This window comes from Lagenorhynchus albirostris, chromosome 20 (genome assembly GCF_949774975.1).
Source record: "Lagenorhynchus albirostris chromosome 20, mLagAlb1.1, whole genome shotgun sequence".
NCBI lineage: Eukaryota > Metazoa > Chordata > Mammalia > Artiodactyla > Delphinidae > Lagenorhynchus > Lagenorhynchus albirostris.
Genome location: NC_083114.1, coordinates 41,802,635 through 41,913,488, shown reverse-complemented (window position 1 = coordinate 41,913,488; position 110,854 = coordinate 41,802,635). Strand labels below are relative to the sequence as shown.

At 48.7% G+C, this 110,854-nt stretch overlaps 4 protein-coding genes across 4 annotated transcripts; 3 read left to right on the top strand and 1 right to left on the bottom strand.

Moving 5' to 3' along the window:
* Positions 1-10,775: 10,775 nt before the first annotated feature.
* Positions 10,776-37,748, top strand: MPP3 (MAGUK p55 scaffold protein 3). The gene is made up of 19 exons (XM_060136136.1): positions 10,776-10,849; positions 12,045-12,101; positions 12,345-12,463; positions 12,601-12,678; positions 13,945-14,025; positions 14,262-14,399; positions 17,438-17,519; positions 19,248-19,333; positions 20,703-20,777; positions 24,006-24,202; positions 26,036-26,100; positions 27,513-27,533; positions 28,094-28,135; positions 29,267-29,431; positions 29,526-29,606; positions 32,938-33,031; positions 33,248-33,356; positions 34,724-34,846; positions 37,076-37,748. The coding sequence occupies exons 2-19, from the start codon at positions 12,077-12,079 to the stop codon at positions 37,250-37,252; spliced, it is 1,758 nt and encodes a 585-aa protein (XP_059992119.1). The 5' UTR covers positions 10,776-10,849; positions 12,045-12,076; the 3' UTR covers positions 37,253-37,748.
* Positions 37,749-46,426: 8,678 nt separating this feature from the next.
* On the bottom strand, positions 46,427-49,760 carry CFAP97D1 (CFAP97 domain containing 1). The gene is made up of 6 exons (XM_060136130.1): positions 49,637-49,760; positions 49,068-49,138; positions 48,678-48,796; positions 47,579-47,702; positions 47,034-47,090; positions 46,427-46,527 (listed from the first exon to the last, which is right to left on the bottom strand). Exons 1-5 carry the CDS (start codon positions 49,758-49,760, stop codon positions 47,043-47,045), a joined length of 486 nt encoding a protein of 161 aa, XP_059992113.1. The 3' UTR covers positions 46,427-46,527; positions 47,034-47,042.
* Positions 49,761-51,270: 1,510 nt separating this feature from the next.
* DUSP3 (dual specificity phosphatase 3) lies at positions 51,271-64,380 on the top strand. Its single transcript, XM_060136127.1, has 3 exons — positions 51,271-51,460; positions 54,389-54,615; positions 60,440-64,380. The coding sequence occupies exons 1-3, from the start codon at positions 51,336-51,338 to the stop codon at positions 60,643-60,645; spliced, it is 558 nt and encodes a 185-aa protein (XP_059992110.1). The 5' UTR covers positions 51,271-51,335; the 3' UTR covers positions 60,646-64,380.
* A 7,830-nt stretch (positions 64,381-72,210) lies between these two features.
* On the top strand, positions 72,211-75,769 carry SOST (sclerostin). The gene is made up of 2 exons (XM_060136123.1): positions 72,211-72,427; positions 75,101-75,769. The coding sequence occupies exons 1-2, from the start codon at positions 72,211-72,213 to the stop codon at positions 75,520-75,522; spliced, it is 639 nt and encodes a 212-aa protein (XP_059992106.1). The 3' UTR covers positions 75,523-75,769.
* Positions 75,770-110,854: the final 35,085 nt, after the last annotated feature.

Below are 110,854 nucleotides of genomic sequence, written 5' to 3'. Positions count from 1 at the left end.
TGTTACACCCAGCAAAGATGGGTGAGCCAAAAGCTGGAAAGAACCTGGATCCTTGAGTCACCACTTGGAAGAGAGCTGACTCTCTTCCATGTCAGCGGCAGACTTGCTTTTATGAGCAAGAGAGGCTTTTATGTGTTTAGCCACTGAGATTTTTTTAAAAGACTTATTTATTTATTTATAATTTTGGCTGCTTTGGGTCTTAGTTGTGGCACACGGGCCCTTCATTGCGGAGCGCGAGCTTCTCTCTAGTTGTGGTGTGCAGGTTTTCTCTTCTCTAGTTGTGGCACGCAGGCTCCAGGGCATGCGAGCTCGATAGTTGTGACGTGTGGGCTTAGTTGCTCCGCAGCATGTGGGATCTTAGTTCCCTGACCAGGGATCAAACCTGTGTCCCCTGCATTGTAAAGCGGATTCTTTACCACTGGACCAACTGGGAAGTCCCTAGCCACTGAGATTTTGCAGTTTGTTTGTTTCTGGGGCATAGCCTGAGCCAACACAAAGTTTTTTGTTTTCTCACATACATTTCATCCTCTATTCCACTTACAGCTCCCCCATCCCCAGCCAGTGGCAACCTCAATTGTTCAACTTCCTCCACTATACAAGTCTAAAAACTGCTTTCGAGATTTTTATGTTGACTGTTTAAAGGATTTTTTTTTTAATTTCTAGGAATGCCATGAAACAATGGGGGAGGGCAGCAATGTAAGACGAAGTAAATAGGGCCATCCTCCCTCAGAAGCTGGATGAAATAGACATATATTTTAAAATATTCTCAAAAACATTTAAGGCTAACTGCAATGTGGTGTCTTGGATTGGATCCCAGAACAGAAAAAGGATATTAGGAAAACTAGTGAAATCCTAAGAAAGTCTGGATTTTAGTTAATAGTAATATACCAATGTTAATTTCTTATACGTGACCAATGTACATGGTTATGTAAGATGTTAACATTAGGGGAAACAGACAGAGTGAAGGGTATTCAGAGACTTTCTGTACTAATTTTGCAACTTTTCTGTAAATCTAAAATTATTCCCTAACGTAAAGTTTATTTTTAAAAAAAGCAGTGAAGAGCTAACAAGAGTGGGAAGGATTACCCGGCTGAGGTCTGCAAGTAAAACCCCAGAAAGATGAACTGAGTAGGCAAGGTCCCTTTGTCCTTGGGAGCATGTACTGATTCAGAGGAAGCAACTAAGGGGATGAGCTAGGAGTGCGGGGCCCTCCAAGTGTGAGAAATCTGGTATATATGTAATTTTTTATCACCTTGGGCTAGGACCCCAAAGAGCTGCACTTTGGGAGAAGACTGAATTGCAAATAAACCAAGCCACATGGACTTCACTCAGCTTCCTGTCTTTTGGGTGTCCCAGGAAACCTCAAACTTTGAACTTGAATTTTAAATGGTCTTGGTCCGACAAGAGCTTAATCTCCAAAATATACAAACAGCTCATACAACTCAACAACAAAAAAATAAAGAACCTGATCAAAAAATGGGCAGAAGCCCTTAATAGACATTTCTCCAAAGAAGACCTACAGATGGCCAGTAGGCACGTGAAAAAATGCTCAGCATCACTAATTATTAGAGAAATGCAAATCAAAACTACAATGAGCCATGGCCACTGAGCCTGCGCCTCCGGAGCCTGTGCTCCGCGACGGGAGAGGCCACAACAGTGAGAGGCCCGCGTACCGCAAAAAAAATTAAAAAAAGATGCCTTGAAGAGCGAAGAGACACACCCACAGAGAGGGAGAAAAGGTCAGCAACGCACATGACAGGCAACATGGATAAATCATAAAAAAAGATAACGTTGAGTGAAAGAAGCCAGGCATATAAAAGACTGATTTCATTTAGATGAAATTCAAAAACAGACCCAACGAAATGGCATTGTATTGTGATATATATACTTAGAGGGTAAAACCAGAAAGCAGAAGTGATTCCTATAAAAGTCACGGTGGCGGATGTCTTTGTGGGAAGATGTTGTGCTCTCAGGGGTCACATGGGGGCTTCTGGGGCTGGAAGGGTTTATTTCTTCATTGGGGTGGTGGCTACCCAGGTGTTCGTTTTTTATTAATTTGTGAAGTTGTCTTGTTTATGCCCTTTCCTGCGAGCATATTTTATATCACAAATCTAAACTTTCTTTTTGAGATGGAGTAACAGAAACAACAAATAGGAAAAGTTATCAGAAATCTCAAAAAACAAAACAAAAACAAAAACCCAAGGTTACAGTACTTTCCCTAGTTCTCACTGAGATGTAAACAGGCTGAGCCCGCCCTTTCTTCAGACCCTCTGACTCACTCTCTTTGTCTGGGAGTGAGCCCATTTCTCCTCTTGGAATTATTCTTCTTTCTCTTTGGTGTCTGGGCTGAGTGCCAAACCCAACGATGCAGACCTGTCGCCTGAAGCAGAGATTCTGTCACCTCTAGGAGGATGAAGGACCATTGACATTCTATCTTTACCAGAGCATGCCTCCTCTACTTTCTCTCCCTGCAAGGATGGACCCCCAAGTCATTCATTCCTCTGGCCTCATCTTTCTATTCCATCTGTGGCTGCCCTGGCTGGAGCACCTTGACCAAGGCTTGGGTAGGTGAGGTGACCCTGCCTGGGCTTCCAGCTATCTCGGCCAACGCCGCCCTGAGTTATCTGCTCTGTCCTGGGGTTCAGTCCTCTCCTCAGCTCTCCAGCTCTAAACTCTCATTCATCCAAACATCTAACACTATGTTAGTTTCAGGTGCACAACACAGGGATTTGATATTTCCATACATTGCAAAATGATCACCACAATAAGTCTAGTTACCATCTGTCACCATAGAAAGTTACTACAATATTATTGACTATATTCCCCATGCTGTACATTTCATCTCCCTGACTCATTTATTTTTGTACCTGGAAGTTTATACCTATTAATCTCCTTCACCTATTTCATTCACTTCCCCACCCTCTCCCCTCTGGCAATCACCTGTTTGTTCTCTGTATCTATGAGTCTTTTACTGTTTTAGGTTTGTTCTTATGTTTTGTTTGTTAGATTCCACATTCGAGTGAAATAATACAGTATTTGTTTTTGTCTGACTTATTTAACTTAGCATAATACCCTCTAGGTCCATCCATATTGTGGTAAATAGCAAGATTTCATTCTCTTTTATGGCTGAGTAGTATTCCATTGTATATATATATACCACATCTTCTTATATCCTTTTATCTATTGATGGACACTTAGATTGCTTCTATATCTTGACTGTTGTAAATAATGTTGCATTGAATATAGGGGTGCATATATCTTTTTGAATGAGTGTTTTTTTTCTTCTTCAGAAAAATACCCAGGAGTAGAGCTGCTGGATTGTATGGTAGTTCTATTTTTACTTTTTTGAGGAACCTCCATACTGTTCTCCATAGCAGCTGCACCAATTCTCATTCTCGCTAACAGTGCATGAAGTTTCCCTTTTCTCTCCATCCTTGCCAGCACTTGTTATTTGTTGTCTTTTTGATAGAAGCCATTCTTACAGATGTGAGGTGATATCTCATTGTAGTTTTCTGTTTGTTTGTTTGTTTTGTTTTGTTTTTTGCAGTACGCGGGCCTCTCACTGCTGTGGCCTCTCCCGTTGCGGAGCACAGGCTCCGGACGCGCAGGCTCAGCGGCCATGGCTCACGGGCCCAGCCGCTCCGCGGCATGTGGGATCTTCCCGGACCGGGACACGAACCCGTGTCCTCTGCATCGGCAGGCGGACTCTCAACCACTGAGCCACCAGGGAAGCCCCCCTTATTGTAGTTTTGATTTTCATTTCCCTGATGATTGGTGATGCTGAACCTGTTTTCCTGCACCTGTCGGTTATCTATATGTCTTCTTTGAAAAAATGTATATATCAGTCCTCTGCCCATTTTTCAATTGGGTTGTTTGTGTTTTTGATGTTGAGTTGTATGAGTTTTTTGGTATATTTTGGATAGTAACCCCTTATCAGATGTATCATTTGCAAATATCATCTCCCATTCAGTAGGCGGCCTTTTGTTTTATTGATAGTTTCTTCTGCTGTGCAAAATCTTTTTAGTTTTTTTTTTTTTAAGATTAAAAATTTTATTTATTTGGTTGCGCCGGGTCTTAGTTGCGGCAGGCAGCCTCCTTAGTTGTGGCAGGCAGGCTCCTCAGTTGTGGCATGCGAACTCTTAGTTGCGGCATGCGAACTCTTAGTTGCGGCATGCATGTGGGATCTACTTCCCTGACCAGGGGTCGAACCCGGGACCCCTGCATTGGGAGTGCGGAGTCTTATCCACTGTGCCACCAGGGAAGTCCCAAAATCTTTTTAGTTTGATGTAGTCCCATTTGTTTATTTTTGCTTTTGTTTCCCTTGTCTGAGGAGACATACCTAAAAAATATTGCTAAGACCAATGTCAAAGAGTATGCTGCCTTTGTTTTCTCCTGGGAGTTTTATGGATTCAGGTCTAACATTTAAGTCTTTAATCCATTTTGAGTTAATTTTTGTATATGGTGTGAAAAAGTAGTCCAATTTGATTCTTTTGCATGTAGCCACACTATTTTTTTTAGTAATTTCTCCCCCCCCAACTGATTTATAATGTCATCTTTCTTAAAAGTTAAATTAGCATATACATGAGGAATATTTCTGTACTTTCTATTCTGTTCTATTTGTCTAGTTGTTGATGGTTTCTTCTGTACAAAACTTTAAAAAAATTGTTTTCATATCAGAAATATTTCGTATCTGATTGGTCTAATGCCTCCCCACCCCCCAATCTAGTCCCATAACTTTTCTTTTTCAGAATTTTCCTGCTATTCACCAATGCTTATTTTTCATGAAGAACTTCTGTACCGTTTAATAAGTTCCCTCTGCAAATCCTCTTTATATTTTAATTGAGATTGCATTGGGTTTGGAGATTATTTTAGAATGAATTGACATATTTACAGTATTCAATTGTCCTTTTCCCTGAGTTATAGTTTGTTGTATATGTCCTTTACTAGTGTTTTAAAGGTCCCCCCTCCCATATCAATAGGTCCTTTACTTTTCCTATTCAGTTTGTAACTTGGTATTTAATCTTTTGATTGATATTTTAGTTTGGAATTTTTTTCTTACATTATGCTTTTTTTTACTCTTTTTTTTTTGTTTTTTTTTTTGCGGTACGTGGGCCTCTCACTGTTGTGGCCTCTCCCGTTGCGGAGCACAGGCTCTGGACGCGCAGGCTCAGCGGCCATGGCTCACGGGCCCAGCCGCTCCGCGGCATGTGGGATCTTCCCAGACCAGGGCACGAACCCACATCCCCTGCATCGGCAGGCGGACTCCCAGCCACTGCGCCACCAGGGAAGCCCGATATGTTTTCTTCATTAACTGATTCCCTCATCATTATGAAATATTCACCTTTATGCCTGGCAATAGTCCTCGTCTTGAGGTCTACTTTGCCTTGTATTAATGTAGTCGCTTCAGCTTTCTCAATTAGTATTTCCATGGTAAGTCTTTTTTCACTCATTTTCTTTTAACATGTGTGTCTTTGTGTTTAAAGTGAGTTTCTTCTAGCTAGCACACAGTTAAGTCTTTCTTTTTAAATCTATCCTGACAATCTCTGTCTTTTATTTGGAGGATTTAGACCATTTACTTTTTACAAAAACAACTTTGAGATATAATTTATGTACCATAAATTTCATCCATTTAAAGTGTACAAGACAATAGTTTTGAGGATATTCACAGAGTTGTAAAACCATCATTATAATCTAATTTTAGAACATTTTCATCATCTCAGTAAGAAACCTCACGCCCACTTGCAATCGCTCCCAACCTCCATCTCTCCCAGCCTAGGCAACCACTAATGTACTTTCTGCCGCTATAGTTTTGCCCATTCTGGATTTTTCACATTAATGAAATCATACAATATGTGGTCTTTTGTGACTGGCTTCTTTCACTTTGCATTATGTTTTGAGGTTTATCCACGTTGTGGCACAGATCAGCATCTCATTTCTTTTTATTGCTAAATAATATTCCATTGTATGGTTATACCCTATTTTATTTATCCCTTTATCAATTGACGGACCTTTGGATTTTTTTACACATTTGGCTGTTATGAGTAATATTGCTTCAGTATTCTTGTGTAAGTTTTTGTGTTTTCATTTTCATTTCTCTTGGGTATATATCTAGGAGAGGATATATATGAAAACTCTATGTTTTACCTTTTGTTCACCTTCACTTTTGAAAGACATTTTTGAAAAACCAGCATCTGTGGACATAATAATATGAAATTTTCACTTTTTATTCTATTAACAGATTATTTTATATGGAGTTATAGTAACAGATTTCCAGAGAGTAAACCATTTAATTTCCAAATATTAAACCATTTCTAGAATACACTCTACTTGATCATTTGTATTATTTTTCTGGATTCTGGTGACACTGTCAGCTAATATAGCTTTTAGAATTTTTTAATAAGTGAGACTGGTTTGTAGGGTTGGAGTGTGTGTGTGTGTGTGTGTGTGCTGCTTTCTTTGACAGGTTTTGGTATCAATGTTATGTTCACTTCATAAAAAGAATTTTGAAGATTTCCTTTTATTTCTGTGTTCTAGAAGAGTTCAAGGTAACTGTTCCTTAAATGTTTGGTAGAATTCTTCTGCAGAACTATCTGGTGCTTCTTGAAGGAGAAATTCTTTGAAATCTCTACTCTATTAAAATCAGCCTGTTAGTATTTCTCTTCTGGGGTAATTTGGTAATTTGTATAATAATAATAAACTGGGTTTCTGGACAAGCCAGGTCAAGGCCTCTGAGTGCAGTGACAGCATCAAGATCACAACCTTCCAAGAATCGTACAGTGTGTATTTTTCGTGTCTTCCTTCTTTCATTCAGTATAACGTTTTGACATCTACCCATGTTGTTGCACGGTGGGGATAATCTTGGAATATTAGTTTTTTTCCACTTATGAGTCCATATACCACTGTATGGACGTACCACAATTTATTTATCCATTCACTTGTCGATGGAATCTGGATTGTTTCCCTTTTTTGGCAATTATGAATAATACTCACATGGCAGTCTGACAGTTTCAGATGCTCCCTGTCCTTCTGTGTTATTCAGTCTAACACTCTAGTGTATGCAGAGTGGTACCTGCTTGTGGATTTACTTTGCAATTCCCTAACAAATAATGTTGGATGAGCACTTTCTCATATGCCGCTTATTGGTTATTTATGTATCATCTTTTGTGAAGCATGTGTTTACATGTTTTGCCTCATTTTTGGTTGAGTTGTTTTTCTTTTTATTATTATTATTTCTTTTATTATTGGGTGGCAGGAGTTCTTTTTGTGGATACAAATCCTTTGTCATATATATATATATATATATATATATATATATATATATATGTTGTGAGTATTTCCTCTCAGTCTGCTGCTTGCCTATTTATTTTCTTGACAGTGTTTTTTGATGAACAGAAATTTTAAATTTTGATGAAGTCAGTTTTGTTTTGTTTTTAGAGTCCATGCTTTTTATGTCCTTTCTCGAAATCGTTGGCTTCCAAAAGACTGAGAAGATAGTCTTCTATGTTTTTCTTCTAGAAACTTTCTCAATTTAATTTATGTTTATGGTCCCTTTTACTTTTTAATTTTTAAAAAGTTTAGTAAAATATTTTAGTCAGCCCACTATGTCCAAAATATTATAATTTCAACATGGAATCGTCATACAAATTGTTAATGAAGTATTTTACATTCTGTTTTCTGTATCAAGTCTTTAAAGCTGGTGTGTGTTTTATAGTTACTCACACCTCAGTACAGAGTAGCTGCGTTTAAATGCTCAACATGCTAGTGGCTGTAGTATTGCACAGTGTGTATTATACTTACATGTCTCCCCACCTCATGGATACTCTTGTGTATGACCTACTTGATCATCAAACCAAATACAGTCTTTTCCCCATACACCTGCTCCTCAAACCTCTCCATCTGGACCCATGGTCCCATTTATTTATTTTTGAGAGATGGAAAAAAATTCTCATATATTTCTTCTTTTTTTAATTTTTTAATTTTATTTAATTTATTTTTTATACAGCAGGTTCTTATTAGTTATCCATTTTATACATATTAGTGTATATATGTCAATCCCAATCTCCCAATTCATCACCCCCCCCCGCATTTCTTTGTTCTTAATGACATGAGTGTACTTCATTCATCCTCCACACGGTCAGTATAGTGTTACAATATCAAATTAAGATGAGGACACAGAAGCTCTTGACCAGAAGTTAAAGGTGAAGGGGCAAGTCTGCATATTACCCAGGGTCCCTACAGGAGACACATAGGACCGTTGTCAGGATTAAGGGAATGAGGTGAGTCACCCAGGGGTCTGTGACAGTGGGAAACTCTTGCCTTTTACCTTGGCCAAAAAGGGCCAATGGGAGGGAACTGTGTGGGCGAGCCTGGACAGCTGGAGGTGTGGCAAAGGAGGGGAATAGTCCCTGACCTCTCTCTCCTCCCTCCTGCCAGTTTCCTGCTGTGGCTCCCACTGGCCAAATCCAACTGGAAGTCCAAAGTAAAGGGAGCCCAGGTAACACAATCCATCAGTGTCAGTCTCCAAGGACACAGAGCAAAACAGAGTAGGATAGAGAAAGAACTGGGGGCAGGGTGTGGAGCGAGGTACATGGAAAATACCCAGCATGGTCTGCTGTCCATAATCCTAAGATGTGGCTGACGTCCTCAGCACAGTCTCTGCATTTCTGTATGATTTTCTAAAACCAGAGAACAGCAGCCCAAGAGCTGTGCTTGGGTGGCCAATCGAACACCTGAAAAGAATCTGTTTTTCAATTTTCCAAAGAAATTAAGAAATTTCCATCATCTTCCCCAAGGCTGTGATGTCAGACTCTTTTAGTCTCAGCTCAGCTACTTCAAACACTGTCACGTATTTCTATAAACTCGAACCATGGGAGTTCCGCTTTCACGGTTTTAATATACAATCTAGAGGCAAAGACTGTGTCGATATGTCACAGATGTCCTGGTTCCAGGATGCACCGCCACCCGGCCCGGACGAGGAGCCAGCTGACCTCATTTGGCAAAGCTGGCTTTGGGGGATTTTATTTTAAAACCTGAATATGTATACAGTTTGCATTCTTAGGGAGTGAGAAATTCTGTGAAACTTCAAGAGCTCTCATTTGCTTTATCTTTTTGCTAAGAGAAGCCAGGCGGTCTGGCTGAGGGGACCTAGCCGACTTGGCTTAGCTGAAACATACCTGCTGTCATTAACCACAGAGCAGAATTATTTGAAGTTCAATTTCTACGTTAAACATAATAATTTTGCTCTGTTTGGATTCCTGAGGGCTCTTTGGATTCTGTAATTTATTTCATTGTTCTGATGCTGCGCCTCCCCCCACCCCCTTGTATTCCAGACTCTTCGGCCCCTATGGTCCCTTTTAAACTGAACTTTGTATGTGGTGTAGGGTAGGGATTGACCCCCCTCCCGCCCCCACCCCAGAATATCTACTTTCTCCAGCACGTTGGTTGGTTCCCTCGTCAAAATTCATCTGACCCTATATCAGATGACTCTTGATATCTCTCAAACTCTAAGCACCCCTGGTCAAAATGTGTCTCATTTAGGCTTTCCCTACTCAAAGCGAGGTCCTAAGACAAGAGGCATCACATCACCTGGGAGCTGAAATGCAGAACCTAGCACCACTCCAGCCCTACACAACCCCCAGATGATTCATAATCACATTACATTTTCAGAAGCACTGGTGTAGATAATTTTTGAGGAAGGAGGGGAAATGCGATCACGACATATTCTGCCACCGACAGCCTCCCCATGCACCGCAGGCTGTGGGGGCCGATGGATCCATTTGTTCTTGAATCACTGGACTTACTCCCATACTTCATCCCTGGGTCCACGCTCCCGCTGCGTGCTGCGTGCTGGGGGCGAGGGGAGGGGACTCACCGGCCCAGTCCTCACCCTCGAATACCCACAACCACCTGCTCACTCATCCGGCAGCTCCTGCCCTCTCCTCCGTACACATCCTTCCCTCTGAGCCTCAGTTTCCTCAATCACAGAGCAGAGATAATAATGGTCTCCATCACAGGAGTTAATGCGATGCGAAGTGATCTGAAGAGTGCCTCGGGCATAGAGACCGCACAATAAAAGTCAGTGATCGTCACGGCTGTTTCCGGGCCGGTCCCCCAGGAGAAGCCCCTGCCCACAAGCCGCCGTTTCCCTGGCAGATCCACCCCCGCCTACTACAGCGGGGCAGAATTGAGCCTTGCAGTCTGGCCGACTCGACTTCTCCTCTCTCCCTTCCCCGCTCCCCCAGGACCCGGTGCACCGATAAATCTTTCCCAGCACCGTTGCATTGTTACGAGTTGCCCTCGCATCTGACTGGTCCCCCGCCCCGGCCTGGGGACTCCTCAAATCCAGGATCTCTGCCTTGGTAGTCTCGGAACCCCCAGCCCCTGGCACAGTGCCTGGCACTTGGAGGGCGCGCAATAAATGTTTGCAAAACCTAATTCGGCGTTAAGCAAGCGTCCACCTTTCAGCAGGTGGGGGTGGGGTGGGGGTGGTAAGTGCGGGCTATGGTGAGGGAGGGAAGGCTGGCTGTGTGCCCGGGTGGGGGACACAAGGCAGGGAGCTCCTTGTGGCTCGGGTGGGAGGACACTGAGGAGGGGGTACGACGCAGGAGAGCGGAGCCAGGGCCGGCAGAGGGCTGGCGGCGCCAGACGCCGCGGGGCCCCTCCGCTCCTCCCCCTCCTCCCGGCGCGCCCCCTTCCCCCTCCTCCTCCCGGTGCCTTGCCTCCTCCGGCTCCTCCGCCCCCGCCAGCGCGGCCGTGGCAGGGAGGGGCCGGGGAGGCGGAGCCAGCGGCGGCCGAGGCTCCCGGCACCCGCGCAGCTGCCGGTCTGGAGCTGAGATCCCGGCGCGCCGAGGTAGGAACCCGCGCGGAGGACGGACCAAGGGCTCGGAGCCCCAGGGGCCGGGCGGGACTGGAGGATGGGCTGAGACCCGCCTCTCATGCCCAGGCAGCCACGCGGCTCACGGGTCCCCCAGCTTGGTGATGGTGGGGCGGGGGGGCTCAGTCCCCGCCCCTCGGCCCCTGGTCTTCTCTCCGCACCCACCCCCTCCTCCGTGCGCCCCTCTCTTTTCCTGCCGCTCCGCATCCTCCGAGACCGCCCCGAGCGCCCCCCAGGTCTCGCCTCGCCTTCACCTTCGCCCAGCCGCGCTCCTTGTTGGTCCCACAGGTTCCTTCCCAAAGCGAGCTGGAGTCTCTGCTTGGCTGCCTGGGGGAGTGGGGGGCACAGCTAGAAGGAGCCAGAGGATGAGTCTGGCGTAGGGGGGCGGGGCGTTGGCTGGAGGGCCGGGGGCCATTCTTATGCATCTCGGTGTCAGCGGGGCTCGGGCGGGCGCTGTGGGGCTGGCTCCATGTTTGCGGAATGAATGAATCATTACTCTCCTTATCTCCTTCTGAAGGAGGACTTTTTGAGGTCCACGTGCTGCAGAACACGTCGGGGGGCCTGCCGAAATAGGGCTCCCCCCGCCGGCATAGTAGACACTGACTCTCATCTCTCCACCTCCTCTCTATACGCTCTGTTTTGGCGGCAGGCTCCCTTTAGGTTGGGGCTTGGGGATGGCGGGGGAGGAGGGGTTGTAGGCCCAGCCAGGTACTTGTTGACAGTCAAGGGACTTGAGTGAGGCCCCTTAGAAGGTAACAGGGGAGGGGTGCACTGTGGAGGAGAGCACCCACTGTCAGGCAGGGGCCACTTCTCATCTCTGAGACCTGCCTGGAAGGGCCAGTCGAGTATGGATTCTGACCTACAATTTACTGAATCCTCCAAGCCTCTGTTTCTTCATCAGTAAAATAGGAATATTAGTGTCAATTCCTCGGGGATTTGAACAGATTAAGAAAAATGTCATATGAAATCACCCAGGACAATGCTTGACACACTGGGAGCACTCAGCAAGGCTTTGTTTTCTTTCCTTAGTCTCTGAAAAAACTGAGCAGAGAATTATTTATTCCAACCCTTCTGTCCCGAAATTGATCCCGGACAGGCACAGTACATGTGTAATCACTGTTTGTTGAATGAATATGCTTGATGGAGTTTCACCCGGCTTTTTTTCTCCCAGAATCCACAGGCAGAGATCTGACCAGCACAGACATGCCGGTGCTGTCCGAGGACTCTGGTGAGTGTCTCCCGGGGCTGGACCTGCCACAGTCTTGAAGACAAGACCCTGCCTAGCAACCTGGGGCAGCAAAGAAAGCAGCTGCTATCCAGTGTCAGCTCCAAGCCCTGGGAATGAGAGCTGGGGGAGAAAATGTGCACATAGCAGGGCTGAAGTGTTGTCGGAAGGTCCGCTTGGGGGTCCCACAGGGCAGGAAGTACCCACTGCATTGGTTAAACAGTGTTTTTCTTACTCTCTCCTCAGGTTTGCATGAAACCCTGGCACTACTGACCTCTCAGCTCAGACCTGACTCCAACCAGAAGGAAGAGATGGGCTTCCTGAGGGATGTTTTCAGTGAAAAAAGCCTCAATTATTTAATGAAGGTAAATATGCTGCCCCGTGGATGACCCGGTCTGCAGCCCCAGGCATTCCCACAGCCGTGGGTGGGGTGTGTGATGTCCAGGGTAAACCTGGGCAGCTGGCTTGGGAGGCCGCAGCCTGAGATCAGCTGTCTTTGCAGATTCACGAGAAGCTTCGCTATTACGAGAGGCAAAGTCCAACCCCTGTTCTGCACAGCGCTGTGGCCCTTGCCGAGGATGTAAGCCCCAGGTTTCTCCTTACGGCCTCAGCCCCCCTCCCACCTGTAGCTCCTTCATCTGGCCTGCATGCCATTGCTTAGTGAGGGGACGTCGGGACTCGGGATCCCCAAGGTGAAGAGCGTCTTCTCCCCTTCCCCTCCTCCCTGGGCTTCCTAATAGGCAGGGAGGAACTCGTGAGTCTTGGACAGGGCCAGGGGACATGGTGACATGGTGACGCCCACTTACTTTGTGTTCCTGAGAAAGTCTGTTTCCCCAGCTGTGAGATGAGGACAGTTCCCAAACGGTTGAGAACTGGCGACAAGAACAGGTCAAACACGCACATTGTGTATCTGCTTTGGGGAGGCCCAATGGGAAGTCCTGCGTCCAGGGACTTGCAGCTTCTTGGACTTTTGTTGTTGTTTGTTTGTTTGCTGTACCCATGTAGCTTGCGGGATCGACTAGGGATTGAACCCTGGCCCAGATAGAACCCAGGCCTCCAGCAGTGAAAATGCTGAGTCCTAACCACTGGACCGCCAGGGAATTTCCAGGCTTTGTTTTTTAAAGGAATCCTTCCTCATTTCTTGTGGACCTGTCTGCTGTGTTGCATGGTTGGAAAAACTGTCCCGGTTGATTACTAAGGCTGGCTTCTGAATAAACTCACATAACCTCAGGAGATGGCCTAGTGAGGGGTCGGGGCAGATCCCCTGCCTTTCTTAGCTGTGGAATGCCATTAGGAGCAGGTTAGGTTGCCAGGCTCCCAGGCTTAGCTCTGCCTCTGCTAGTAGCTCTGTGACCGTAAGCAAGTGACTCAACCTCTCTGAGCCCCAATTTCCTCATCTGGAAAATGTGGTGAAGGGCACAGACAATAGAGCCAAATAAGCCCAGGTTCAAGTCCTGCCTGTGCCACTTACCAGCTTTGCGACCTTGGGCAAGATACGTAACCTGTCTCATTTACTTCTTACTTCTGAAATGGCAATATAATAGTACCTGCTCCATCTAGTTCCTTGTGAGAGTTAATCCACATAAGGCAGACAGCACCCAGGAAGAGCTTAATAAGTTAGCTCCCATTAGGATTAGAGGCTGCTCAGGGTCTCTGATCTCTGGTGTGATTTCCCTGGGAGTGTCAGTCCTGGGGTGGCTGAGGGTCCAATGCTCCCTGGTGCTGTAGTAGTGGCTGGGAGGGCCCTTGGGTCTGAGGCCCAGGGAGCAGGGTTTCCCCTGGGTGACTCCCAGCAGGCTCACAGCGCCCACAGCCATCTGTGGCCTTCTCTCTCCTTTCCCCCCAGGTGATGGAGGAGCTGCAGGCCGCCTCCATGCACAGTGACGAGAGGGAACTGCTCCAGCTGCTGTCCACCCCTCACCTCAGGGTAGTCATGCCGCAGTCCCTGGCCACCCACACATCTGTGTCTCCTGGGATGAGGGCAGGAGGGAGCGCTTGGCCGTGAGACAGGACATTTCTGAGCAAGCGCTCCTCAGCGCCAGCGTCCAGGGTGGTCGTCTCTCTGGCATGAGATTTGAGACCCCCAAACCACTGCCTGGCCAGGTCCCCCAGACCCATGTAAGCTCTAGGGCCAGCCCTTCTTTTCTCTTGCTTTCCTGACAGGCCATGCTCATGGTACATGACACGGTTGCCCAGAAGAATTTTGACCCCGTTCTCCCCCCTCTGCCCGATAATATTGACGAGGATTTTGATGAAGAATCAGTGAAGATTGTCCGCCTGGTGAAAAACAAGGAACCCCTGGTATGTGGCCCTCACCTCTCTGCCCCACCCTCTCCTTGTTTCCCACCTCCACCCACCCAGAAACCCTGGAAAGGACCCTCCTGAAGTCTTCGGAGTGAGTGATGGCAGTTTTGTCAGGGCTGCCACTAGTCCCTGTGACATCTTTGTGTGCAGAGTATCCCTTTCTCTGGGTGATTACAGCTTCCCTCCACTGTGCAGTCGAGAACCTGCACAGCTGTGCAGGGCAGCCCTGATCGTCAGCTCTGAACCAGAGGTTGGCAGACTACGGGCCAAGGGCCAAACCCCGCCCACTGTCAGTGTTTGTAAATAAAGTTTTATTGGTGCCCGGCCATCCCGTTCATGTATATATTGTCTGGGGCCCCGCCTTCACATGGCAACGGCAGACTCAATGGAAACTGTGTTGCCCACAAAGTATAAAATATTTACATTTGGCCCTTTCCAGAAAAAGTTGGCCAACCTTGTTCTGAATTCCAAGGAAGCTCAGGGCAGCAGCCATTCTTCTCCCCAGCTGACAGATTGTTATCATTTTGGTCCTGGTTCAGCAATGATGTACTGAGCAAAGGGACAGAGTTGTTTATGAGATGGAGGGAAGTAATGGCAGTCCAGAGAATTGAGGGCTTGCCCTAGAGAATACCACATCTGGCCCTCTTTATTGTCAACTTTCACCAAGTGACCTCAGATGAGCCGCTTCTGCAAACAGACCACGGTTCTCCTCTGCCTCTGTTTCCTTACCTTCAAAATGGGCCAGTCATCCATCCACTCAGCAGACGTATCGTGACCCCCACCCCCCGTGTGCCAGGCGCTGTGTTGGGTGCGGACAGGGTTAAGACTTAGTCCTTGCCCTCTGGGAGTTCACAGGAGGTAGTGACTGGGGGGTTTCCTGGAAGAGGTGATGCCCACGCTGAATTCTAAAAAAAAAAAAAAGGAACAGGAGTTTTCCAGAAGGAAGAGGAAGAAGAAAGGCATTCCACCATAGAACTGCATGAGCAAAGCCATGGGAAGGTAAACGGGCTGCTATATTCAGGGAACTTGCCGAGTGGAAGGTAAAGTGTGACAGAGGCGAGGCCAGATCAGCGGAGAGCGGAGAGATCCAGGTTACAACACGCAGTTGCTTGGCTGGATCCTGAAGGCAGTGGGGAGCCATTGAAGGGCTGTAAGTGAGGAACCAAATGGCCAGATTTGCAGTTAGAAGTATCACCCTGGCTACGAAGTAGAAAGTGGCCTGGAGGGTGAGACCAGAAGCGGTGGACCAATTTGAGGGTAGCAGCCAATACGTGAGGTTCAGAAACAGGGCTTGACCTCGGTTTGTGGGAAGAGGAAAGAGAAATCCAAGAAATATTTTGGAAATAAAATTAATGTCACTTTGTGCCTGCCCCAGTTTGGGCAGGAGTCTGGGGAGGCATCTTGGGTAAGGCCCAGGGGTCCAGCTAGGATGATGGGTGGGCACTGGGACCATTATAAGGAGGAACTTAGGGTCCGTGGAATTCAAGAGGCCCGTGTGCCCGCAAGTGGAAATATCCAGGAGGTGAAGGCTTACGTGTGCAGAGATACAGACTTGACAGCTGCCATCTTCCAGGAGGGGTTAGCACCCCGCCCGAGAGGTTGAGACCACCGGGGTAAAGCGTATATCCTGGCCCTTTAATCAACATTTAAAAGGCGTATAGAGGAGGACTCGGCAAAGGAGACGAATTGTCACTGAGAAGCACCGGGAGAGAAGTGTCACCAGGGCCCAGCGGGAGGGTGAATCAGACAGGAGAGGAGAGAGAGAAGACTGAGGGTGTCGAGCTGGCAGCTGGAGGGTCGTCGGTGCCTTTGCTGGTGCATTCGAGGCAGGCGGGGAGTGAGTCAGAGGGCAGGCAGCAGAGAGAGCAGATGCGAGCTGCCTCTTTGAGAAGCTTGCTCCAAAGGAATGGAGACCGGTGGCTGCTGGATGGGGTTGCCAGCTTTTTAATGATGGGAGAGACTTGATAATATTTTTAGGACCAGGGGAAGGAGCCAGTGAGGAGGGGGCATTGAGAATGCAGGAGAGGGAGGGAGGGGGTAGAGGGCAGCCTAGCCAGGAGGAGCCCCTCCCCTGAGATGGGGAAAAGAGGAAAGGATGGATAGAGATGCTGGCAAGTTTGAAAGCCTAGGTGGCAAGAAGCCGTAGCGTTTTTAGCTGCTGGTCTCTCTTTCCAGCAATATTTATCTTATGGACTTTGAATGAAGTTAATAATGAATGCGCCAGTGTGTTTGCATGTATAGCCAGTAACAAGTGGTTAGCATTTATTGAGCACTTACCGTGTGCTAAGTGCCTTGCATGCGTTACCTGATGTCAACCTCGCAACAACCCTGTGAGTTAAACGCTTTCCCACACCCCAGATGAAACGGTCGCAGAGAAGATAAGGAGCTTCCTCGCTAAGGGCACATACTCTCAGTAGACGGCAGGGCCATCCGGCTCCTGACCGCTGCCCTGCCCCGCCACCGTCCAGTCTGTGTGGCGCACGGAACTGAGGGCTTGCTAGTGCCTTTTTCATCCTAGATATCATCTCTGCCAGGCTTCGTGGGCCCCATCCTGGTCCTGAAGCTCTGGCTGGGGCATAATTGGTTCCCCTTGGCAACAACAGAAGGCCTGGTAACCCCATGCTTGGTTAGAGGCAGGTTGGGAATTGGCTGACACACATTCTCCTCATTAGTAAATGTCTTTGCAAGAGGCAAGGGCTGCGGTAAGATAGAGAAAGCAGTGGGTGTGGCATCACAGAAAGCCGGGTGACCTTGAAGTTGCTTTCCTTCTCTGTGCCCCAGTCCCTCATCTCTCCAATGAGATTGTGACAGCATTCTCCTGCCTTCTTTAAACTGTAAAGTGCTGTGCTATACTAATTTGAGATGTGGGTTTTATTTCATCCTCAGCCTTGGAAAGGTGTCCACCGATCTGCCCCCTGGGGTGGCAGGGGGAGGAATGGGGCGCTGGCCGGGGGAGGCTTTGCTGGGTCCAGAGAGTCGGGGTCTGAGGTTCGGGGCTGCTTCTCAGGAGCCTGCCTGCTCTATCTCTGATGCAGGGGGCCACCATCCGGCGGGATGAGCACTCAGGGGCTGTCGTGGTGGCCAGGATCATGCGAGGGGGCGCAGCAGACCGGAGCGGTGAGTGCATCAGTGCCGGCCTAGCTGAGGTGCTGGCCGTGGTCCCCCAGCTTGCCCCCTTTGGCAACAGCTCGCCTTTTCCTCTCCTGTCCACTCACCTGTTTGGGATGTGCTTTGCTTTCTGGAAGTGGGGCTGGAATTCTCTTCTCCTTCCTAAGCTCTGTAGAAAATTTAGTTGTTTGGAAATATCTCAGGCGTGGAATACTTTGAGGGTGATCAGGAAGGTTTGAGCATTGGCTTAACCTGAGGACTGTGGTAGTTGAGCTTGGTGTAAATCCTAACTGGGGTGGCAGGGACGCCCTTCTCCGACACCCCAGTTGCCTTAACAAGCCACAGTTACTGAAGGGAGGGTGTTCATGTCCCAGATGTGTTTAGGTGGAGCACAGGTTAAGAATCACTGGTGTGGGGCTTCCCTGGTAGCACAGTGGTTGAGAGTCCGCCTGCCGATGCAGGGGACACGGGTTCGTGCCCCGGTCCGGGAAGATCCCACATGCCATGGAGTGGCTGGGCCCGTGAGCCATGGCCGCTGAGCCTGCGCGTCCAGAGCCTGTGCTCCGCAATGGGAGAGGCCACAGCAGTGAGAGGCCCGCGTACCGCAAAAAAAAAAAAAAAAAAGAATCACTGGTGTGAAAGAGACTCACAGACTTAGAGAATGAACTTATGGTTACCAGAGGGGAAGGGTGAGGGGAGGGATAGTTAGAGAGTTTGGGATTGAAATGTACACACTGCTATATTTAAAGTGGATAACCAACAAGGACCTACTGTATAGCACAGGGAACTCTACTCAATACTCTGTAATAGCCCAAATGGGAAAAGAATTTGAAAAAGAATAGATACATGTATATGTATAACTGAATCACTTTGCTGTACACCTGAAACTAACACAACGTTGTTAATCAACTATGCTCCAATATAAAATTAAAAGTTAAAAAAAAAAAGAATCACTGGTATATGGAGGAAGTAAATTGGGGGGCAAATCTCCTGGCATAGGGGAGTGTTGCCCCAGAAGTCTGGGGCTCATTGTGGTGGGACCCCTAGACCCGTGCTTCCCAAACATTAACAAGCATGGAAATGGCCTGAGTTGTCTTTTTAAAACGCAGATTCGGATTCAGCAAGTCTCAGGTGGGCCCAAGACTCTGTACCTTTTACTGCCTTCTGCTGCTTCTGGGCCAGTGTCCACACTGAATGGCAAATAGGGCCGGATATGCAGAGATGCTAGTCATTAAAGCAGAGGCCAACAGACAGGTGTGTCTAACACTCTTGACACCATCTTCCCTGGTGCCCTTAAGTTTTCGTGTAAAATTTGAGAAAGACATTCTTGGAATCAGGTCTGTACATCCAGGAAGGTGGAGAGTTAATGATATTTTTAAAGAAGCAGAGGCTATAGCAGAAAGAACACAGGGTTTCTACAGCAAAGTAACTGCGTCTGCGCACTGGCTCCGTTTTTTCTTAGCAGTGTGGCCTTGGGCAAGCTGCATCTTTTTTCTGGATCTCAGCTGCCAGTTTGTAAACCGGGGGTTTCACCGCGTGGTTGTGAGACTGGGATGCCAGGTGAAGCACCTGGCACCCTGTGACACCTCAGTTCATCCCAGTCCCGTCCACTGTCTTTAAACATTGCGTCTCCCCTGCAGTGGGCTCCGCAGGCAGGTGCCAGCGGTTCCCAGAACTCCCTGCTTTGGGGACCTCAGCCCCCTTCCCGTGCTGACCGTCAGCCCCTGTGTCTCCTAGGCCTGGTCCACGTTGGAGACGAGCTCCGGGAAGTGAACGGGATCACGGTCCTGCACAAGCGGCCTGACGAGATTAGCCAGATTCTGGTCTGTGCTGCGCGCATGTTGGGGACGCGGTGGTTCTTCAGAAACCCAGAGCAGGGCGCTTCCTGGAGCCAGGGCTGATCTGGCCCAGCGTCCCTGTTTGCATGGGGAGGCCGCAGGCCAAGTGGCCTCACAGAGTGCCCTGTATGGAGGGTGGGGGATAGGAGGAAAGGAGCGCCCAGACCACCCACTTCTCTCAGACCCCCTCTTCAGCACAGCCATCCTCCCTGCCCCCAGCCTTCTTTCCTGAGGACCCGTCTGGAAGACCCTCTCAAAAGGGTCCCCTCTTCCAAAGGGCTGAGGAATATGGAGTAAAAGGCTGTAGCCCAGCAGAGCAAGGGCTTTGGGGTCAATTGGTCCTGGGTTCGAATCTTGCCTGCATCACCTTCCGGTTGTGTAACCTTGAACAAGTCATCAACTCAGTCTGAGTTTCCATTTCCCTTCCTGTCCAGCAGGGCTAGGGATGGTTTCTCAACCAATGCATAGTTATCGTTAGGATGTGAGTATCCGGAAGAGGATATAGCACTTTACAACTGCAAGGGGATTCTAGGGGGTCACGTGCTGGGATGGAAACAACCTTCTCAGTCCATTCTGCGGGTTCAAGTCAAAACTGAAATTACAGAAAGCCCCATCGTAGTTCTGTCCTCTTTATCCTCAGGCATCCTCTCTCAACACAGCAGTCTTTGCTAACTTTTGATGGTTTGGGGGGCAGATACGGGATGAGATCTGAAGCTCCGAGGCCCGCTCTTTAAGGCCCCTGCTGTAGGGGGTCCTGGTTACAGGCAGACACTTCAGTCTTCCTGCCCCCACTCCCCTTTCCCTGGTTCTGGGCACCGACTTCCCCGTGTTCCAGAGGGATGCGGAGCCAGGGATGGCATTGGGTGAGATGTGCTCTCATGGGCTGACAGTGTGCTTCCCGTGGGCCCCCCATGCGGGGTGCAGGGCCTCTCTCCAGTAGAGGGGACAGGAACCCCTGGGAAGGTAGCAGTGGCCTGAGATTGGGGAAGATGCAAGCAAAGAGGGGAATACTGTTTGGGAACCAGCCCCAAATGAGGCAGGAAGGAGGAAAATGAAACTGGACTAGGTTATTAAAATAACCCGAGAGAAAAGAAAGAAGGGCAGCCCTTTGGATGGAGAGCTGTACTTGGTGCATGCATTGTCCTCGGGTTCTCATTTTAAGTCTTCTGTCCCTTTGTCGCATGAAAATGCTTTAGTTAAGTCAGCCGCCTCCCACCATAGAAGGGTGGGTCATAGGGGAGGCAGCACGTCCCCTTTGTTTCTGAACGTGAGTTTCCAGATCTGGGAAGTAAGACGTGACGTCTTGGAGGGTCAGATCTGGTAGATGATACGGCTGTGTGCTCTTTCCTTTCAGGCGCAGTCCCAGGGGTCCATCACCCTGAAAATCATCCCAGCCACCCAGGAGGAGGACCGCTTGAAGGACAGCAAGGTATGGGGGAGCTGGAGGCGGCGGCGCGGCGGGGGGAAGCGGGGGCGGCGGACTCCAGCCCAGCCTTTGAAACAGTCATCCGGGAAGAGATCATCTGTCTGGTCCTCGGAACAAGCTCCCAGTAGAGACCTGTAATTCAGTCACGGAGTGATTTATTTGTTTGTACCCGGCCTCTTCTAAACAGGATTTGATGTAGCTTACTAATAAAAGACAAGGTTCTTCTAATTGAAGTCGAAAAGCAGGGCCGTGAAGAGGAGGAGAAGGTACCCAATGTTCTGGCTTCAGGACCAATTAAGTAACTGCCTTTTGTTTAATTCCTTGTGGAGCCTACCTTTGGTAGGCACCTCCTCTGTGCCCAGGCGCTCAGCCAGATGCTGGAGACCGGGATGATTAGTAGCTTCAAGGATTCCTGGGTCAGAAGGGGAGGCTGGGGAGCCATTCTCTCCTTGCTGTGTGATTAAGCGCTTCGGAAAGATTCTGTACAGAGTGAGAGGCACTTTGGAAGGTGTCATGCAGTAGGGGTGTTGGAAGTGAGGCTTGAGGAAGATGGAGATGAGAGGGACTTCTCTGGTTAAGAGGAGGTGGAGGGAAGGGCGGGCAGAGGGGTCTGCATATGCGGGGGCTCAGAGATATGGCAGAGAGGAGTAGGGGGGGCTCAGTGAGAAAGTGCACGGTGGTGGGGCTCCAGGGGGAGGATGAGGGAGTGCGCTGGGGAGGTGGGTCGAGGCTACCTTCTGAATGGCCTTGAATGCTTTGTTAAGGGTTTTGGCATAATCCCTGCTTAGTTTAGGATCTCAGAAGCCAACTCTGATACAGGGATTCACTACAGTTTATTTGGAGGTGACCCCAGGAAACACCAGTACAGGAGTGGGGAAAGGAAGGCAGCCAGTGCAACAAAGGGTGTGTTCTCAGCAAGTTACCACAGGGGGCAACCAGAGCTTAATCCTGCTCCAGAGCCTGGTGTCCCTTGTAGACCGTGCCTCCGTCATCCCTCCCAAGAGCTGGGAGATCTGGGGGATCTGTACACCAACTCCCACCAGGCTGCATCCCGGGGGTTAATTCCCAGCAGTTCCTGCCGGCCAGGTTAGGGGAGAGCAGATCCCAGTGGCTGGAGAAAGCCGTTAGGCAGTCAGCCTGGGGTGCCCTGAAAAAGTAAGGCCCCGGGGGATATGGGGGGCCCCCACAGCCCAAGTTACAACCTCATAGGCGGTGAGAAGCTCTTAAAGGTTTTTTTTTAAGAGGGAAGTGATACAACCACATTTGTGTTTTAGAAAGCTCCCTGGGGCAGTGAGTAGAGGAGGGTGGAGACGGGGGCTAGGGCACCTGGTAGGAGTCTGTTGTGAAAGCCCAGGTGAGAGATTTGTCAAGCCCCGAGCTGAAGTGGTGGGAGGGACGATGCAAGAGGGCATTACTTTTATTTCCCAGTGAATTTGGACCTGCACTTTCTGGCAGCCAAGGCAAAAAGGAGAACGTAATGAATTACAATAATGAACGGAATTCATCAGAGTATGGAAGGCAGCATGCCAATTTTTCAAGAAAGCTAATTCCCAGCCCGCATGAAAGATGGGACATTACAGCACTTGGCACACAGTAGATGTCAATATTTTTTTTTTTTTTTTTGCGGTACGCGGGCCTCTCACTGTTGTGGCCTCTCCCGTTGCGGAGCACAGGCTCCGGACGCGCAGGCCCATCGGCCACGGCTCACGGGCCCAGCCGCTCCGCGGCATGTGGGATCTTCCCAGACCGGGGCACGAACCCGCGTCCCCTGCATCGGCAGGCGGACTCTCAACCACTGCGCCACCAGGGAAGCCCCGTCAATAAATATTTCGATTAATAGTGGACAATGTATTTGACAGTTTTTTATGGCAAATGAAGAAATAATCTTTATATGACTGTTTCTTATTTGCACCTTCAGTTGAATCCCAGGGCACACGTAATGCCTGATGGAAGTGGTCCTTCCTGGGACCAGCTAATATGGTCTCCATAGGCAGCTTTTGCAGGTTCTAACTTGATACAGGGAGAGGACTTGGTTTTCCTATAGGACAAATGGGTAGCCTGTCTCTTAGTCCATCCTTTCTAAATATTTTTCTTTGAGCTGGATGCTTGATCACGGCTGGCCATTTGAGATTAGGCTTTCTTCAGAGTGCCTGGGACCCTGGTAACATCTGTGGCTAAATGAGGGTATCTGTCCTCATAATATATGGCCAGAAATTTCTTACTACTGTCGAACTGCATCTTTTCTGCTTGGCACATAAAGGAATATGATTTGGATTTGTCTAAGGAAACCCTCTGGCCTTTTTTTTTTTTTTCCTATTTGCTGTTAAAGTTATTGGGCTGTAATGATCTGGAAATAGAAATAAATAAATCCATGCCACTGAATTATAGAAGAGAACGAAGAAGTGTGACACAATGCTATGTCTTCCCATCCTCTTCTCTAGAGGGATGACTTCAGGGTAAAGGGGAGAGTTGGGGGTTGGCTAAGTGCGTGACAGATGAGGCAGGATTGAGCTGTCAAAGATGTAGCTGTCAGTTACCCACTGAAAAGTGATGATGAGGAATCGGTAACAGTAGTTTCATTGATGTTTGTGTTCTTATCAAAACATCTAGATTACTTATTTACAGGTGGCTGCTGACATCCTTAGGGGCAGTTAGCGTATCAGAAATAACATTTGAGTTAGAAATTGTGCTTGACTTTACTTTTTGCTCCCGGGACTAATGGTTGCTTTGTGTAGGCTGAGAGGCTGTTGTAAGGATAGCAGATCAGGCCAATAAGGAGATGTTTAGGTTGGAAAGGGAAATTCATGGGGCCCAGCTATTCATTTTTCTGATTCTTGAGGGATTTCCCAACTGGGACATTGAAAATGGTTGAAGAACACTAAGAAAATCGGTGCGGTGGGTTTCTGATTAACTTTCTATTCTTTTTTTTAAACATAAATAAGTAAATAAATAAATAAATAGTTATTTGCTCCGCGTCTTAATTGCCACGTGCGGGATCTCTGTTGCGGCAGGCGGGATCTAGTTCCCCAGCCAGGGATTGAACCTGGGCCCCCTGCATTGGGAGCACGGAGTCTTAACCACTGGACCGCCAGGGAGGTCCCAGCTTTCTATTCTTGAGGCTGCTTGTTCTTCCTAATTGTGAATGGTGGTTGTCCTTTGGTTTTCCGTGTGGCATAGACACATCTGTGCTTACACGGCAAAGGGCTGTCTCACTGAGCCCCTCCCCTGCAGGTGTTCATGCGGGCCCTCTTCCACTACAACCCTCGGGAGGACCGGGCCATCCCCTGCCAGGAGGCAGGCCTGCCCTTCCAGCGCAGGCAGGTCCTGGAAGTGGTGAGCCAGGACGACCCCACGTGGTGGCAGGCCAAGCGAATGGGGGACACCAACCTTCGAGCTGGCCTCATCCCCTCCAAGCAGTTCCAGGAAAGGTGGGTCTGGGGTGTGTTGTAAGGGGGTGTGATTCTGGAGTGGCCAAGGCATAAGTACATGACAAAGCCCCAGATCTCTGCCAGCGCAGCCAGAGGGGCCCACTGGGTGTCCTCTGGGCTAAGTACCAATTGTGCTTGTGTTGGCTCTTTTTCTCCCATCATCAGTGGTGATGGCTGTTTGAGATTTCAATAAATATTGAAAGATGGAAATCTACGTTATTAAATTAATGTATATTTTATAATGCATACTTAGGGCAAGTTGAGAAATAAAATATAAAAATACAGAAGAGGAGGACGAGGAAAAGAAAATTACCCAAAGTCTCACTACTATCTAAACAACATGATTTATTTCCTTCCTGTGCCTGTTATGTGTGTGGTGCACATAGAATTCGAGGTCTTGCTTTTTTTTTTTTGGTAGCTTAACATTTTGACATGAGCGTTTCCTATATTACTCTAGAATAATATTATTCTGTACTATTAATTAATGGTAATATAATATTTCATCAGGAGATGTACTGTTCATTCACAGGCAGCAGCTATGGTGTCTTCCCTGGAGGAGCTTACAGTTCAGCTGAAAAGTCACACATGGTTCAGACGAACACTTTATATATAAATGTGATGGGTGTGTGGGAGGAGGACACCGGGCCCCGCCAGGCCCTAGCAGGAGGGTTGGCCCTCGTCCTGGCAAGCATGGAAGGCTTCATTGAGGAAGGGTCCTACCTAAGTGACTTTGCTTCCTCCGTGTGGCTGTACTTTGACGCTGTCTCTAATGTTTCACTGCTACAGTCTATGTGCAGATAATTATGTTGCACATAGACTGTTCCTTATGTTTCAAATCATTTCCTTAGGATAGCTTGCCCAAAGTGTAAATCCTGGGTCAGAGGGTGTGGCACTTACGCCTGTAAGCCTCTCCTGGGGTTTGTAGCCCTCTTCCATTTTTGGGGTGTGGAATGATGCTGTAGCAACAGACCTCAGGGTTCATCTGTTTCATGGGCCCTCCTGGTGTGGTCCTCAGACCAGGTGCATCAATCAGCATCCCCTGGGAACTTGTTAGAATGCCAGTCCCTGCCTGGGCCCTGCCCCAGACCTGCTGAATCAGAGACTCCAGGGGCGGACTCTGAGCTCTGTGTTCTAACAGATATTCCAGATGAATTGAGGAGCTGAAGTTTGAGAACTGCTGCTTTATTTCCTCAGGGGAGCCTCAGACCCATCTGCATCTTTGGCTTCACAGGTCTTGGAGGAAGGCTCTTTAGCTGCGTTTAAATGTGGAAATCTAGAGACCTCTAGGAGCCCTGGGTGTTTTCTCAGCTCAAAGAGGCCTTGGAGGTTGCTTCTCCACGCAGGGACACATTGAATAATGTGCCAGGCTGAGCTCTCTGTTGGGCTAGGGTGGGTGGGGAAGGGCATTAAATTAGGGTCACTTTCACCCTCGGCTTCTCCTGGGAGTCGTTCTGCTGTTTTCCAACTTCCTCAGAGATGGGGAGGCCGGGTGAGTTTGGAGAAGGTGCTTCCTTTCCTTGAGAATCAGCCATGGGAAAGTAATGACCAACTGCTGACCATGGACACGGGGCTGTACCCCTGTGTGTGACCATCTTGGGCTGGAAAAGCTTCTCCCAGAGCAAGAAACTCAGTTTCTTCCTCATGAACCAGTGAGAACCTGTGAAAACGTCCCTCTTCACTGGAACTCAGTGTGAAGCAGGAGGCCCTTGGAGTGCCAGGCTATCCCCACCTGTGGGTTCCGGGCCTCGGTTTCCCTGAGTTTTCCAGAAGGTTCCCTATGACTGGTTCTCTGGTCCAGCTCACGGGCCTGCCCATCCCCTTGTGTCCCCACAGGCGACTAAGCTACCGGAGAGCCACGGGCACCCTGCCGAGCCCCCAGAGCCTCAGGAAGCCCCCGTGTGAGTAGACTGGCAGGATGGTACTTCAGGGAGGCAGTTCAGGGAGGGGCTGGGGTTAGGGCTCTGGGGCTTCGTGTGGGGAAGAAGCAAGCACTGGGCTGGAGGGGGCACCGAGGGTCCTGTCTGAGCTCTCAGGCCTCCTGAGGGAGGAGGGGCCGGGGAGAGGGATGAAGAAGGGAAATGGGGGTAGGTTGTGGAGAGCTATTCCCTGGAGAGGAGCTACTATATTTGGGGCCCATAGATGACACTGCGGGGGCCATGATAACACTGCTCCCGAAATTTTGTGCAAACTGTGTGTGTGTTGCGTATCTGTGTGTCTGTGTCTGGGAGAGGCTCCACAGCTTTCATTAGATCCCCAAGGGGCTCTCTGACCCTGACAGTTTAAGAACCACTGATGTTGGAAGGGAATGGAGATGGCTGTGAGCGATCCCGTGCCTCTGAGTCAGCAGTCAAATCTGGCAAATAGAAATAAAGGCTGCCCAGTTAAATTCGAATTTCAGATAAACAATGAATGGGCTTTTAGTATAAGTATATCCCATGCAATATTTGAGACATACTTATACTAATGAATTATTTGTTGTTTATCTGATGTTCACATTTAACAGAGCGTCTTGTATTTTGTCTAGTAACCCTACTCTTTGCATCACTTACCTTTTAGAAAACACATTCACCTACCTTCTTGCCTTTTAATCATCACAACAGCCCTGGGTAGTAGTGGAGTCAGGGCATCCCTTTTGCCAAGATGGTTAAACAGAGGCTTATGAAGTCAAGGGAGTGGGGCTGGGGTCAGGTTTCCAGAGGGCCTGTGGTCAGAGCCCCCAGGTTAGAGCCCCGTATGGAGAGGAAGCTTCCCCAGGGTATGGCCTCCCTAGCTGGGGGTCAGGGGGTAGGGGGGAAGCGGGGGGCTTGGAACCAAGTGGGGCGCCAAAACAATGCCAGATGAACGGAGCACAGCTGGCCTGCAGCCCTGCGCTGTGCCGCTCTGTCGTCTGGCACCTGCATTTGCCCAGGAGAGTCTCAAACCCAAGAGGAGAGAGAGCAGGTCCTGGTCCCGCTGCAGGCATCCCAGGGCGAGCTGCTCCCTTGGCTGGGTGGCCCCTGCCAACAGTCGCCTTTCCAGACTTGCTCTCGGGTCGGAGGGGCTGCTGAGTAAATTGGCCCTGAGGCTGCTTATGCCAGTGAAGCTCTGGCTTTCTTTGGGCCGCTAATGAGACACACACAGGAGGACTAATTAGAGCAAGTATCGGTTTAATAATGCACTGCAGCTCAGATCTCGGGTTTGTTGGAGGAAAGAAAGAGGGGACAGATGGAGGGGTCCTGAGGCACCCGAGGCTGCGGCTGCCTCTGGGCCACAGGGCCTCGCGGTTCCCCTCCGCTAACGCTGTTCCATCTGTCTTTTGTGCAAACCGCAGATGATCAGCCTTGTGACGAAGGTAGGCCCGGTATCTGTCCCCTGTGCGCACGGACAGGCCCCTTTTCTGTAGACTGTCTGGGGCTGCAGGGGCTCGTTCTCCCTTCCGCCACCCCGCTCTGGGGTTGCTGTGCCCCTCTGGCTCCTGGCACCCCTCTCCCTGCTCTGCCAGCTGGACCGACCTGCTCCTTTAGGCCTGCAGAGCTGGTGGGGACGTGGGGCCCGGCCCTCCCTGGACTTTGGCTGGGATGACCACGTGACCCGGCTGGGTAGCGGTCGGACAGGGCGAGTGAATCTCCCCTCCTTATTCTCACTGATCCTAACTCTGAGGGGCTGGAACGAGGTCTGCTGGCCCAGAACCCCAGCCAGGCCTGGAAAGGCTGTTTGTGGCCTAAGCATGGAGAACTGGGTGAAACGGAGGAACTTGTTTACCTGGGGTGGCCGGGACATGGCATTTGTCCTGGGCCCCCCGAGACTCCATCCCAGAGGGCTCTGCCTGGCCCTCCGGGGCCTGGGTACCTCCGGGCTGGGGCATGTGTCCAGCATGGCTCACTGGCCTACCTGTCTCTGTTTGGTCCCCAGAGACCTGTGACTGTGAGGGATATTTCAAAGGACACTATGTGGGTAAGTAATGGGGGCTCTCCCCCCGAGATCCCCCCCCCCGCCCATGCACAGACCACCGTGGACTCCTGGGTCAGGGAGAGGTGATCCAAGCCCAGGAACCCCTCAAGAGCAGCTGAGTCTGTGGGACCCACATTTTCCTTCAGTCTGTGTCTGCCAGAGGCTGGGGTCCCCCACCCCAACTTTCACCCAGCCACTGGGAGCAGTGCCCTGGCAGGACCCCTACATTAATACTGAGTTTATTATTACCATAGTCTCAATCGTAGTTTATTCAGTGTTTCTGCCACCCCCATACAACAATGGAACCTTTTATCACTCTCCAAAGTACCTTCACTTCTTTTATTTTGGTAAATCTTTTCAAAGGCCTTAGAGACAGGCCAAGAGTTTTTAAACTTTTCGTTCAGAAGCAATTTTAAACTTACTGAAAAGTTGTGAGAATTGCACAAAGAACTCCCACATACTCTACACGCAGATTCCCCAGATGTTAACACTTCGCCATGTTAGCTTTATCATTCCCTTTTTCTGCACGTACACATTTAACCCTCTTCCCCCTGAGTCGTGTAAGAGTTGTGGATGTCATGTCCCTTCACCCCTAAATAGCTCAGCATGTGTCCCCTAAGGACAAGGACATTTTCTTATATAACCCAGGGCTATTATCAAATTCTGGGAATTTATTTTTTATTTTATTTATTTTTAAAAAAAATTCCGGTAATTTAACAGGCATACAATTCTATTATTTAATATGGTGTTCATATCAGAATTTTGCCAGTAGTCCCAATAATGTCCTTTAGAGCATTTCCCCCGATCCAGGATCCAATCTAGGAGCACCCGTTGCCTTTGTAGATGTGGATTCCCTTTCATGGATAAGGGAACCGAGGCGCAGAGGGGTGATGACTTGCCTGAGGTCAGTCACATACCAAGTAAAGCAGTAGCCTTGAACCCTAAATTTTGGACGCCAGGTAATCGCACTTTCGTCATATTACTGTACTTCCCGATCAACCCCTTCCTGTAGCAGGAGGTGGTTGGGAGAGGCCCGTGGGTCTCAGTCCCACCTCCAGGTCTGACCAGGTAGAGAAAGTCTATAGGGAGATACTGGGACAAATGCCGCAGTGTCCCCCTGCCCTTCTCCCCAAGCTGGTCTTCGGAGGAGCTTCCGGCTGGGCCGCAGGGAGAGACTGGGAAGCCCGCAGGAAGGAAAGACATCTGCAGTGGCCGAGTCTCCGAAGCTGCCGACCTACGAGGAGGTGACCAGGTACCAGCACCAGCCCGGCGAGCAGCCCCGCCTGGTGGTTCTGATCGGTAGGTGACGTCTCCAGAGAAGGGGCTGGTTTCTCCCTGGAGGGGTGGGGAGGGAGCTCAGCAGGGACCTTGCAGCCTTCCCTTTGTTTCCCAGGGTCTCTGGGAGCCCGACTGCACGAGCTGAAGCAGAAGGTGGTGGCAGAGAACCCGCAGCACTTTGGTGTTGCTGTTCCACGTAAGAGGGCTTGTGTGTGTGTGTGTGTGTGTGTGTGTGTGCAAGCATGTCTGCACATGAATATTTCTTGGGGACTTGACTCCATGTATCCATCTTCATCCTTACTTTGGGTCTGAAGGGCTGCCAGGCACTGCCTGCTATAGGCACATCAGGGGACCTAGGCATGATGGGAAGAGACCCACTCTCAGTGGTCCACTAGGACCCTCTGAGGCAGTAACTGGAGGACCACTTGCCTGGTTCTTGCCTGGAATGGGAGGTGAGTCTAGAGCTCATTGCAGGTAAAGTGGCAACTTCAGCCCAACACCAAGGGGCCCCCAGCAGTGGGTGTATTTCAGCCTCCTCTTCCCAATGACTCTGACTCCTATGGCCCCTGCTCTCTGCTTGGGCAAGAGAGTAGGTTGGGGAAGCCAGAGAGCCCTTGAGCAGTGTTGCTCGGGCACTCCGCCTGCAGCTGGATCCTGTCCAGCAGGGTGGCTATGTACACTCCTGAGTCCAGAGGCAGCTGGAGATGCTGAAATCCAGTAGGCAGAAGTCCTGGTTCTGAATGTGATATGCAGTAGCTAGGAGCTCTACCAAGAGCTTTTATGTGCAGTAGCTTGGCCAGCCTTCCCAGTATCCCCGAGAAGAGGATCATCATCATCCCATACAGAGGAAGACACTGAGGCTCAGAGAGGTTAGGTAACTTGTCCAGTGTCACACAGTTGGTAAGTGGTGGAGCCAAGATTCAAACCCAGGCAACCTGCTCCAGTCTCATTCTTTTTTTTTTTTTTTAATTTAATTTATTTTTTGGCTGCGTTGGGTCTTCGTTGCTATGCGCGCAGGCTTTCTCTAGCTGCGGTGAGTGGGGGCTACTCTTCGTTGGGGTGCGCAGGCTTCTAATTGCGGTGGCTTCTCTTGTTGTGGAGCACGGGCTCTAGGTGCGTGGGCTTCAGTAGTTGTGGCGCACGGGCTTAGTTGCTCCTCAACATGTGGGATCATCTGGAACCAGTGCTCGAACTCATGTCCTCTGCATTGGCAGGCAGATTCTCAACCCCTGCGCCACCAGGGAAGTCCCCACAGTCACATTCTTTTTTTTTTTAAATAAACCATTGTAGTTTATTTATTTATTTATTTTTGACTGTGTTGGGTCTCCATTTCTGTGCGAGGGCTTTCTCTATTTGCTGCAAGCGGGGGCCACTCTTCATCGCGGTGCGCGGGCCTCTCACTATCGTGGCCTCTCTTGTTGCAGAGCACAGGCTCCAGACACGCAGGCTCAGTAGTTGTGGCTCACGGGCCCAGTTGCTCCGCGGCACGTGGGATCTTCCCAGACCAGGGCTCGAACCCACGTCCCCCGCACCGGCAGGCAGATTCCCAAGCACTGCGCCACCAGGGAATCCCCCCCACAGTCACATTCTTACTGAGGCCACACGTCAGCCTCTCACCTGCTGCTTGCCACTTCCTGTCCTTGGCTGTTCCTTTCTGAGACTCTCAGTCCTCTTCCTCAGAGGGATACAATGTGGGCACGTGATGGCCACTGAGAAGGGATGCTGTGGTGGCAGTAATGGGACCTTTCTGGAGGATTCTGAGGAAGCGCACCTACGTATTCTTTCTTTTGCCGTGTCACTCCCCTGGGCCTCAGGGCTCATAGCTCAGTCTATGGGTTATGAGAACTGTCTTCCAGAATCCTACCTGAAGTGGTAGGGATGTGGTGGCGGGGTCATGGGGGGTTGGGGAGGCCATTCTGGAAGCACCTGTGATGGACCTGGGAGAACTTTGGGGGGCCCACAGCCTTCCAGGCTGAAAGGATGGACTGAAACAGGGCGTGTGGAAGTTGTTCACACATGGATCCTTCAGAAACTTCCAGACCCATCCTCTGGGGGTGGGGTACCTGGATGGCTAGACCTACCTGCTTCCAGACATCCCACAGATAGGTGACTTTCTCCCTGCTATAAGGAACCAGGCGAGTCAGGGAAGGCTTCCCAGCAGCAGTGACTTTTATCTGGGTTTTGAAGAGTAAGTAGGAGATTTTCAGGCAGAGAAGGAAGAGTTCTCTATACCAAGGGAACAACATGTGCAAAGGGACAAAATATGACCCAGTACAGCAATGGGAGGGACTGGGGAAGTTAGTGTGGGTGATGTGGGGGGAGATGAGCTGAGTGGGAGGCTGGGTTGATTAAGAGGGTCTCATATACTCATCTAAGGTGTTTAGAATGTAATCAGTGGGTGAATAAAAGTTTTAAAGCAAGGACATGGTCAGGAAAGGTGACCCTAGCAGCTCTGCCAGAGGTTGGACACAGATGTCACACGGCGCACAGAGCATCCCCTGGGTGGCCCACAAGGGAGAAAACACTGTCCTCTGAGACCCCCTCTTTTCTTTTGGAATGCTCTGGAAAAAGCTGTGTGTTGCTTCGCGTGTGCTCTTGTTCTGTGGAGGATCTGATTTTCCCCAGAGGTGCGTGCCTTGATTCTATTATGGAAATCAGAGGGAAAACACTATGTGTTTAAAAATTGTGTGAGGGGGTCTTCCCTGGTGGCGCAGTGGTTAAGAATCCGCCTGCCAATGCAGCGTACGCGGGTTTGAGCCCTGGTCCAGGAAGATCCCACATGCCGCGGAGCGACTAAGCCCGTGAACCACAACTACTGAAGCCCGCGCGCCTAGAGCCCGTGCTATGCAACAAGAGAAGCCACCGCAGCGAGAAGCCCGCGCACCACAACGAAGAGTAGCCCCCGCTCGCCGTAACTAGAGAAAGCCCACGCAGCAACGAAGACCCAACACAGCCATAAATAAATTAGTTAATTAAAAAGAAATTATGTGAGAGCCAGCCTTGCGGAAACATCTAGTCCACGAGGGGACTGTCTGTCTTCATGCCTTTTCTCCCCAGATGAGAAATAATTGAATAAAAAATTTAAAACATACAGCAGGGTCAACTGAGTTTTTGCCCACTTGGCTCTCAAAAAGAAAAACAATTAGGAAATAAAACCTAGAGGACTAGGAATTCCTTAGGCGATTCTCTAAAAGCCACAGCATCAGTGAGGCAGTTTGGCAGAGTGGTTAAGGGCATACGCTTGGCCTGAGACAGAGAGCGTTCCGACCCGGCTCTGCTCCCAGCCATGGGACATCCACACGGTGCTTAACCTCTGCACCTCTGTTTCCTCACCTGCAAAACTGGAGGCCTCCTTTTGCCTACATCACAGAGCTGTGCAAGTCAGTGCCGTGCCTGCACACAGGGACCCTCGGTGGAGGGAAGTGGGTGGTTTGTACACAAATCCGTGACCAGCTCCGGACAGGAATGAGGGCACAGGCTCGCTGTGCTGTGACATCTCTGCCCAGCTACCCTCCTCTCTTTCACAGATACCACCAGGCCCAGGAAGAGCCATGAGGAGGATGGGGTGGAATATCACTTCGTCTCTAAGCAAGCGTTTGAGGCTGACTTGCATCACAACAAGTACGTTTCCTTGATGGACCAGTGGAGCCTCCGTGCAGCTGTGCGTCTTTGCATCTGTCCAGTCTTCCACTTGACCTCCTGGGAGGGCTTCTGGAAAAGTCAGGGGAAGCAGAGGATGGGAGGAGGAGCGGGGAGTCATGGTGGGCCATTCACCTTCTGTGTTAATTCAGGCAAACTCAGCAGCTGAAGGCCTTTTCCCCTGTGGTGCTGTTCTAGGTTCCTGGAGCACGGTGAATATAAGGAAAACCTCTATGGAACCAGCCTGGAAGCCATTCAGGTTGTGATGGCCAAAAACAAAGTGTGTTTGGTGGACGTGGAGCCAGATGTGAGTTCCTGGGCCAGTTTGGCATTTCCGGTTAATGGAATTTTTATAAACTAGGGGGGTGTACATTTCACAGAACATTTGACCTTAGTCCAGGGACTTTTTATTCCAGAGCACTGGAGGTTAATATTTCCTTGGGTCTCCCTTTGAGAATCTAATGAAAGCTTTTGTACCCCAAAACGTGCACCTCTGTACACAAAAATGACATGAATTGGAGGGACCCTGTTGGTGGCCCACAGGCCCAAGATAGTAACCTCTGCATGGAGTAAATCATGCAGGAGACAGTGGCACCGACTGGTCCACTGTGACCTGACAGTCAGGGACTTAGATGTAAATGCACCAGTGGAGGCTGGGCCATCCCTTCCCCGACGAGGACGAGTGAAATCAGAGAACCACCTAGAGAACCACTGAGGGGCGTGGTCAGGAGAGCAGTTTGAAAGGGAAAAAGGGCAGACTTGACCCTGTGTAGTGCTTCAGAGACATTTCCAGTCCTGCACACCCCACAGGGGCTTAACCGTCTTTTAAACCTTGTCTTTGAGAAAAATTTGTAAGCCTTGAACTCAATAGGGGCTGAGCTCTGATTTTATGACATACACTGTAGGCTTTATGTTACAGAAGTTGGCTTGAAACGGATTCCAAAAAGCACCTTATGTCCAGAAAGGAAAACCCTCACTAATTTGGACTTACTGGGAGTTGGTAGTGGAAATTAAAAGTCTGAATTTCAAAAATATTTTGAAAAGTGATTTTATTGGTTTAGAGGGGATGCAAGCTGTACACATAGCAGTTTAATACCAGTGTTTCCAAATACAGGCCCTTACATCATAAATAAAATGCACTAATTAACAGGACGATTTGCATATTGAAAACCTTCTAAAGTCTTTACAATTTGCCTCAAGGAATCTCTTAGTCTCTCCATTTGCTTGGCAAACCTTTTCTTCTTTGAATATCGTGCGGAGGCTTGTGTGACAGCACAAACTTTGCATTAGTCCAAATTGATGACGTTTGACTAAACAGATACACACGTTAAATCCTGCTGGTTCTTCCATCAGGACTAGGCAGGCAGGGAAGGGTGTACGAAGGCTAATTAGAGCTTGGTGGAGGGTAGTCAGAGCTAAGTAAGATGGCAACTCTCGGAGCTGAGGCTTTGGAACCTCCGTTCTCGGCAAGTGAGCCTTCAGGGTCCAGCAGAGGCCAGCGGGAAAATGAGCAGGTGGTCTGCACGGATGAAGGCCATTGTCATATGACCATATAATCAGGACCTTTGCCATTGGGGTTATGTGATGAAGCACCCCATTACTGAGAATTCAAGAAGTGTGTTTCACAATAAAATATTTTCAAAGTATGTAATATTCCTGAACTTTCTTTCTCAGGCACTGCAACAACTGAGGACCTCAGAGTTTAAACCCTACGTTATATTTGTAAAGCCTGCAATTCAGGAAAAGAGGAAGACGCCACCCACGTCCCCAGCTTGTGAGGATGCAGCAGCCCCACTTGTAAGTTTAAAGTTGATCATTTCTCGTCCGAAGGCCTAAAAGGGCCGTTAGCTGCATGTGGGTGCCCATACCTTCTACACAAGACCATCTTTCCATTTTGCCTGTTGGCCAGACTCAGATGGTCATGTGATCTGAAGACTCAGGGTGGGGCAGCCAGAAGTGCCTCCCAGTTCACACCGGAGTGGCTTTGCCTGGGTTCCCCACCCTCCACTCCCTCACATAAGCACCCCGTTGGAAAGTTAAGGGACTGACATCTATCAGGCACCTGATCTGAGTGTGACATACCACAAAAATTTGTTGAACTCCTAAGCCAAACCCAAATAATTTTTAATTGAAACACCAACTTCAGACCCAGCAAGCTAGTCCAAGATGGAGGCAAGGGGCATCATGGGGGAATCTTTCCTATGTGCAGCTCAGGACTGTGACTCTCTTGCTGAAGCTGCAGGTGGTTGAGTTCCACCTTTACAGGGCAGGGAAAGGGTTCAGGGGACTGACAGCTTCAAAACAAATGTCACACATTTTACTCCATTAGAGATTACTTGAGTTCTTTCAAGAGGCAGATATTTATTAGGAAGATGGAGGGATTTAGGGGCAAAAGAATGTTCCTTCTCTAATTTCTTAAATAGATAAATGCTTCCAGGATGAACAATGAAGGTACCTGGAGGAGGGGAAACTCCAGTAGCGGCAGACAGTCTATAGGATATATGTGTGTAAGGGGGTGGGGGAAGTGGGATGGAAGATCCAGGGGCAGCAGTGGGACACTGCAGGGTGGTTTTGAGTAGGAGAGGAGCCCTGCAAGATGCCATATAGAGTTGGAAAGCTCTGCCCAATTTAATCTAGGTTTTTCCCTCCCGGGGGAAAGAAGTAAGAAGAAGTTATCTAAGGTCTCTTCTGTCTTTGCGGTAGCATGCAAAAACTGTTTCCTAGACCTTTAGAACATATTTTCTGAAAGTGTGGATGCTCTCACGAAAGTAGGAATCTGGTTTTGATTGGTGACAGAGAACATTTTGGAATATGGGTCATTTTAGGGGAAGACAGCTCACCCCCTCCATGGCAGCATAAAAACAGAGCCCCTAGAAGCAGAGGCGAGAAGGCAGCAGAGGACTGGAAGGAGATAGAAGGGGAGGTGGGTGAATGCCAGCCACAAATTTCACTTTGCAGTTTTACTCAGAGTGGATCCTGCCGCTTTCCTTTCTTCCAAAACCCAAGCTAATAGTCAGTGAACTACCTGCTTGAAATTCTACTTACTAGAGGTATATTTGAATGAAGCAGCAAACAAAACACTGGGTAAGTTGGGTAAAGGAGGGATCATTGGCTGCCTAGACCTTAGGGTTAGGTGTCAGGAAAGCAGTCTGATTAAAGAAGCCAGGTGTCCTAAGGAAATGAGGGATTGGGTCAGGGTTGTCCCAGCACTTTCTTAAATATCTCTGCTTTGTCAACTGTGCTAATGTTGGGCTCTGGTTTGAGGAAATGAAAAGAAGAACTGAGTTCTACATGATGAATTTAGGAGTCCTCAGAGGGCATTTGAGTTACTTCTTCTTCTTCTTTTTCCCCTAGTTGATTCCAGAAATGCTTGCTTTGCTTTTATATAGTGACTACTATTTTTAGTTCTTTCCTGTAATTATTTAACCAAATTGCCATGCAACACAATAGTACTGCTAGTTTGGAAATACCTTCGGACAGGAAGTGTGATATTGACATATATAGACACACAGATATAGAATCAGCATCTGCCCAAAGCATGGCTCGCAGTTAACAGGTCCTCAGTAGATATCTTGTGAATGACTGAACAATGATTATGGCTGCCGCCCATGAACTTTCTTGGAAGTTTGATAGGCTAGCATCACTGTGCTCTGTTCTTGTGTACCTAGTTGGTTATTCAAGGGCCATAGTCATCCGCTCATCACCTAAAAGTGAGAGGTTGGATACTGCCCAAGACAAAGGCTGTAGGTTTCTTTTTTTTTTTTTGCGGTACGCGGGCCTCTCACTGTTGTGGCGTCTCCCGTTGCGGAGCACAGGCTCCGGACGCGCAGGCCCAGCGGCCATGGCTCACGGGCCCAGCCACTCCGTGGCATGTGGGATCCTCCCAGACCAGGGCATGAACCCGTGTCCCCTGCATTGGCGGGCGGACTCTCAACCACTGCACCACCAGGGAAGCCCAAGGCTGTAGGTTTCTTATTTGGGGGGAGAACAACACAGTTGTTCCCTAACTGCCCCTTTTCCTTGCAGGATGAGGAGCAGCGAGAGATGGCCGCCTCTGCTGCCTTCATAGACCAGCATTACGGGCACCTGGTAGATGCTGTGCTGGTGAAGGAGGACCTCCAGAGTGCGTACAGCCAGCTCAGAATGCTCTTAGAGAGGCTGAGCAAGGAAACTCACTGGGTACCTATTAGTTGGGTCAGGTAACTGTATCCTAGAACATCCAGGTTGGAAGGGACCCGGAAGACCACCTGGTCCAGGCTCCCCCATGTTACCATCAAGGAATCTTGAGCGAGAAGGGCAGAATTTTCCATAAACTCCATTATCAAGAAGAGTCTATGTGGGGAGTCTTGTTTTTTGCTGGTTTTTGTCTGTGGCTTTTCACTGCACCCCTTTGGAGCCGAACATACAAGTCAAAAGGGAGCATATCACAAAATAACACATGTCATTCATTAAAGTATCACAGGCAAGTTGACCCTGATTCTCTGTACCAAAGTTGAGTAGCCACTGTCTTTTGGGGGCTGGTGGTGGTGAATGTATACAGTACCAATTTGCAGAGGTGTTTAAGCTTTATAAACAGAGTGACACTTCATTGATCCGGCTTCGTTGGAAGTTGAGTTGTTTTACCCAAGAGGGTTTTCCATGCAATTGAAGTTCCCCTGTCTTCAGGCACTAAAATGTTGATTTTAACCTTTTCGGTAGTGTGTGTTTGCCTGGTAATGGAAAACGTGGTTCTCTGCCTTCCTAAATAGTGAGCATTCATCAACATTTTTGGCAGACTAAGGCACCCTTCCCTGTCACCATGATTTACTGTACTCTTCCATGATACAGTGGTGTTTTCAGGGACTTGCAGAATGTCAGGCTGCTTGTGCCTTTTCTAAATATTCTCAGACTCTGAAACTGGATGCGTGCTTGCTTTTATTTTATTCCATCACTTGTCTTTCTTGTTACTGACAGCTCTCTTGGTTCTCACCTGTCCCTACCTTCAGATTATAGGGGCTCCTATCCTGCTACATCATGGGAAACCAGATGATTCCCCCCTGTCATAACTATGCCTAATTCACAATAAATCAGTCCTGACCATCAAAATCAAAGTACATAGACTCTGAGTGTGGGCCTGATGGGTTGTCTCTGAGCAAAAGTGCTTAATGTATGTCACACAGGATTTGTGATATATCTCAGCTTCAGAGAATTGTATTTCTTATTAATAGCCAATGTATGTAAAGCTTTATTCTGTGCCAGGAGCAATGCTAAGGCCTTTACATACGTGATTTTGACAGATGCACCAAGCCTATGATGTAGGATTCTTTTTTTTTTTTTTTTTTGGCCGCACCACATGGCTTGTGAGATCTTAGTTTCCTCACCAGGATTGAACCCTCGCCACCGCAGTGAAAGCGCCGAGTCCTAACCGCTGGACCACCAGGGAATTCCCTGATGTAGGATTCTTATCATCCCTATTATACAAACGAGAAGAACAAGGCTAAAAAGTTTAAATAATGCGTTCAAGCTCACACAGCTTTAATAAAATGGCAGAGCCATTGTATTTGAGCCCAGGTCTTCCTAATACCAGAGATGGTCATCAATCACTATACTGCCTGTTTCTTTTGTGGTCCCATAATTGAGGCTACCTGTTAAATTATGGACTTAGAAGTGAGGAATGTGTTCTCAGCTAGAATTTACAATAATATGCAGTGTGGTTGCAGCTTCTAAGACTGAAAATAGGCTGCTTACATGTGTAAATTTTCAAGCTCTTTTCCTCATGAGAAAAAAAAGGAGGCCAGGTGAAGGGTGAAGCACCAGGGAGAAGATCTGTTGCCCATTTAGAAATTTCCATTTTTGCCTTCTTACACAAGGATACCTATGCCACCTTCTAGCTCATGAACCTGGTAGGTCCACCTAACAGGATCACATTCTTCAGACCTTTCTAGCAAAAGGATGAGGACCTCTTTGCACTTCCAAAGTACTGGATTCTTATCAAGTGAAATTAGTCTTGAGCTGTTCCACATAGAACCAGCACAGGGAGGGCAGCTGCCCTTTGAAGTGGAATGGCATATGCCAAGTTGTGTGTATTATTCAGGAGAGCCAGGATCTAAACTCAGCTCTCAGGCAAAAAACACATAAGTTAAAATTACTCCAGAAAAATCACCTAGGGAGGCCCCTTGGTGGAGATCCTCACCAACTCTGAAGTCCCATCTGGGTGGTTTTTCTCCCATTGTAGGAGCACAGTGGTTGAATAACAGATGATTTTTTTTTTTATATTTCATACTACAACAGACATTTTCCGCTTCTTAATATTTTCGCACAATTGTCAGATGAAATAGTAATCATTCCCTTCATGTGTATTGTGAAGCAAGGTATTAAAATGTGATGCCTGCTTTATTTCCTGTCAAAATAGCCTTCTCACCCTCTAAGGCAAGCTGTGTTGACAGCTGTTTGGCTGCTACAAAATCTGTGAGTAGAATGGACAGGGCCCCAGAGACAGGTCATTTGTAAAGTGTTTTTGCTGTTCGTAAAAAGAAAAGTCTTATTTAAAAAAAAAAAAAAAAAAGCACCTGTTTACAGATATATATTGGTGGAATGTGTGTAAATTCAGTTCTCAGTCCCATTCCAGCCAGTAGCACATGTTCTGACCCCCTGGGCAAAATTTTTGCAAAAGTCCATCACTCTGGGCCTCACACCAAGAAATCTGCTTATTTCATACCTCTCAAAATGTACCTTTTTTTCCCCCCTTGGGCCCTCAAGTGCCGGTAAGCTCTCTGCCTGTGTCTACAACCAGAGAGAATGTGAGCTCTGGAGGGCTCTTCTAGGTCAAGGATGTTAGACGGGTGGGGCATATGTGCTGCCACCAACCATTCTTATATCCGTGGCAGACAGCACTAACTGATCACAGTACTCTCTTGCTGAATGTAGGCACTGCTTTGGATCTTTCAGGATACAGTATCCAGTCTCAACTGAGCACAACTGGCAAGTGAGTTATCCTGTTTGCCATCCTTGATCCATAAATTTGTAATCTTCTCTACCATCCACTCCACTCCCTGAAGGAAATGGGTTTAAGAAAATTATAACCATCTGTCCTTCATAGGCAATGCTTAGCTATGTTAAACATTAGCCAATTGTGCTTTTACCATTGTATGTTTGAAAACATACGTGCTTTAAGACATGTGACCCATGAGAGTTTTACATCCACTTACCCAGGGTTACACCATTTATGCCACCAATCACAGGATCATGTGTCCAAAAATATGAAAGCATTTGGTGACTTATTTAATAACTACAGACCAACATATGCACAAAACCCATTCTTGAATCATATAGTTTAGAACTAATAAGCAGCATTTCTCTAACTGGTGGAGTCGACATGGATTTTTTTTTTTTCCTGCCCTTTGAATACAGTCTCAAACTGCTTCCTTTAAAAGTCAGGCTTGTGGTTTCAGAACAAGATGATGTAGAATCATTTTTCCCTCCTCCTCAACTCTAAATACAACTTAAAACCTTGGAAATTTATTAAAAAGACAATGATAAAAGGACTCTGAAAGCTGGAGAGAAGATGGTGGATTGATTAGGAAATCTCAGGACTTGAGGAACAACAATGTGGTGACTTTCCTGGGTTTTCTTTTCATCTCCTACACCCGACTGGGCTCTGGAGAGGCCTGCAACCCAGAACCACCAATAGACAGAGACAGGGAAGAAAAAAGGAAGGAAGGAAAAAAGGGAGGTAGGGAGGAAGGGAGAGAGGAAGGGAGAAAAGCTTGCTTTCTCTGCCAAAGGACAGGGAAGGGGAAGCCTAGTAGAGACCTACTGGGGAGCTTCAGCCCTAGCTCCACACCTGGGTACCAGCAGGTGGCCCAGTTCATTCAGAGCAGGATTGAAGCCCTGTGTCTCCCTGTCCTCCACCCAGTGATATTAGGAGACCCAGGCCCAGCAGCGTCTGCCTGCCCCTCTGCAGAAGGTGGTCCAGCAACACTGTGCAGCCCAGGGAAGCACCTTCCTACACTGCAGAAGACACCAGCAGGGATTGAGTGGGAGTCCTGGAAGCATCCAAAGAACAAGCAGACCAGAATAGTATTGTGAAGGCTCAGAAAACTATAATGTCATTGGAAATAAAACCCATAAAAGAAGCAGAAACTTATACACTACACCTAAACAGGACTCCTACCTGCTATAATAGAAGATGTAAATAGCATTAAGAGATTCCTAACATAATTACCCAAATATCTAGGATACAATAGAAAATCACTCAGCATATCCCAAACCAGGAAAACCCCAATCTAAATAAGAAAAAAAAAAAAATCAACCGATACCAATATGATATGATTCAGATGTTGGAATTTATCTAACAAGGATTTTAAAGCAATTGTAGTAAAAATGCTTCAACAATCAATAACAAATTCTCTTGAAAAAAAATTGTTTAAACAGAAAATCTTAGCAAAGAAATAGAAGCTATGAAAAATAACCAAGTGGAAATTATAGAAATGAAAAGTTATTGTAAAATTAAAAACTCAGATGAACTCAATAGTAGAGTAGAAATGACAGAAGATCAAATCAGGGTACTTGAGGACAGATCAATAAAAATTACTCAATCTGAACAACAGACTGGGAAAAAAAAAAGAGAGAGCCTCAAGGACCCATGAGACAATAACAAAAGAGCTAACACTTGTATCCTCAGAGTCCCAGAAGGAGAGGAGAAAGTGTGGGACCAAAAAGTACTCAAAGAAATAATAGCTGAAAATTCCCCAAATTTGATGAAAGATATAAATCTACATATTCAAGAAGGTGACAAACTCACAATAAGATAAGCCCAAAGAAATCCATACCAAGATACATCATAATTAATCTGCTGAAAACTAAAGACCAAGGAAAAAAAAATTTTAAGAACAGGGAGAAACAATGGGAAGGAACACTAACGCAAGTGTTACTATTTTACTGTTTTACTAATACTATTACTGTTACTAATACTATTTTAGTATTACTATCAAGGAGACTGTGGAGGCCAGAAAAAGTGACACAACATTTATCACGTGCTGACAGCAAAGATTGTCAACTTTGAATCCTATATGTGAGGAAACTATCCTTCAGGAACAAAGGGGAAATAAAGACATTCTTAGATGAAGGGAAACTAACAGAATTTGTTGAGACTGACCCTTAAAGAATGGCTAAAGAAAACTTTCCAAACAAAATGGCAGAAGGCTGGGACTTTCAGAAAGGAAGAAAACAACTGAAAAGGTAAAAATAGAAGTAAACATAATAGATTGTTCTTCACCTCTTGAGTTTCTTTATCCATATTTTCTGGTTGAAACAAAAGTTATAACCCCATCTGATGTGATGCTCCGTGTATGCAGAGGAAATACATAAGATAATTATATTCTAAAAGTGAGGAGGATAAAGGGACCAATTAAAAGACAGATATTGGTAGAGTGGATTAAAAAAACTTGACCCAACTATACGTCATATACAAGTGTACATAGGTAGACAGAAAGTAATGATGGAAACTTAAATATTATGCAAACAATTTTTTTTAAAAACATCATTTTAAAAGGCTATATTATTATCAGATAAAGTAGACTTCAGAGAAAGAAAATTACTAGGGACAAAGAGGGACATTATAAAATGGTAAAAAGGATCACTCCCCCAAGTAGGTATAGCAATCCTAAATGTGTATGCAACAAACACCAGAGCTTTAAAATACATGAAGCAGGGACTTCCCTAGTGATGCAGTGATTAAGGATCCGCCTGCCATTTCAGGGGACACGGGTTCGATCCCTGGTCCGGGAAGATCCCATATGCCGCGGAGCAACTAAGCCCATGTGCCACAACTACTAAGCCTGCGCTCGAGAGCACGCGAGCCACAACTACTGAAGGCTGTGCGCCTAGAGCCCGTGCCCTGCAACAAGAGAAGCCACCACAATGAGAAGCCCGCACACCACAATGAAGAGTAGCGCCTGCTCGCCACAACTAGAGAAAGCCCACGCTCAGCAATGAAGACCCAACACGGTCAAAAATAAATAAATAAAAAATAAATTCATTAAAAAAAACAGCTTGAGCACCAGTTGCTTTAAAAATAAATAAATAAGATATGTGAAGCAAAAACTGATAGAGCTAAAAGTTGAAATAGACAAATCTACAGTTATAATTGGGGAATTCAACACCCTACTCTCAGCAATTGATAGAACTAGAACAGAAAGTTATCCAGTGTATAAAAGAACTGAACACCATCAACCAACAGGATCTAATTGACATTTTAAAACACTCCCCCCAACAGCAGAACAATATACATTCTTTTCAAATGTCCATGAAATATTCACCTAGATAGGCCATATTAATAAATTTTAAAAGAATTGGAAATATAGAGTATGTTCTCTGACCATAATGGACTCAAACTAGAAATCAATAAAAGAAGGACAACAGGAAAATCTGCAGACATTTAAAAGAATACCTAATATAACCTGAGCAGTTCATGGAAACTTCCTAGAGAATGGACTCGCTTGTATAAATTATGTATAGGTGTTTTCCAGGTAAAGACATAGAACTATGGATTTTCCAGCTAGAGGGGACAACAGATGAATGGGATGAGAAGAAAACATGTCTTCTGTTAGTTGAAAAAGACAAGGAATGATGAGATATAAGTTTGCAGACATTTGTCATTTTTGTGAAATTCTAGTATCTGAGCCTCATTCTAACTGGGGGGAAATTTCCTGTTCTGGTGAGAATGAGAAGCAGAACTCATGTCCAGCCTTGGAAAAAGGCAGATACTCATTCTCCCAACCCTTGCAGATAAGGAATGGGCATATATGATCTAAGTTACACCAATCAGATAGACCTTCACTGACTTGGAATTGGGAGATAGTGACACAAAATGGCGGGGACGGTGAAGACTTTTCAGAGGCGGCACTAGCAGGTCAGCAAGATCCAGTTCTAGATAGAGCAAGGGCAGCTGTGCTAGCCACAGCGCCACAGACCAGTTCTACAGCAAGACTTGGAGCGCTGTCCCTTGATGTGCCGCTTGAAGCTGGGTTCCGCAGTTTTCTAGCAAATACTGTTAACGATTTCATATTCTTTCAATAAATTATTTCACTACTTAAAGTCAATTTCTGTTGCTTGAACTAAGAATTCCTGTTGATAGAGGCTTCCAAGACAGGAGGAACAGGATTGAGGGGGGCCATATTAAGAAGTGTGGCTCATTCTGGAAGGAATGGCAAATCATTGAAGGTGTATTAAGCTAGAAAGTGATATGGGCATATTTTTGCATTAATAATACCGGTTGTAAATCACAAGCGCCTGAAATGGGCAGTAGCACATACAAAGACTGAGAAGCAGGACTGGTAGATTAAAAATATGCAGGATGGGCTTCCCTGGTGGCGCAGTGGTTGAGAGCCTGCCTGCTGATGCAGGGGACGTGGGTTCGTGCCCCGGTCCGGGAAGATCCCACATGCGGCGGAGCGGCTGGGCCCGTGAGCCATGGCCGCTGAGCCTGCGCGTCCGGAGCCTGTGCTCCACAACGGGAGAGGCCACAACAGTGAGAGGCCCGCGTACTGCAAAAAAAAAAAAAAAAAAAAAAGCAGGAAGGAGGAAGGGATGAAAGAGAGGGAGTAAAGGATGACTGCCAGACTTCTCACCTGGATGTCTAGAAGAATAGTTCCTCAAACCGAGATGAACTGGAACCAGTTTAAAAATGAATTTACATTTGGACATATTGATTTTTTCTTTAAACTTTTTATTTTGAGATAATTGTAGATTGACATGTGTGAAAGAAATAATACAGAGAGATCCTGTGTCCCCTTTACCCAGTTTCCCCAGGTGGTAGCACCTTACAAAACTATACACAGTATCACAGCCAGGATATTGATATGAGAGAGCCAGGATACAGAACAGTTTCACCATTGATAAATTGAATGTCATCAAAATTAAAATGCTTTACTCTGTGAAAGATGAAAAGATAAATTACAGAGAAAATATTTTGCAGATCACATATCCAGCAAAGGGCCTGGATCTAGAATATGTAAAAAACTCTGAAAATTCAATAAAAAAAAAATCCAATTAGAAAACGGGCAAATGCACCAATATTTTACCGAAGAGGATATACAGATAGCAAGTAAGCATATGACAGATGTTCAACTTCATTAATTAGAGAAATGCAAGTTTCTCTACTGCGCACATGTTATAATGCCTAAAATTAAAAATGGTGGTAACATCAAATTGCTGCTGAGGATGTGGAAAAACTGGCTCACTCATCCATTGCTGGTGGGAATGTAAATGGTACAGCCACTCTGGAAATAGCTTTACAGTTTCTTTTAAAATGGACTTATCATACAACCCCACCAATACACTCTTGGGCATTTATCCAAGAGAAATCAAACTTACTTTCATGCAGAAACTTGTGCACAAAAGTTCACAGCAGCTTTATTCAAAAGGGTCAAAAAACTAGAAACTACCCAAATGTCCTGCAGTAGGTGAATGGTACATTCATAAACTGTGGTACATTCCTACCATGGAATACTACTCAGCAATAAAAAGGAATGAATTATTGGTATACACAACCTGGATGAACCTCAAGGAAATTATATGGAGTGAAAAAAGCCAATCTGAAAAGAATGGATACATACTGCATGACCCCATTTATGTAACACTCATGAAACAGCATAATTACAGAGATGGAAAACAGATTAGTGATTGCCAGGGGTTAGGGCTGGAGGAAGAGGGAGGCTGTGGCCAAAAGGGGGAGTACAGTAGAGTATTTCCATAATGGTACAGTTAACTGTCTCAAATGCGGTTGTACTTATACAAAACTAGACATGCTAGTTACATAAAACTAGCTATACACCTACATATAAATGAGTGCATGTATAATTGTGAATTTATATATGCTCTATAGATTGTAGCAATGTCAACTTCCTAGATTGATACTGTACTGTATTTACACAAGATGTTAACATTGGGGGAAGCTGGGTGAAGGGCGCAGGAGGCCCCACTGTACATTTATTTGCAACTTCCTGTAAATCTAATTATTTTAAAATAAAACATTTATTTATTTGTGATAAGAACATGTAAGATCTACTCTCTTTCAAAATAATTAGACCAATTACAGAAGACATGCAGCACTGTCTTGTCATGTGTTCATATGCTTTTGTTTTCCATTTTGACAGAGCTGAACTTGTGGCTGGATCATCACACCCCACCTATTCTTTCCCCCCGGGTGGTGGTGACGGTGTATGGTTTAAAAAGTTGTCTCTTTCTCTCTCATTAAAACTTTTCATAGCCCCCATAAAAATGCTTGTTGCATCTTTCCTTCTGCCTGCCCCATTCTGTCTCCATTTGGAGATGGGACTTAAAGCCTTTGGGTACTTTAAATGTAACTTACTCATTTTATGTTCCAAGCTTTATTGTAGCATCTTAAGACTGAGCATTCAGCCACTTAGCAGTGTCTTGAAATCCTAAGCAGCTAAGAAATCCTAGGGCCTTCTCTTGTCTTTTCCATGGTGAGTAACCTTGTATTCAGGGAGAGGACAGGGAGAGAAATGGAGAGCCATCAATTATACAGAACTGTTCTTTGGAAAGCTTGAGCGTCCATTTATCCTTCTCCCCAGGGGCAGCGGCAGAGCGGGGAAACTTAGTCACTACTAACAATATGAAATAATACAAAATGCCAACACAGTATTACTTTTGAACAGTGACAGAGATCTGTAATATAAGTTTAGCATAATATTAAAGCCACAAGACCTCCTGTTTACGTCTTATTGAAACAAATCACTTCCCCTTAGACTCACGTAAAGCCTCAAAGCTGATGACAAAAGGCAGTCATTTCCTACTTGTATGCAGAGAGGAAACAAAGACAGAGCTCTAGTCCCTGACTGGATGGCCAATCAATATTACAGAAGAGCAAAATCCACCCCTTAGTTGGGCCCCTCGTTCTCCATCTACACGGTTTTCAGGACTTTGGCATCGACTGTGATCACCGTGTTCTCTAATAAAGAGCAGCCGTGTGAAGACATACCTATGCATCTCAGGAGAGAAGATATTTGGTTGTATTTCTGATATAGCGCCTTGAGTTCTTGAAGGAAAAGAATCAGAAAGATTTATGTCAATGCCAGGGTGCTGATGCGAAAGCTGAAGTTCTAAATCCTACGGGTGGCTTAGAAAAGGCTTTCAGACCAAAGACAGGGAGTGGAAGTTTATAAAAGCACTGCGGATGGCTTTTTTTTTCCTTCTTGAAGAGCCATTCCTAAATGAAGCAAGTCAACCACATACTGAATTGTATACCCTCATGCCCTTTGCTTGTCCATTCAGCCTGAATGAATTAAGGGATGAGGGAAGATGCTACCAGATATTCTCTGAAGCTGACACATGATGGCTTTGCTACCAAGCTGGTGGATGGTTTGCTCCTGTTGTTAGCTTTGTAGGCTCTGGGTAGTTTTTCTTTCAACGATTGTTGCATTTCTCATGATTTCACCCTCAGCCGCTTAGGGGTCTCTCCTGAGATTGGCTCTACTCTGAACGCAAACTCTGTGCGTGCATAGGAATATCAGAGTACCCACGTGCCTGCCAGTCTAACTCCAACGACCTGCGGTCATAGTGGGGTTTGCGATCACCAAGCCTCTTCAGAATGCCCTGGTTTTCCATGGTGATTCTCACTAGCTCCCGGTTCCTTGTTTCTCTGTTTAAGCTGAAAAATACAAAATCCCAAGATGCGAGAAGAATAAAGTTCTCCTCCTGGATGGAAGTGGGGGAGATGAAGTCGTGATGTCATAAATCCAGGCTGCCAAAGTGCAGGGAACCAGCTGTCCCGCAGAGCCCTGAGGCCCCGTATGCCTGTTGAACCAGACCACGCTCTGGGAAACATGCAAAGCCTTTTCAGATTAAGATCAGTGGTTCTCAGCCCTGCTGCCTACTAGAAAATTCTACTTTATTGGTCTGGGATGGAGCTTGGGCATTGGCATTTTGCAAAAGCTTCCCAGGCATTATTATGTGAAACCAGGATTGAGAATCTCTGGTTTAGAGGATGAAGGTCTTGCCTACAGATAAATCATAAATGGCTGATGACAAGCTTTGGTTCACCTCACTCCCCTCAGCTGTCAACTCGATTTCAGAATACAAGGATTAGGAAAGACTTCTTGACACTCCCCACCCCCCTACACACACACACACACACACACACACACACACGCACACACACACACACACCACTCTTCTTTCCCTGCAGACACTCCTTTGGAGCCCTGATCACACTGCATAACTATTTACATAAATGTCCCCCTTACCTGACATTGGGTTCTTTGGAGTTAGGAAATACACTTCTCGTTTCACCTCTATAGTCCTGGTGCTTAGCACGTGGTAGTTCAGGAAATATTTGCGGAAACGATTTTAAGAGTGCTGTAGTCCCAGCCATGGTCACCATTTTACAAAAGTGCTTTCTTGTGTCAAACTCTAAATAGGACCCTGAAGAGTCTCTTAGAGGGAAAAAAAGCTCTTTAACGCTACAGAAAGGTCCCTGTTCGGGGTGCTTTTCTTTCTCCTTAACTTGGTCTCTTTGGTTATCCCTCAAGATAACTTTCCTTGAGAATTCCTCTGGCACTAAAACCCAAAAAGGGTGAAGTCAATTTTGACTTTTGGAAAATGAAATGAAGAGAAAGAACACTACCTCTTAGAGAAATATTCGTTCCAGCAATCCACCTTGGCGGGGCCGCGGTGGGCGTTGGCAATCTTCTGACACAGTTGCTTGTTCTCATATTCGATTTTGTCGAATTTCTTTTGTTCACCCTGGTGAGAAACCCCACCCCATCGTGGTGACGTCATTGCTACATGGCACTCCATCCCACAATCGCTGAGCATCCCCCTCCTCTGGGATTGTGCGAAAGGGGCATATTGGGGGCCACAGTGGAGACTGGGAGAGAAGCTGAGGAATCCAGGGGTGGTGTGTATGGGGAGGAGAAGGGTGAACGAATCTTTGGTGAGGTGGGTATTTAGAAAGCTCTGGGAAACTGGCCCTCTTTATGACATAGATAAAATCAATAATGGCAGGAACAAGTACCTGTAGTTTGCTCAGTTTTAAAATGTGATGTGTGTGCACCACTGGAAGCTTGGTATCAACAGTAGGCTTCACTAGAGAGGGGGGAAAGAGAGCAATGTTACATCACAGGTGTCCTCTTAGTAGCCTTAGAAAATCTGCTCACATTCTAGACAACGGCCCTGATTAAAACATTACAAGTTTGAATTCTGAACTAATCCAGGTCAGGAATTTTGGTTTAGTTGAGTTTCCCAAACTGACATCTTTTGGAGAGTTTTGAGCAGACACGAGAGAATGGTGAGGGCTGTAAAAAGTAAAATTTACAGACATAAATATCCTTAGAATCTAATGAAAGAAACCTCTCTCCCACCCTTTCCCAGTACGACTAGCCTGGCTACTGGATGCTGCAGCCCTATCCTCTGTCTACCTTACTTTGGCTTTAAAGAGTTTAAATGAGCATATCCATCAAATGAACTCCCTGGTGGAAGATAAATTTGCAAAGCCATGTACTGGTCTGGTTTACCGTCAATATCTCTAAGGTGGGCCCTTCCAGAACCCTAATCGCAGTGTCCCGTTCAAATTGCCCCACGTACCTATTTGTAGTCTATTCTGATGAAATACGTAGTGGCCAAAGTCCAGTTTCCTCCTGAATGATGTGCTCTGTCTATGATTAGAGACGATCACAGGGTAGGCTAGATAATCCGGGGAATTGTTCATCTTCTCTTCCTAGTCTCACTTCAGAAATGAGGCACCCAGGCTCCTCTGTGAGGTACTTAGCTGTCCCCATGACGGGTTGTCAGTTACCCAGTTATGACATCAGGAACAGGTCCCCCGGAAGAAGGAGGAGCCCCAGAGCATGCCTGGCCGTCCCTGGGCTTCTCTTTTGAGAGCTAACCCAGGCAAGATGAAGGCAGAGGCTCAGAAGCTTTCCCAGTTGTCTGGAATGCAGGTACCACCAACAGCAGCAGGAAAAGGTGTGGTGTCTGGGAGGGGTGGGAAGGCACGGGGTGGGATGGGGAGACATCCAGCCTTGGTTACACACCTTGGGCTCTAAGTTTAGTCTCCACTGCAATGGTTTCCCTGAAGGTGTGAGACTACAGCTGTTGGCAGAAGTAAAAGACCTTAACGATAATTTGATCCTATTTCTTCATTTTGCAGATGAGGAAACTGAAGTCCAGGGCAACAGCCAAACTTCTGTAGAACAAGTTAGCGGCAGAACTGGGCTCAGGATGTGGGTTTCCTGAATTCCCAGGACCACAGGTGCTTTTTGGAGAGGTGGTAGCTGCCATTTTCATGGCAGTGGAGGAGAACAGAGACGGTCTTTTGCTGGCAGCTGGACCTCAGTAAATGATGAGGTGCTGACATCGTGTGGCTCACAGTGGGCTGGCAGCTGCTCCAGGAAGGGCTGCAACGGAGAGGGATTCGCGTCCACACTAGCACAGGGTGTAGCACCTAGTGGGTGCGCTACGCGTTTGCTGATCAAGAGAGGGAGAACGCCTATCCAGTGCTCACTATGTAGAGCTGGGCGCTTTCCTGGCATGTTGATCTTTCAAACCACCCTAGGAGTTAGGTGCTCTTATTACCCTCATTTTTTTCAGTAAACGGGCTCAGAGAGGTTAAGTCATTGTCCAGGGCCAGAATGCCATGCTTGCTTTCATAGAGCCCAAGCTTTAAGCACGATGCCAACTCTCACTGAAGGCTGGAAGAAATGTGCCCCCGAGTTGGGCTTCTCAAACTTTCAACCTTCGTAGGGATCCCCAGCAGGGCGTATAAAAGGCACATTCTCACTCAGCAGGTCTGAGCTGGGGCGGAGATTCTGCATTTCTGACCAGCTCCCGGGTGATGCCAACGTTGCTGGTCCGCAGCAGGCAGAGCTCACAAACGGAACCCGGGTGTCCCTGTAATCCTGAGAAAATTCAGCGACACTAGGGTGTACCCCGGTCAAGAGAAACTTTTATTGCGCCCTGCATTTAGTCCAGTGAAGTTACTGCACTTCCATGCCTTAACGGGGGGTGGGAAGAGGACCCCCCCCAAAACTCCGGAGTAGCGGCATCTCAGCCCCCTAACTCAGGCCCAGAGGTCTGCCCCCGCGTCCGCCTGGCGCCTGGCGGCGCGCATACTTCCCGGGAGCGGAGCGCGCCTGGCCGCCGGCGCTCCGCCGCTTCCCGTGCCCGGCGGGCCCGCCTCCGGGGCGGGACGGGGCGGGTCCCGGCTCCGGAGCGCTCGCCCAGCTGACCCGGCCGCTCTCCCTTAGCTTGCTGCTGCCCGGGCGTGCAGGGCCCGGCTGCCGCCATGTCGGGCCCGTTTGAGCTCTCGGTGCAGGATCTCAACGACCTGCTGTCGGACGGCAGCGGCTGCTACAGCCTCCCGAGCCAGCCCTGCAACGAGGTCACCCCCAGGATCTACGTGGGCAACGCGTGAGTCGCCGCTCCCGGGCCCCGAGACACCCCAAAGGCCCCTCCCCGGGGTGCCCCGCCCACCCGAGGGCTGGGGGTGGGGGCGTCGGCGGGCGCGGGTGGGGGGAGCCAGGGCGGGGTCGTTCCTCCGGAAGCCGAGGCGGGGGCTGGGCGGGGGCTGGGCGGGGGCTGGAGTCACCGCCCACCCTCGCGCTTAGGGCGGAGGGGCTGAACCCCGCCCCGCCCCGCCCCAGCTGTGTTCTTCCCTTCGCTGGGTGGCGGAGACCCGGGCGCCGCTCGGGCAGCCCGGCGTCAGGCCCGAAGCCACAACCCTCTAGGGGCTCGGCCTTGGGCCGTGGCGGGGCTACCAGGTTCACTTAACAGGTGGCCCTCTGTCCCCCGGCCGGTCTCTGGCCCGCTCGTCATGTGACAGCTGCCTGGTTCTGCAGTGAGGTCACCGCGGAATGTCTGCCTTCGCTGCCATGGCAACGGGATGACGTCACAATTCGGGCGTGGAACTTTCCCGGCCGGGCAGGCCCAGATGTGGGAATTGAAATATCGCAAACTAGGGGTCCAGAGACATGGGCCCGGGCTTCCTCGCTCCTCCCCCTGCCTTCCAGTTAGGGTTTGATTTATCTAGAATTCTAGAACGATCCAATGATAACGCCCCCCTAAGGACCTGAGCCATCACTTAGAAAAGGCTGGCGACCTTCTCACCACCAGGAAATGCATTTATTATTTATCACTGAGGAGTTCTTACCAAATTGATTTTCTCATAGTCAAACTACCAGTAAGAATTTCTCAGCAGCAGGAGAAAACCAGTGTTAACCATTCAGAGAGTTGCTGAAATACCAGCCAAAAGCAAAAAAAAAAGAATAGATTCCCATGCCTGTACAGCCTTGGGAGGGTGTAGGTTGGATTTTCTGAGACCCAGTTACCAAGGCCCTAAGCTCCGTGGGCCCAGGGACCGCATGTCTAATCCGGTTCTCTCCTTTTACACAGGAAGAAATGATGGCCCAGAGCACTGTAGGGATCGTGAAGATAGGGTCAATGTCTTGTTCATGTATGTATCCCAGGTCCTGGCATAGGACCTGATGCTTAGTCTGCCAAGGACTGCCACAGAAAGGGGGGCCATCACGGAGCCAGGGGGTCTGGAAGGCAGGCTGGGCCTCGTGGGGGCTTGTCTCATCCATCCATCACTCATTCACCACTGGGAGCATCACTATGTGACAGATGTTGAACAAGTATTCACAGTATCGATGACAATGATAATGGTAAAGTTGTTGAATGTTGACTTAGAGAAGGAAGATGCATGGTAGTGACTCTTCAAAGTTAGTTATTTTAGTGCCTTTTTAATGAGCCACTGCTTTACAATTGTGTGCAGTGTCATGATAGCTAAAACAGGGTCCTAGAATCTCAGCCAAAGGCCTCGGTAATTGCCAAGTTCTGAGGATAAGCCCCTCTCCAGCCACCCAAGCAGCAAGCGGCCTTGGCCTTCTCGGAAACCCGCTCTCTTGGGCGGCTTGGCACATTGGGCTGTCACCGCTTCCCAAGTGAAAACTAAGGTTGTGAACAAGTAACTCTGCCCTTGACAGAGCCAGGGGTGTGGGGGGCGCTCAGCAGGGAGGATGGACTGAGTACCGAGCCCCCCCTCCCCTGCACAGTTGGGAGCGCCTTAAGAAAATCAGGGCTCCTGATCAGGGCTCACAGGGCAGAGAGGAGCCTGGATGAGCCACATTTTCTGCCTCTTGAGATTTGCAGTTGATATGGGCATGAGAGGCAGGGTGAGGAGGAAGACAGCAGGGCTGGCATGAGGAGAAAGGAGGCCTTCTCCCAGCCCTGCTGCGCAGCAGCCCATGTGAGCATATGCACATCCTTCCGCTGTCATGTCGGGCCAGAGCTTAAGCTCTGTCCTTCCTCCCCGGGCTGCTGTGACAGGCAAACAAGATCACGCAGGAGAAGGCGTTCTGTAAAGTATAAACTGCTGTTTGAATTGGGACGTTGTTGTGAGATGAAATAAAGGAGCCCTTTGACTATTCAGATCGAATGTTTTGTAACCCCCAGAGTTCTGTTGAGGCCACTTGCTCCCCAAGTGCTTACTCACCCAAGAGAGCTTCAGAGACGTGGCTAGTGGACTATGGCAGAAAGGATCCCTCTGGGGGATGGGAGGGGACTGCTGCACTTTAGAATCCAAGGAAGAAGGCTGCCTGGGATGCGCTGAGTTCATTCTTCACTGATTCACCACACATTCAGCACCTACTGTGTGCCAGGTTCCGTAGCACGTGCCGGGCATACAGACATGAAGTAGACTTGGTTCCTCCCTCAAGGAGCTCACAGCCTGGACAGCTAAACAAATAAGCACCATCAAGCATTAGGATAGTGGCAGTGACCACGGTGTCAGGTTCTGTCTATAGAACAGCTCCTTTGACACTCAAAACAACTCCAGGGGTAGGTACTGTTATCACCCCCATTTTACAGATGGGGAAACTGAGGCACAGAAAGGTTTAGTGGCTTGTTCAAGGTTGTCTGGCTGGTAAGTGGCAGGGCTGGAATCAGACCCGGGCAGTCTGGCTCCAGAGCCCATTTTAGCCCCGTGGTGATACCACCACCACAGTATAGGGAGCACAATGCTGAATGGAGGGGAGATCAGGAAGTACTGCCAAGGGTGGTGAGAAATGAGAGGGTACATTTCCATGAAGATGGTGGAGAAGGGCATTCCAGGTAGAGGGAACAGCCTGGGCATGAAAGTGCCCAGGCTATTTGGGGCAGGTAATTAGATCTGGCTGGAGTGAGGGCAGAGGGTCATAAGCTGGGGCTGGAGAAGTAGTCAGGGGCCAGAGCATGGAGGGTCCTTGCTGGGCCAAGAGGCTTGGGATCTTCTCCATCTTTCTCCCCCGAGGGCTGCCAGGTGGTCAGTTGATCACCCCCCTGCTGCTGTCTCCTGTCCAGGTCTGTGGCTCAAGACATCCCCAAGCTGCAGAAACTGGGCATCACCCATGTCCTGAACGCGGCCGAGGGCAGGTCCTTCATGCACGTCAATACCAGTGCCAACTTCTACAAGGACTCTGGCATCACCTACCTGGGCATCAAGGCCAACGACACACAGGAGTTCAACCTCAGCGCCTACTTTGAAAGGGCGGCAGACTTCATCGACCAGGCCCTGGCTCAGAAGAACGGTAAGGGACCTGCCACCCAGGAAACTATGGGAGGCACCTTTGACAGGACTTTCTCTAGAAAACAGGCCCACGACAGGCCTCTTCTTGGAAAACCTGTTGGTTCCTGTGTCTTGTGCTGAATGACTGAGAGCTTCGGGTCTCTCTCTGCTCAGCTGGCTGCCCGTCAAGTGGCTTCACATGACACGAGATGTACGAACCCATCACACGGTGGCAGCCGCGGGCTCCCTGTGTTGGATCTGACTTTGGCTGGGAGTCAGTTGCCAGCCCCTCCCCCCATTCAGATAGCTGCAATAATGAAGATCTATTCTTTTCCGTGATAAGAAATCCTGAGGCAAAGGGGCTCCAGGGCTTGCTGATTCAGCGGCTCTGTGGTGGCTTCAGGACTCTTCTGCCACCCTTCGTGGTGGGCACTCCCCTGATGGTCCCAAGATGGCTGCGGCCGATCTGGTTACCACCTCCCGACAGGACCAAGTGCAGCAAAAATGAGGCAGCCCTCTCTTCCTCATGTTTCTTTCTTTTCTTAAGAGCAAGTGAAACATTCCCTGGAAACCCCCCAGTGGAGCCCCCCCTCACATCTCACTGGCTACAGTTGGGTCACATGAATACCTGGCAAGGGGAGGGGGGTCAGTCGTGATCGGCTCAGGCCCAAAGTCAGCAAACTTTGGCCCAGTTTTTAAATGCTTCCTGCAACTCCCAAATATAAGGTGAGACCGAAGCAGAACTGCTGAGGTGCTGGCAGTGGGGCGAGGCATGCCAGAGAGAAATCCTAGAAGGCCAGAGGGTGGGCAGCCGCTGAGCAGGCCGGGCCGCTTGCCCTTTCTGCTTTTAGCTTGTTTCTCTCAGCAACTGCCTTTACCTTCCTGCCGCTTCCTCCAGCCTCTTCCTTCCTCCCCACCCCAAACCTTCCCGGGCGGAGTGACCCCCACTGAGGCGTCATCAGCCCTGTTCTCCTGATTCTAGCCTGTCGCTGCTACCCTGATGCTTCTTGTCCCAGCAGCCTCCCCACTGGAATGATTTCCAGGGAACAGAGTTTACTAGCCGCTGGTTAGCGCACGTTTGGGGCCCAGAAGGGAAGATTTATTGCCTGGGGAATCTGCAGACTTTATCATCAGGCCCTTCGTGGTCCTCCACTGCCTTGTACACCTTACCCACCTCCTCTGCAGCTGTTCTGAGCTCCTGTATAGACGAGACCGAGGGGCCCAGTTAAGGGGATGGATTTCGCTCTTCCTGTGTGTTGACAGGTCATCCATTCAGGGAACTTAGAGCCCTCTGATGGTTTCCTCTTTCCAGACAACTAGGAACATACCCTGACTTTGTGTGACCTCCTGCCTTAGCCCGCGTGGGTTGGGTCATGAGTCTGGAAGGCTCTCTCTGCCGCTCCCTGCCCTGTCTCTGGCAGACTCCACCTCGTGCTTGAGTACTGGGCATAGTGTTCTCTCTTCCATGAAGCCTGCCCTCGGGCTGGGTCTGCTGTGTCCCTTGTCTGGTCTCCCTAGCACCTGGCGTAGATCAGGCACATAGCAGGTACACTGGATTACTGAACCAGTGACAAAAAGGAATTCCAAGGGTTCTAATGCCCAGTGTAAATGCTTCCAGGATTGACTGGCCAAGTGAGTCAACAGAAATGCGCTGGCCTCCAACACTGTGCCGGGCTCGGGGGAGCTGGGGTCCCATCACTTTGGAGAGGGGAGAGGAGGGGAGTGGCCAGGGGCACTCAGAGAAGGAAGCAGTCACTTCCGTCTGGGAAGATCAAGGGAGGCTTCGTGGAGGAGGCGGCATCTGGGCGGGGCCTGGAAGGCTGGGCTTTGAACCCTCCCCTTCCACACTGGCTCTATGAGCCCTGGGCATGCTGAGTCTGTTCCTGGTTCCAGGTGGTGAGGCAGCTGCTCTGCAGAGGGTCCCGTTGCCAGGGCGGGGGCAGGGAAAGCCCCACTCTGAATACTTTGGGTCCACTGGCCAGAGAGTGAATACTTTGGGTCCACTGGCCAGAGAGTCCACTGGCAGGAAAGTGGAGGACTCCCCATTCCTGCTCATCAGCATTGGGAAAATAGGGTTGTGTTTTGGGGATAGGGTAATGGGAACGGAAGACACTCTGTTTGATTCTGGGCCAGCAGATTTCCTTCAGAATAATGCCCGTGTAGAGATGTTGGTGGGTATTCATTCACTCAGCTGGTCAGCAAATATTTATTGAGCACCTACTGTATGCTGGAGACTGTAAGGCATCTAAAATCAGTACCCCACAGTCCTTACCCTTAAGGAACTCACACTCTGGCAGAGGAGGGTCGGTCTTTGTGTGGCCGACGCTAACACAGAGCCAGGCTGCTGTAGAAGAGGATGTACCAGGTACCAGCAGAGGACTCGTCGTGTTGGCTAATATTTATTTATTGAATGTTCCCATCTGCCAGGCACTAGCCTAAGTCTTTCTTTTTTGAATTAATTTATTTGGCTGCGTTGGGTCTTCCTTGCTGCGCACGGGCTTTCTCTAGTTGTGGCGGGGGGGGGCTACTCTTCATTGCAGTGCGCAAGCTTCTCATTGCGGTGGCTTCTCGTTGTGGAGCATGGGCTCTAGGTGCGCAGGCTTCAGTAGCTGTGGCACGCGGGCTCAGTAGTTGTGGCTCGTGGGCTCTAGAGCGCAGGCTCAGTAGTTGTGGTGCACGGGCTTAGTTGCTCCGCGGCATGTGGGATCTTCCCGGACCAGGGATCGAACCCGTGTCCCCTGCATTGGCAGGAGGATTCTTAACCACTGCGCCACCAGGTAAGTCCCTAGCCTAAGGGTTTTATGTCACTTCCTTTAATCTTCCAACCACCTTGTGCCATGAGTACTATTAGAACAGACAAGGAAACTGAGGCACAGTGGGCTTAGGTGGGTCACAGAGTAATAACCAGTGTATTGGCCAGGGTGCTTCAGAAAAGCAGAACCAGTAGAATATAGCTATTATTTATTTCAGAGAATTGGCTCACGTAATCATAGGGGCTGGCAAATCTGAAATCTGTCAGGCAGACCTGCAGCTGGAAACGCGGGCAGGACTTCTGGAGGTAGAATTCCTTCTCCAGGAAGCCTCAGTGTTTTGCTCTTAAGCTCTTTCACTGATTGGATGAGGCCCACCCACCTTATCAAGGGTGATGTCCTTTATTTAAAGTCAAGTCATGGGAGATATTCATTACATCTACAAAATCTCTTCGAGACTAGTGTTTCACCAAGCAACTGGGCATCATAGACAAGCCAAGTTGACAAGTTTAACCATCACAACCAGCAAGTTAAAATTTAAACCCAGATTCACATGACTTCAAAGATTTGGGTTCTAAGTCCCGATGCTGACAAAGAAATACTTGAGCTGGGGTCTTAAGGTATGAGCAGGAGTTTGCCAAGTAGCCAAGAGGGAGAGGATGTGCCAGGTAGATGGAAAAACATGTGCAAAGGCTGAGAAAAAGCCTGGAAAGGTGTCGGGGCCGTGGGCGGTTGGCCTGGTATGTCACACCTTGGGGACTAGACTACCCGGCTAATGGTGGCAGGTCACGTTTTTATATTTTAGAAAGCTCCCTCCAGCTGGAGTGGGGGTTGGTGGTGGTGAAGATAGAGTGAGAACTCAGTTTGGAGGTGAGGGGGCAGAGGTGGGAGGTGACAGGGACCTGAACTGAGCACTCTGTGTGAGGAGGGGGTGGGGATAAGAGAAGCCGAGGCTTGTAGCTCAGGCTACAAGAACCTTGTTGACAAGGTTCTGACCTCTCCTGACCATCCCTTCCTTCTTTCACCCAACGCTGGGGATGCAGCAGGGAGCAAAACAGACGGACATTCCTGCCCTCGTGGAGCTTATGTTTTGGGGGAAGATGACAGCAAACAAGTGAAAAAGATATGTGGCCCGTCAGGAGGTGGGGAGACCAAAGCAGGGAGAAGGGGATGAAGGAGTATGGGTAGCGGGCTGGTGTTGCCAGACGGCTGGAGGGAGGGAGGAGAGGGAGGAGGGGATGACGTCAGTGGCGGGGGGAGGGGCAGATTTAGTAGAGCCTCGTGGGACATTTGGGGGACCACGAGAGGGTGTTTTTGTTTGTGTGGTTTTTTTTGTTTGTTTGTTTTTGCGGTACGCGGGCCTCTCCCGTTGCGGAGCACAGGCTCCGGACACGCAGGCTCAGCGGCCATGGCTCACGGGCCCAGACGCTCTGCAGCATGTGGGATCTTCCCGGACCGGGGCACGAACCCGCGTCCCCTGCATCGGCAGGTGGACTCTCAACCACTGCACCACCAGGGAAGCCCTGTTTGTGTGTTTGTTTTGATTTCTTGTGTTTTTATTTGACACGCACGTACCTTTTATTTTTTAAATGGCTTTATTGCGGCATAACTGACGTTCAGTAAACTACACACAGTTGAGTTTGGTAAGTTTGACACACGTATGCATCTGTGAAGCCGTGACCACAACCAAGATCGTGAGCTTCTCCGTCACCCCGCAGATTTCCCTCATGTCCCTTTGTGACCTCTCCCTTCCAACCCCTCTCTTCCCTCTGTTCCTCAGCAACCACCCATCTGCTTTCTATCACTAGACGTTAGTGCACATCTTGTAGACTTTCATATCAATGAAGTTGCACGGTATGTCCACATTTTTGGTCTGGCCTCTTTCACTCAGTATCATTACTTTCAGTTTCTTCCGCGCTGTTGCACGTATCAGGAATGCCCTTTTAACGCTGAGTAGCCTTCTGTTGGATGGACGTACCACAGTTTGTTTATCCATTTACCTGTTGATGGACATTTGGGTGGTTGTCATCTTTTGCTTTTGCTTGAAATAGAAGATTCACATAGAGAAGTACCCATATCACAGTGTATCAGTGCGCTGCACACACCCACGTACCAGCCCCCAGATCAAGAAACAAAGCATGACCAGCACCCCAGAAACCCCCCGACGTATTCCCTCCCAGTGTCACATCTCCCGCCTCGCATACCAGTATCCAGACTTCTAACAGCATAGTTCAGTGTTGCTGGCTCTTTGTCGTTGTTGTTAAAGTTTTGTTTTTGTTCTTGGCCACACTTTGCGGCACGCGGGATCTTAGTTCCCCTGCAGTGGCAGCGTGGAGTCCTAACCACTGGACCACCAGGGGAGTCCCCTGGCTCTTCTACCCTATGGGATCGTACACATCCTGTTTGTGTGTTTCTTCCATGCTGTATCTGGGAAGCTGGAGATTGCTCATCCTTAGTATTTATCTACTCTGCCGTTGACGGGCCTTTGGGAGTGTCCAGCTTGGGGCTACCGTGAACAGTGCTGCCTGCAGTCTTTTAGCAGACGTGTGCGTGCACTCCTGCCGGCCATGGGTCTGGGATGGAACTGCCAGGCCCTGGGGAATGCATGTGTTCAGCTTGAGTAGATCCTGCCACACGGCTTTCCGAAGCTGTGCGCCAGTTTACACCCCGTCCCCGAGCCACAGATCAAAGTCCTAGCTGCTCCACATTCTCACTAATGCTGTGTGTTTTGTATTTATCTTTTTCATCTTAGCCATTCTGGTGGGCACACAATGGCCTCGCGTTATAATTTTCATTTATATTTCCTGGAAGGGTTTTTTTTTTTTTTTTTTTGCGGTACGCGGGCCTCTCACTGCTGTGGCCTCTCCCGTTGCGGAGCACAGGCTCCGGACGCGCAGGCTCAGCGGCCATGGCTCACGGGCCCAGCCGCTCCACGGCACGTGGGATCTTCCCGGACCGGGGCACGAACCCGTGTCCCCTGCATCGGCAGGCGGACTCTCAACCACTGCGCCACCAGGGAAGCCCCCTGGAAGGGTTTTGACTGGAGTCGAGGTGTGACGGGACGGCCCCAGCTCACTGTGTCCCTGTCTTTCACAGGCCGAGTGCTCGTCCACTGCCGTGAGGGTTACAGCCGCTCCCCGACTCTCGTCATCGCGTATCTCATGATGCGTCAGAAGATGGATGTCAAGTCTGCCCTGAGCATCGTCAGGCAGAACCGTGAGATCGGCCCCAACGATGGTTTCCTGGCCCAGCTCTGCCAGCTCAATGATAGACTAGTCAAGGAGGGGAAATTGAAACTCTAGGGCGCCCTCACTGCCTCTTCTCTAGAGGTCGGATGGAGGGAGGCGCCCTGGTTGTGGTGTCCCAAGCTGCCATGTTTAGGAAACACAGTGTACCCTGCTCCCAGCATCACCAGGCACTTGCCCACAAGTCTGTCCCAACACAGCCCTGGGCCACTTTCCCCCTGGGGAGCATATGAAGAAGCTTGCTGAGGAGGGCATTCCTGCTCCCTGGTGCCTACAATTTATGATGTCCTCACCCTGAGGAGGGGGCGCAGAGGGGGCGCAGGCCTGTGACGGGCGTGCTTCTCCTGGATGGCCCAGGGCAAGGGGTGTGTGGAGGTGTAAGGCCTGAGATGCTCACAGGGACCCCTCCCCGCCTCCCCACCCTTCACCCCTGGGCCCTCTCCTGAGTGGGGACCCCAGCCCTGTAAAGGAACTATGCAAACGCGGGCCCCTCTCCCCCCACCATGTCTGTCTCCCCTGTCCCCTCACAGCTGTCCACACCCTGCTCGTAGGCAGAGGCACGTCGTGAGGTCTGAAGTTGGCTCAGGGTCAGTTGTCCGTGGGTGGAAATTCCCATGAAGAGACTGCATTTTAATGATTTCCTTAGGATTAAAGATACCGAAACAAAGAAGCCTTTGAGTGGGCACATACATGTCCCTGGAGGGCTCTCCTAAATTGTTTAAAAAATGTGACTTCTTGGAAGGCTTGAGTTCAGAATCCACCTCTTCGGGGTACCCGGCTCACAGAGGTCACTTGGTCAGTTAGAAGAGCGATGCCTTGGGCAGGGTTTTATTTTTCTTTTTTAGAAAACAGGGTGTTGAAGTCCAGCCTATTTAAAAACCCCACCATTTGGAGAATTACAAGGGTTTTGTCCTGAATTATAGTGTTGGCGAGCCCAAGCCACTCGTGCTCACTGCTTTTTGTCTCGGTTACTATTCCAAGAACAGGAGGAGGAAGTTGGCCAATTATAGCACGTGCGTGCACGTGCGCGCGTGTGCGTATCTGTGTGTGTGTGTGTGTGTGTGTGTGTGTGTGTGAAAGAGAGAGAGAGAGCAACACAGCCAGTGGCTGGACAAGCAAGGGGTTGAACGGGCCCAGGCTCACATCCTGCCCACTCACAGGTAGTTCTTCCAGCTCTCTGCTGCCAGAAAAGGTCCAGGAGCCTTGGCAGCAAAAAATGACTCAACCAGGCAGAAAGGAAACATGGCGGAACGTCCAAATGCAGCCTTTACTGGTGGTAGAGGAAACAAAAAGAAACAGCCTCTGTAAGGACTTTTTTAGGATGACGTCGGAACGCACAAGCACTCACACACGTGTGCATGTGCGCACATTTGTCAGAATATAGGAGTTTTGTTTTGAACACAGTCTTCTTAGCACTTGACATGATTGCCATCAGGGCAACCGATGCAGTGCTGTCATCTTCAGGTTCCCTAACGGCAGAGAGGTGGTCCTCAGCTCTGCCCCCAGTGCTTAGCACATAGATGTCTGATAAAAGTTTGTGGAATTAAACTTTTTTTTTTTGCGGTACGCGGGCCTCTCACTGCTGTGGCCTCTCCCGTTGCGGAGCACAGGCTCCGACATGAAGGCTCAGCAGCCATGGCTCACGGGCCCAGCCGCTCCGCGGCACGTGGGATCCTCCCGGACCGGGGCATGAACCCGTGTCCCCTGCATCAGCAGGCGGACTCCCAACCACTGCGCTACCAGGGAAGCCCTAAACTTTTTTTTTTTTTTTTGAGCACCAAATATATGCAGGGTGTTGTTCTGGGGGGTGTATCAAGCTCCCAGAAGCCTGACTTGGTGGTAGGATCACTTGCAAGGATCTGCAAAGGAGTCTTACCTGAAAGGAAATATCAGGGACTTCTGTTGAATATTTAAAATTCAGTTTTGAGTTTCAATTCAGGCAGCGTCGTTACTGTATGGAGGTGGGGAATGTGCCTTTTCCAGAGTTGACCAGAAGCTTCCAGCTAGGTTGAGGAGAAGCAGGTGTGCCTTGGGCCTCACACCCAGGTGTCATGGTCTCTGTCTTGGCAGAAGCAGCACCTCCGCAGCCTGGATGTCCCCTTTGCTTTGTGACCTCAGCAGCCCCGAACAAACTAGAATCTGTCTTCTTTTTCAGCTACGAGGCTGCCCCAATAAACCCACCTAAGTGACACGGCCACCCTCTCCACCACGTCCCTCGCAGTGCCCAGATAACTCTCGCAATTAATCTATCTTCATCCTCACAATAACCTATTAACTTGGTAGGACTTATTCATGTATTGTTACCTTTCAGGAAAGGAACTGGGGTTCAGAGTGAGTAGGGGTGTAGTGCTCAGGGCTGCCCAGCTCTAAGGCAGAGCTGAGGCGAGATTTCAGGTTGGCTGCTCTCTGAAGCTGAATTCTTTCTCCCCTACTACACTCCTCCTCAAGAAATGAGCCCCTGGGCCTGTCCGTGACCCAGCTCATGTGCACAAGAGCCAGTTAGCTTTGTGGCCAGAGGACAGCTGTTCAAGCTGTGGTGTTGGGGGCGGCGGGACTCTGCTCCAGGACAAGGAAGTAAAAAGCGTGGGTCCCCAACCGGGTTAGAATGTGTGGCTCTTCTTCTAGGAAACATGTAGCATCCCTAAGTCAGAGCTTTCTGCTCCACTTCCGGAAGAGGCCCAGGAGCTGGGGCGGGGTCCCCCTGCCACACCCAGGCAGTGGTCCCTGCACAGGACAGCCACAGCTGCTTAGGCCGGCTGACCAGGATCTCTTGAAGGACTCTTTGTTAGGGGTATGTTGGAGAAAAGGCCATGGGGAGAATTAATGCCTTCACTTTGGGGCTACTTTTTTGCTGATAACTTGGGTTTTCTTGATAGTTTTTAATCCCAGAAACGCCGTATTTACTTCACGAGATGTAACTCCTCAAAATCAAATTCTATTGTTTGAGCCAACACATGCCCAGCTGTGAGTGGAAAGCTGTTTCTGGATAGCTTTCTACCCCTGGGAAGTGATGGGATAGGAACTCAGGACGCCTCTACCCCCTCCTCTGACCTGATCTCTTTCTTTGACTAGCAAACCCCCATCTAGGCCAGATGAGAGCACCAAACAGTTTTCTTCTAGATTCTAAAGCAGTACACCTTCCGCAGGCTCTTCTGTTTCCCTGCCACTCTGAGTGAGCTGGAGAGCAGAAATCACCATCTGTCAAGCAAGGGGACTCAACTTGAAGACCTCTAAGGTCCCTTTTGGCTCTGACACCGTGGGGTTCTTTAAGAATCCGCATTGATATTGACCGCCATCTGGAAATTATAGGGTGTGTAACAATATGATGACCAGCAGGTGGCGTTGTGTTCCACCTGTGGTGATGGATGCTTGGAAAAGGAATGTTGGTGCCTTTTGTGTCACAAGTTAATGATAAGATGCTAATGTTTTAATCGAAATAAGCACTGATCTTAAAATGTGAACATATTAGCTTTTCTCGCAGGAAATTTTCTGTCATAAAACCTGCACAGAAACCACTGAAGAGCCAACAACGATGGTCCTTCCAAGTCAAGATTTTATCCTGATTGGAAAGAGAGGCCATCTCCGGTTGGGAGAGCAGATTGTTTGGAAGCTTTACTTACCTCCTGTCAGCTTTTAGGGTAATTTGATTGTGAAAGTGTGAATTTTCTGGACAGAAAAGGGGAAGGTATTAAATTGGTTTTAAAAAAAGTAAGTTTAATGTCTGTTCTATCACAAATCAGTGTTAAAACACTAAAACTGTAACCAAAATAAATGTCTTACATTACAAAGAAATGGTCTTTTTGTCCTTCTTATCATAGTTGATTTTCTTTTATACTTTTATGCTTAGCTTTTGTTTGCTTTTTCTAATGTTTTAAAGTAATCATCTAAAAATTAGCCCTCCTGATTAGTTACAGGTTCCATGATGATTACATTCATTCAGTAAATATTTATTGAACACCTCTCCAGTACCAGAAATTTCCTGTGTTAGGAATAATCCTTAAAAATAATTTAATTTAAAAAAATTTCAGCTTTATTGTGGTATAATTGACTGGAATATTCTTTTTTTTTTAATTAATTAGTTTATTTATTTTTGGCTGTGTTGGGTCTTCGTTGCTGCGCGCTGGCTTTCTCTAGTTGCGATGAGCGGGGGCTACTCTTCATTGCAATGCGAGGGCTTCTCACTGCAGTGGTTTCTCTTGTTGTGGAGCACAGGCTCTAAGCAAGCGGGCTTCAGTAGTTATGGCATATGGACTCAGTAGTTGTGGCACATGGACTCAGTAGTTGTGGTGCACGGGCTTAGTTGCACCACGGCATATGGGATCTTCCCGGACCAGGGCTCGAACCCATGTCCCCTGCATTGTCAGGCAGATTCTTAACCATTGCGCTACCAGGGAAGTCCTGACTGGAATATTCTTGATTAGAGTAGTCCACTGCAAATGAGGGAGGTAAGATTTATGTTCTGAAAGCAGGGGACAGGGGTGACAGTCTCAAGGTGGCCTCACATGAAGATGACTGGGTGGCATTTTAGGATTTGAGTCATTCTGCAAGCAGGCAGTCCCCAACATCCCCTCCCTCCAGATGTCTTATAAATTCCTCCCGTAGCAGTAAGCTCCTTTATGATAAGCATTGCCTTTTTTCCCCCTGAATAAAACACTTCGAGAAAATTGGGTGCCTTTTCTCCAGACAGAAAGAGCCTGGGCAGAAAAAGAGCCTCTCTGGTCTCCAGCTCCCCATCTGCAGCAGGAGGCAATTAGACTAGCTCAGCATTTGTCAAGCTTCTTTGGCAACATAATCTTTACATTTTCACACAAAATCTTAAGGCAGGGCACTGATATATAAAACTGGTAACATGTTTTTTTAAGTGTAAGTTACACTTAAAAAACATTTTAATTAAAAAGGCAATACTGTATATATACACAGTAATAAATTCAAACAATACAAAAGGCTTAGAACAAAAAGTGAGTCTCCTACCCCAAACCTTCAATGCCTCTACCCCGGAGGAAGCCACTACTAAGTATGTCCCTCTAGAAAAGTGCTGTTCATGTGTAAGTGCACACATATGGATACTCGTGTGTATGTAGAGATATAGCCTTTTCCCCGTAAGTGGAGAATGTTTGGCACTTCGCTAGGTTGTACCCTCTTGTTTCTTATAGTCCCATTCATTTTGCCAGCTGCCTAGCATCCATTGTGTATGGACATACTGTGATTTCTGTATACTTTTATTTTAAAGGTGCAGTCTGCTTTAATGAGCATCAAATATACAATGAGACTCATGAATGATAATCACAGTATTTGATCTGCTTTGCATGCAGTTAATTTCTGTCATCTGCTGGGGTGGTACAGTGTCAAGCACATCCTGATACTCAGAGCTAACTAAGGAGGGATGTCCTGTGCTCCCTTGTGTAATTTCATGGGCGTGGATACGCCCAAGCCTAATTTTTAAAATGACAGTCTCTGAGCTATGGCCTTCTGTATTGATGACCATGTATAATAAGTTCAAATGCACGGAAATACCATTTCTGAAGTCTACACCAAAATGAGTTAATTTGGAGGCAACAATATGAGTGGGTCATCTCCAGTTCGTTCAAAGCAGATGCATAGGGCTTCCCTGGTGGTGCAGTGGTTGGGAGTCCGCCTGCCGATGCAGGGGACACGGGTTCGTGCCCCGGTCCGGGAAGATCCCACACGCCGCGGAGCGGCTGGGCCCGTGAGCCATGGCCGCTGGGCCTGCGCGTCCGGAGCCTGTGCTCTGCAACGGGAGAGGCCGCAACAGTGAGAAGCCCGCGTACTGCAAAAAAAAAAAAAAAAAAGCAGATGCATACCACATTTAGGTAATGTAGTATGCATCTGCCTCTGAACATAGAGGATGACAGAGAGTCTTCTTTGTCAACTTAAGCCCCTCTGAGCTCTTCTTCAACTGGGCCTCGACTTTTGGACTTCCATGTTCATCTCTGTGTTGTCTAATTTTAGCAAGAATCCTGCCAAGTCAGTTTAGGCAGAATCCCCCTCCCTCCATATCTGATCACCCTCAATACCTAATCGGGTTCCTCACCCGCCACCATCCCCCAGGTGATGTCTGACCACCCTGGCCTGCCTTTAGCAAGAATCCTGTTAGGTCCATTTCACCAGAATCCTCCTCACCCCTGATGTTTCCTCAGTAATTTTCCATCTGCTGAGCCCAATCTCTCTCCCCGCAACTACACGACCCCATTGCAGTGGTCCCTATCCCTGCCATGATGGTGCCCCCTTGAATAAAGTCTTCTTTACCATTTTAAACAAGGATTTGCAGACAGGGGCCCTCCTGCAGGCAGAGGGTGGTAGTTTGGACAGCAGTTGGCGAGATTCTGGGGATGGGTCAGGGCCCCCCAACTTAAAGGGCCTGGTCTGCCAGGCAGAAGGAAGCAGAGGTTTTATCATGTTGGGGCTGGGGGAGCCATTAGCCCATTGTAAGCAGGAGGTTGAGTGACACAAGCTCTTTGGGGCTGTTCCTCAGAAGCTGCTGAACCAACAAGTAGATTTCCACCTGTGCTGAGACCCTGCCCTCTACAGAGAACAAGTTCTCAACTGGGAATAAAGACAGGGTGATTTGGACTTCCCTCAGGGTAGGCAACTGCCTATAAACAGAGATTGCCCTCCAAATCCAGATCCTCCATTTTTACCACTCATCTGCGGCAGCAAAATCTGTTTAAAAATGCAGCTAATAAGAGTCCTCAGTTTCCATGAATTAGAGACCGGGAGCTTGGGAACCAAGTAGAGAGTGAAACTAACTTACCTTTGAGGTCCCTTTCAGATCAAACATTCCACAATCCCGAGGAGTCAGACGAGCATAACTTACTTTCCAAATTTGGCCTGTTCTTCAGAGTCTGGTCCAAATGCCACATCTTCCCAGAACCACCCCAGGGGGAAGAGACTCTTCTCTTCTCTAAAGGCCCATAACACTTTATCCTGTTTAAAGAATGTATCTGAAGATTTCCTAGTGGCACCAATCACTTTCTACCTGGCATTAGAGTTATTTGGGTGAAGAATTTATTCCTTCCCTGGTACCAGCGCTCCTTGGTGGAGAGCATGTATGAGTTCATCGTGCCTGATAGGAGGCCTTGCTTCATTATGTTTGACAGGTGGACTTATAAACAGGCAGCTTGGTAGAAACAAAACCCAGTAAATCATCACATAGAAAAACAGCCTTGCTAGAAATTTAGGTGCAACTACTAAAGTATTAAATTCAATATGGCGGGGGGACTTCCATGGTGGCACAGTGGTTAAGAATCCGCCTGCCAATGCAGGGGACACAGGTTCGGGCCCTGGTCCAGGAAGATCCCACATGCCCCTGAGCAACTAAGCCTGTGCACCACAACTACTGGGCCTGCGCTCTAGAGCCTGTGAGCCACAACTACTGAGCCCACGTGCCACAACTACTGAAGCCCACATGCCTAGAGCCCATGCTCCACAATAAGAGAAGACACTGCAATGAGGAGCCCGCACACCACAATGAAGAGTAGCCCCTGCTCACCACAACTAGAGAAAGACCACGTGCAGCAACCAACACCCAATGCAGCCATAAGTAAATAAATAAATTTATTTAAAAAAAAATTCAATAGGGGGACTTCCCTGGTGCCACAGTGGATAGGACTCCACGCTCCCAGTGCAGGGGACCCGGGTTCGATCCCTGGTCGGGGAACTGGATCCCACATGCAGGCTGCAACTAAGAGTTCGCATGCCATAACTAAGGAGCTGGCGAGCTGCGACTAAGGAGCCCTGGAGCCACAACTAAGGAGCCTGCCTGCCGCAACTAAGACCCGGTGCAACCAAATAAATAAATATTTTTTAAATAAATAAATTCAGTTTAAGGGACTTCCCTGGCGGTCCAGTGGTTAAGACTCCACATTTCCACTGCAGAGGGCCTGGGTTTGATCCCTGGTCGGGGAACTAAGATCCTGCATGCCACGTGGTATGGCCAAATATGTAAATAAATTCAATAAAAAAAAAATTTAACAGCCCAAACCCAGGGTTGGCAGCCTTGTGGAGAAACATGCTGTTATGGATTGAACTGTGTTCCTCCAAAATTCATATGTTGAATCCAAGGACTTAAGAATGTGAGCTTATTTGGAAGTAGGGTCGCTGCAGATGTAATTAGTTGAGATGAGGTCATGAGTGTGGGCGCTAATCCAATATGACTGATGTCCTCATAAGAAGGCGGAATTAGGACACAGATGTGCACACAGGGAGGACAGCACGTGAAGATGAAGGTAGAGATCGAAGGTAGAGATCGAAGGTAGAGATCGATTTGCGAAGCTTCTGCAAACCAAGGAATGCCAAAGCTTGCCAGCAAGCCCCTAGAAGCTAGGGGAGCGGCACAGAACGGACTCTTCCTCGCAGCCCTCAGAAGGAACCAACCCTGCCAACACTTTGATCTCAGACTTCAGCCTCCAGAAACTATGAGACAATAAATTTCTGTTGTTTAAGCTTCCCAATCTGTGGTACTTTGTTTCAGCAGCCCTAGCAAACTAAGGCACATGCCTTGTATGTTGCTCATGGGCCTGGGGACTGTTTATCCTCTCAGACCCAGAATTCACTTCTGAAATAACCCTACAGTTAAAATAAAAGACTTTGTGGAATACTACTCAGCAATAAAAGGGAAAAAATTGCGGATACAGGCAACCACTCAGATGAATCTCCAGGGAACGATGCTGAGTGAAAAAAGCCAGTCCTACAAGGTTACATCATGACTGATTCCATTTATATAACATATTTATTTGAAGTGACGGAACTGTAGAAATAGAGAACAGATTAGTGGTACCATAGGTCAGGAGTGAAGGGGAAGGGTATGCTTGTAAAAGGGCAATGAGAGGATCTTTGTAGTCAGAGTTGTTCTTTGTCTTGACTGTGATGGTGGTTACTTGAACCAACACGTGATAAAGTTGCATAGAAACACACACACACGTGTACAAATAACACTGGGGAAATCTGGAGAAGACTGGTGGATGGTATCAATGTTACTTATCCTGGTTTTTGCACGATGTTACCATTGAGAGAAACTGGGCGAAGGGAACAGGGAATTTTCTCTGTATTAATTCTTACAAGTGCATGTGAATTTACAAGGACCCCAAAATAAAAAGTTTAATTCAAAAAAATGACTTTGTCCAAGGATGTTCACAGCATCCCTAACCGAGGATAGAGGAGCATCGGAAATGACCTAAACTACCCACAACAGAAGTCAGCTAAAGTCCTGAGGGTTTAACCCTGGGGAGTGATGTCTAGCTCTGAACAATGACAAGTTTGTGGACTGAATAAATATAAAAGTGAATTAGTGTTAAGTGAAAAAGCAGATGGCATCACAGCAGGTTCTCTCTGAGCCACTTTGTGAAAAGCACGGCTATACCTTGGCAGAGAGTTAATTCAAAAGGATGGAGATCATTCAGAAGTTCAAGTCCACTGGATCCTTCTTTTCTTTCTCCTCCTCCTTCTCCTTCTTCTTCTCTCTACCTCTCGCTCTCTCTTTAAACATTACTTCAGTTTCAAATAAAATGACAACAATAAAATGAAACGAAACCCTGAGCTTTGCCATCCTCCGATCGTTGGCTTCTCCTTCCATCTCCAGCAGGTGGCAGAAGTATTCCAAGGATGGTCCCCACGGTCTCCGTTTCCTGTGGATGAGCTGCAGACCCCAACAGCAGGTGGGGCTCCAGCATCAGTCCCGCCAGCTCAAGGAATCCAGGCATCAGAACTGCCCTCTCCGAAATCCAGGGTAAGAAGGCAGTTGTCCGGCCACAACAGGGTTAACGGTCCACATTCCAGGGCAAGGGAAAAGGAGGCTGGAGGGTCACAGACAAAGGGAGAGGGTTCCGAGGGCCCCCTTCTCACAACATCACCAGCTCTGTTGGGAGAGATAGATCACCCGCAACAATGGCCACAGCTGTTTTCGTCTGCCCTGAAGGAAACTGACTTAGGAAGCAGGTATCAGAGAGGGCCCTTCCTGCAGGGGCTTCTGTCTGGCTTGTAAAACTGTCAGAGCAGCTGCATTCATGTGTCGACTGATGGATGATGGAAAGGAGGGACAAAAGGCCGCAGATGGACACGGCGACTTACAAGTCGAGGCAGGTGGCAGAGGCTTTGCAGAGGCTCTGCAGGTGGGGTGCACTGATTCATTGCCCACTGAAAATACCAAGGGACCTGGGCCACAGCCCGCTTCCCAGCCTCCTTCAGGGCCAGGAGTGGGTGCGCCTCCTCAAACAATCTGTCTGCAGTGAAAGCTTCCGCTGGCCGTCTTTCCTTGTCCTGCATCTCAGGTGTGAACATTCCTCCCCCCCGGGCCCCTCCTTCTTCTCTGGGGCCAAGGTAGCAATTCCTTTTGGGTTCTCTGTGGCTAGCTGGACCTGGGATGGCTTCACAGAATGCACCTGTGCTATGCACCAATAAGGTTTTCCATATAGGACTCAAAGCTGGTTTTGAAAAATGTAATGGGCTGGGAGACAAGGAAAAAAAAATATATCAGCACTAAAAATGCTGGCTTTCACTTTTGCTAAGAAAAGGGGTTTTGAGCTCTCCACTCCTACCCACAGCCTGGCCCAGGAAATAACTATGGCCCATCAGCCTGCCAACAAGTGCCTGTCACCAAGCACAGGATCCCCGAGGAGCATGAGCTGAGGTTTCCTCCTTGTCTCCATCACCAGAGCCTGTTGACTTCTCATCCTGGCCTTGAAACCGGAATCCCTGCCCCCTCAGCCAATTGGAAGCCCCAGCTGTGATCCTCCAGTTTTCCCTCTTGCCTTCCAAAGGGATGACAAGAGGGGCTTTCTTGGTCAGGATAATTGATGCTGAGCTGCATGGGGTTGGGACCAATGAGATTTCTTAAAAAGTAGCCTTCTGGGCTTCCCTGGTGGCGCAGCGGTTGCGAGTCCGCCTGCTGATGCAGGGGACGTGGGTTCGTGTCTCGGTCTGGGAAGATCCCACATGCCGCGGAGCGGCTGGGCCCGTGAGCCACGGCCGCTGAGCCTGCGCGTCCGGAGCCTGTGCTCTGCAACGGGAGAGGCCACAACAGTGAGAGGCCCGCGTACCACAAAAAAAAAAAAAAAAAAAAGTAGCCTTCTGCCTCTGCCTGGGTCTGTGAGGGCCAAAGAGACACCCCTAGGGCCGTTTTATTTTGGTGGGGTGACAAATGAACTTGGCCTGAGAAATGGGATCGGCTGGGCTAAGACCTGTGGAGGACTCAGAGCTGCTGTTTTCTTTGTTAAGTTGGTCCAAAGTTTGCTTGGAGGAAGCCCGAGGGACCCAGGGAGGTAGGGACTAGGAGCTCATTTTGATATCTGAAAACCGCAGCCGCCTGCACGTGGGAGGCTCTGAGAGCAGGCTTGCCTCACACGCCCCCTCACTGTGGGTCACCTGGGAGCACCAGCAGCAATTTGGGAGATTTCTGAGCTCAAGGAGGAGTCTTTGGGGAGGGCTTGCTCGGAGCACACCCCCTTCCCTCCCCCTGGGCTGAGGGAAGCATGGGACCAGCCCTGCCCCAGCCTGTCCTCATTGGCTGGCATGAGGCAGAGGGGGCTTTAAAAAGGCAAACGTGTCTGAGCTGGGGACCTGAGCCTGTGCTGCTGGAAGGCCGGGTGCCCCCCTCCAGCTGGTACCATGCAGCTCTCTCTCGCCCTGTGTCTCGTCTGCCTGCTGGTACACGCAGCCTTCCGTGTGGTGGAGGGCCAGGGGTGGCAGGCCTTCAAGAATGATGCCACGGAGATCATCCCCGAGCTGGGCGAGTACCCCGAGCCTCCGCCAGAGCTGAACAACAAGACCATGAACCGGGCAGAAAACGGAGGGAGGCCTCCCCACCACCCCTTTGAGACCAAAGGTATGGGATGGAGGAGAGCCTTTTTAGCATAAGGGTCCTGGGAGGGTTCTCTTTGGGGAGGTTTTGAAGACTGGGGTAGACTGTCAGCCGCTGCCAGCACCAGTGAAGGCACCATCTTGCCTGTAGGCAGGGTAAGGATGGCATGCCAGCGTAGCCCTGGAATTCAAGTGCAAGGGTGTGGGGCTGGTAGGGGGCTGGCAGCGAGAGCCCAGAGCAGGAAGGAGGCTGAGGTGGAGAGGGACAGCCTCAGGGGCTCAGAAAGGAGATTTCAAAGAATCCCCTCCTGAGAAGAGAGGAGCAGGGTCCCGCTGCTGACACCACTGGGGAGGAAGTAAGGCAAGGGGGCCTCACGTCTACGAGCGCCTGCTGGGTGCAGACACTGCATGGGCTGTGCGTGAACCACACCCTGGGGAGCTCCCAAGTGGAAGGTGAAGAAACGGAGGCTTCAGAGAACAAGTAGCTTCTTAGTGAGTAGAGAGCTGAGATTTGAAGCCAGTTGGATCCAATTTCAAGACAGCCCCGGTGGGGGGCTGTGTGGGGGGCATCGGAGGCCGAAAGCCAGAGCAGATCCCTGCAAAGCAGTGGGAAAGGGACGCCGAAGAGGCACCCCTTCAGCTCCCACCGCCCATGGTCTACCCAGTGAACTGGCACTCGAGGGAACAGGAGCTGCAGGCAGTTTTAGCTTCTGACCTGGGTGGTAGCTGGGTCCGGGCCCTGGAGGGGAGGCAGCATCCTCTGTGCAGGGTGTGGACACAGGTGACACCATCTGTCCTGAATCCCCACCCCAGACCCCGACTTGCCTCCTTCCTGGGAGGGACACTGACCCTAGCGGAAAGGCAGTGGTCCCAGTGGAGGGCACACCTGGGTTCCTGGTCAGCTCTGCACATAGAAGCCTGGGGGGCAGTGTGCACAGCTGGCTCTGCAGCTGGCAGGAATGGCTGGGGCGGGGGCTGGAATGACGCTTCAGAGTGAGGCCCTCTGGCTATGGTCCAGGTGGGCGAGGAGTCCACTGCCCAGGCCCCTGCATGCCATCCTGCCCTGCCTCACAACCAGCTGGGAATGGGGGTCTGCAAAGGGCACCCCCCCGAAGTGGCCTCTCCCCTGCTCCTGCCCAGGGAAGGTCAACTAAGCTCAAGCAATGGACTGTAGGGGACCCAAGCACAAGACGTCCTCCCTGGGCTCCCATGAGAGCTACAGGCCGGGAGGAAGCCACGTGCTCAAAACAAAGTCGCCCTTTGCAGAGGAAGCGCCTAACCTAGGGGTACTATTCTTGGAAAGCCCCAAAGCCTCCTTCCCTGGGCAAACAGGCCGCGCCCACACACCACCCCTGGGGCCTGGGAGCGGAGGTGAGGATGCCAAACCAACCCAGAAGCCAGGAGGCCACAGCCATGGGCGAGGGAACGCTGACCTCTCCGCTGCTGTGCTTGTTCTCACGGGGGTGGCGGGGGGGTGGGGTTGGCCTTCTTTGCCTCCTCTCTGGTTTTGGACTTAGGACTATTTTTCATCCCTTTGTCTCACATTGGAACTGTCCCTATGAGACCCTTGGGGATGGGCAAGTGCTCACACGAGGACAAGCTGTTTAAAAAAGCTCCCACCCATCTAAGCCCACACTAGGAGACATGATCAAGGCGTCTGCGGGGACAAAGCCAGGCCTTAGAGCCCAAACTTTCTCTGCCCAGGGAGCAAGCCTGTGCCACCACTGGCTGTCCATCAAATGTCACAGAAGAGACTCGCCCGGCACGGTGCCTGGTACACAGCACGTGCTTAATAAATATTTGTGGCGGCCAAAGCTGTAGGTTTTCAGTCAGAGTTTGGTCTCCCTCTGGTAGGGAAGTAACCATAGTAAAAATAGTAAAAAGCAGGCCTTTGTCCCCCACCCAGCATCCCTCGGTGCTCGGGCACACAGCTTCCACCCTTGTGGGAGCTGAGAAGCTCTGGGACCCCAGAGGAGCAGCTGGAAAAGCTCCTGGAAAGAGCTTTTCCCTCTCTGGACCTCAGTGTCCACAGTGATAATGAGGGGGTTGGACATGCTGCCATTGGCTCCTTTCAAGTCTGACGACTTCGGTCTCCTCTCCACCTCCCCTTCCATCCTTCTTCTCAGTAGCTGCCCTGATTTATTATTTCAATTAACCTCTACTCCTTTTTCCATCCCCCGACTCCCAGTCTCCCCTCACAACCGGCTGGAAAAGGTATTTGGGAGAAGCCAGAGCCATTCAGAGAATGTGGCTAATACCTACCCTACTGAGGCCCTGTGGCACAGATGTGACTTAAGTCTGGCAAAGAGGGCCCCCTTGGAGAGGAATAATAATAACATAATAACAGTCAACACTTCCAGCTCTTAGTATGTTCCAGGCAGTGTCCTCTGCATTATAGATGTAATGGATTAGCTCACTGAATCTTCAAGACAACCCATTTTACAGATAGGAAGCACAGAGAGGTTAAGTAACTAGTCCAAGGTCACACAGTCATGGAGCTGATATTTGAACTGAAGCAATCACTTGGCTCCAAAGTTTTAGGGGGAGAGGGTGGATCGGAGATCTTTCCCCCAACTCCAGAGTACCTGGGCCCCTCCCAGAGGCAAAAGCGTTAAGGGAGAGGCAGGTTTGGAAGAGGCGGAGTGGTTTGGAGGGAGGCGGGAAGGATGGTCGCCCTCACGCGCGCTTCTCTCCGCAGACGCTTCCGAGTACAGCTGCCGCGAGCTGCACTTCACCCGCTACGTGACGGACGGGCAGTGCCGCAGCGCCAAGCCGGTCACCGAGCTAGTGTGCTCGGGCCAGTGTGGCCCGGCGCGCCTGCTCCCCAACGCCATCGGCCGCGGCAAGTGGTGGCGCCCGAGCGGGCCCGACTTCCGCTGCATCCCCGACCGCTACCGCGCGCAGCGGGTGCAGCTGCTGTGTCCCGGCGGCGCGGCACCGCGCGCGCGCAAGGTGCGCCTGGTGGCCTCGTGCAAATGCAAGCGCCTCACCCGCTTCCACAACCAGTCTGAGCTCAAGGACTTCGGGCCCGAGGCCGCCCGGCCACAGAAGGGCCGGAAGCCGCGGCCCCGCGCCCGGGACGCCAAAGCCAACCGGGCGGAGCTGGAGAACGCCTATTAGAGCCCGCCCGCCGTGCCGCGCCCCCAGCGGGCGCTCCCGACCCAGGCGCCCCAGGTTTCCTCCCCTTGTGCGCGCGGTTTGATCGTTTGTGTTTCACTTTAAATACCTGCAACCCAGGGCCGGGGGCTGAAACCTTCCCGGCTGCAGGCCCTGGGGATCCGGGTGTCAGCAAAGCGCCCCCCCCACCCCCGCCTGCAGAGGGGGTCCCCAGGGGCATGGGAGGAAGCTGAGAGTCACAGACACTGAGCCACGCAACCCCGCCCTCCGGGCCGCCTACCTTTGCTGGTCCCACTTCAGAGGAGGCAGAAAAGGAAGCATTTCACTGCCCTGGAGTTTTAAGGGAGCAGTGGAGAAAAGTCCAGGGACTGGTTAAGAAAGTTCGATAAGATTCCCCTTCCCCCCACCTCTCTGCCTGGCAAGTTGTGCCCAGAACACGTGACTGGGGTCCGTAGATAGGGTTTCTAGTCCTGGCTCTGCCACTAACGTGCCGGGTGACCTCGGATTATTACACTCTTCTCTTTCTGGACCTTGATTTCCGCTTTGTAAAATGGAAGTGGGGGTGGGATTAACATCTGGAGGAATTAACATCTGGAGGAATCTACTGTCATATAATTCCAAGGACTCGGGTGCCTTTTGAATGGGCAGAGGAGAGAGCGTTTGGATTGAGTCACTGACGTGGTCGCTTCCAGAATTCGGAGTTGTAATCCTCTGATCTGACAGCCAAAGATGAAAAACAAGCAGGGAAAGAGAAAAGAGTCTATTTATGGCTGACAAACTCGTGGAAGAAGCTGTGATGTGTCCCAGCCTGGCCTCCCAGATGTTTGGCTACCTCCACCCCTCCATCTCAAAGGATGCAGAAACAGCACCATCAACTGGGGTAGAGAAGAAGGTCCCAAGGGTGGTGGGAGGCACAGAAATCACCCCCTATTCCCAAAGAGCAACAACCCCCCCGCCACCATGGCCATATCACCCTCTGCAGAGAAGCTCAAGGTCCCAGCACCCTGGGCTTCCGGGCCCAAGAGAGCAACCACCACCCATTCAAAGGCCAATGGGTCCCTTCCAAGGCACTTCCGCCTGCCTACCACTCACGGACACATTTCTGTCTGGAAAAGAGCTTCTCACTGCTGTTATGTGTGATGGCATAGCTTACATTAAAATAATATTATTGGGGAAGAAATTACAAGTGCTGTATATATGCTGAGAAGCTGCAAAGCTTAATGCTGCCATCCAAAAATCTTTTGGAAAATCATTTCCAGACACCACTTACTTTCTGTGCAGTTTCTAATTGCTAAAAAAAAAAATTTTTTTTTTAAACAGAAGCACATGCCATGTGAAAGCCTGCCCAGCTGGTCGTTTCTGCAATCTTTTCATGTGGAATTTGTCCACAAGAATGAAAGTAGCAGTTTAAAAAAAAAGTTAAGTTACATATTTATTTTCTCACTTAAGTTATTTATGCAAAAGTTTTTCTTGTAGAGAATGACAACGTTAATATTGCTTTATGAAATATCAGTCTGTTCTTTCAGAATCCAGAAACATTGTTAATAAAGACAATGAACTGTTACGGAAAGGATGTGGTCTTGTTTTGTCAACCACACGTGGTCATTTCTGTCAACGTTAACATCTTTCTCTTGGTCACTAGAGCTTAAACCTGGGAGGCACCTTTGATTGTGTTATGGTGGCCCTTGTGGCAATTATGTCCTTCCTTTGAAAGGTCATGTTCATCCCTTCCTTTCCAAACCGAGACCTCATCCCTTCACCTCGGCCATTGTATTAACCTCAGCCTGGTGTCCCTTTAGCAGCCTGCCCTTCACACTGTCTTCCAAAAACACTGTTCTCATCACATCCTACCCCTGCTCAAAAATCCCTCAATAGCTTCTCCTTGCCCAGGATCAAGTTCAGGCTTCTCACTCTGACACGGAAGTCGGCTTGATTCCCATCCCCCATCCTCCCAAACTCCCTTAATTACTCCCAAGTGGCCGCAGACTGTCCTGATCCTTGCCCGCCCAGCTTACCGCCCTTGCTTACCACCCCCAACAACTCCTGCTCTTTCTCTGGGGTGCATGTTCTTTGCCACCTCTACCGTGAACCTTCCAGAGATAATCCAATCCCCGATGATCCCTCTCTCCTCAGATGTCCAGCCCCTTCGTCCGTGCCACTCCTTTGGTTTCTGATTCTGTGTTTTCCATTGGACATTCACTCATGGACCACCTGTTTCACCTGGCGGAGCTGTGCTTAGTACTGGGATAGACACAAAGTACATGTTAGGACCAGCTCACAGGAGCTCAGTCAAGCTTTTTCCCAAATGTGAATTTTATGCCTCCCCGGTGAACACATAAACCCTTCCCAAGCAGGGACAATGTCTTGTGCTTCTCTCAAAACTCTTACCTCGCCTAGTAGTTCTGGACGCTAGCTGAGAATCAAGAAATATTCTTCCATTGCCATAAGGAGGGATGATCAATTGCAAAACTTTGAATTAAGTCCAGCCCATCTTGGGGTAACCCCACCCCCAAAGTAAGCTGAGGTCCTCCCCCTAACTTTTCCCTTTAACTCCCGATGAGCGCTCCGAAATTCATTATCATCATCAAGTCTTTGATAGGTGTCAGTGGGTGTTGCCGCTTCCAGGCCCCAAGGAGACCTTAGTGAGACCCTACAGGGAATCCACGCATCGTCTGGAGTGTCCCAGGGCCCAGAACACGAGAGCAGGTAGGAAATGAATACATCGTCAAGCCCCCAGATGCAGTGTGGCACAGGTGGGTGGGACACGGGCTCTGGAGCCAGGTTTGTGTTTGAATCTGAGCCATGGGCTGAGTTCCTCTCCCTGACACTCGAGCTGCTCAGAGCCTGGTTGGGTGGGCACGTGGGCAAATCATCAGGTCGCATTGTCCTGTACAAAGTGTTACGAGGACCAAGGACGGCCGTGATTTACTCTGTGGTGGGCGGGGATGAGGGACAAAGCTTAGGGAGGGTTTCATGGAGGTGTGTGCTGTGTAGCGGTTCGCCAGGTGGAGAAGGGAGCACGGTTCGCCAGGTGAAGGGAGCAGGGACATTCTAGGTAGAGGGCACGGCCCAAGCCAGGGCACTGAGGCTGAAGGTTCGTGCGCAGAGGAGACTCAATTCCTTAACGTGTACTGAGTCCTCGTCGTGTGTAAGGCAGCGTGGGGGAACCAGGGATTCAAACCAATGCCCCAACACCGAGATACACCTAGGGTCGGCTTCTGGGACCCGGAGATCCAGGAGGGATGAGCCCAGGCTACACTCCCATTACCACGAGGGGAAAACAACCCAAATCTAAATTGTAGGTCGGGCTGGGAATTATTTATGGAAAGTTATATTCTACCTACATGGGGTCTCTGAGCCTGGCGCCGATCAGAAACGGAACAGACAACAGGCTCAGCTGGGAGGGGCAGCGTTCTGCTGCAGGAGCATATGCTCTGGGGGTGCAGCCAGACGTGCGGCTTGTATTAATAGTCAGAGTCAGACAGACAGAGGGACAGAAGGAAATAGGTCTCTCTGTCTCTCTGTCTCTGTCTCTGTCTCTCTCTCTCTCACACACACACACACACACACACACACACACACTCCAAGGGGCTCCACCTAGACTGCAAGTACAAACCAGACCACCTTTGCCCAAGGAGGTAGAGTGAAAGAAACTCAAAGAAGCCAAACGGCAACCAAACGTCCCCATTCTCCTCGAAGCAGGCAGGACTTGGGCAGTTTGGGAGGGTGGAGAGCCTGCAAAAGCCACCTGCCTGTGAGCCGAGCTCAGAAACACAGCAGGTGGAGGCTGGTACCATATCCCACACCCCTCGTACCTGATCCCAGACGCAGGCCTGCCCTGATTCCTGATCATTGATTCTAGCTCTGGGTCCTGCAGTCGTTCCTGCCCTCCCCTCCCCCACCCGTTCCTGGAGTGCATCCTCTGTCTCCTCCCTTGTCCAAGGGCAGGCAGAGGCGCAGATCTGGCAGCTTTGACCAATAGCTGAAGTTCCTTTTGTGGCCAGAGGGGCAGGAGGCAGGGGGACCGTCGCTTTTAATGAAATCACGCACCTGGTTTGTCCAGGACACCTATTGGCGCAGCGTAATTATTAACAACTCCCACTTTTACTCTCAAAGATGTCCTGGTTTGGGCAATAAACTATACGGTTCTCTCGCTGTTAAAAGATGCAACTTTCTTTGGACTGGCTGGAGCCCAGTTACCCATTTCCAAATGCTGGTCCTCTGCCTGGGATGCTCCTTAGTGCTGGGACTCTTGTCTGTTGCTGCTCCCCAGGGCACCCCAAGTACCCAGCATGCAGTAGGCAACTTATATGCATGGTGGTCGCATAGTTGTTGTTCAGTTTATTTAGGATTTCTTCCCTCGTGAGATCAGGTGGGTGGAATAGACTGGGATGTACGGATGATGGTGAGAGGGCGGAGGGGAAGATCTGACTTCTGTGCAAAGAAGCTGTTTGCCCGGATCGTTTTACGTTAGGTTTCTGAGGATAAGACACAGCTTCTACCCTCAAGCAGTTTATAATCTTGCTGAGGGTCAAGTGGAAAATGAGGGCACTAGGTACAACTGTGGAGTATGTGACCATTTGTCACCAGAGTGATAGTCAGGGGAGGGTGGGAGCTTGAGGGAACAAGGCAGGAGTGGGGTCCTGAGCTTTGAAGGCTGCCAGGACTCAGAGGGGCGAGAGGAGAGGCAACAGAAAGAAAGGGAGCAAGGGCGGCCCATATCGGGTGGGGTGGGGTGGGGTGACGCCTGCACGGGACCTGGCATGCGGCAGGCTCTCTCTCTCTATGATTATGACAGAAGGAAGCAGAAGCCAGGAAGGAGAGAAGGGTGGGGTGGGGGGAGATACTGTCAATCATGGCAGGAGAGAGGGGGCATCAACTGGCAAGGAGGGAAGGGCTGAGCCCCATAAGGGTGGCATTGACTCCTGTGAGCAAGACAAGGAGCTGGGTCGCAGGTGCCGAGGGGCGCCCCAAACGATGCTCCGTTCTCCACCAGCCTGGCAGGGCTGCCTTGGAGACTAAGTCCTGTCTTTCTTACAACCTCCCTCGGCCCTAGTTCCCAACTTCCCTCCAATCACCTGGGCTGTCTGAGCTTGGGTCCTGCCCACCGAGAAGGGCAGAACTGGCAGTGGACAGCTGCAGGTAGGAGATGGGTACCCATGAAGGAGAGTGGGAAAGGGAGATGGACAACGAAGAGCCTAGACCACAGACCTCACTTGCTCGACAACTTCCTGAGGTCTCATCCTGCCAGCAGTTTGAAGGCGGAGGCAGGAGAAGAAGTAGGAGCAAGGAGAAGATGGACATGGAAAGAAGAGGAATAATCATTGATTCATTCCAATGAAACTGACCGAGAGCTGGCTGCATGCCCTAGGCTCCAGGCGCGTGGTCGCCATCACGGAACCTCTCAAAGCTCACGGTCTAGTGCTGGCAGGGGGATGGCTGTTAGATAACAAGGAAATGCACAGTATAATGCCCAGGAGTGAAAAGTTCTGTAAGGAAAAACAAAGCAGGTGAGCAGACAGAGAGCCATGGAGGTGGCCAGGCCAGGCCTCTCTGAGGAGGTGGTATTTGAAATGAAAATGCAGGGAGGGCGTGAGCCACACAAGGACAGGGGATGTGTGTGCCTGGAGGGGGAACGACAAGTGCAAAGGCCCTGAAGGTAAGGAGGGGGTGGAGAAGCGACACCACTAATTGCCTTGGGTGGCTTTCAGGCGTCTCTGTGCCAAGGCTGCTAACCCCTGATCTGGAAGCCAGCGTGGTAATTATAATTATAGTGGGGAGAGGTGCGCACGCGCGCGGTGTGTGTGTGTGTGTGTGTGTGTGTGTGTGTGTGTGTGTGTGTAAAAGAGAGTCTCTCTCTGTATGTTCTTCTGTCTCTGTATGTTAAAGACCAAGTGGTCCCCGGAAAAGAATAATTTGCATATTATTAATTAGGTAGCTACACATGCCTTTTTTCTCTTCTTTTGAATTTTACTTTATTATACAGCAGGTTCTTATTAATTATCTATTTTATACATATTAGTGTATATATGTCAATTCCAATCTCCCAATTCAACCCACCATCACGCCCCCGGCCCTTTCCCCCCTTGGACTCCATACATTTGTTCTCTGCACTTGTGTCTCTATTTCTGCCTTGCAAACCGGTTCATCTGTACCATTTTTCTAGATTCCGCATATAATGCATGCCTTTATTCTTAAAGCACATAATAGGTTTGCTTAAATAAGGTCATGGGCATCGGGCAGGTGTCCTCTTTCTAGGACACACGTATGTTATGAAATTCATATATAAGAGCAGAAAAGTCTGCAGTTTTCCTCTAGTGGATGCCCACAAAATCCAGCCTGGGATGGAAGCAAGGATTAGCTCGGCTTGGGAAAATGCAAACATGGATGTGTTGATTGTATTTTCCTGCCATGGCTCTAGCCTGGACATATACATATATGTAGAAGTATACATGTTTATTATGAGACCCTGAATCGAGGGATGGAGATCTGAAGGGTAAGCAGGAGTCTAGAAATGAATTTCTCCTGGAAAGATTCATTCTTACTTCTCGGAACTGGATAAGAACGTTCCCATCAAGGAGCACACTCATGTGACAGCATCCACTGCAAACCCCCTCCTAGAAGACTGGCTTTCAGTCTGCTCTTTGGGTTTTGCACATGTGGTCACACGTGGGTGCATGCGTGCACGTGTGCACACACACCATCTTTACTCTGAACATATAATGTCAAACGTTGCCAGGTATTCTACAAGCCTCCTGTTTCTGCCCCTTCGTTAGCAGGTGTCCAAGAACAGTACTGGCATCTGGGGGCTGCGAATGATGCTGAGACCCAGAAGTCACATCAGATCACAATCGTGGCCAGTTATGGACAAGACAGAGCCCCTTGTCTTCCAGGGACACCAGACAAGAGGCCAGGATTGCACCACAGCTCCGCCCAGAGGACGAAAGCCACCCAAGAAGGTGGGGTGTTTTCTGTATGTGTTGCCCTCGGGGGCCCCCCAAGATCTGCCTCCTCCATCCAGGAGAAGCTGTGTGGAGACAGAGGCCAGCTTGGGGGTCCCTTCTCTCAATCTCCCTCCTTCCATCTTCTACACCACTACCAGATGGGTCTTTCTCTGCTTTTTAAAAAACAAAGTTCAAATTAAAAAAAAAACAACTTTGCTCCATTACTTCTTTTATATATAAAAACAAATAGAACATTATAGACAAAGTTCTCTGTATTTCTCCCCTTCCCCATGCTTTTCTCTCGCTCTCCCTAAGCAACAATCCATGTTTCTGTGCTTTTCTACATATATTATCTGTAACCATATACAAATGTGTGGTTTTAAATTTTACATGCATTTTATCATACTATGCATGTTCTGAAACTCACCTTTTTTTTTTTAACTCAAAATTATGTTTTTAAGATCTAGCCGTGTTGGATCATTTTTAACTACTGAACTCTATAACATTTTCTCACTATGTCACTATTTGCTTACCTACATTTTCCTATGGATAAGCAAATAGTGGACATTTATTTTGTTTCCAGACTTTTCACAAGCAATGCTATAAGGAAGTTGCCTGCATTGTTTTCCTATATAACAGAGTTTGTTCAAGACAGAAAGAAGTGAGTGTTCTAATATAAAAATTTAATCATGTTGCTTCCTTGCTCAAAATTCCTCCATGGCACCCTATTACCTAAAGGATAAACTCTAAACTCCTCAGCCTCTGGTTTCTGCCTACCTCTCCAGACACTCATTAGACCACTGGCCTCCTTAACACTTTATTCCCTGCAATATTATATTTCTTTTAATTTCCAAAAAGTTTTAAACCTCTGTGCTTGCACACATGCTGTTCAGTCTGCCTAGGACACCCTCCTTCCACTTCTCTGACCTGGAAAGTTTTCTTCATCTTCAAGTCTCAAATGCTGCCTCCTCTGTGGGAGCAGACCACTGTGCTATCATGTACCTACTGCATCACAGGGCATCACACGGGCTGAACTTGGCTACCTCCCCTACCAATTGTGAGCCTAGGGAGGGCAGAGTCCCAGCCTTTGCACATGTGTAACCCCAGTGCCTTTGCACAGGCTTGGTCAGAGTCAGTGCTTAATACCTGTTTATTGAATTAATGGATGTTTGGACAGTAGGGCGTGATTTGAGCAGCAATGAAAACTCCGGCTTCCTTCTAGCTCAGCAGCAGGCAAGAGCTCTGGGACTACCTTTCCAAATGCATTTCTTTCATTCAAGTCCTTCTATAGCTTTGCAGTGTTGCTGGGGGCAGTGGGGCCTCTCCCAAGAAAACCAAGTCCGTGGTTGTTTACCCAGGACATTATCACGCGTGCAAATTACAGATACCTCTATCACTTGGCCAACAATTTGGTGTTGTGGTGTGAGGTTATTTCTATGTCTGAAGAAAACAGCTCAGCTCTGACTAAAGAAATAAATGATATCATTTTTCGTTCAGGCAACCAGATTCCTTGGTACAAAAGGCTCCCTGGGGAGAAGCGCCGGGACAGCGTGGCTCCTCTGAGGCTATTTACATCTGTCAGCTTCTCTAATCTCTGGCCTGCCTTCCTTTGCCCGTTTCCTTCCCTTCACACAGAGGTCGGTGTTGAGCCCTGTCCTTGCAAGGAGGGTACTGGGGCCACCGTTCTCACGTATGCTCTGGGGGTGGGTGCGGGTGAGGTTTTAGCCTAGTGGCATTTGGGTTCCCCCCCCCTTCTCTTTTTTCTTAGAAACCAGCCTCAATTTAAGATAATGACTCTCTTTGCTGGCTGGTGATCGCTATTTGTAGGGACTTATTTTTCCCTGGTCAATTGGCTAAGAAAAGTTGGATCTAAAAGGGAGCATTTTCTAAAAATGTTGCTGGACAGTTCGTAGGGCACCAAGGGCGTCTTCCGGATCACCTTTACCATGAGAGCCTGGGTGCCCTTGTCTTAAAAGGAGAGTTGAAGATGGAAACAGACTCCCGAGCCTTTTATGACCAACCGGGTCAGGATGGCTCTTTAAAATGTCACTGAAACCTGGGGTAACAAAGGTCCTGAGAAGTCATTTGGTCTGGACTCAGCGGAAGTATTCCAATTACTGCACAGCCAGTCCCCACCTCCTCTCCAGCCCTGTCTGCTGTCGGTGTCCCTCACCCCTAACCGATCCTGGCTCCCCCCTCCACCCACGCTGCTCTCTGAGTTCCTCGAAAGCACCGGTTTGTAGCTTATGGCAATGCTGTTCCCTCCGCCTGGAATGCTCTTCCTGAATTCTCTGCCCTCCAATCTCAGCTCAAATATCACCTCCTCCAAGGCCTTCCCTGACCTCCCCATCTGAAACAGGGCTCTACCATTCTCTTTCCCAACGCTTGTCACAATTGGTCATTTTGCATTAGTGTCACGTCGTGTCTGCTTCTGCTGCCCAATCGTAAGTTCTATTAGGCAGGGGCTGAGCTGGCCTCCTCTCCACCCTGTGCCCTGTGCTGAGACCCAGGAGCCTGGCACACAGCAGGGCTCAGGAAATGTTTGTAAATGAATGAACTGGGAAGGAGCACGGGGGCCACCAGCCCACGCCCTCTACTATTGATTTTAATAGGACCATTGCAGGTGTCATTTAAATACTGGATCACAAACACAGCGGAGCTGCGGTCAGCTCACACAGCCCTCCTCCTGGAGAGGGGATAAGAGACTCCAGACCTGGAAAAATGTTTTGAGCTTTTCTATTTCTCATTCTTTAGCACAAGAAGCCTTCCTTTCCTTAATCACTGTTTTGCCCTGTCACCCCCCACCCTGCCCCGCCCCAGTACTCACACCTTCATCAGAGGCTTCATTTTGCTAACAATACCGTTTGTAGAATCCATTTCATGTTCTCCTGGCCCTGTCGTGCTGTCTGGGGAGACCCAGGCGCACCTCTGAAGTCACAGTGGGGCTCATCCACTCCGCAGCTTCTGTTTGGCTGACCGGCTGCGTGCCCCCAGCCCCTCGGGGGCTGCAGCCAGACACCTGGGATTCCCGATGACTCCCGCGTCCCCTCATTCCCTACATCCAACCCACTGACCACCATGTATGTGATTTCTACCTTCTTCTATCTGCCTAATGTCCCTTGAATCCATTCATTTCTCTCCAGTGCCACCCACTGGTTCAGCCACCCTCTCCCCTGTCCCTGCCTCCAAGGTTCTCCAGGCCTCTGGACTTACCTCCTCCAAGCCAGTCTTCCCAAAGGAGTGGAGCCGGATCCTGCCCCTCCTCTGCTTAGCACTCTGGCCTCGGGATGGTGAGCCCTCACCTCGACCGGGCCCTGGGCCAGACCTGATCAGACCTCCCAGTTCCAGCTCCTTCTCTTCCCAGTGCCTGGCAAACTCCCAGGTGCCTCGCTGGGCATCTCTCACTTCCCCCAAGACCCACGCTCTCTCACACCTCCAGCCTTTATGCAGCTGGTCCCTCACTTAAAAGCCTTTCCTGCATCACCTGCTACCCTTGTCTCAGCTCACATCACTTCTCCCACTGAGCTTCCCGGCCTGGGCTAGGACCCTCCCCTGTATTCTCATGGCAGGTCATACCTTCCCTTCTTTTGCTCTTGGCATGGTGCCGTTTCATCACCAATTTACAGTCTATTTTCTCTGTTAGACTGGAAGCTTCACGAGGACAGGGGCTGGCTGCCCTGCTCAGGGCTGCAGAGAAGACCCTGGTTTGAAAATTCTGTAACGTGGATGTGCAAGAGCAGCCGAACTTGAAGGAGATAAATTGACCCAACTTTGCCTCAGCAAAGGAGCCCAGCCAGGAGGATCTGACCTCCCAGGATAGGAGTTTGGAGACCCGTGGGAAAGGAGGAGCCCCAGGCATGCTGTGGTCTGATCTTGTCTTCAAGCAGGCATAACTGCGTTCCAGCAGTTATGAGACTTCTAGACGGAAGTCTGGACACACCTCCCCCTCCTCCTGGCAGGTGGCCTGAAAGGGGGCACAGCTCTCCTAACATTTGAGTGTAAGAGTGCCTGTTCCTCTCCAGCTCTGGAGCTTAAGAGGTCTACCAGATGCACCGTGTGTGTGGCAGGGGTGGAGGTGGGGTGGGGGGAGGCTTATGGAGGTTTTTTTCTCTTAAAAAGGGACTCATGATAAAAAACTGTATTGATCAGGATCCAGGCAGGGAAGCAGCGTATATGGGAATAAGGGATTTATTATAGACTTTACCCCACAGTGGGAGGAGCTGGGGAAGTGACGTCCTGAAAGGGGATTTGGACCATCAGAGAAAGTATCACTCACCAGTCTTGCCACGGGTGACAAGTTCCAGCTTGCAAGGAAATTTGAGAAACCAAGCATGTCCAGCTGCCCAAGGGGGGCCGTGAAGGGAGCTTGTGGAAACATCTGTAGGAGCCGTTGCTCCGCGAGGCCAGCAGGCAGGACAGGGAGCAGAGGATGCGAGGACAAGCTGGGGCAGGCAGGACACCGCTGCCCCTGTCCCTCATGGTATCTGACAGTCACGGTGCTGAGAGTCAGCGCGGCTTCACTTTACTTCTCCGAATCTCGCGGAAGTTCCTCTTTTGACCAACTCTACCCCAGACCCATGTGAAGAAAGGGATTCTGGGAAGTGTCATTCCCAGACTAACCAAGTTGGCATAATACAAAACCAGCACGAGGACCTGCCCCTCACCTCCCCAACCTCCCTCTCCTCCACCTCCTCCCGGGCCCTGGCCCCTATGTACACTTCCCCATTGTGCCCCGCCCATGCTCTGCCCTTTATCTGCAATGCCCTTGCTCCCTTCTTTAGCTGGTCAACTCTACTTCGACTTCAGGATCTGAAGTTCCCTGAGAAGTCTTTCCTCTCTGAGAGCCCTGCTCCCCTTGGGGCTCCCAGAGGACTTGGTACAAACCTACTTTGCAGCTGCCGTCGCCTGCCATGTCTTCCTCATCCCCAGGTCACGGAATATCTAAGGAACAAGGAGCCTGCAGTGCCAGCCAGTGCCCAGCATGGGGTGGGGGGCTCCTGGGGGGAGCCGGACTCCCCAGCACGGAAGCCACTCAACCACTGGTTTGGTTTGCTGTGCTTCAGAGTGACCCGGGGAGCTTGTTCAAAATTCAGGTTCCCCGTATTCACCTCCTTGAGTTCTGGCTGGGTAGCTCTGGAGCTGGGCCCAAGACACTGCATTTTGTAGCAAACATGTTGAGTGATTCTGATGCAGGCAGACCCACCATGGGAGGTTGACTCTGACTGGGCTGAGCTTTTTTTTTTTTTTAAACAGTTTATGTCTGATTCTTTTATAGAGGAAAGTTCTGCCTCTTTTAACAGAAAAACAAATAACTTTTACATAGTTTATTAACAATACTTACTGTCAAAATATTTCTAAGTCCCTATAGGTCATATTCTGCTTTCATTGAAATCCCTGAAGCCCAGACTATGGGATTTAAAAGTTCCCACAGGGCTTCCCTGGTGGCGCAGTGGTTAAGAATCCACCTGTCAATGCAGGGGACACGGGTTCGAGCCCTGGTCTGGGAAGATCCCACATGCCGCAGAGCAACTAAGCCCGCGCGCCACAACTACTGAGTCTGCACTATAGAGCCCGACAGCCGCAACTACTGAAGCCCACGCGCCTAGAGCCCGTGCTCTGCAACAAGAGAAGCCACTGCAATGAGAAGCCCACGCACTGCAACGAAGAGTAGCCCCCTCTCGTCACAACTAGAGAAAGCCCACGCACAGCAATGAAGACCCAACGCAGACAAAAATAAATAAATTAAATTAAATAATTAAATAAATAAAAATAAAACTTCCCACATTTCCTAAAGGGTTGGGGGGGGCGCCAAGGAGAAGGCAATGGGGACAAGTGTAGAGTATAGGTGTGGAGCCCTGCCAGGGGCCCACCCTGGGCACAGAGGCCCAGCAATGCCTTGGCCCCAAGAAAGTCTCCTTGCCTTCTTGCGAACCCATGCTGAGACACCCGGAGAAGGCAGCCTTTAAGGATTGGCCGTTGTCCTCTGACCCACCCATTATCCACTATGTCCTATCCTGTTCAAGCCCCAAATCCTGGCCCTCTCAATCCAGTCCCTTACTCCCTGACCTCTTCCTGAATTCGTCTCCCAGTTGGTATGTCACACTCACCCCTCAGAACTGACAACTCAGAGAATGCCATCTCAAAGACTGGAAAAACCTGATTTCCCATCAGTTTTTGAGGCTGCTAGTATATTATAAAATACAGCTATGCCAAAAGGAGGTTATAAAGATTGCCAGCTATTTTAATGTTTACACTGAACAGATTACTACTCTTATCAGACAATAATATGGTGAAACATTGTCATGAAACTCACCAGAAAAGTATAAATTCATAAGGCATCACAGGTGGTACTGACTGTCCAGGGGTGGGAGACAAGATCAAGGCCAAGTGACAAATGTCCTCTTTTGGTCTTGTCACAGTTGCTCTCTGGGACTAAGCATGCAACTTCATTTGAAAATAACAGTCGAAGTCTAAGTTTGAGATCCACTGAGAATATTAGACCCGCAACAATGGCTCTCCAGACGGCCTCCAAGCTCACACCCAGTTAAAAAAACAAAACCCAAGGTAATTCAAAATGCTTCTCTAGAACTGGCCTTTGTCCTACCTCCTCAGGCTGAGTATAGCACCCATCCTCAGATCTGATGCCTTTCTGCTTGGAGTACCTCCTCCACCAGGCCCAGCCCCCGGGTCATGCCTTTGGCTGTGCAAGCAGGCATTTGAAACAACTAATGATTTATAATCTTTTTATTATTGTAGATATGATGGATGGGGTTCTCTGGCCTTGTCAGCCTCTTTCCCCTCTCTGTCCTCATCCCTACTGGAGAGGGAGTCTTTTAAAATGATAAATCATTAGAGTGATACCCTGAGAATCCACCGTAACCAGAGAGACTGATTATGTTGAGGGTCCTCCACTCAGAGGACAGAGGGGATGCAAGGCAGGTGGTTGTGTCCACCTTGGACATCGAACATCTTTGCCCAGATGGATTTTTCTCTATTTAGGATTATTTATTTTTCCAGAAAAGGGACATTTCTGTGGCTCCTGACATATATTGCCTGATTGCTTTCCAGTCGATAGGTACCAGTTTACAATCTCATGACCCAAACAGGCGGAGAAAAGATCCCCTTTCTGGTGCATATTACTATGCAATAAATAAATGTTTAATAGCAAGTGGAACGGAAAATCCCGCAGGTGGTGGGGCAGTGGTGCTGTTGCTGGAGAGAGAACATCCAGACCTGTAACCCCTGGGGCTGCTTCAAATACATTTGCACAGGATTTAAGGGTCATTAGTAGATGTTGCTAAACTAAATCGATAAATGGATATAGCTCACTCTCTGCAGGTCTTGGAGCAGGGCAGATGGGGTGTAATTCTCAGAAATCCCACAAGGCCTTGACACTGCAGTGTGATCCTCGTGGCAGGGATTAATTCAGGGCCCTGGCATCAGAAGTCTTCTGTGAGAGTCCACTGATGACTCCCTCCAGATTCAAATTCCTGGGGGACAAGCCTGATTGCTCTAGCTGGGCAGCAGTGCCCCTGAAGTCACATCAGGATTTCATGGAACGGGAGCGAGGTAACTGCTCAAATTAAAAGAGGATGAAAGCAAAAGCGATAGCTTGCCACTAGCCAAGCTACTAAAACATTGGAGGTTGCCATGTGCTAGGATGGGTTCGCAAAGTATGGTCACAGGCCAGATCTGAGCCTTTGCCTGTTTTTTGTTTTGCTTTTTTTTTTTTTTTTTTTAACAGCCTGCGAGCTAAGAATGGTTTTTCCAGATGAACATTTGGAATCGATTTGATGAATTCCAATTCAGTGAGACGTTATCCAAAAAAATCCATTCTTCTCATCAGTAAACCTGTATTACAAAAAAATTTTCCTGAATATTATGATTATATTTAAAATTTTGTCAGTAAAAATTGGTGGAAATCTGTTTACTCTCTTGTTACAAAAGTGCATAGATAGCATTCTTTTTTGCTTCTTGGCCCACAAGGCCCAAAGTATTTACTCTGACTCAATCAATGATCACTCTGGCTCTTTACAGGAAAAATTTACTGCTCCTTGCTCTAGGGCAGTTCTTCTCAAATTCTGGGGATCATAGAATCACCTGGAGGGTTGGTGAAATAGGTTCCTGGACCCCAGCCCCAGAGATTCTGATTCAGTGGGTCAGGATTGGGGCCAAGGTTTTCTAACAAACTCCCAGGTAAGGCTGACGCTGCCAGTCCAGAAATGACACTTTAAGCAACGAGGCTCCAACAGGCACACCTTGGGAAGGAGGCAAGAATGCAATCCTGAAAGTGAAGTTCTAGAAAGTACCACCACAGTTCCAGACCTTCACTTCAGATGTGTTCTTGTGACTCATTTTGAATGAAGGATAGCATTTTCTTTTGTGCATCTGAAAGAAGTACTTAAAAGTATTTTTTGAAAGCATTATAAACCCATACAAGTATGGCCACTTGATTTTTTAAATGTTTTAATTGTAGTAAAATACCTATAACATAAACTTTACTATCTTAACCATTTTTAAATGTACAGTTCTATGGCATTAAGTACATTCACATTGTTGTGCAACCATTACCACCATCCATCTCCAGAACACTTTTCATCTGCAAAACTGAAACTCTACCCACTAAACAATAACTTCCCATTTCCCGCCTCCCCTGAGCCTCTAGTATCCATCTTTCTACTTTCTGTCTCTATGAATTTGACTACTCTAGGTACCTCATATAAGTGGAATCGTACAGTATTTGTTCTTCTGTGACTAGTTTATCTCACTTAACGTAATATCCTTAAGGTTCATTCATGTTGTAGCATGTGTGAGAACTTCCTCCCTTCTTAAGGCTGAATAATGTTCCATTGTATTCTGCATTCTGTCTATCCATTCACCTGTTGTTCATTTTGTTCATCCTTTTTTTTTTTTTTTGCCCATTCTGTCTTGTCTTTTTACTCTGATTCTGTCCTTTGATTCACGTAAGTTTTTAATTTTGATGTAGTCCAGTTTATCTATTTTTCTTTGTTGTCTGTACTTTTGACGTCATATCCAAAAAAATATATATATCATTGCCAAATCCAATGTAATGAAGCCTTTCCCCTGTGTTTTCTTCTAAGAGTTTTATAGTTGTAATTCTTACGTTTAAGTCTTTGATCTGAGTTAATTTTTGTATATTGTGTAATGTAAGGGTCCAACTTCATTCTTTTGCGTATGGATATCCAACTTTCCCAATACCATTTGTTGAAAAGATTGTTCTTCGCCGCTGAATGGTCCTGGCTCCCTTGTTAAAACTCATTTGACCATATATACGTAAGAATTTATTTCTGGGCTCTCTATTCTATTCCATCGGTCTAGATGTCTAGGCTATATGTCTTTATGCCACTGTTGGATTACTGTAGCTTTGTAGTAACTTTTGAAATCCAGAAGTGTGAGACCTCCAACTTTGTTCTTCTTTTTCAAAATTATTTTGGCTAATCAGGGTCCACTGAGATTCCATATGAATTTTAGGATGGATATTTCCATTTCTGAAAAAAAGAGCCATAGGAATTTTGATAGAGATTGCATTCAATCTGTAGATTGCTTTCAGTAGTATTGACATCTTAATGTCAATTAAGACATTAAGCTTAATACTTAATGTCAATTAAGCTTAATACTAAGCTTTTCCATCTATGAACATGAGATTTTTTTTTTATTTATTGGTGTCTTCCTTAATTTCTTTCAGCAACGTTTTGTAGTTTTCAGTGTACAAGTCTTTCACCTCCTTGGTTAAGTTTATTCCTAAGTATTTTATTCTTTTCAATGCTATTGCATTAACTGATTGAGAAGGGTGTCAAGACCATTTCATGGGGGAACAATAGTCTTTTCAACAAACCGTGCTGGGACAACTAGATAGCCACATGCAAAAGAATAAACTTGGACCTGCACCCCATACCATATACAACAATTAACCTAAAAAATGGATCAAAGACGTAAATGTGAGAGCTCAAAGTATAAAATTCTTAGAAGAAAACATGGGTATATATCTCTGTGACCTTGGATTAAATAATAGTTTCTTAGATATGACACCAAAAGCACAAGCAACAAAATTTAAAAATAGATAAATTGTACTTCACCAAAATTAAAAGCTTCTGTGCATCAAAGAATACAATCAAGAAAGTGAAGAGACAAACCACAAAAAATATCTGCAAGTCATATATTTGATAAGGGTTAGTGTCAAGAATATATAAGAAACTCTTAAAATTCTACACTAAAAAGACAAATAACCCAATTTAAAAATGAGCAAAGGGTTTGAACAGACATTTTTTCCGAAGATACACAAATGGTCGATAAGCACATGAAACGATGATCGACATCATTAGACATTAAGGGAATATAAATCAAAACCACAACGATACGCCATTTCACACATAGTAGGATGACTATAATCCAAAAAAGTGGCCAATAATAAATGTTGTCAAGGATGTGGAGAAATTAAAACTCTCATACATTGCTGGTTGGAACGTAAATGGGTGTGTGCAGCCACTGTGGAAAGCAGTTTGGTAGCTCCTCAAAAAGTTAAACATAGCGCTACCATAGGACCCATCAACTTCACTCCTAAGTATACACCCGAGAGAATTAGAAACATATGTTCATACAAACACTTGTGCACAGATATTCATGACCTCATTATACTTAATAGCCAAAAAGTAGAAACAACCCAGTGTCTATTAATCGATAAATGGATGTACAAATATGGTATATCCCTACAATGGAAAATTACTCGGCCATGAAATGAAGGACTGATGCATCCCACAATGTGGATGAAGCTTGAAAACATTACACTATGTGAAAGAAGCCAGACTCCAAAGGCCACGTATTGTATGATTCCGTTTATGTGAAAGGTGCCGAAGAGACAAATCCATAGAGACAAAAGGCAGGTTAGTTATTGACACTAATTAGTTGGGACAGGAGGATGGGGAGGGCTGTTGATGAGTACGGGGTGTCATTTTGGTGTGATGAAAATATTCTGGAATTAGATCATGGTGATGGTTGCACAAACTTGTGAGTATCCTAAAAAACACTGAATTGGGGTTTCCGTGGTGGCACAGTGGTTGAGAGTCCGCCTGCCGATGCAGGGGACACGGGTTCGTGCCCCGGTCCGGGAAGATCCCACATGCCGCGGAGCGGCTGGGCCCGTGAGCCATGGCCGCTGAGCCTGCACGTCCGGAGCCTGTGCTCCGCAACGGGAGAGGCCACAACAGTGAGAGGCCCGCGTACCGCAAAAAACAAAACAAGACAAAACAAACCACTGAATTGTACATTTAAAAATTTTATGGTATATGAATTACATCTCAGTAAAATAAATAAATGAAATACATAACACATGACACCTGACATAATCTAGAACTAGTTCTCAGAAAATGTTATTGACGATGTCGAATCTACATTATACATTGGATATGATAATGGATTGTCCAATATGATATTCCAACCAATTGGATATGACAGCGGTGTAGTTAGTGACTAGACAAGCAGTAAGGTGAGCCTTGTGTTTCTGTGGAAGTGTTTGTAAAGCTTCCTAAGCTTCTATACTTTACCTTATAGTTAATTTCTGCCCTTGTGTCAATATTCTATTAAACTTCAATTATGTAAAAGAAAAAAAAAGAATGTCTACAAATTTTGACAAGCTCCAGGTGTTGCCTCTGCTACTTGCTGGTGAAACCATATAATAGATAATCCCAGTTAAGTTCAAGCCTGTGTGGGTGCAGAGTAAAAAGACTGGGAGAAAACACACCAAAATGTTATGACATTAAGGGTACTTTGTGTTCTTTTCTCTAATGCCCATTATTTAATAAAAATATTAAACAAAAAGAAGAAGAAAGACTGCTGCTTCTCTGAGTGGAGTGCAATTAAACTTTTTCAGTAGTATCTCTCTCAACTTTTTTTCTCATCAAAGTCAATGAGAAAACAGAGTTTATGAAAAAAAAAAAAAAAACTGTTGCTAACAATTAAGACCTAAACGCATCAGGACACCGTCAAGGACACCATGTTGGAGCTCTCGGGATCCGTGACAGACCTGGACTGGCTGTTTTGACTGGCTGACTTATCAAGAAGTGAATAATGCCAGAAACAATCAAATACCGCATGGAAAAGAATTTATAGCACTTTTTGTGTTTGTGGTTGGAATGACCGCAGATGTGGTGAAGTCAGAATGTGTATCGGCAGCCACAAAATAGATTTAGGTCTTTGTCTTGCAAAATCCATCTGAACTTCGTGGCTCCAGTCACTCGGCCCAGGGATTAAGTCATCATCCCGGGTAGGGTTTTGGTGAAGGCTAAATCAGATCCAGAGAGAGAGAGAGCAAGCAGCACAGTGCCGAGCCTGCAGGGGATGTTCAAGAAATGTCAAAATACACTTTCTCAGTGTTTAACTATTGCTGGAAAGAAGCAAGCTGGAGAGAACAGGAAGTTTTTTTTTTAAAACTTTACTTATTTATTTAGGCTGCGTTGGGTCTTCGTTGTTGTGTGCGGGCTCTCTCTAGTTGCGATGAGCGGGGGCTACTCTTCCTTGCGGTGCGCGGGCTTCTCATTGCAGTAGCTTCTCCTGTTGCAGAGCACGGGCTCTAGGCATGCGGGCTTCAGTAGTTGTGGTATATGGGCTCAGTAGTTGTGGCTCGTGGGTTCTAGAGCGCAGGCTCAGTAGTTGTGGTGTACAGGCTCAGTTGCTCCGTGACACGTGGGATCTTCCCGGACCAGGGCTCGAACCCGTGTCCCCTGCATTGGCAGGCGGATTCTTAACCACTGTGCCACCAGGGAAGTCCGAGCACAGGAGTTTAAGAAATCGGGCTCCAGGTCCCCCAGTGTCTGCAGAGGGTGAGCCAGGAAGAACAAATTGACTTCTTTTCCTGGGAGTGAATATTTTCTGCAGCTCCTTAGCTGCTTCCTTTCGGATGGCTCCGATCCTACGAACATATAAGGGATGCTTTACGGCTACTCTTTATCATCTTTGGTGCCTAGCACTACAGGTCAAGGTTGAAACCGCATGACCCCAGGGCCCTTGGACTCAGGGAGAACTCTGGCCAGCCTCCATCTCTACTGTATTATTCTTCCAGAATCCCAGTTAGTAATCCTGTCATTCATCTTCTCATAAACCTATGACATCCAGCCACCAACCAAATAAAGTCTAAGTCTTGAATCAGGCATTCATGAATCTAGCGCTCTAATGTTGCAATGAATTCGACACTACCTGGAGTTAGTGCAGACTCCACAAGTTAAGGGCACCATCTCCCGCAAGACTGCCCTCACTTCAAAACTGAAATGAGGGAATTCCCTGGTGGTCCAGTGGTTTGGACTCTGCCCGTTCACTGCCAAGGGCCCGGGTTTGATCCCTGCGTGGGGAACTAGGATCCCATGAGTCTTGAGGTGTGGCCAAAAAAAAAAAAATGAAATGAAACAAAACATGTGATGTGCCTAGTAGAGCGTCTGGCAAAGAGCAAGTACTCACTGCATGTTAGCAATTGATTGCTATTAACTGTCATGATGAAGTTTTCTTAGAAATTTTGTGTGCATTTTAGAGAGTATGCCAGGTAAATCATGTCGGTTTTTAAATGAGATTTGAACTCCAGGCTTCCAACAGGTATTTGGAAGACTAGGAGAAGCAAGTATTCATAAAAAATACAAATGACTTATCATAAATCTTCCCCAACAAATATTCTATATGAAGACACAGCACAGAGATTGATTTATTTCTACTCTCCCTTGAAAGGCATTATAACATGAACTCCTGAGAGCTGTTTGGAAGCCCCACTCTTTTTCAGTCCTGGAGGAGACTGTCTCTCCCTCTTCCTACTCTGGGGCATCTTCTCCCTGTTTTCTCATCTATTTTCACCCACTGTTCAAAGCAAAGTGCAATATCTCTCTTAACAGCTCCTTTTCTTTCTGTTATTAGTTTCCCACAGCTGCTATAACAAAGTTAGTGGCGTAAAGCAACACAAACCTTAGAGTTCTGGAGGTCAGAGGTCCAAAATAGGTCTCCCTGGGCTAATATTAAGACGCCAGCAGGGCTGTGTTCCTATCTGCAGAGAATACATTTTCTTGCCTCTTGCAGCTCCTACAGGCAGCCTGCATTCCTTGACTTGTAGCCCCTTCCCTCTTCAAAGCCGGGAACGACTGTCTGAGATTCCTTTGACTCTTACCCTTTCTGCTTCCCTCTTCCACATTTAAGGGCCCTTGTGATCACATTGGACCCACCTGGATAACCCAGGATACCCTCCCTGTTTCAAGATCCTTCCTCACATCTGCAAAGTCCCTTTGGCTATATGTAAGGTAACATATTCACAGGTTCCAGGGATCAGTCTGTGGACCTTTGAGGGAGGGGCATTATTCTGCCGATCACATCTCTTGATCTTGAGATGCTCCTAATTTCTCTCCAGCCTCACAGTCCTCCTCTTCATCTACCCGGACTCCGTTAGCCCTCACCCTCTCACCCTCCTGCAGGGTCCGAATGGCCTTTCCTGAAGTAGAGGCACTGACTCCTGAGTCTGTTTTGGAGCGTAGGAAAGAACAGGGATTCTGGGGCCAGATTGCTGGTGTCTCTCCCACAGGGTAACTGTGGGCCTTTGTATATACCACTCAACCTCTCTGTGCCTGTTTCCTCATATGTAAAATGAGGACATGAAGAGCACCTCCCTCATGGGGCTGTGGTTCATCAGCACGTAGAACAGTGCCCAGCGCTCAGTGCTGCTCTGAGTTAGCTGCTACTGCTCTTAATATGCTCAGAGGCCTGTCCTCCTTGGGAACGGGTCCTCTACCTCACAGTCTGCCTTCTTAAAGGATGCTTACTTGTTTTTGACTTTGAATAGTTCAAAGACACCCAGCAACCTGGAACAGCTTTCTAGCAACTTTATCAACCAGTGTTTCTCCAAATGTCTTCTTGCATCAGAATCCCCTGGGGTGCTTTGAAAAACACATTTCCGCTGGTGGTCCAGTGGTTAGGACTCAGCGCTTTCACTGCCATGGCCTGGGTTCAATCCCCTTAGTCGGGGAACTAAGATCCCACAAGCCACGTAGCACAGCCAAGAAAGAAAGAAAGATAGAGAGAGAGAGAAAGAAAGAAAGAAAGAAAGAAAGAAAGATAGAGAGAGAAAGAAAGGAAGGAAGGAAGGAAGGAAGGAAGGAAGGAAGGAAGGAAGGAAGGAAGGGAGGGAGGGAGGAAGGAAGGAAGGAAGGAAGGAAGAAAGAAAGAAGGAAAGAAAAACACACTTGATTCTTCGGCATTCTTGATTCTTCTGAAGTTGGAGAAGCCTAGTGTGGAACTCCAGAACAGGAGTTTACAACTTGTAATCAGAACAAGCAGGGAGAACCCCAGCATGCTGCTGCATTCCACCCTCCACTGCTAAGGACAGCACTGGCTACAGGGCCAGGAGCAAAAGTCCTCTGGGGAGGATGTTTAGCAAGTCTGGGACCTTCTCGGGGACCCGCCATTGAGTGTGAGGGATGGCCTTGTCCCAAGAACAGCGCTTGAGGGCAGGAAATAGGTAGAGGGAGGTAGACACTGACCATCTGGCTGATGACATTTATCCTTCTGGAGGCTGGGCCCCTCTGAGAACCTGATAAGGGTCACAGGTCTTTTCTCACACGTGGGGGCCCAGCTGGGTCCTGTGACCATCTCCAGAAAGGGAGGAAGCTAGAGCTTCTAGCCAAAGCAGAGGATGGTAAAGCCAGAAAGAAGCCCAGGTCATGTCAAAGGTTCAGGTCATGAGAAGTAGGGCTTGGTGTGAGCTCAGCCCCACGGCTGGGATCCCTCATCTGATGTCAGGGAAGCTTCCAGAACCTTCTAGAACCTGCAGAGACACCCCCCCCCCAGACCATGCTATTTAATGAATGGAAAGATTCTCCTTCTCACCTTTGAGACATTCCAGGCCTTTCTAGAGCCCACCCAGAACTTAAATAAGCATCCTACCAGGATGGCGAGACTCCAGAGCTAAAATAAACTTAAATAATATCCCAGCAAATTGTGTATTTAGGAATTGGAATGTATGAGGCAGGGTTTTCTCTCCCTCTATTACAGCTTTCATGGAAGGGAAACAAATAATAACGCTCCCCCAGGCTAAAGTTAGAGTCGACATATAGTTTACACCAGAAAATATACAGTTAGTCGTCGATTTGGAATGCATGTACTTCCAGCGCGAAGTCCTCTCCGTGACCACAGGCTCCTTAAAGCCAAAGCCAAAAGCAGGGGAGGCTTCTGTGTGGTCCGAATGGTCAGGAAGGGAGGGGAGTTGAATTTATTGAATGTTTACCATCTACCCGGCTCGGCTCCTGGCTCCCTCTGTCTTGCAATGCCCTTACAACAACACTGTGAAATCGGTTTTATTCACCTCATTGTACAGGTGGGGAACTGAGGTTTGGAACAGACACGTAACTTGCCCAATATCATGGATGGAGGGGGACCATTAGCCTGAAAACCAATTTGTCTAATGGTTTATCCGCCTAATCACCTGTTTGCACCTTTTAGTGTCCTAGTTTTCCCTGTTCTTTTGAGTATTCTAAGCTGGCAGACCAAGACGGCACACTGTTCAGGTTATCTACAGCTACATAAAAGAACACCCACACTTGGTGGCATAAAACAACAGGCATTTTATTAGGCTCACAGATTCCGGATCATTGCTTTTGTGAAGAATTGGCACCAGCACATCTCTGGCTGATCAGTCAACAAGTATTTATTGAACACCTACTACATGCCAGGCTCTGTTTAGGTGCTAGGGATACATCACTGAACGAGCAATAGAAATATAAATAAACGGGCCTTGGAGGTCTCTTTTTATCTCTCTGCCCGTCTCGGTCCTGGGGAAGCAGGTATAGGTGCTTCGAGCTGAACGATCAAATGATACACTTAATTATAAGGCATTCCCCGCCCCCCCCATATTTACGCCCTGAACTCCCATCCCCTTTTGATCCCCAGTCAAGGCCAACTTCAAAAATCTCTTGGCAATCAGCTGGGAGCTTGCAGGCCTCAGTCCTTCAGTGGCCTGTGGGAATATCCCAAGAGAAACATTTTTTTTTGTCAAAAGAATGCCAGGAGTTTAATTACTGTGTGGCCTGTGTCGCTGATTTCCATTTGACAGAGGGGAGCCCAGAGAGTTCCTAGAAAGGCCCGTTGTGAGAGGCTGCATCTGCTGGGCCCGCTCTAGCCAGGACAGGAACGAGCCTGCGCCCTGAGCCAGGGCAGCAGAAATAATTTGAATGCCTCCTCTGCATGCAGCCTTGGGTTTTACCACTGGCTACTGGGGGCAGTTTAATTAATAACGTCCACTGCTTGTCATTTATCATTAGCCAAACAGGAGGGGTTGAGGGTGGGGGCAGCCACGAGGGCAGGGGAAGCTCTCTCAAAAGAAGGTGCATCAATAAATTAAAGTTATAACCATCAATCTCAGGGGGTGGCCGCTGCCGGGCAGCCCCACATTGTTCTCCTCTTGTTCTGAGGCCAATCTCATCTTTGCAGCATCTCGTAGGGGGTTTGCATCAATGATTGTGTTTTTCCCTGTCAAATCTCAGTGAAGGACTGTGTTGTGTGATACCCATGGGAAGGAGAGAGAGTAGATGTGTCCTGGGGATTGGTTCCCATTGGGGCTGCAAACTGGAACTCTAGAGTGGATCTAGTCTGATGTTGGATATTGTTTGGCCTCAGTAGGGTTTGACAAATTGGAAAATTTCACATGAAAATCTGGGTTTCTGACTTGTCTTGAAAAAGCAAGATGGGGCAAAACCAAACTCTTTCCCAGCAGGGCAAGATGCGGCTGATGGCCAGTTTAGGGCAGCCATGTGAGGTTGTGAGGGTTGTGAACTGCACAAAGGCACCTAGCCGATGGGGCAAATGGAGGCTGAATGCAGCCTAGGCTGTCCGCCCAGCAGAGGCCGTGTAGGCAGGATGTGGGCCTTCCAGCTCACCACCTCCAACAACCCGTGCTGCCTTACTCCCACCTGCCCTGCTCCTGAGCTTGGTAAGCACTAGATGTTTTGATTCTCAGCATATTCAGGACGCTGTTCTGCCTTCTCTCTGGGAGGAACTCCTCTTCATCCTTCAAGGCCCAATTCAACTCTAACTTCTTCCAGGTGCCTTCCTGGACTTCCCATGAGAACTGGTGGTTCCCTCCTCTGTATTTTCTCAACAGCCTGTGGACGTGGCTGTTACAGCACTCAGCACAGCTCTAATTTGTTCACAGGTCTTTGTTCCCCATAGATTTTGAGCCCCTTGAAGACAGGCCCTACTCATTTCTGCTTTCTCGCTGCCTGGGGCATAGCACCTAACTGGTGAGGGCTTTGTGGATGACTAGTGGCCAAATTTATATCAGGCAAGGGAGGCCCCCAAGAGGCTGCCCAAATTCCCAAGCTGTGAAGGTCAGGAAGAGGTAAATGATTTTAGCTTTGGGGTTTTGAAATGACCTTGGACTCCTAATTCCGTCCCTTGGATTCTCTATAGGGCATTTGAAATCTTAAAAAAATACATATACATGTATGTATGCAATCTTTTTTTCTCAGCATTTTTGAGATATAAGTGACATATAACAACATGATGATTTGATACACAGACATATTACAAAAAAGTCACCACACAAAATTAGTTAACACCTATATCACCCCACATAATTACCATTTTATTTACCAGCATTGTTAACTGTAGTCACCATGCTTTACTTCAGACCTCCAGAACTTATTCATCTTATAATTGGAAGTTTGTACCTTTTGACCATCACCTCCCCATTTCCCCCAACCCCCAGCCCTTAACAACCACCATTCTCTTCTCTGTTTCTATGAGCTCGACATTTTTAGATTCCGCCTACAGGAGATCATACAGTATTTTTTTTCTGACATTTCACTTAGCATAGTGCTTTCAAGGTCCATCCATGTTGTTGCAAATGGCAGGATTTCTTTCTTTTTATTGCTAAACAGTATTCCATTGTGTACATATGTACCACATTTTCTTTACCCATTCACCCGGCAATGGACACTTAGGTTGTTTCCATGTCTTGTGAATAACTCTGCAATGAACATGGTGGTACAGATATCTCTTCAAGATAGTGACTTCATTTCCTTCAGATATATACCCAGAAGTAGGATCCCTGGATTATATGGTAGCTCTATGTTTAATTTTTTTTTTTTTTTTTTTTTGCAGTACGTGGGCCTCTCACTGTTGTGGCCTCTCCCGTTGCGGAGCACGGGCTCTGGACGCGCAGGCTCAGCGGCCATGGCTCCGGGGCCCAGCCGCTCCGCGGCATGTGGGATCTTCCCAGACCGGGGCACAACCCGTGTCCCCTGCATTGGCAGGCGGACTCTCAACCACTGCGCCACCAGGGAAGCCCTATGTTTAATTTTTTGAGGAACTTCCATACTGTTTTCTATCACAGCTGTGCCAATTTACATTCCCACCAACAGTTCACGAAGAAACCCTTCTCTCCACATCCTCACCAACACTTGTTATCTCTTGTCTTTTGGAAGAGCACTTTAAATCTTGAGCCATGCTGATTTGGGGCAGGGGGTGTTCCTCTGACTAAAATGCTGAGTGTCTGGGATTTTTTTCACATTTTGCTTATTCTGTTGAAAGGAGCTGGTAAGAGCCCAGCCAGCCTCTGCTAAGACCACCTGTCAAGGAGCAGCAGAGATGGTGTGGCCAACAGAGCCTGCAGGGGAGAGCGACGGCTGCCTCTGTCTGCAAAGCAACTTCAGGGCCCTGAAATCACTGAAAATACATCCCCTCTTCAGACTAGCTGCAGTCTGAAATGTCTTTAAGAACAAAAGGTGAAACTTCCTCCTAATAATCAGAGAGAGGAATCAGAGAGAGGGCTGAAGGTGTTAACTGCTCTGAGAGAGGAGACAGAGTGATCTAAGTTTTTTCCTACTAGGGTGTAAATGACTGATAGAAGAGTCTTTCCTAAATGCTGGTTTGGTGAGAAGGTAAAAAGAGCTAGAAGAGAGAACCAAATGCTGGAAGGGAGCTCCATGAGGAGGAAAGAGGCACAGAAAGGGAAGTCTTGAGTTATAAAAAAAACCAAAGTTGGCTCAGGATGTCACCTGTAGTCTGGTGGCTTGGGGGTGGGGGGGGTGTCTGAGTTGTATTGAGATAAAGGAGCATCAGGCCCCGTCCACCTGGAGCTGACACTGGGACCTCTGAGTTGCAATTTTAAATAGGAAGAGCAGGCAATACCCACTAGGGGCATCAGAAACAGCTAAATTGGGTGTGTAGATGTGTGGTCCGTGGCCTGGGTGAGAAAGCGGGTGATAAAGAGGAGTGTTTGATCCCACACACATTTGCTGTGGACTCACTGTGTGCAGGGAGCTGCACCGGGCCCAGTACAGAGACTTGTCACAAAGCTTCATCAGAGCCCCGCACCAGATTTCTGGAAGTCTGTCAACAATGTTTTAATGTGCAGCATCTTGGGCTCAAAGCTGCTTGCTTTGGGGTAATTAAGGAAGGACACCATATTTTTCTAGAAAGTTCCAGGATCTGGGGAAGAATCTCTCCATGTCTTTTCCCTAAAGGTGGTCTCAGAAAGACTTTAAGCTGGGGGTGCAGTCCCCTGTGTGCAGGAGAACACCATGGCAGGGTGTAGCTTACACGTCCTTCTCAGGGTGGCCTCCCTGGACCCCTTATTTTATTTTATTTATTTATTTAATTTTTGGCCACGTTGGGTCTTTGTTGCTGCACACGGGCTTTCTCTAGTTGCGGTGAGTGGGAGCTACTCTTCGTTGTGGTACACGTGCCTCTCATTACGGTGGCTTCTCTTGTTGCGGAGCACGGGCTCTAGGCGCACGGGCTTCAGTAGTTGTGGCACCTGGGCTCAGTAGTTATGGCTCGTGGGTTCTATAGTGCAGGCTCAGTAGTTGTGGCGCACGGGCTTAGTTGCTCCGTGGCATGTGGGATCGTTCCGGACCAGGGATCGAACCAGTGTCCCCTGCATTGGCAGGCAGATTCTTAACCACTGTACCACCGGGGAAGTCCCGGACCCCTTATTTTAAATTGCAACCCCCAGTATTCCTGATCCCCCTGCCCTGCCTTATTTTTCTCAGCACCACTTACCTCCTTCTGACATATGTTTTACCTGTGTGTTTATTGTCTACTTCCCCTAGTAGAGTGTTTCTCCGTAAGAGCAAGGATTTTTAAAAAATCAACTTAATTGAGGTATCATTTACATGTAATAACTGGCGTCCATTTCAAGTGTACAATTCTGAGTCTTGTTGGACGTCTATACTTGTGAAACCACCATCACTACCGAGACACTAAATATTTTTTATCACCCTCAAAAGTTGCAATCATCCCCCCATTTCCCACCCCACTGCTGCTCCAGGAAACCACTGATCTGCCTTTTGTCACTAGAGGTTAGTTTAATAGCAGAGATTTTTAAGCTGTTTTGTTTATTTCTGTGTCCCTAGCACATAAGATGGTGGCTGGCACATAGTAGGCCCTCAATAAACCCCTGTCGAATGACTGAATGAATGAGTTCTCAGAGATGATTACGATCTCCCCTGTCGTCAAGCAGACATAGCCCCGTGGAAGAGACAGGTGGAAACAGTAGTTACAACCTGTGCATTGTTTTCCAAACTCCAGAGTCCTCCTCAGGAAGATTTGGAGGAATGGCAGAAAGTTCAAGGTCTCTGGCTTCAGAGGGATTTGAACTCAAGAACCAGCTCTACCTCTCTCGACTTTAAGTTTTCCAGCAAGCCCCTAGACTCCACTGTGCCCCTTTTCTCTTCTGCAAATTCTATATATTGATAAGAGTAGTTTCCACCATACAGTGCTGTTGAAAGGATGAAATGGGGTGACACCTGGCAAGGGGACAGCACAGTGGCGAGCACACGATCAGTGCTCAGCAAACCTTACCTATTAATATTATTAGCCATTCAAAGAACATGAGTTGAGGGTCTGCCCTGTAATATGAGTAAGATGAGATTCTTGATTTTGTGCTGGTAAAGCCGGGGAAGAGAGGCAGAGGTTGGAGAGGTCAAGATCAGCTGGTTTATGCTGCAATCACACATGATTCCAAGGTCCCAGAGGCCTCAAGCATCACAGTCAAGTTCATTTCTCTCTCACACTTCATGCGTGTCATGAGTCAGTTCCCAGCTCCCTGGACACTACTCCAGTGCCAGGCTGGCAGCATGGTTTCTGGCCGGGGCATTGCCAATCCTTTGCAGCAGAGGGAAAAGAGAGCACGGTGAACCATACTTGGCTTTGGAAGCTTCTGGTCCTCACTGACTCATGAGTCCCACTTAACAGGCCTGTGCAAGTCACGTGGCCAAGCCTGAGTGAGGCCAGTGAGTCAGGGAAGTAGTTTCCTTCACCAGGGAGGAGGACGGAATATCTGAGAACAACGGACAGTGGAGCCCAGGCCAGCAAGCAAATAATTACAGGCTGGGAGAAGTAGCATATACTTCTGTAGAGTGCTAGCAAGGGAAAGGGGCTGACTCTGCCTGGAGGGCAAGGAAAGCTTCCTGGAGGAGGTGACATATGAGTTGCATCTTGAAGAATGTGCAAGAGTTCACCAGACAGAGAAAACAGGAAACACGCAGATTGAAAAGGCAAATGACAAGGCATGGAATTGTGAAAAAGACTGGTGTGGTTGGGGGGCGGGGAGTTTATTGCACAGGTGAACTGGGCCAGGACAGGGGTGCCCTTTGACCGTCAGGCTAGGGATTTGGGACTTTTCTCTAAGGTTGATAGAGAGGTACTGAGCAAGGAGATACGATTTTGAACCCTGGGGTGGCTGGATGGAGGGATGCTTTCATCCTAAGTGCAGAGAAGCAACCAAATAAAAGGCGGCCCTAAATCATGGAGAACCCACCCCCACCCCCCCTCCCCGAAGAGGCAAGGTTTTCTGCACTGGGACCCAGACAAGAACCATCTCCCGGGGTGTCCTTTCCTGCTGCCAGAGATTGGGAACAGCCTCGCTGGCAAACGCTACAGGGGCGCAGCAGGGACAGAGGTCCCGGCGGGGCTGAGCCCCGCGGACCCGCCTGACCCCGCGCCGCCCCCAATCCCAGCCCCCGCGCTGGGAGAGAAGCCCCTCCCTCTGGAGGCCTGGCGTGGCGGATATTTGTCTGTGATACGATTGTAATTTGGGCCCCTTTTGGCCGCAGTAAATTGTCCTGTTTGCACAGCGCCAGGCTGAAATAGCCCGGCGCGCGCGCCCCAGGAAATGAGCTCAGGGCCGGGCCGCCGCGGAGAGCGCGCTGCAGCCGCCCCGGCGCTCCCGCGCCCCCGCCGGCCCCCGTGCAGGCGGAGCGGCTATTTTTTCATTTGACCGACTTAAACAGGTAATTTGAATTACGATCATGAACAAGTGGCCCGAGACTCTGTCTGCCATGGAAGGCTCACAGTAAAGTGGGAGACTCTACGATGGGGACTTTCCTTTGGGGGCAGGGGTAGGGATGGGGGTGAAGAAAGAAGGGCGGGGAACCAAGACTTGGTCTGAGATGGGCTTCGGCCACCTCCCACGAGGCAATGAAGAAAGCCCGGTGACAAATTACGATTTTACAAAAGTGATTTCTCAGTAGGACTCTACATCCACGGAAGAGGACAACGGAAGTACCGTTACATCTACCTTCCCCATCCACTGTATGCAACACAACAACTATTTTAATTTCTCTAGCTTGGGGTAAATCTTCACCCCTACACGTACACTTGTCGGCGTTGTAATAATCATGGGATGTATATAAGTTTGTGTTCTTTTTTCCACACGCTTTTAGTTTCTAAATACAGTTTCTTGATGTTACACAATCTTCCAATTTACCATCCTTACTAGTAGCAGAGTAGTTCATTGGATGGATACGCCATCGTGTACAGGACCATCCCCCTATGTTGGTTCCAATTTTCCCTGTCATAAGTAACACTGCAGTAAATGTCTCTATAGATACAGAATTGTTCTCTCTTCCGGATGAATTATTTCCTTAGGCTTAATTCCCAGGAGGAAGATTATTGGGCCAAAGGCTATGAACACTTTTATGTCACTTGGTATTATTGCCAAATTGCTTTCCAAAAGGGTTGTGTCTGATGACTTACGGTCTCAAAAGGAGGAGCTCACCAAATGTGTACCCTGTGCTTTCCTATCCACGCACAAAGGGCATGACCTTGGGGGTCAGTGAGCAGGTCCCTGAGGGCAGCTCCAGGTGGGGGTGGGGTAGAGGTACAGGTGAAAAGGGACCCGGATGGGTGGGTGCTGGGAGAGTCCTCACCCCAGTGTTGGTAATTTCTGGAAGGCCAGGCTTCCTGGATTTTGGACCTCCTCTCCTGGCTTTCTGTTCCCTCTGTCAGATGTTCAGACCTGTCACTCCCAAGCCCCCGCCTCAGTGTCCACGCTCAGGGTTCCTCCTGCCAGGGCCACCTGGGAACTGGCCCAGCCTAGGCCCTGAAGTAGCACGATTGGCTGAGCCAGTGTTATTATGATACAGGAGCTATTCACACCTTTGGCTTCTTGTCATCTTTCGTTTTCTGTGCTGCAGAGCTAACCCCTCAATGACAGGCAAGGGAGGGGTGCTGGAGTTTGCCGGTAGGAGAAGTCATCTACCTCACAGCCCATCCAGGTCCTTGCCAGGTTCGGTGATGGCGGAATCTTATTTATAGAGACCAAGACTGGGGGATGAAGACAAAGCATCTGCTGTCCGCACCCCAACTTTCTGATTTGCTGAAGTCATTTCTCCCACAGTCGTTTTTGGTATCACCCCAGCTGACATCCTGGTCTGTTTTGTTACTTTCCCGGCAACACTGTAAGAAGAAAGCACTTGTAGGGGACAATCGGGCAAAGGGAAACCAGACTTGATTTCTTCTCCTCTGTAGTAACCCATGTGTTCTTGGGATAAGCCGCTCAGAGAATGTGGGTCCCAACTTTGCTGACAAGACCAAGTTCTGGGTGGGTCGGCCACGTCATTGCTGTCCCGAAGACCCAAAAGCCCTCGGCAAAGTATTGTTCATGCTCCCACGTCTTCCTCCCATGGCTGTTCACCATGGAGAAGTGGACAGAAGGTGGCCCTGGCAGGAGGGACTCTGAGGGGTACACAGTGAGGCGGAGGCTTGGGAGTGACACAGATCTGAACATCTGACAGGGGAGGGAAAGGGCAGGACAGAGAGTCAGAAAACTCCTGAGATACACTGCTATGCGCCAAGGAGAGCCCAGACCCAGGTAACACTGTGCTTTGCTCTGACCCCTCAGGTCCACAGCTCCTGTCTTCAGAGCCTGCTTCCAGAGGGACCTCTGGAAAGCCACCATGCTGTCCTGGAGGGTGTCACACTCAGAATCGCTCCTCCACCCCAGCTCTCACCTAGGGTCCCAGGATCCAGCTGTGCCTCTGACCTCCATCTCCTCAGGTGAAGTTTATGGTTATTGGCCACCCTGCCTGAGAGGACAGAGGGAAGCCATTGTTACTCCAGCTGTCTGGAGATCACGGTGTCGGCACCTCGTGAGATCCCACCACAGCTCCTTCTCTGACAGTGCTCAGCAAAGCAGAAGCCCACAGACAGGGGAACTCCATAGACTGGTAATGGGCGTAACCTTAACCCCTGCTGGGCAAAAATGGGTGTAAACTGCAGGATCTGAGTGCTCACTCTTAGGTTGGTCCTTTCCTGCTCTGAGCTGTGTTTTCCCACAAGCACTGCCTGCTAGCAAGCATCCCTTCCCCTCCACCCGACTCAGCCGTTTTCAGCCCCTTCAGCTCAAGTCTCTCGTGTGGAATATTGTCCCAGTGCCTCCAGTTCTCACGCTCTAATTCGTTTTGTACTTTGGGATGGCATCACCCAATGAGGACTCAACGTCATCTCCTCCAAGTGTCGGCGAGGCCCAATGAAACCCAACTTCACTTCATTGTCTTGTTCATGGTCTCACACATTGTCTTGTTCAATGTCTCCCGAAGACGTCAGGACCCTTGGGGGCACTGCCCATGTCTTACGCATCACTTGAACATGGTGGTCCCCAGCCCAGGGCCTGCCACTCAGAGCATGCACAGAAACGCACGTCAATCAATTTCAGTTGCGCATCCAACTCCTTCTGCATCTGACCAGCCTCCTGGTTGCAAGTGATAGAAACTGACGCTAGGCTAAGAAACAGTAAAAGAATTGATCGCAAGGATACTAGTGAGCACAGGAGTCCGCAGGAAGGCTGAGCACCACGATGGACGGGGCAAGGGAGGCCAGGTGTCAGGAAACAAGCCAGCATCACACCTCTGGAACTTGGGTTAGGAAGATACCGCCCAGGTACCACCCCTACTGGCCACTCCTGTCACCACTATGGAAATCACGGCCGAGTGTGAATTCTGGGTAAGATGGCGGGGGGTGGGGGTGGGGTATTGGATTGGCCAAGCCTGGGTCACATGTCCAACCCCAGGCAGAAGTGGGAGGATGTGGCCTCGCCAGCTTCTGTGGCGGGATCCCTGACTTCCCCCACCAGGCCTACTCCATGGGAGATTCCACACCCCACTGTGGGATGCTGAGCAGCCCCCCAAATGACAAATGTCTAACAGTTACTGAGAATCTGCCAGGTGTTACCCTGGTGCTAGAATATGGACGTGAGGAAGGCAGGCGCCAGCCAGGCAGGGAGGCTGGTGGGACAGCGATCCCAGCCCTGTTTGTCATTTATGGGCACCCAGTCCACGCCTGGCACTGTCCACAGGCTTTCTCAGACATCATCCCACTTAATCCTCACCGTGTTCAGAGCTGAACTGAAGGCGCTAGGGGTCAAGGGAGCAGCAGGCCGGCCAAGTTGTTAGGACAGCATCACAGAGAAGCTACCGTCTAGCTGGGTCTGCAAGACAGTAGATGGACTCAAGGGGGTAGAAAAAAGGGAAAGGCATTCCAGGTGGAAGGAACAGCATGTGTAAAAGCATGGAGGAACAACGAAGTCAGAGGGTGCTCAGTCTGTCATGGCCGCCTGGTATGGTGGGAATATAGGGCACACAGGTGGGCTGGAAGCTATTGCAGAGGTCTGTGTCAGAGAAGAGGAAGCCTTGAATCACACAACAGTAAAAACAGCTAACAGTTCTCAAACACTTAGTAAATGTCAACCCTTACAGGGCACCCTGCACATTTATTATCTCTTTGAATCTTCACAATTGCCGTATAAGGCAAGCACTCTTTTTATTTTGAGGATGAAGAAACTGAGGATCAGAGAAGTTAAGTGACTTGCTCAGGGTCACACAGCTAGTAAATTGGTAGAGCCAGGACTTGAACCAAAGCTCATGTGTCAACCACCGATGGTGCCAGAGGGAGCATGCCATGCCCTGCCTGCGATCCTTATCTTCCCCAAGGACTGCTTCTTCTTGCAGGATTTCCTATCTCCTCCGTCTTCCCGCCATGGAGAATGACCTCCATAGTTCATGGGGTGTGGCTTGTCTTACCCTTTGCTCTATCAGGTCACATCAAGGAGGCCCCAGCAGAACTCGCTCCTTTGCACCATGGTATTAAAAAGCCAGTTTCCTATTACCATTTCTCGGTTCTATATTCAGGGGAGAGGAACTGCCCACAGAATCTTTTGTGGGGAGGGGGGATTCTTGAAATGAGAAAACACAGCCTTCTGCTGTGGTTGGGGCCTTTCAAGGCATTTCCAGACAGAGGGACAGATGCAGAGGACATCTATCATGGTGGTTTCGTGCTTCGGTTTGAATCCCAGCCACCTCATTTAATAGTAGTGTGACGGTGGGCAAGTGGACTTAACCTCTGTGCCCCAGTTTCCTCATTTATAAAACAGAGAATAACCCCTCACAGGAGCTGGGAGGATTAGAGAAGATGGTTTATAAAGTATCTGGCATTTTTAGTAGTAAATACTAAAAAAAAATGCAGTTCATTTAGGGGAGAAAAGCAGTTTGTACCATTTAACACACATCCAGTGATTGTCACCTGGATCCAACTTTGTGCAGAGCATGGCCAGAGCCATGAGAGCAAACCCTGTAAGGGCCAGAGGAAGGACAGCTCTGCCCTGGTTGAGGAATCAGGAAAGCTTCTTTGATAAAGTGGAATTTGGGTCCAGAACGTGTAAGATTGTAAAACCTTGATGCGGAGACATCATTGCCGGTGGAGGAAACAGCAGAGCCCTTTTACTCATCAAAACTACCCCTGAACACCTGACAACCTTGAAATCTCTTCCTTCTCGATGCTTCCTGACAGCCACGTGTTTCGAGCACAGAAAGATCAGAGAGAAGTTCCCCACGTTGGCAGGCTGGTCCTGTGAGCTGGACGAGCGTAGCTGCCCCTCTATCCTGAGGCTTTTTCACCCTGGCTGGGCACCCCAGAGCCAGACATCTGCATGAGACCTCAGAGTGCAGTACAAGGATGCTGATGTCTGGTCCTGACCTGGAAAAGTCCATATTGGGGGCTGAAGGAAGGAAGCTATTTTCTAGGAGAGCCGTGGATCAACTCTGTTACCGTTTGTGGGAACTTAGGCAAGTGGCTTA

Bases quoted from the DNA above. Each gene is read 5' to 3' on its own strand.
- MPP3 (XM_060136136.1), top strand. From the start codon at position 12,077: ATGCCGGTGCTGTCCGAGGACTCTG. The intron at 14,400-17,437 runs GTATGTGGCCCT...TCTCTGATGCAG, and splicing joins TGAAAAACAAGGAACCCCTG to GGGGCCACCATCCGGCGGGA. The intron at 26,101-27,512 runs GTGAGTAGACTG...TGCAAACCGCAG, and splicing joins GAGCCTCAGGAAGCCCCCGT to ATGATCAGCCTTGTGACGAA.
- CFAP97D1 (XM_060136130.1), bottom strand. From the start codon at position 49,760: ATGAACAATTCCCCGGATTATCTAGCCTACCCTGTGATCGTCTCTAAT. The intron at 49,139-49,636 runs GTACGTGGGGCA...CCCCCTCTCTAG, and splicing joins TCAGAATAGACTACAAATAG to TGAAGCCTACTGTTGATACC. The intron at 48,797-49,067 runs GTACTTGTTCCT...GTTTCTCACCAG, and splicing joins TAAAACTGAGCAAACTACAG to GGTGAACAAAAGAAATTCGA.
- DUSP3 (XM_060136127.1), top strand. From the start codon at position 51,336: ATGTCGGGCCCGTTTGAGCTCTCGGTGCAGGATCTCAACGACCTGCTG. The intron at 51,461-54,388 runs GTGAGTCGCCGC...TCTCCTGTCCAG, and splicing joins AGGATCTACGTGGGCAACGC to GTCTGTGGCTCAAGACATCC. The intron at 54,616-60,439 runs GTAAGGGACCTG...TGTCTTTCACAG, and splicing joins GGCCCTGGCTCAGAAGAACG to GCCGAGTGCTCGTCCACTGC.
- SOST (XM_060136123.1), top strand. From the start codon at position 72,211: ATGCAGCTCTCTCTCGCCCTGTGTCTCGTCTGCCTGCTGGTACACGCA. The intron at 72,428-75,100 runs GTATGGGATGGA...TTCTCTCCGCAG, and splicing joins CCACCCCTTTGAGACCAAAG to ACGCTTCCGAGTACAGCTGC.